At 41.8% G+C, this 144,179-nt stretch overlaps 1 protein-coding gene and 1 long non-coding RNA gene across 10 annotated transcripts; both read left to right on the top strand.

The window, feature by feature from the left end:
- Positions 1–7,228: 7,228 nt before the first annotated feature.
- On the top strand, positions 7,229–95,047 carry LOC104150259 (zinc finger protein 608). 9 transcript variants are annotated; one of them, XM_068925200.1, is made up of 10 exons: positions 7,229–7,509; positions 10,332–11,739; positions 47,072–47,327; positions 84,647–84,734; positions 85,227–87,684; positions 89,442–89,859; positions 90,421–90,593; positions 91,542–91,695; positions 92,955–93,036; positions 94,042–95,047. In XM_068925200.1, exons 2-10 carry the CDS (start codon positions 10,852–10,854, stop codon positions 94,046–94,048), a joined length of 4,524 nt encoding a protein of 1,507 aa, XP_068781301.1. In that variant the 5' UTR covers positions 7,229–7,509; positions 10,332–10,851; the 3' UTR covers positions 94,049–95,047. The 9 variants fall into 9 exon arrangements, with proteins under 9 accessions (XP_068781301.1, XP_068781302.1, XP_068781304.1 ...); XM_068925201.1 differs by having other exon boundaries at positions 10,482–11,739; XM_068925203.1 differs by having other exon boundaries at positions 10,692–11,739.
- A 19,022-nt stretch (positions 95,048–114,069) lies between these two features.
- Positions 114,070–121,949, top strand: LOC138064300 (uncharacterized). Its single transcript, XR_011137565.1, has 4 exons — positions 114,070–114,355; positions 114,747–114,870; positions 118,313–121,428; positions 121,531–121,949. It is a non-coding gene; the product is annotated as an uncharacterized lncRNA (long non-coding RNA).
- Positions 121,950–144,179: the final 22,230 nt, after the last annotated feature.

Below are 144,179 nucleotides of genomic sequence, written 5' to 3' on the forward strand. Positions count from 1 at the left end.
CACATGAACAGTGGCAGCTTCAGTGCCTGCCGCTGTTTTAAAACAGAGACACAAGTAATGCACTCAGGATAGCACTACAATCCTATCTTTCTTTGCTAGTAAGAAGAATGATCAGCCGGTGATGGTGCTTGTTGTTTGTTTGCCTTACAGTTATGGCTGGAAACACTAGCTAAATTTCACAGCCTCTGCTGTGCTACAAGTCCTAGGCATTACACCAAGGAGCATAACAAGCCTGCCAGCGAGTTGTACTCACACCGCAGATTGACAGGGTAAGACATCGTTAATGCCTTTTTGAATGCTGGATGACTTCTTCTGCATTTGTGGATGCTTTAGTGCCTTTTGTGGAAAATTCTCACAGTGTTCTGCTCTTTTTGTGACTAGGCGTGCCTTACCACTGGACTGCTAAAGCAAGGCACTCCTTGGAAGTTTCTCCTCTCGTTTTCTCTTCATTCATCAGGCTTCTCCTCTCTTAAAATTAAACTTTTGCAATCATATCTCCACAAATAGTAACTGAAGGCGGGATGGGCCTTCTCCTCAAATACCATCAGTGCAGTTCTGCAGTGTTTCGGGTAGCTCCACAGAGCATATAAGCCTAGAAAGTGAATAATGCCTCTTCTGATTCAGGCTTCCTTTTTGATAAAAAATTTAACTGTGATATTTTTGGGTGAGGAATTAAGGAAGTTTTTATCTACCTGCATGAGTTTTGTTCCTTTTCAAGGCAAGATGACTGAGTCGCAGAGACAGGTACCATGACCTTCCTGAGGTCACACAGTAACCACAAGACATCTAAGGAAAGTACCCCAATTCCCCATCCTCTGCACTAATGAGCGCATTATTCCACCTCTGTATTTACACTGTCCTTTTTCTCTGTCTCCCTCTCTTAGGCTCAAGTCCCTCTCTCCTTTTTCTTCTACTGTCTGACCTCTGTGTCCACATACTGCTTTTCCAGAAGGTCCCTTCTTGTACCCTTGAGGATACATAGGTCTCTGTGTATCTCCCTTCGTGCCCCAGCACAGCAAAGGAAACAGCAGGGGAGTCAGGAAAGCAAGAAGCCACAGTTGCCTGCTCTGGCGCCCATACAGCACCGCTTAGGAATATTCTCTTCAGTTGTAGCTCCAGTGGTCCACGTACTTCATTTATTACTATGTCTCTCACCCTGATTATCAAGATCTCAAGCATTCGTCTTGTCCTAGAGCGTTTCCTTTCTCCTTCCACACCTCTGCAGTCTTTAAATCTACAGTTGTCAACTCCCAAGCACGTTCCGATAACTTCTTTGGTGAGTTTTCAGCGTCATTCCTCTTCCAACTTCCTTCTGTCAAAAATGAAGCAGCGTGTTGCCTCGTTCCTCCTAACTGTGGCCGTGGCAACTTTCACAGATTCATTCCTCATTTTGCCAGCCAGTGCACACACTGCCTCTTCGTCATCATTACCTTACTCCTAATATACTATCTGATTTTATCTCTGGCTCGTTCCAGCTGCTTATCCAGCGTCAGACCTCTGCCTAGTCTCTCTCCTTTTCACATTGGACAACAAATCCCTCTCACCCCAGCTTCCACTGCAGACTGCTTCTGCCTAATTGACTATTTCTCTGCAAATTCCATTTCAAGACTCATCTTCTCTCTCCCTGGCCTATGACTCCTAGCCTTCTCTCTAATAAAACAATCTAATCCTATTCCCCAAACCTCAGTTTCATTTCCTCATGCTCATTTGTTCTCTTTGAAAATCTGAAGTATGGCACCCAGCCACTGGCCTTTTGTACGTTTTTCACCTTAGCACTACTATAATGTGGATGCTGCCCAGATAAAATACTGTACCTTCATCCATCATTTGTATTACAAATTATAATTGACTGTGAAACGTTATGCTAGTTTGTATGAAAGAAGCTGTAAAAAAATATATTGTGTAATAGACTATTAAGGCTATGACAAAAGGCTGTAACAGATTTTAACATGTCGCCTGTTTCTCATCTCGCACAGTCTATTAAGCAAGAAATACACGTTTTTTAGTAGTATCTGAATGTTTACACAACACACTACATAAATAAATAATCTGTTGTTTAAATTACTGGGCAGAAATTGAGTGTCTCTTTTGCAAACTGAAGGCTATACCCGTGTCTAGGTCAAAGGTTTGTAGTTCAAATTCTACAGCAGGATTTCACGGAGCTGCTAAGTTAAGAGATGGGAAAGACTTAGTAGGTCATTCAGTCCATTCTAATGCCAAAATAGACTCATTCCCCATAGTACATTTTTAATGCTTTTTCCAGCCTAGTTTTAAAGTCCCAAGCAATGGGACTTAACAACTTCCTTTGGGACCTTATTTATTTCACTGATTAGCACATTTTACTGTTAGGATTTTTTTTTAGCTTAAACTTTTTCTTTCTTGTTTTATCCTCCTTGCTCTTAGAAAGGCAGGTTCTGTCCTGTCTACCTTTTGCACTCTCTATCTTCAAATACACACACACACACACACACAGACACACACAGAGTCTTTCATAAATCATTCCCTCTAATTGCCAGGTCATTTTTTGTTGCTCTTCTATAACCACCACAGTGGTACTTTGTTTCCATATATAACATATATCTGTGTGCTGAACCATGACAGATACTGACCTTTAGATTAGATATCCAACCGAGAGTTCTTGTGAGTATGCAGATGGATGTAAAGGAGTCTATGGACTGCTCTAAAGAAAACATTGTTAGCGTTGCCTTTCAGAAAAAGTAGTATCTAACATAAGTACTTGCCATGTGTATAATGACTCGCCTGCATGTTTGTATCACCAGTTCCCACAGTCCAGTCTATGGACCGTTGGCAGTCTGCAGAGCCATAATAAAGGAACCACAGCTAATTTGCAGAGCCAGTAATGTTTGCCCACATCAGTTAAAAGTTAGATCCTAAGACTGCAGGATAGGCGACAATAAATTTGGGGGGTTTTGCTAATTTGCTAATCAGATTTTTTTTTTCGAGCAGTATTAGAGTTTCCAGTGTACTGCTTTCAAGACTGCTGTGCGCAACCTTGTGCTTTGCAAAAATGTTACATACAAGAGAAATGCTATTCTCTGTCTAGCAAATTAACCGGACAACTAAATCCTCAAGAGAAGTAGAATTTTTGTTCTCTCTTTAGTGCAAAGGTAAAGAAAGAAGAATGCTGGTTTAATCACTGTGGACGTGCCACGTTTACTATAGAGATTGCCAGCACATACATGCGCATCTCCACTCGCCCAACATGAAATTGAGGAACAAAGGGTGCAGTTGGAAGACATCTCCCGAGGAAAAGTAATGAAGACCCAGCTGGAAATGACGGTGAGACTATCTGGCACTTTGAAACATGAATACATTGAACACCACTGATTTTAAAGTTGGTCCTTTCCGCGGGATACGAGTAAGAACTAAAGCAGCAGCCCTTCCAAAAGGTGTCCGCTGGGAAAACTTGACTTGACCCTACGTCTGCCCCGTGAACGTTGCCGAAGGACGCAGGGGCCGGGGGCGGCGGGAGTATTAAGTGCAACCGGGCGGCGGCGCGGAGCCGGGCGCGGAGCCGGGCGCGGAGCCGGGCGCGGAGCGGCCGCCGAACCCCCGCGGCCAGGCTCAGCCAATGAGGAGGCGGGAAAGCACATTTCCCTCGTGGTGATTGGCTGCTGTGCCCGGCCCCGGCCCCGGCCCCGGCCCCGGCCCCGGCCCCGCGGGCGAGGCGGGCAGCGGGGAAGCGACTTTCCGCTGCTCTGCTTCTCGCTAAACGTTCTCGGACCGATGGCACTGATTTTATCTGGTTGCACAGGCTGTTCTGGGAGGAGGGAAAAGGAGCGTTTGCTCCTGACAAGCGTGTTTTTTAAACCGTCGAGGAGTGTAAGATAAGAGCCTCGCGTTGCTTTTGCTAAAAATAGGCGTTTGCTGGTAATTTTTCTTAGCGTATATGGTGCGAGTGTCTGGCAAGATAAAAGAAAAAAAAAAGCCTGAGGCTTTCTTTGAGATTATTAGCGGTCTGCAGCTGCATTAATTAGAAAGGGATTTCCCATTTTAGACAAACATCACTAATTTATTGGCCTTCTGTCTGTCTTGTAAAACGTACACGAGTACGAAGTTGTAATTGAATTTGGCGAGCAGGCAGAAATTAATGAAGGCAAAAAAGCCACTAAATCATACAACGGGCGTTGGCTTCCTTTCGAAATAAGGACATTTCCACCCTGACGAGAAGTTACGAGTTAAGTAGTCTTTTTGCAGCTGCTTATGGGAGGTGACTGCTGCAGATGCACCCTCAGGCCTGTGAGCGGGCTTGCTCTGATTTCTGCCTCAGCAATAGGTAAATGAAAGCCGCTCTTCACTAATCAATGCAGTACATTGGACAGCCTCTTTTGCTGTATAGACCTATGCAAAAGCCAGAAGGGAGAGGGGAAGGGGGTCTCTCTTCTGAGGATCGTGATCTAAGGAAGTGCGTGAAGATATTTTACCCAGGAATTGGCGGCTGCGGTTGCAAAAAGGCTCCTTCACTGACCGTTGCTTTGAGGAATTAAAAGGATGGTGTAGTGCAGATAAAGCAGAGGCATTTTTGCAGTCTCTCCCAGTGACCGTTCCTTGGCTGGTTAACAGACCAGCTATTCAGAAGCAATTTTCTTTGGGCTGAAATTATGTGCTGACCGTAGCAGATCACTTCCCATAATAACCCTTCCCCCACCCAATGCTAAATACAATCTGTCTCCTACTCACTGTATAATAATGTGAAAATGACTGTAATTTTGCAGGCGAGAAGCAGCCCAAAGTGAAACGTGTCTAAACAGAGGTCGATTTTGAGAGATCAGGGATATTACCTAAATCTGGAAAATACATATTGTTAAAAAAAAAAAAAAAGCAACAGTCACGGGCAACTAAGCAGCATAAAAAGTAAGCCTGGTGTCGCTGATGTTAAAAATCCTCGCTAACCACCCAGCAACATCACCTCAGAGTTACCCTGGCGAGCCTGCCATTTGCGGTACCCTGTAGCTTGTTCCCCTCGCGTGGCGAAGGCCTTGGCGCAAGCGGCCATCCCCCATACGGGGATCAGCGTCACCGGCCCGCGTGCGGACCCTGCGCCCCCCGCGAACGAGCCTTGGCCGGTCGCAGGCCCAGGCCGTCGCCTAGGCCAGGCCAGCCAGCTTCTCGGGCAGCGTTTTTTTGTTGTCCTAAACACCAGCCGTGTTGGTTTTCTTTTCGTAATCACTGAAAAATTTAACGTGATCAAGGGCCTGTCTGGCAACGGGAGTTATCGGTGCTAATAAGCCCTTGGTTATCAGCCCCGAGGAGGGAGTGTTTCTACCCCAGAAGGGGAGCGTGGATTGCTCTGGGTGATTTCCAAGCGCCCCCAGCACCCGCTGGCTGCCCCACAGCCTTTGCCCTGGGGCTGGGGTGACCCTTAGCTGGGGTCCAGGGGCAGCGGGTGCCTCCCGAGGGCCCTCTGGCTGTGGGGGGCGGGGGGGGGGCAGCGAGGCACAGCGCCACGGGGCCGCTTGGCCCCCCCAAAACCGTGTCGTTTTCCCCCGTGCCCCTGCAGCAAGCAGGTTTAGGTGGTTTTCCCGCTCGGCGCATCCTCCGCTAATCACGCCTTTGATGGAAAGTGTGTAACGCGGGGACGCTAATGCCCATAATTTGCTCAGCTGGATGAAATCCAAAGGTGTATTTTGTCACACTGTCATGTGCGCGCGGGGGACACTGTAAACGCCGCGCTGCGACTTCTCTCCGGAAACCATGACTCGGGCAACGCTTGCGTTTTGGCGAGAAAAATATCCCCCACACACACTTATCGATTTTCACAGGGAGATCATTGAGAGCGAAATTTAAAAAAAGAAAAGAAAAGAATCCCCCCCCCTCCCCGTGCCTCCGTATGACAAATAAAGGGGGCCGAGCCCCCCCCCCCCGGCCTGCCGCGCGGGCGCGGCGGTTAAGGCCGTTGGAGAGGGCGGCGCGCGGGCACCAACGGCCGCCGCCGGCGCGAGGCAGGGGCAGCACCAGCGGGGACAGGGACGGCGGCAGGTCCCCGCCCCACGTGTCCCGGGTGGCACCGGCGGCGGGGAGCGGGACAAGGACAGGGCCGTGTCCCCGCCCCACGTGTCCCGGGTGGCGGGGAGGGGGGGTGCACACGTGGCCCCGGGCCCGCCCCCGCGGCGCGCGAAGGGTTAAGCGCAATTTGCAGTGCTGTAGCGTAATGGCTCCCAACCTAAACAAAAGGAATGATTAAGGGGGATATTTTCGAGCTACACAAAGCCCGATAGGGAAGATTTGTGTTACTAATTCCTGTGAAAGGATGTTCACGTGGTAGTTATATGGTCGCTTGCATTCACAGTTCGGTGCTTGCAGCAGTAAATCAGGAGGCTGGAAACAAAAGGGTTATTTTCTGCTCCCCCTCCTCCTGCAAATAAATAAATAAATAAATATATAAAGCCCGACCTGCCTAACTTAAGCCATATTGTAAAAATGATCATGCAATAAAATAGGTGTGGAGGGGAGCGGGGTGAAGCTAAGAAATAGGGCTGATGTGCGCAGGCTGCAGTACCTCGGTGTCTCTCAGAGCAGAGGTGGGGGGGGGCCTGCCGTGCCCTGAACCTCCCTTCAGCCCCTTCCTTCAGACACTGTTTGCTTTTCTCCTTCGCTAAGCACGAAAATAATCGCACATGTGTACTGCCAGCCCTCTCTCGCTGGGTTCAAGCTGTTATAATTTTGAATGAGGGGGCATTTAAAAATTATGAGTGAGACTCTAAATTGCCTCTTTGAAACCGGCACAGAAAAATCATTCATCATCGCTTCGAAAACTGCCCTGAAATTAAATTAAAATGAAATGAAGGAGTCTTCCTCCCAACGTGTGAGTCTTGGCAGAGCTGCTCTCCACCTTGGTTTTCCCTTTTTTTTTCCCCCCTCCTCCCTCTCTCTCTCTCTCTCTTTTAAGCACTATGTAGGCTAATGCCGTAATTGAAATGGGAAACATGATTTGTATCTCGCTGCAGCAGGAGGCTGCCTACTGTAGCACTGGGGGTAGTCGGAGGGTTGCAGAACGCGGGGCTGTGTGTGTGTGTGTGTGTGTGTGTGTCACCCCCGCCGGCAGGCAGGAGGAGCGGCGGGCCAATCAGAGGGCCCGGTTTCATAAAAGCTGGTCTCTGATTGGCCGCGTGGGGAAGGGCATTGGGAACAAAGAAAAGTCCCTTTCAGGTAGGGAGCCGGAGCCGGCTCCCGCTGCCCCTCCTCCGCTGCCGGCCGCGGCCGCTGCCGTCGAGGCAGCTTGTTGTGTAGTGTGTGTGTGTACATGTGTGTGTGCGCAGGGGGATTCTGATTTTGTTTTTGGTTTTTGTTTTTTTTTTTGGTGGTTGTTGTTGTTTTGATTTCGTTTTAAGAAAGGAAGGTTCATGGTATCTGGTGCTCTCTTCTTCCACACACAATAAATCTGTTGAAGACATTAGATTTTTTTTTTTCCAAAAATAAAAAGCGGCTGCAACAAAAACACACTCAATGCAGTTAGAAGGAAAAGGTCAACTCGATCCAATACAGATCGTAAGTACGGTTGCGTGGTGTGTCTATAGCACTTAGAGGGGATTTTTTTTCTTTCATGGAAAGGGGAGCGTTAAAGAGTTTTGGGCGTTGAAATAACTAGGGTTTGGCGGGGGGGTAAAAAAAGAAAATCCCACAGGCAGGAGGATGAGGGGAAATAAGAGGGTGAAAGCACTGTAGTCACACAAACCATACTTGACGGTGCACTCGGGGGGCGTTACAGCATAGTGCCTTTTTGGGGGGTTTTAACTAACCAAGAGGGAAAAATAAAAGTGACACAATTACAGACCAGCCTGCATCCTTCCCCCCCCCCCCCCCGCCTTAGCCCTCCAAGACCGAGTAACTTGTTAATAGGAGTGATGGGGTTCAGACAGATCCCGGTGGCACAGGAGGTTATTTCTCCTGTCACATGTGAATGCAAGAAATGTGAGGCTGAAGCCGGGGCGGGGGGGGGGGGCAGCGCCCATTTGTTCCTGGTGCCGTGAGCGTTTCCTGCCGACATCTCCCACCACGCCAGCCCCCAGCAGACACGGTGGAGGGGCTGGCTGGGGGCTATCAAACGGCCAGCCGCCGCCGAGAGGACCTGCACACCTCGAAATAATTCTTCTCTCCCCCCGCCCCCCCCCAAAAAAAATCTCCTCTCTCGAAACTACTACAAATTGCAGATAAGTCGAGGAAAGGTTTATAAGGGGTCTGAAACATACGCCTTTGCCATGGCGTTCAGCCTCTCCCCCCCCAAACTTCAGGGATCCCCTTGGCTGAGGAAAACGCTTCACCTCTGTGACTGGTGCCGGTGACGGGGGGGGGGGGGGGGGGGGGGAAGCGAGAGCTAGACCTTAGGGGCTCCGTAGTGTGTGTGTGAGTGTGTGTGTTTTAAAGAGCAGATCAGTATTTGCTGGATACGCTTGTCACCCATTTTTGTTCTCACGACAACCAATTGAGCCCGTGAGCCTCACGTGATGCGAGAGGCCTGAACTGTAACGGAACCGCCGCTCCTCGGGGGTTGGCGGTTGCTGGCGCGGCCGCCCCTCCCCCCTTCCCCCCCCCCCCCCGCCCGCCGCCACCGGCAATTCATTACGGCTTTTAGCTTCCCAACGCCGGCTAATTAAAAATACTAAGCTAACGCTCCGAGCCCGTCTGACTTACGGGGGAAGAAGGGGGAAGGAGGGCTGGTGGACGAAGTGGGGGGAGAAAAGAAATGGACTGCAAGGTTTGCTGAGACAAAGCCGGGGGGGGGGGGGGTGGGAAGCGATCTGTCCTGAAAAAGGGTCGTCTGTTTTATCTCTTTGGACTCTAATTACTGAATTACTTACCACATGACTGATTAGCCCAAGCTCCCTTTTTTTTTTAATTAATTTTTTCTATTTAATCTGGTCTGTGCATATTTTTTTTTCAACGTTTATTTGCAGAGAAAAAAAACTGTTCCCCCCCCCCCCCCCGCATCCTATCCTTGGGAAAATTTACTTCATTTGAGAGCACGCTCTCCTTCCTCCACTCCCACAAAATGTTTTGATAACCGGTTTATCAGATCAGTGATTCCCCCCCTCCCGCTCCTCCTCCTCGGCCCCCCCTCCCCCTCCGTTTCCCCTCAAGTTAGTTCAAGAAATCAGATCTGTCAGGACGGGCGAAAAAAATGCCACTTCCCAACTAACAGGCGGAATCCAGCCCAGATTTTCAGTCCTTTCTTCTTCTTTTTTTCCTTCCTCCCTTTCACTAATTTATCCCGATGTTAGCACATTCTGTCTTGTAACACCCGGACGCCTGTAGGTTTGTTTCATGGGATCATTACTTACTGATCGGGATGGCTCCGAGGGCCGGGGCTGAAGACGGAGTGTGAAGTTGGGGAAACATTTTTAAAAATTGCTCTGATGATTGTTACCGCTCGGTGCTTATCCAGGGAAGCAAACAAACAAAAAACCCGGTCCTCGATGCTTCTGTTGTGAGTGTGAGAAATGACCTACCAGCTTGTAAAGTTGTGAGGAGCAGCGGTTTTTTTTTTTTTAAAGCGAGGAGGAAAAAACAAAACAAACAAAAAAGGACTTCTGATCCGTGTGCCAAAGTAGGGGGAGATATGTTATTGACCGATTTATACTGGCTGAGATGTTACTTGCTTTCTACTTCTTGATCACTTGCTCTTTAAGTAAAATGAGGCACAGAGTTGTTGCTGAGACGAGTGGGAACAGCATTTTGATTTGCTGGTTTAATTAAAAAATGATAAAGGATTAAAGGTAAGCAATATGCATATATTATATATATGTATGAATATTTCAGCAGTCGACTGTAAAAGGGAGAGATCCCTTTAAAAATCGTTTTAACTAAGCTTTGTCAAACACACACTCATTTGCGGTCACTGAGGCCACCTTGGTGCAGATCACTTAAAGTGTATGTCTTAATCAGTTTCCTGTACAGTCAGTAATGCTATATTTAACAGACCTAACAATTGTGTGACCTAGGAGTACATTAGAACTGCTTTTAGCACTGTTAGCTTGAGTGTATTTTTAAGAGAAAGAAGACTTCTTAATTTCTTTTTCTTTTTCTTTTTTTTTTTTTTTACCTGTGGAGTTTAATGATTTTCAGTGAACGTTTGTATATGTAGGTTGCTGGCTTTTAATAGAAGCTGTATTGTGTCAGGGAAAATTAGGTTTCCCACTTCCCTCCGTTCTCTCCCCCCCTCACCCCCCCTCCCCAAAAGATTAAGTAGAAAAAGAGGTAAAGATAATACAGGAAAGTCACAAAACTTCAAGGGTCTGGTTTAAAGCCACAAAATCCATGGAATGCACTGAAGAGTGAATCTGTGTCCTTCCTTTTCTCCCTTTTGTGCCTAGGTGGTGGTCCAGGGGGTTAGATTACAACATGTGCTCCAGCAGCTAGGCACGAGTCCTAAATCTGTATTTCCTGAGCTTTGTGGATTTAAATCATGTAGTTAAATTTTTGTTCTTTTTTTTTTCTTCTTTTTTTGGACATGACTTTTTAAGAGAGATCGTGGATGTTGGGATACAACTAGATTCAAGATGCTCACTATAAAAGCATCACAGCCATTGCCTCCAGTTTAACAAACTTAAAAGCAAACAAACCCGTGGAAATATTGAATGATTTCGCTCCCCCTACCTTGCCCCCTTTTTATTAACCGTATTATATCTGGTAACACCCAGACAAGAAATATTCGACTTTTCCCCTCCTCACAGGAAAAGGTGGACGTGGACTGCAGGGTATAAACCTAGACATACCTGGGGGAGGAAGACAAGAAGAGTTAAATTTTAAAAAGCCCAACGGAGATAAACGAATGTCCCCACATCTCCAAAGGAAAGTTCATCGGATTTTTATTCTAGAGATCTCATCTTCAGGATGTCAGTGAACACTTCCACTGCAGGAAAAGGTGTGGATCCAAACGCGGTTGATACTTATGACAGTGGCGATGATTGGGAAATCGGGGTTGGGAATTTAATAATCGATTTGGACGCCGATTTGGAAAAGGACAGACAGAAATTTGAGATGAATAATTCCACGAACACCAGCAGCAGCAGCAACACCAGCTCCAAGGATTGCGGGGGTCTGGCTTCCAGTGGGGCTAATGCTACCTCAGCCTTAGCTGATGGCCTAAAATTTGCTTCTGTTCAGCCCTCTGCTCCCCAGGGGAATTCCTCTCACAAAGAGACTAGCAAATCAAAAGTGAAAAGGAGTAAAACTTCTAAGGATGCTAATAAATCTCTGCCTTCTGCTGCCTTGTATGGGATTCCTGAGATCAGCAGTGCTGGCAAGAGGCAGGAAGTCCAAGGGCGCCCTGGAGAGGCAACTGGCATGAATTCAGCACTGGGTCAAAGTGTGAGCAGTAACCCAAACGGCAATAATAACAACACCAGCAACAACAACACTATTGCCTCTTGTGGGAAAAACAAAGAGGAGAAACCAGGTAAAAACCAGGGCAGCAGAGGCTCCAAGCGGGATAAGGATGCAGGGAAATCCAGGAAGGACAAGCAGCATGACCTGCAGCAGGGCCACCCCAACGGCAGTGGGGGTGGCAGCAGCCAAGCTCCCCCTGGGCACCTGTATGGCTACGGGGCCAAGGGAGGCGGTGGTGGGAGCAGCAGCCCCTTCCACTGCGCCTCCTCCGCCGTGGGGGAGGTGAGCAAAAGTACCCCGGATTCAGGGTTAATGGGGAACTCTATTTTGGTAAAGAAGGAAGAGGAGGAGGAGGAGAGCCACAGGCGAATCAAGAAATTGAAAACAGAAAAGGTAGGACAAGCTCCTCTCCACCACCTCTCTTCTGTGTCTCCCTGTGTCTATGATAAACTTCCCACAACTGTGTGCTTGGCTCCTGTTGTTATCTCTGTTGTGTATGTGACATGCATCTGTTCTTCTTCTAAACCCCAAACCCCTCTCCCTAGGCAGAAGACAGCACGTTTTGAGTGTGCTGCTTTTCCTTTTGATTTCCTCTCCCCGTCCCCAGACCTGGAGAATGTTTCTGTTTCGTGTTGTGTGCCTCTCTTGATTTCGTTCACCCGAAAGGACAAAACCCCGAGATGACCCTGACTGAGCTGTCTCTGGTTTTAGCAGCGAGCAGCGCTGTTGGTACCGGTGGGATGGCACGTGTTGTCAGGCTGGAGGTTTGTGTGTTTGTCTAGGGGGCTGTGCAGCTCAGGCTCCACCAGTAGCGGGTCTTGGAGTTGTATGTATTGACCCCTTCCTATGACACCGGCCGATATTCGCAGCCGTTCGTCTCCCAGGCTGCAAAGGGACTGTCCCTCCCTTCTGCCTGACCCCCCCCGCTTTGGAGTCCTGACTGCGCTTGGGCGAAGAGAGGCATCAGCTGAGACCTGGGCTCTGCCACTCCCCTTGGCGGAGATGCGGGACGCTCGTCGTACGGGGGACTCTTGTGGCGGTACAGCAGCCCAGAGGCCCCGAAAGCTGGTGTGGAGATGGGGAAGGAGTGAGCCAGCAGGCAGGCGGTGCCTCTAGTCCTCCTGGAAGGAGGAGGCTGGGAGGAGGGGAATGCACCTTGTACTGAGCTATGCGTGCAAAACAGCTTGCAGAACAGTTTGTCTCCTGTCTGGGGAGCTTTCTTATCTGAGCCCTGTGGGTTCTTGGATGTGAACTGCTTGTTTGCTGAGTGGTTGAAATGTATGAAAGAAATCAAATAGGGGTGTGTGTTTTTCTTGCTTTCTATTAATGTGGCAAGGATGCTTTCTGGCAGAGTAAATGGCCTTGTGTTTTTAGGGAAGGGCGGAGGGAGAGTTTGCCTTTTGTTACCGCTCATTGAGGCAGGTTCTGGTGTCATCAGGAACTGTTCGTCCAAAGGGCAGGCGGCTGCTTCTCCAGGATCGCGGGGGCTAGTTTTGGCCCAGGACTACGAGGCAGATGAAGTCTACAGGTTGCTACACCAAGAGAACCTAGTCTACCTGAAAAGTAACGCAAAAACTACCCACCTCCAAATGAGCAATGTCAGGGCGTTAGATTGCGGCTCGATTGTCTGCTGTTGGTCTCAAATTACCTACTTTTACAGCTGCCCTGAGTGAATGTTCAGTGATGGCAAAACTTTTGGGTCGGCGTCAACTGTACGGAGTGGTCTGCGAGTGTCTGGGAGGGCAGAAGATCTCAGGGAAAAGTTACGCCTTGTTATGACCTCTTACTGGCTTTTTGCTTTTCAGTGATGTTGAAGGTTGTGTAATTATTCAGTAGACTTTTTAAGGATTAGATTTGGGTGTCTGTGACATGAAATGTTTGTTAAGAAAGCGAAGATAATTTCAAGGGCTTGTGGTCAAGGCAAGGAGTGAATTAAATTTCGTATTGTGTGCCTATTATTGCTTTTAAGATAGCGTTATCTACAGATGAATTTGAATGAGCCTTGTGCCCTTTTCTAAACGCAGATGCGGAAAAAAAACCCAGATTGCTTTAATTCATGGGGATATGTTTGCACTTTGATTTATGAAAGCTGCGCTCGCTGCGGAAAGGTGTCCTAAAATCCCATGGTCTCTTTATTAACTTAGTACAGTAGGCATTTACTTTTGTTGCCAATAGTCTTCAAATTGCAGTTCTCTAATCTGCTTTAACTATCTAGATAAATTGCCCTAATCCGGTCTTCACAATGGCTGTGGTTAAAGAGTCAGAGCCATTTGATTGGATTCAGTGGCTGCCTGGAATGTGGGAGGTACTGCCCTTTTGCAACCCCCTTAGCCTTTTAATCTTTCAGCCAAATGTTCACATTCAACAATTTTGTTTAGCTGGCAATCTGAACATTTCAGTATCTCAAAGGCTGCTGTCATGGCAACAGAGATTAGAGAGTGGTGTGGTTTCTCCAGTTTTTGTGTTCTTTTCCCTCTCTAGTCACACAGGAAATTGTATGAAGAATTCATACACATGCGAGTAGTCGTACATGCAATGTCAATCGGATCAGATGTAAATTGAGAGCAAACACGTATGGAGTGGTTCAGAGGCGGCAGCGCACTTTGTGTTGTAGTTGTTGCTTCTCCGGGAGGTTTGCAGCTTGCATTTCCAGTAACAGCCACTGCTGTTGGCACACAGTGACTTTAATATAGGCTTCGCCCATTAGAGTCGTGCAGCGTTGGCCATTGTCTGGCACAATGGTGTGCTCGCTTGCTGTCTTAAATACCATCTCGCAGCGTTTCTCTTCCTAAAGAATGTTCCTTTCTAGCCATATGATAATAATGAAGCTCCTTGCTGACAGCAGTTGCAACTTTAAACCCAGCCTGTGGTATTATTAGCGAAACTTAAAATGTCTTATGCTTGTTGTTTTGGCTTCCCCCCTCCCTCAAATATTTAATAATCATTATGATTTTTTTAAAAGGATTTTAGATTCATTAAAGTGTTCTTGTGTTGACTGTTTACACGCTAGGTGTGCGATAACTTGCACAAAGCACCTTTGTGTCTGTAGAGGAATATATAATTTTCAAGCCTGCATGTTTAAATCAGTTTCCAGTTGTCTTAATGTTCATGAAAGACACGTCTCGTGAATTTGTGTGCTTTCTTGCTTGATACAAGTGAGTTAACGCCTACCGATTCAAAACCTGAGGGTTTTTTGTATGTGGTGTGGAATATAATATTGCATTTGTTTACTATTTGTGAAAAGCTTGGAGCAGATTCCCAAGAGTTGTAGTCACTGTTTAATTTTCACAGCATGCCTCAGTGTCTATTTTTGGTCTATTTATTCTGTTTCCTTGCTGCAGAAAGTCATGTAAAACACGATAAATTGGATCTTATGAAGCCTAATTAAATCAATGACTGTGTTCTGCTGGTTCTTTTATGCAGAAACCACAAGTATGTTGTAAAAGTCGCCACTCCCCTAATATGTGGATAAAGTCAAAGCATGCTGTAATTCTAAGATGTTTGAGCTATATTCGTGCAGCCCGTTTTGTGGTTAAGCCACCAGTGACATGTCTGAATAAGTAGCTTTGACAGGTATGCTAACCACTCCTAAGATTTTTGGTGTTAAAACCTGTCTCCATTCCTCATCCACACTTTTTTTAGCACAGTTACTGAGGGTTTGTCAGCATGAACTCTTCATCTTTTGCAATGCTCTTGTAATTTTAACAGCTGTTACGTTGAAAAGCGTTCAGATTGTCTACACAGTTTTCCTTTGTGTGTTACAGGAAGAGTTTGGGATTTAAGGGCTCACTTCACTCTGAGATATGGAAAGGTTATATTTGGTGTATGAAAATGTGTGTGTTTAAGTGGAAATAATGCAGAAGGCTGAAGCTGTAAGGCAGAGCTGTAAAAACTCTGGTTGCAGTTTTAAAATGAATCCGTCTAGTAATATTCCAGGATGGAATTTATTTCTTTTGTATTAGTTTATTGTTTTTCATTAAGGCTGCATTTCATGCCTGAAAGTTGTCTTCAATAAATTATAGCGTGTTGGCGGGTATTGCTTATTTTGTTCTTCACTTTTTATAGCAGGACTGAGGGTGTTTTACACTTCGTCAGGAAATTCTGTGCGCCTTTTACCTATTGATGCAAGTCATTTAAGTACGTGCTGTGATTAATGATGCTGTGGAGATATGCTTTTCATGTACTTTTCTCGCTGGCCTTGGGTGTAGTTTATTCACTGTGAAATAAAAGGGCAGGGGGGGTCACTTGCTGTAATTACAGAACAAAGTCTATTGTTGTTTGACAGCAAACTGTTTTGAAAGCTACATAAGGGATTTAGCTGTTAAAAACATTGATAACTATGGGTGTCTAACAATAAGCGCAGCTCAAGGTTCTTAAAGTTCTGTAGTGTTGTCTAGTAGTGTGACGGAGCTTTTGGAGCTGGGTGAAGAGGTGTTGCCCTTTGGCCGAAGGAAAGCTTTTGGCCTGAACCTGCTGACCCCTGCGAATGTGTGTGACCGGGAGCTGCCATTGAATTCCTGTGCAAGAGCGAGAGTTAGCCTTAACGCAATGGAGGCCGCTCTAGAACACGCGCGCAGCCAAGCATCGCCGGTGATAAGCTGATTCAGAACTACTGGGAAAAATATTTCACTTTGGGCATCAGTAATTTTACAATTTTAATAACTTCATAAATACCCAGTAAAAAGGAGAGGATTGATTGTCCAGATGTCATGAGGTTAAGCACGTTCTCCATGTTAAAGGGCTTTGCTGCAAGATTGTTTTAATTACAGTTATATAAAAACTTGTTTTTCCAAAGTAGCATTTTATAGTCCAATAAATGAAATGTATGTTAAAAGTGCTAAGCAAAATCTCCCGTAACCACAGAGGTGTTCAATAACCAAACTCAAGTAACGTGGAAAGTACCATCTGTTCCTAGTTTTCAACATAAAAACAGGAATTGAATGGCTGTGATTTGCTCATACTGTTTGACTCTCGTTCTTTTTTTATTATTATCATTATTTAAAAAAGTTCACCTGGCACTTTATAGAAGCTTTCTGAAATGCAATAATACGGGGGAGACTGTGAAAACACATGTTCATACATACATTTAACCGGTTCCACTTTCATTTAAAGAGATTTCCAGAAGCTCAGTCATTGAAGAATTTATAATAGTGAATCACCTCCTGCAGGCAAACACAATGAGGGTCAGTTCTTCAAAGATCTTACTATTTAGCTAGAACCTGAATTATTCTGTCAGTTTTTCCCGGAGAGGTAAAAGAAAGAAAGGAAGAAAGAGAGAAAGAAAAAGACTCTCAAAGGATAACTTTAGCAAGCTCTTATCAGTCACCTAATTGTATATGATAAAACCATTGACTAAAATTTGCCATGCAGAGACTTTTCTGCTCTTCAGAGAAGCGTTCTAGAATTGTTGAAAGCTGGAAAATTATTCTTTTAAAGGTAACTTAAGTTCTGAACTGTTAGGCAATGAGATTTTTGGCTGCAGCCTATGAGCCCTGGATAAAACGCCATCCGGCCTTTGTTTGAGGTCTTTTATTGAAGCTAATGACTGGTCTTGTGCCGCCCTGAGATAAATGACATTATCTCTGAGTGGTCTGACAGGAAACAGACATGTTAATGGTGAAGCTGCGGGGAGGATCTGCTCCAGTTCTGACAAAAGAGTAAAGCCCGGACCCCTGGTTGCGATCATTAACACATAATGCATTCCTGCTTCTCCTGCGAGGGCCTGGGTAATTGGAAAGCTATTTTATCAACAACAACTTAAATCATAAGTCTGCAATGTGACGTTTCTCTTGCATGCTAGAACTTTTTTTTTTTTTTTTTTTGCATAAGAAATGTGTTATTTGGTTTTTAAAAGGTGTTAGCTCAAGGCTGCCCATGCTGAGGTTCTGTGGCCTGCTTGCTCTTAATTGAGCACATCCTTTGGCTGTTGAATGCAGTGTTCCCCTCCGTTTGGTCTGTGTTGTCTGTGGGATTTGCATTTGTAAAAGTAGGCTGTTTACTTCAGTGAGAGCAGGATTTGTCCTGTGCTTGCTTTGTAAGACAGATGGATTAAAAAAAAAGAAACAGCAGAAAGCTATGCTTCCTTAGATGAGACTGTTGAGGGGACAGTGGGACATAATGGTACCCATTACAAATTAAAAACCTGACATGGTAGAGGGCTTTGCAGCTCAGCATCTATTTCTCCCTATTAGCACTTCGCTCACCGTGTCCAGAAAGTCCGTGAGCGTATTCCATGCCAGCGAGCCCAAGGGTTGGCTGCTCCCAGTGGCGTGTTTTTACACTCCCTACTTGCTGCGGTCTGTATGGGGAGCCTCCGGATCTCAGAACGCTTGCATGCATCCTGCTGCCTTCGTTTGCTTGTCCAGGTTGTTTCAAGACCTTGGTCCAGTTGAGAGCTAGACTGGAGGACACTTGTAAGCGTCCGCTTGTTAAAATCCAGGGAGAGAGGTAGCAGAGCAGGTGATCTGAGATGTTCTTGAAATTGTATCAAGCGTGGGGTTAATCTTAAGCACAGAATTGTATTGTGGCACCCTTTTTTCCTCTCTGAAGCCACTAAGATGGCTCATGTATCCAGGAACCACACATGGGATTAAAGGTCACAGAGCATGGTCTGTGACATACTAGATCAGAAGACTAGTCTGGAGAGAGAACATAAAGAAATGGAGTTGGGAGACCTAGGCCAAATATGTTTAGAATTAGAGGTGCCTTCCAAAAGCCTAATGTATGAGTGGCGTCTTGACAGACCATACATGCACGTTTACCCCTCCAGCTGCAGGTATTATTATAATGACTTCATTGAAGCTTTCTTTTCACTTATGTGCAGTGTTTCTCCAAAGTTTTGATGTTACTGGTATATGTCATATCTGAGCACGTTTTGCAAGCATTATCAAGAATACGGTCTTGGAAATGCTAACATTTCTGCTATCAGAAATACCACCTTCACTTCTAGTTTGGATAAAGATAGTTATCTACTTTGGATTTCTGTGACACATCCTCGAAAAAAAAGGTTAGATCATTTCCACCTACTTAGGCAATTGTGTATATTTACTTTCTGAATGTTGTTACCGAATGTTCTGTACTTTTGTTATGCCGCTCATATATATAATTGGAATTGTATGTCAGCTACATATTCAGGAGTTGTTGCATGGTATACAATTGGGATGCCTGAATATAATCTAGTTTTAGAGTTTGCCTTGCTCTGAGCTAGGATACTTCCTTTTGGACATAGATGATCCAACGACCAGGTTATTCTTCACTGAATACGCTTAGCGCTATGCCAGTTGTACATTGCACTTACAATATGCCAAAACATACGCTGTGATATGGCATTGTATTTCCCCAGAAGGTTAGAGAGATTATGTGGTTCAGAACTGTGCTTTATTTCTTATAATAGATACATATGCTCTGAATCCTCAGATGGTGTCATACCTGTGGATCTGTGGCTATAGTGACTTCAGCTGAAAGGCTGTCCATGGTTTTGCTAAAATCTTGTGTTGGTTTCAGTATGTTTACATGTCAAGGAGGTTTTGTTTATTAATAATCACAGCAATTATATGCATCTTGCCTTTTTTTTTTGTCTGTACGCAATATTACCTTTTGGGTGAGAGACAGTAAAATGGCGGCCCTTGAAACTTTCTGATGACAGTGTAATTACAAAATGTAAACAATTTTCTAAAACTCAGGAATGGTCATTTATAGTTCTTCATTTTTTTTTTTCAATTTGGCAAACCTTTTATTTTTTTTCTTCTCTTCCCTTTTCGCACCAGAATGTTTCTGCCTAGTGAAGCTCTTCTGTGGTGCAGTGTTTGACCTAAGTGAATAATGACACAAGCTATCATTTTAAAATTTGCTTACAAATATGTTTGAAATAAGAGAATTGGAATAAAGATAATTACCAGTTTTCAAGACTTGAGGGGTTTTCTTAAAATGAGATTTTAAATCACAGGATTTTTTTGGTTACGTTCATGAAATTAAAACCGCAGTTTACTGTAGGCTGTGAGTAGCCTTTTGGGCCAATATGAAGATCAGACTATAACTTTTCATTGTGCTGTAGTCAAGGTTTCACTAAGCATTCTCTGTTGCATTTTTCTCTTTTAATTCTGACTAAATGGTCTTGGCAATTGGAACAAAGCCTTTACATTTGCATGAAAGGTTGTAAAACTATTCAGAAGGACTTGACTGACAAGCAAGTTCTTTGTAATTTTTTCCTTTTTTGAAAAAGAATGCTGAAAGAAAACTCAAGGGGGTGGGAATAGATAGTTTTTCTCTGGTGTCCCTGTGTGTGCATGAACATGTACGAGTACATATAATACATGCTTATACATAGGACTGTTTAAATTTGATTGAACAGTTTGAGCGAGTGACTAGTGTGAGTTGCATGCAGTGAAATCGGATTAGTGACTGTCTGTGCGGGTTTTCCATCTCATGTCTATCTGTGGTATTTGGTTACTTTGTTTACTGAACTCTTAAGCCAACACTACAAGTAAAAATGATGCATTTCAGGGAGAGATGCTTGATAATATGAATGCCTGCATTTCCTGTAGGTAGGCAAATACTGCAAAGGGTCAAAACAAAGGGGTCAGCTTTTCCAGCATCTACCTGTAGCATCCAGTGAGGCCATTCAGGTCAAAGCCAGTGTGAATTTCAATTTGAAGCTCTTTGTTTTAGTAAATAATGAAGTAAAAAAAAGGTTGGTATACCATGCTGTGTTGAATTGTCCTTTATGTTAAGTCTTCCTCGACCGTTACGACTTCCCAGTCTTCAGAAAAAACAAATATTGAAAATTTCATTCCTTTATCTTCTCCCATCTTTCCCTCTCCTTTTTTAAGTCTTCTCAGCCTAAATATTATTGCTGGTCAGAAACCCAGCTTGACTGAGGTATTTCTGTCCCCTGGGAATATCCATTGTCAACTAGTACCATAGGAAAAAATGTGCCCATGGGGGTGTTTCAAACATATGCCAATAGTGGTATGTGAACGCAGTTTTTACAGTTAAAAGAGCAAACTAAGATACATTGATTGTATTTGCTTGGTATTTATAAAACACTGATATTCGTGTTGTTGAATTGTCTTGTCATGTTAACCAGGAAGCAGATGGCATCATGCCACTGAAGTATACTTTTACTTAAAGGAACTTTAGAGGTTTTGATGTGTTTTCTTTTCCTCTTATTTCCCTGATGGCTTCTTTTTATTGAAGAGTAACATGAGGAGACCTGGTAGCAATTTTATTGCTTTCCCATGACAGTTTGAAATAATAGCTTGGTCTTTGGTTGCCAGTCAAGTTTCTACCAGTCAGCTTGATTCTGTTTTTTATCATGTGGCAGTGGATTATAAAAAAGTATATGTTTGTAGTTTGCCCTTAGAAACTGGCTCCTTTTTTTTCTTTTAATGCTTCAATTAGCAACAGAAGACTAAGCTCCAATTGGTCACACTTTTGTAAACTCCTAGAAGTGACTTTCTTTCATCCTTCTGATGAAAGAAAGCGCCCGAGTTTAGGCTCAGTTTCCCAGGAAGTTTTGAGGCACATCTGGCCCCTTTAACTGGGGACACGAGGCAGTTTGATTTTGCACACTTGTAGTCTTTCCCATTAGCCACTGACTTCATTTGGAGGGTTTTGTTAAGCTTCCCTCCTCCCCCCTCCAACATAAATTCACCCTAGTCCTGTGCTGCCTTCACTGATGAATTTCAGTGATACTGCACTGAACTATGACAGAAATATGTCTCTGGCACAGGAATAGCACCATAGGTGTTTGTTACATAAGCTTAGATTTTACGGTTTTTACTGCTTCCTTCCCCTCAACCGTTACGAAGAGTCAAATGCAACTTGTAAGCTCCTTTCTCATAGTGCGTAGGGCCAGACCAAATTATTTTTGGATTTCCTGTCACCTCCTTGGCTGATTTTTGCGGATGGCTCATGTTAAAAGCAACAATAATGTTTGAATTGGAAGGGTTTGGTCTTTGGGTTTTCATTCTTCATGGAGAACTGTTTATTTGTGTGTGGTTCGCCACAGTACATGGATAGTACTATCAAATCTGTGCTTTATTATAGGCTTTTAACAGTGGAGTAACGGCAGTAGTTGTGTATTTCTGGGTTTCATGTTCTTGCCAATACTTCCTTTTTGGAGGAGGGAAATGAAACTCTGTATCTCTGCAACAAAAGGTAACAGAAGCAAATTCAATTGAAAAGGGACCTGGTCTCTGAACTGGACGTTCTTTTGCGGCTAGACGTTTCAAATCTGATTGAGCAAACGTCCAGGGGTTTGTGTAGTTAGCCTGTTCTGAAAGCACGACTCTAATACAGCCAGGAGTATGCTGGCTGTATTGAACATATTTGACATAAAATTTCACTGCCCTGGGTTTAATGTTAGGCAGGGTTATGTTCAATTGCACTGTGTTCTGGGATTTGAGGAGAAAGATATTGTAGTAAGTTGAGCACAAAGAAGGTTGTTCTTCTACGTCCTGTGTTACTAGACAAAACTTCACGTTCCTACCTCCTTCGACCCGGTAGTAAGGTGTAGTTTGATGTAATAAACTTAGTGTTATTAGTTGCTGTTAAAGGATAGGATTATATATTGTGTGTGTGCGCGCACACAAACTCACACACACACACACACACACACACACACACACATTATACATATATAAAACCCTGCTACTGTTTTATAAATACAGCAGCTGAGATTTGGCTGATTGTCTATATTTACATTCCATGTCCAGATCCTTTAACAATCTTTCCTGTGATGCTACACCAGATGCCAAACACTGAAGGAGAAAGCTAGCAGCTGTTTCCATTACACCATTGGTACATTATCCCCTACACTTTATTTTCATTTTTATACTCTCCTTCAACCTTTTCCTACTCACCCCTTAAAACAGAATTTTTTCCTTCTGCCTGTGATTTATCCGTCTACAGGATTATGTGTTATTCTTAGCTTTAAAAAATAGTCTGCTTGAATTTTTTTTTCTCTTAAGAGCTTAATGCTTTGTCTCTTGCTGACAGTGAGGCTGCAGTCCTTTCTCAACTCCCAGAGGTAGATCATTGCATTATGTCTGCGTAAGTCCTACTTGAGAGGAGTCTAGGTTACAAAACAGGGCCCAGTGTTACCAATTTGATTAGTCTTACAACAACTTGAGTCACTATGTGATTTATACTTTTTGCACGCAGTCTGAATAGTAGCTTTTTCATTCTTACTCCTTCCCTCTCCACCATCTCTCTGAAAATAATAGTTTCATGGCTGTGTGCTGTTATTGCTGAGATATGACTGAGAACTGCATGCAGTACAGTGAAGCACATTCATTTTCATCTAGTACCCGTTTATTGCCTTGAGCACTGTAAATCTGTCAGCTCTTCACGATGCTTTCACCTCTTTCTTCATTTGCTCCAGCTTCTAGTTTGACAATGTTCCCCTGAGGCAGAATTCTAATCTGCTTCCAATTAGTTGCAAAATGTGACTCAAATTTCCACATTATGACTGCTGTTTTACTTGCACGCACACATCTAGAAACAAATTAATGCTCTTGAATATTTATTTTTTGAGCCTTCGGATTTACTTTGGGAAGAAAAGTTGCCAACTATTTTCAGATTACTTCCAAGATTTACATTTTTCCTCAAACTAGTAGTATTTATCACAGATTCAGAATGTCTCTTGTTTTTAGAATGTCTCTAGTTTTTAAAAAACCTTTCCAGCTGATTGGTAATTATTGAAAATACATTGCATTATGGATAAAATCTAAAAATGAACAATAATTACAATTACGGTTAGAACAATTTGTTTATAATTACCGTATCAATTCCGGATGTGAGGCATTTCTGTTCTGTGGGGTTAGCGATACAAATATTTTTTTCGCCTTTGACTGTAGTTCTTCAGGAGGAGGAACATACTTATTTGCCATGTATCTGCCTGCCACTTATTATCTGCAACTCCAGAAGCCATCATTTCGTTTGAGGGGAGGATACTGAGATTCATCTGGTCTTTAGTGACTGTTAATAGATACAACTCATGAAAACGTATTTATGTGTGTCCCTCTGTATGTGTCTCTACTTGTGTGTGCATGTACACATGGGCACGCTGGTGTACCTTTCAGATACTTGAGATGAATGGAGCTTGCAGGATTCTTGGGTAGTGTTCATACTCCTGTGAGCAGTTGCATTAGAAATATGGCCTTTACAGTTTTATTTCTTGGGGAAGAAGTGAAATTTTGGGTGGAAAGTGTGGAGACCTAGATTCTGCTGCACCAAGGAAGGACTGAAGTCTACACCCAAGCGGGAGTCTGAACCTTCGGTCCTCGTGCAGGCAAAACTGGCATCCGAGTCTCCATGACGCTTCTTCTTTGCTGCCCTTCCACCGCAGTGCTCTTCCACTTCAAAGTCTGTAGTTGCCTATATGAAGAAATGCTGTGTATTTAATTCAAGTATACCAGTAGCTAAATTTATAGGTGCAAATCTTTAGTAGAGCTTAGCACTCTGCAGCTTGGCAGATTGATGTCAGCAGCCGTAATAGACTTTAAATAGGCTTGCAGAATTTCATTGAAAGTAAATTGCTGAAGTTGATATTGCTAAGTACCTGTCATTTCTAAATGAGATTTGCACCTGTAAATTTAGCTATTCGTTTACAATAATTCACTTATTTATAGACAGCGAGGTTTTTTTTTTTTAACATTTCATTATCTTTTCCCATCGTAGGTTGAGGTGGTAGTCTGCTGGCCCCATATGCTTTGTGTGTGCACATCTAAATGAAGGTAAACACAGCACACACATTTGCTGTCTTTGGGTTCATACCCTCTGATAACTTATTTTCCATCAAGAACAAAAATGTAAAAATAGAGACAAAGGAAAATGACCTTGATATTTCGTTTTCTCTTGGGTCATAAATGCCTCTTACTGCAGAGATGAGAAACCTAACATGTCTTTATTTCTTTAAAGAATTCGCTTACTCTACTAGACTCCTGTGATTCACAGCATCGTTTTATGAGGAAACAATATTTGCAAACATTGTGAAATGCTCCAGCAGCATGACCTTTTTTTTCTTTTTCCATACAACATCAAAGTCTTTGAGGTTCAGCTCTGTAGGCAGGGTGAATTGCAGTTGCTGTGATTGTCAGCTGTTAAGAAGAAAGTACACAGACAATTAAAATTCAAGTGGAATGTGTGTATTTGTAGCTTACAATAACTGACTTAAAGACATTCGCAGTGTTTAACCAGGCCAGCGCATAAAACACACACACACACACACACACACACACACACACACACACACACACACACACACACACACACACACACACACACACACACGTATGTACACGCACGCACACATCCACATCCACACATTATTAATTTTTCAGGCAAAAGCCACAGTGCTTCTGAGAAGCATTAAATGCTTTTGTTGATGGCTTATAGTTTTATAAACTCTAAATGAGCTTATTGCATTTTAACCAGCACTAAATAATAGAAGAACCTATGAGCCTCCGCATTGGACAGCAGCCAAGCAGCCACAGAAAGAAAGAAAGAAAGAAAAAAAGAAATGAATGGTTTAATTGTAGAGCAAATCATTTGTTTACAGATTAAGACCTATTTGGTAGCCAAATCCTATGGACAAGGAGGTGAAAGAATGAAGCACTAAGGTACAGGAAATGAGTGTCTGGCTTTATATTTTGTGACCAAGTTCTGCTATTTTTACCCCCTCCTGAAGCAGAGGAGGCAAGGAAAAAACTGAATTGTTTAGGGGCAGGCTGTTGAGCAAAGCGCACGTCTTTAGGAGGAACAAAAGGGTGGGAGAAGGCAAGCCTGGATGCCCTTTGCACTCTGCCTCCGACCTGCCAACTGGAGCTGCTTCCAGCTAAGGGGCACCAGTTGGTGGCTGGAAGAGCTGCCCTGTTTTGTTTGCCTGAGTTTGCAGGGAAGAGAAATGCTTCTATTAATCTGAGCAAACATAATACTTTTTTTTTTTTTTTCTGGAACCTGTCTCCCTGAAATGCAGTTTGGCTTTCTCACAAAAATCCCCCCCCCCCGCCCCTTTTAAAGGCAAGTTGTGTAAATGGGCCTTTTGTTTCAATAATCCTAATTAATTAGTGGACAGTTCAGATGGTTAAGAAGAGCTTTCGGGTCCTGCTTTATTGTTGTACAACATTTTTTTTAAAGACTCACTTACTGGTGGCCTGTGAATTTAAAGATATCATTTTCATGAATCATTGGTTTAAAGATCAAAGGAAATAAAGTATTATAGCAGAAGTGGAATAACCTCTACTTTAAAGGTTGTTTAAGCTTTTTTTTTTTTTTTTTCATTTGAGCCTCCTATTTTTCAGTGATTTCTAACTTTTCAAAAATATTTTATAAGCTGAATTTCCTGCGGCTTTTTTACTCCCCACTCATTTACTCATTTTCCCACCATCACCTCCATGGAACCGAAATTGCCAAGTTTGAGTACAGAAAAAGTTCATTAGAAAAAAAATCTCATTCAGAACAATATATTTTATTTATACAAAACATCCCCATCCTCACTATCAGTAGCTTGGGAGGCGAAGCCTTCTTGAAAAATGCGTCATGATCCTTTATGTGAAAATTGGCTCTGATCCTTGTGAAGAGGATCTATTGGGCCTATGTAATAAAGACTGTAAATACCCCATTTTCTGTCTGCAATGGCTATAGTAACTTTGGGTGAGGGAAGGAGCGGGCATAGCTGAGGTTGGCGGGTTGTGTCTGGTCATGTGAAGTCATTTTTGGCTCCCTTATAGTAAAGAAAAGACATTGAGTTTTGTATTGCTTTAACTAACTAGGACAATTTATGTAAAGAAAAAAATAACTTGTCAGTTGTTCACGTTTGAAATCCAGTAAAAGACTGGACAGGTTGTTAGTGTACCTTGTGCTGTATAATTGTATACAGCAAAGGGGACAAAAAAGAGGTTAATGAGCTTCAGGTGTGGCATTTTAAAAGCTTAACAAAGTCCTTTAATATGGCGTGACTGAAATTTAGTACCACCATATAAAGTATTACCCCCTCTGCTTATAGATGAACATCTCAAAGAACATTGCCAGGAATGCTGCCAGGAACCGGTGCTCTTTCACAAGCTGTAGTCTACTAAATAGTCACCCTAAGAACAATATCCTTCTTAATATTCTATTTATATATATATATATATATATTAGTTTCTGCTATATTTCTGTATCCAGAAAATGGGAAGAATTCCTATGTGGTAAGTGCATGCTGTTGTATTCCCAAGTAACAGGCCATTTCACACACTGCACCTAGAGATAGATAGACTCTGCGTGCTTTGAAATGAGTAGCAACATTAGCATTAAAATCTCCAGGAGGAGAATGCAACCTTGAAAGTTATGTAAGAAATGGGTCTGTTATGTGCAGTCTAATTATATGCATATCTGTGTACGCCGTATTTCCCTTTGTTTTTTCCCCTGGCAGTGAAAGAGCTATTTCCTCTGGAACATTAAACTGCATTCTGTTATCTGATATCTGTTTGGTAAAAAGAGCTTTGACATCATATGTTAAGTGACTGAAAGCAGTGTTCTGAGTGAGCCTTGAAGAACTTAACTTTGCATTATGTTCTGGTACGGCGATTTTGCTCACATCGGGCTTTAGAACTTGGATAACATGAACGGTGGAATTGCAAAAGCAGTCTGCGAGAGGAATTTTGTTTTGGAAAGCATAGCCTCAAAATAGTCATATATTTTTGCATCTAATTACAGGTTTATAGTTTCGTTGTTACTGCTTCTAACAGATACACAGTTGGATGGTCTTTACACTGCGTGGTAAAAATGATAGCATTGAAATAACGGACCAAAATTTCATAAAATCTCAAGACAGAATTATTCCTTTGTGTATGTATGCAAGGCTTCAGACAGCTATCGGTAGTCACGTTCACCCCAGGCTAATTGTTAGCTTTTTGATCAATGTAATAAAGTACGTAAACATTTATATGCTTTCTTAATCCGGTAGTACCATGTCCAAATGCTTGACAGACTTATTGAACTTCTCTGTCTCCTTGGTAGCGTCAAAAATGACAGTTAAGCAGCATTGCCATGAATGTGGGCCTCAGTAAATTGAAAAGGAAATTTGCCTTCTAAATGTGCAATTTAAGCCCAAGAAATTGTTTCATCTCAGGATTTTGCAAAATTTGATACGAGCTCAGTTTCATTTTGGACCGGGAGCCAAAGGGCTGGTCAAGTTCTGAGAAAAACAAAGGAAGTTGCTGAAATGGTTCTAACTCATTAAGATAAAAATAGCTGCGGATAATATTTATGGCAGCATAAAAGCTGCTCTGCCTTGTAATTAGGTTTAACCACTTTTAATTCTTCCAAGAAAAGCCATGCAAATGTAATATTACTTTCAGAATTGAATGGGGGGAGGGGAAGGAAAGCAAGTTAATCCGCTAACAAATTTTCAGGATCTTCCAGGAAGCAAACCCTTGATAAGTTTAAATGTAGAGGTCAGAGCACACTTTTGTCTTGTCAGACCTGTGTCTGCATGGCCCGTGGGTCTTTTGGATCTGATCGTGCCTCTGTTGCACAAAGAAGCCAATGCCTTTACTAATGTGAATGGACTCCAGCTCCGTGGATGAGGAGCGTGACACCTGTGTTGTTCATTCCCATGCTTTCAGTATGCTCAGTGCTTTGACCTAGAGAAGGTCACTCGCTCTGGAAACTGAAAGTCGGTATATCCTTTTTTTTTTTTTTCAGCTAACTAGGCTAATTTGTTTTAGTCATTGCTAAATTTGTAAAGCCTTCTCTGAGAAACCAGGTTATGAACAGGGAGGAAATGTAAGTTGTTTTGAGATTAATTGACTCTCCTTTTAAATCATAGCTTAGCTAAAAATATGCCTGTAGCCCACTTTAGAGCTTAATTAATAAATTCATTGAGTGTGACAGCAGAGCATCATTACAAGTCTTTCAAGAACAGAAAAGTAATTTCTTTGGTTTAGTTTAAGCCAGGTTGTGCTTACTAAATCCTATTACAGCACTACGGTGATTCTTTAGTATCTGTATCAGTTTGTTAGCGTGGAAGTGGACTATGCTAAATCTTGTTTTCTTGATTTCAGGACATGAAATGTCACATTTTTGCACAGTTGTCTTACAAAAGAATTTGCATAGTTCTCTTGCAAAAGAGCACCACCAAGTCTGTCTTGGCCGTAGTCTTTGTATTCTTAGACTTCTACCGTAGAGTGAGGCCATACCTGTGAAATGGGTGTAAATGGAGCTACGCCAGGGCAGAATTGGTTGCTAATTGGTTGCCCAAGTGTGTCTCATCCTGCAGGTATCAGTGGAACCACTTTGGTTTCTAGAAGAAACAGCAGCTGTGGCCCCACATCTGGTTGTGGCTACATCTACCTAGAGTACTATCGATGCTCATCACTTCCCCTTCCCACCTTACTTTCCACAAGGTGGGCCATTCCCTAGCCTACTTCTGTCAAAAAACAACAGAACAAAACAAGTCCAGGTGATGTAAGCAGTGAGTTTTTCCTGACCCAGTGTCTGACTTGACTGGGATGCATGCAGGGTTACATAGACAATTTGAAGAGGGAAGCAATGATCTCAGATCAGTGATGGAGGGCTGGGTTCGATACCCTCGGTCAGTGTGGTTTACTTGCAGCCGTAACAAGATATGCGACTACAGGCTAAGTATGCTGATTTGGGGGGGGAGGGGGGGGAAGAGGCATTTAGACTGATATTTTCAATGTCCTGGTTAACCAGAGCAATCTATTTAAAAAAATAATCAAGAGGACTGAGCAATTAAATTCCTTTTTCTTTATTATATCCCATTACTTGCTTTCTTTATGAAGGCTATCCCTTTTTTGTGTAATTTTTTTTATCCTTATTTCCACTAAATTGGTGATTATCCTTACTTTTACTTGCATTTGATATGGTGCTACTTCCTTGCGTGATATTCTCATGTTGAAGTGCCTTTTTCAAATCTTTTGCTATCTTGTGCTGTATTCAATATTAGTCGAACAGGTGGAGTATCAGGAGAAAATTTTCCCCCGGATCTTCTCGTTCATTTGACAGATTGTATGTGTCGTCAGATCTCTAGTTCCCTGGTGTAGTTAGTCAGGTTCCCCTGTTGTTTCTGTGGATTTATCAGCCAGCTACTGAGGAGAAAAAAGTATTTCTGAATTAATAGGAAAACGTGTTGTGAAACTGCAAAAATGCATAGAAGGCTCCAGTGTAAGCACTGTATCTGGGACAACTGTTTTAGGGCTTTCTTTTTATTTGGGGAACCAACTGGGCTTTGACAGGCACCATCCCTTTGGGTTAATGACAGCTGAGTACAGAAATCTATGTGTCCTTTATTGTCCTGTCCTGGAAGCCCCCATCTAGAACTCCTCTTTAGCAGGGTTGGAAGGTGCTCAACTGCCTGTCCAGTGGCCAGGGGCTGTGGTGGTCACTGGGAAGGATATCATGGGTAGCAACAAGGACAGCATTCTGAGACATAATGGTAGGAGCTGGCAGTGGGTCACTTCACATAAATGGAATTTACCTGGATGAGAAGAAAATTCACTCCCATTTTTCGGAGAAAGCTCTTTTGACAGGGGGAGGAGGACGTTGAGCAATGTCTGTCTTCTCAGCAAGAGGAAGGATTTTTGTGGACGCTTGCCACCGGATTGTGGAAAACTCACTTTTCAGCTTGGAAGGCGTTTTGGAGCTGACACAAGATGGAAACGGCCTTGGCTTTCTGGCACTTTTGAGTGCTGGTCAGTCTTTTGGGGATCGATCTTAGGGCTCTTGATGGCCCTGTATACCTAGTGTAATAGATATGGGTCACCTTCGGTAACAGGTGACTTTATAACCCCTTGTGCAACCGGTTTGTTTTGACAGATTTGGTGCTTGTGTGCCAACTCTGTGTTGTTTAGGCAGCCAGGGTGGGATCCAGTTGCAGAAGTGGCATGGCGTGAAGTTGCTAGTTGCGCTGCCGTTCTTCTGAGTTGCGCTGCCGTTCTTCTGAATGTAACACACGTGAACTAGCTAATAGCTAGGTAAGTTATCTCCTGGCGAGGAAATAACAAAAGGGCCTGTTTGGCAGGGAAGAGGCAGCAAGAGAGCAGTGAGGGAAGGGCAGGCCAATCTGGTGAGTCTCTGTGTTGTGATATTGAGGTTAGGATAACCTATGAATCTTGGCTTTCTTGTCTTTCTCTGGCTGTCATATGGCCCTGATGTGATTTTGCCAGTCCTGGATAGGTGAAGCTGCAATCTAGCTTCTCAGCAACCGGTATATACCTATATGAGCATTTGGTGTGCGCTCATTCCTCTTAGCCCCGTTTCCACAGTGGAGAGGAGCATATGGCAGTAGCTAATTACCGAAGAGTTAGTTTCTGTTCAGTGTGCCTGCATTTTCATATAGATGCTTATGCTTGCAGTAACTTGGATTTCAAACTACTTTCATCTCAGCAAGAGAAGCGTAAGAAGCACGAGAGATGAATATCAGCAGTTGCTTTCTTTAGAACCGAGGGCTGAAAGGAAAACACCATCTTTCCTGGTTACAGTTAACCTCCGCTTGAACTCTGGACGGTTGAAACTGGCACCGGCCCCTTTTCTCCATTCTGGAACTTCCTCTTCCAAATTTGTACAGAAAGGTATCTTGGGAGTTACCATAATGATGACTGATGTCATTTGCAGGGCACTGGAGAGCTGGCTTAAATGACCTGGCCTGACAAATGGGCTTTCGTTGGTTGGGAAAAGAAGCAAAGCTGTTGACTGTAGTTGTGCCCCCATTCGTTATGGCAGAAGAACTTCTAGGCTGTTTTGCTTTGTGTCTAACCTGATGAAAGATCTGAAGAGTTGCGCTGAGGAGCCACAGATGCGGGCTGCGCCGAGACCTGTAGTTGCTTCCATGTTACTTGTGCTTGAGTACATGCGCACAGTTGGCGAAAAAAGACTTTACTGGGATGGGTGCGGCTCTAAATTTGGCGCATTTAGAAAGTAAAGGCTATATTTGGCTTGCCAAATTTACAAAATCTGTAACTAATTTAGGGGATGTTAACGTTTTTGTCCATATGCTTGCCTTTGATTCAGAAACTGTTTCAGAGTTCGGTGAAACGTTGTTTGTTCCCAAGATGTTAACTTTCCGAAAAGTCACTGCGTATCAGTTAATTAGGGGTGTTTATAGGATCAGCATGTTATTAAATAAACAAATTCCTGTCAGTAATTAAAATGTGAGCATGATAATCTTAAAATACAGTCATCTGACCTCTTTAAAGATACAGCTTATGTGCTACTCTGTGCTATGTTTAATTAGAAATCACAGTCTAATAATGGGAATGTTTACTCTCTAATGAAACTAAATATAGAGATCTCTTCACTTTTTGTCCCCCAGCTGTGTTGTCTGTATTAAAATTTGAATACTTCCTCCCCAGTCATCTCAGTTAAATAAACTTGCTATTGATCGGGAACTTTACTCTGCTGATTAGCAGTTCTTTACTGCCCATATTGCTCTCTAAAGCGCAAGGATAGCCTAAAATGGCTGCAGATTATGATGTATGGCTGCTCTTGTGAAACTGCAGCTGTGAATCTAAAAGAGGATGTAACCATGCAGAATCGCTCTTTTAGATGGTCATTAGCACTGCATAAGTACAAGCCTCTTTTTCAGATAGCATTTATTCTTCACGGTTCTTCTGCTAGTATTTGATGGCAATGTCATTTGCCGAGCACTGAATAACAATGAACGTTTTATTGAAGTACAGTATTCTGAACCAGTGCTTTTTAAGCTGTTTAAGTGCTTAATTTTCGTTTGACTGCTTCTTTTCATGCAAATGTGAGTGTAACAGAAAAAGCCAATGCATTCTGCTCTGTTGTGCTGCCGTGACGTATGGGACGGAGCTGAAGGCTTGTGTGTAGGAGAGGGAAACATAGCTTCATTTGTCACATTTATCCATTGGCATCCTGCTCCAGTTTTATCCTTCCTTCTTACTTTTATTTAGAACACACACACACGGACACGCGCACACACACACACGCACACACACACACACAGACGCGCACACACACAGAGAGCACAAGGCTTTCTCTGTGCTACTAAGGAAGAAGCAAGCCAAGAAATGGTCTCTTTCATGGGAAGGAAAAGAGGACTCAGGTCTAAATAATTCCTTGTTTAATTGTTTTCTTCTCCTTCCAAGGATCTCAAAACACTTCCAGGCATTAGGGAGATGGTTTTTGAAAGCCAGATTTTTATGTGGTGAACACGTACAACTGTGGCAAGATTTTCAACAGTCTAGCACCTACTTCTGCCCTTATGAGAGTCTGAGGGAAAGCCCTGCACCCAGTGTGCTTTGTTCTTTTGAACATCTGGCCTCTTATTTTGCTTTGTGAGCTATTTTGAAAATCTGGCATCAGTTCTGGGTTTTAAGCTCTAATTAAATATAGTACACAGTCTGACTATAAGCTTCACAATACCCGGGGAGGGGGAAGGGGAAGGCTGTCCCTATTTTACAGACAACGAAACTGAGATAGATCACTAGGTTATTGAAAATTGCCAATACATTTTCGTACTAAACAGCTCCATCAAAAGTGACTTTCAGAGCCTAAATTCAGACCAAAAGAAATATGTCCACGATTTCAGCAGTTCTAGGTTTTAGAACCACTAAGCGAATTAATTACGCTATGGCCAGGAAATTAGTCATACTAAGCCATAAGGACTGGTAGTATCCGTTCCTGCATTAACATCAGTCTCTTAACACGGTTTGGGAATGTGAATTAATACTCGTTTTTAACTGAGTAGAACAGCAAATAGTACGTTCTTTCTATGGAGTACTAGCCAAATACTCTGCAGAATTTAAAGGTCGCAAAGCTAATGGTAAAAAAAAAAAAAAAAAAAGTACGCAGGTAGCGTGATTCCCTTGAAGGGTGATTCCCTTTAATTATTGACCATATTGAAAGCTAGTGGCAAGTCTTCAATAGATGCTCAAGCTAATCCAGGCTAGGGTGGCTTAAATACTTGTTTCTTTCCTATGTAGGATTTAAAGAATTTTCTGTATGTTACGCATAGCAAAATTCAAGAGGTTCGTCTTTCAACTTTTTTTTTTCCCCGCTATAGAAAGCCTAGGTTGCAGTGTAAGAGCATGCATGGTGTATGTGAAGTCCTTTTTCAGAGATCTGCCAACTCTATCTCTGTATCTTAGTTGTCTATTTATGCTTTTTCCAAAGTTAGTGTGGGTGTGCCTTGTCTTCTTTCTCTATCCTCATTACACAAACAGTGCCTTCAGGAAGCTTTCAGTCAGTGTTTTCTGCTTGACCATTAGTCATAATGATACTTCAGTGATAAAGGAAGCTTTATTCCCAATGTGTTTTTAACTGTGCGCATCAGGACCTGCCAAATATACACTGTTGACATCAAAGAGATTTTGCAGAAACCTGTAATTCTGCAAAAACACAAACCGGGTTGTATTTTCACCTTTCATATTTCACATTCTAAAAGGAAAATTGACTGGTCTGCCTTTGGTGTCCAGAAGGAGTGAAATTCCAGGAGTAAATAAAAACAGTGTCAAGCAAATCTGACAATTTCTATTTTCAGTTACCTAAAATGCTAGTACTAATATAAGCAAGGTAGTTTCATTTTTAATCTGTCCGTACCCCTTTAAGGTAATTCAGTGCTGATAATGTTTTCTATGTTTTCATGCTGAATAGCTCCCTCAAAATTGAGAAAGAAGTGTATCTTTATATTCACTGTCTGGCTTTGAACGAAAATACTGTGTAACGCATTGAGAAGTGTTGTCAATCAGCGCGCATTTTGTGTTTTATTGTAGTACAGTATTTACTTTAACCCATTTAAGAGTCCATGCAATAAGAAGGAAAGTAAAGGCAGCAGAGGTGTAATAAACACTGGTTTAATTTTTACAGCACAGTACATTATAGAACTATAAAATTGTGTGATTGGCTAAGTCATTAACACTGCCTTAAATCAAATAAGTGTTTAAAGCCTGACACGCTTAGTGCTGAAAACCTGTATATCAGCGACTTTCTAATAGAGAATTAAAAAAAGTAAGCAGTGCTGCCTAGAACAAAGATTGCGCCACTGTGCATCTTCATGAGCTCTGCATTAACGCAATTGTCTGATTATTATTAGACTTCTCCTGCGCTCCCTGTTCTACAGCAATCGTACCTACATCGGTTCGATGATTCCTTCAAAGCTGTGCCACGTAGAGCCTGCAGAGGATTGGTACAGGATCACCACCGATAAAGAGTAAATTTCTTAAAGTCCTGCCTCACACTTATTTTATGAAAGATTTTGTGTCCGCTTACTGTTACAGTGTGCGTTTATTAGTAGTCTGAGTTAGGGGGCATAGTAAGGACCAATCTAAAAGCCGTTCAAGTCGGTTAAAGTCTCTTTCCACTTTTCTAATAGGATCTCGTTCATCCAGGCCCTATATTGACTGTGCATGTTCTTGAGCTGCATTTTTCAAATGTTGATTTAAGAGATCCATAATTGCCTGATTTGAAACATCTCAGATGTCCCAGATTTTTGTACACGGTGCTTGGCACTTTCTGAAAATGATGACTTTTCAGTTGGAAACTTTTTCTTGACCCTGTTTTGAACACAGTCTAAAAATAGATAAACAGTATCTCTTTATAATTTGCTAGATACTGGAAGGCCACTCATGTCAAACTTAACTTATGTCACTGGACACATTAAGTTCAACATTTGGCATTAGTTTGTATTAGCTCATTCACATTTGAAAACAATGTTAGAGAACATTTGGAAGACGAATTTCCTGTCTCAGCCAGCTGAACAAAAACATGATCTCCTAATAAATTTAGCCTCGTTTCACTTTGAAGATAAAATTTTTGCCACTATCAGCCGCACAGTGTTTGATCCACTTTCTTACTTTATGATTTGGTTATGAATCTAAGTTACTGATTTAAAAGACATCTCCCTGAGAGAGATGTTTTCCCAGGTTAGCTTTTAAGCAGCTGAATATTAAAATCGGTAATCCTCATAGAAACAGAGGGAGGGAGGGAGGGAGAGAAAAAGAGAGAGAAAATACATTGAAAGTAAAAATACCAGGTTTCTGAAGGTGGCTCCTCACAGCAGGGTGGCCTGACTGGACATGGAAGAGATATACATCCACCTTGGGTGCATATCAGAGAGATTCTTTTCTTTAAACCAGTGGATATAGTCCCAAGCCAAGTCTAGGAAAAAGAAAAGGTATTTTTAAAATTGTATCAGCTGTTAAGCTGTAAGTAATAGATTTTAAGGACTCTGTGTACAAGAGGCTATACTTTTAGGCATTGCTTTCTGTATGAGGGAAAAAAAAAGTATTAGTCCAAAGTAGCCAAGGACTCTGACACGCAATATTCTGTTATAAACTATCTATGTTAGTTTAAGATGTTAACGGGCTTTTGTCACCGGCCGCTATGTTTGTGGCTGTGTCAGCTGCATCGGTTGCGTGAGAGTCCTCCATCCCCTTCAGAGCACAGCGTACACTCAGCGTGTGGGTCCAGCTCTGCACAAAGCAGTCCCAAAGTGAGCTGTCGCTGTCCTGTCTGCCTGTGGGCCCTGGCTCCCTGGCTGGCATGTCAGGATAAATCCCAGCAAAAATCCCAAACCTATCATTTTTGTTTTTCCTTTTGGGCCAGATTTGAGTTGCCCACTTATATGGCTCTATGGGCACCAGGGCTGATACAGGACTGTATCTTGAGTTAAAATTGTCATTATAGATGTCCCTGAAGCGGTTAAAGCTGCGGTGGCCAACCCTGCTGAGGGAACCCGAAATCTGGGAGCGACCCCTCTTTGCTGCAGCTGTTTCCTAAAAGGGCAGTTCTACAAAAAGAACCTGCTGCTTGAAAAGTTTCCTGCCTGCGTGTCCTTCGAGGCATGAATCTGGCCCCCACAACTATTTCATCTTGACTAATACTGTGCAGGATGTGTATGTGTTAATAGGCCAGTTTAAAATGACGGAAGATGGGCATGAGTACCTGAAAGATGGGAGGGGAATGGGAACTTTTTAAACCGGCTCATCTGACAAAGAGTATGTGTTCTGGAGCTGTGCCTAAAGGTATAAGTTTCAAATCACAGGTTGTGGGGTAGCAGAGCCAACCTAAGAGGTTCCTCCTGCTTCTTCCTTCCCTGCTCGGAGGTTCATTGCTGGCTGTACCCAAGCTAGCTGGTACAAAGGGAGCTCTGGTAAGAGCCCACAAACCAAATTCTCTCTTCCGTGTTGCATACCCTGAAATATGTCATTGGCTGAAGTGAACCCAGCACAGACAGGCTGTAAGACAGCTCTGTTTATTTTCAGGCCCTCAACTAGGGTCCAGACGGGGCTAATTGACGAGCTGACCAAGCGCAAAGACTATGCCAATTAATATTGGTGTATTTAAAATGCCAGCAGCCGGCTGTTTGAACTCCATCTCAATGGGCATGTTTACATTTGTACGGAGGAATAAGTGCTCCCTTTGGAAGTATATTCTTCTCTTGTGTGCCTTCATTTATATGTAAGAAGAATAAACCCCTACTCAGACACCCAGGATATAAGTAAAGTCAATAAGAAAGGCACAACTGTGGGATATTTTTTCCGTAAGTTGGAAGACCGAAATGAACCTGAAGATGAGTTGTTAGTATTCCTAGTTTATAGTTCTTCTAAGTCATTAGCGAGGTAGAGTAAATGGATGCCTTTAAGGCTGGCTAATTTGTTTATAATAGTAAATGGCTCTGGTTTCCTCTGGAAGAGAAAAGCCATCAAGCACTTCTGTGCGTGGATGTTCATTTCCAAATATCTGAATAATGATTGAGGTTGTTTAATTGATACATTCAGGAAAGGAATGCATAGAAGTTGTCGCCTTTATCCACCAAATAGAGCTTTTGCAGCCCTTTACAACTTCCCATATGTTAATGAAAAACATTTTCTGAGAAATTGGCAGCTTTGTGCTTTGTAGCTGATGCCAGCTTTTTTCATGGACCAGTTCAAGGCAGAGCAAGAGGAAAAAAATGCCTTGTTTTAGTGCTTGAATTACTCTGACAAGCTTTCACATTGCCCCTCCTCTTATTAATATTCTTTTTGATGTGAGCTTGTAAAACAGAGGATTGGCTGTTAATCTCTGGGATCTCAAGGGCTTTTGGCAGTGGCCCATAATTGATGTGTTCACATGGCTGTTGTCTGACTACTAATGATTAGACAGCAGTGTTATCTCCCAGCTAAATCAGTGTTGCTTATAAATCACACTTGATAAACTGCAGTTTCATTTCTTCAAAGAGTCTGTACATGTCTATATACTTTGATAGAACTGCCAGAGGCATTTCATGATTTCGTGACAGTTTAGATTAGGTTTATTTTTTATTTCAGTTGGGCAAAATATTTGAATTTCTACCAAGTGTAGAAAGAAATGGCTTTTGTTGTTAGTAAGCTCATCATGCAGTTCTTAGAATAACAAGAATATGTACAGTCAGGGTGGAGCAGAGAATAGAGGGTGCATGTAACTAGAATATCACACGTGAAATGTGGAATATTTGGACTCATGATTTCTTTTGCTTTCTTGCTTGAACAGAAGGAGAGTTTCATTTGCAGCAGGTGCTGATCACTTTGTCAGGCTATAAAAATAGTCCGTGAGACAGTGTAAGAAAGGAGGAAGTTTAAGGCTAGGTTGACATACTGAAACGCAAGATGTTTCAGCTATGGTGTTTTGGATTTTCTGAGTGAAATTGTATCCTCTCCATTTCTCTGTTCTTTCTCAGCAAAACAGGAATCATAAGCCCCAGCTGGAACTCAGCAAACATGAACCTGTGTCTGTGTTTGGGTGCTTCCATAGCATGCTAATGAGGATCCCTAGGTACTAAGGCAGAATCAGTAGGAATTAATGTCTTTGAGGTAGGGACCTGAGAACAGAGATCTCAAGGTCACCTACTTCTAAGCCATAGAGAGGAAAAGATGTGCTGTCTGGTTCAGTGGCCTGTAATCAGATGATTTGGTGCTGATAGTCTAGCTGCTTTCATAAAAGAGGGCTAAATGATACATGAAAGCTAGATTTCTCCTCTCTGCCAAAACTGAATTGCCTCAAAACTGAAGCGGGTAGGTAAGTAAACTCAGGAAGATCTTCCCTGCTGACTCCAATGCTTATATTTGTCTTTATACTGTAAGTTTAATCCTTCAGTCTTACTCTTAAGGACTGTCTGTTTGACACTTTGCATCAGTACCACGTTCAATTTAGAAAGAGGAAAAAAATAAACCTTTTGGAGGGAATAGTTATTAGCAGTTTCCTCCTCATATGGATTATTTTTCTGTTCATAATCTTCACCGTGGCTGGATTATTTTCAGAATTTTTTTAAGGCTTCTTCAAAAATTACTTGAAATGCTGACTTCCTCTCTCCCCGGTAAAACAAACACTGCGATTCAAATTCTGCCCACAGTTATGCTTCAGTGGAACTACTCTGGTTTTACACCAGTTGAGAGGAGCATTTGACTGTTGTAATTAATTGGCATTCCCTAACATATCGTAAAAAACCCAAACTCCATTTGAGAATAAAGATTTTTTGTTAACTGTACATCTTCAACAGCAGGCATTTGCAGGCATAGCTAAATAATGATTCAACTCCCTTTTCAGTTGAATTACTCGAGTGAAGAAGGTGAAAGGCAATTTTAAAAACTGTTTCATTTAATGACTTGCTAAATAACTGTGACTGTATATGTCCTATTTTTAATAGTGATAATACTAACAAGTTTTAAATAAAATGAGGACGTGAACTCGTGGTAGTATTTGTAGGTAACGGCGTGAGGTCATATGAGAAAGAGAGAAGCTGACTAACATAGGAGACCTAAGGCAATAGTATATTGGATGATACTAAGCCCAGATCCGTCTGTCTTGCCTAAGAAGCCGAAGGGCCAGCTAAATTAAAAATTTTGGGGTCGGTGGACACTGGTAGATATTGGTCCGTGATCCAAGATACTAGTCCATAAGTTTTTAGAACATGCTAAAAATATCATCCATAAGAGTCTGGTCAGACCAAGAAAAGGTTTTGGTACAGGTTAATCATCGAGGGAGCTCATCCTATTTCTGAGGATCACAGGACGTTCTTTGACAAACTGTGGCAAGAGAAATTAACAGTTCAGTAGTTTCTTCCACCAAAATCTATGGGAATTGAGGAAGCAAGGGCCTCAGTCATAATGCATGCAACTTTAAAAGTTGCTCATGAAACAGAGTAGACAACAAATAGGGCACTACTATAGGGCACTGACGTGCAGAAATGCTGAGAGGTGCAGAGAAGCTAGATTAAGAGATACCCGAGCTTTGCTTTAATTGCAATCTTGCTTTACTCTGGTACATACAATGCAGGCTCCTGGAAAGCTTGCACAATTAGATTGATTCTGTATAACCCCATAGTCCCGAGCGGCTGAAGAGGCAGCTGTTCCACTAGACTGCAGTCTGTTGGTAATGGAGAACTTCTGCTGTGGGGTCAGAGAGAAGTGGTGTGATTTGCCTGGACACTGAGAATGAAAACTTGAAAAGAAATGAAACAGTTAAATGGAAATCAGTCATGATGCAATTAAGTTATCCATTATCTTCCTGTATGCAATTCAGGGTGGGAAAGCTTTCCTTGATAAATTGATACCTTGATAAGTGATACAGCAAGCACAGCTTCATTCCTCGCGGAAGTCTCAGACCTCTTAGAACTGAACATTGACAACTTCAAGGTATCAATTATTGGTAATGCTGTGGGACTGCCATATGTAAATACCTTATCTCTTTTTAGCTAGGTTCAGAACCCTGAGGGCTTGTGTCTAGAAGAAACTTGTGGAAAAAAAAGATGTGATTGCCATCTTTAAAATTAAAATCTTCATTGCTATAGTTTTCCAAAGGGTCACAGAACTAGGTAGAGCAGCATCTAATCCCTTACCAGGACACAGCTCTGCCTCAGTTTTTACCATATTTGGATGCAAGACACTATCTGATACAGGAGCTCATCTTATCCATATTCTGTCTAAACCTAAACAGAGAAATTCCTTTCTTGACTTAGAAAATGGTGACTCTATCTAGACAGGGTAGGGATTTTAAGGGAATTTCAGTGCTGATTTATGCTGTTTTAAAGCTTAGCAAAGGGTCAGGCAGTGACTGACATACAAGTTTGGAAAAAAGTTTGGATTGAGGAATTGACTAGGAGAACTCTAGTTTCACTGGAGAAAGGTGCTCTAGAGACTTTTGAGCAGAGTTATCTCAATCAATATGATTTTCTTGGGCTGAGAGAGGAGAAATGTCTTTACTAGAAATTTGCAGGTGGTAATCTGGGCATCCTCCCATGCCTCTGCCAAATATTAGAGTTGACATACAGTTTTTCACAGATGCAGCCTTTGGCAGAAGGATATCGCTGGCAGCTGTCAAATGCTAATCTTTCCCATACTAAAATGGGTGAATGGCTCTGGGAAATCCCAAGCATCTGAGCTAGAAGATATAAGGGAGAACAAGGAATTCTCCTTGCTTGTTGTTTTTCTTGTTTTTCATTGATCTCCCTTGAAAGTCTATGTTTGGAATAGTTTAGCACCATTATATCTGCAGTAGACCGTACTGAACGATTTGCGTTCTCGTTGTGATCATCATTGTATGTTGTTATTGTCCTGAAGAACATTATCATTACAGTATCTGTGGAGCTGCTGCTGATACAGTCCCGCAATGCCTGAGGAGGTCTGGAAATCTGTATGCGGAAGGAATATATAATTACCGACAGATCGGGTGTTTGCAGAACGGTGTTTGCTGGTTGCACAGTGGATTGGAGTGGCATAGAGGATCTTGAATAGAAGGGTGAAATTTTTCCATTTTCCTTGCAGTAAAAGCTTGATAGTATTGCAGAGGTTCTATAAGTGGAAGATTTTGCTTAGTAGCAAGGTACACACAATATTGAAATTATTCCAAACATGAGTGATTTTCTGAAAGAGTAGTGCAACAATTTATTTTACAGTGTCTTTTTGTTTGCCCCCTCCCTTTTTTTTTTAACAACTCAGTTGATTGAAGTGGAAAGGTTCATTTTAAGAGTAAGAAATACTTGGAATCTCCAAGTAGATGCTGCTTGTATTATTCCGTTGAACATAATTGCATCTCAGGTTTCTTGTCCGTGCTGCAGTATTTGGAATGCATATTTTTTTGATTACTCTCAAGCATAGGCTCTTAAGTCTAAAACGTGGATGAAATTTAGGCAGTCTGAATCTCCGTCATCCTTCCTTCACATTCAAACTCTTGTGATCCTCGGTTCAATTGACCATAATAACTAACCTCCTTAGTTCCTCTGACTTTTCCATGTGTTGAATATAAGACTTGTAGATTTGCCTCTCTGTTGATCACAATTCTTTTCTACATCCAGGTCCTGTAATGTTTCTATTCTATTTTCCAGACATGGCAATGTTTTTTTTTTTTCTATTCATTTGATGTAGAATTTTTGTTCATCTAACTATCTTTATTAAATAATAAATATGTCTTGCAATAAATCAAATGTCTTCAGAAAATATTTCAAAGATATAATTAGACCCTTCTCATCTCAAAGCTGATACTAGTTTTTTCTTTAAACATCAGTTTTGTTAAGTATGATGGCAAATGCTCCTGGGTGGCTTCTTGGGTGATTTTAGATGCAAAAAATCCTGAATTGAGATGAAAGAGAGATTCTTTGTAGGGGCCGTTTTTATTACATGATAGAATATGGGTGGAGAGCTTTGTTTTTTAGATGTATAAATTCTTTGTGGGGCAAGGTTCGTTGGGAAAGGAGGCATCTTTTTTTGGATCAGTGAGATGCCTGGAAAACCAGACACCCTTTTGAGCATACAGGCATTTTTTCCATGTTGCATTCTCCCACGTTTGTTTTCTTCCAAAGTAGTTTTATTGATTTCGTTAGCATTGCTTTTGATTTATGGTGCTGTGAATGAGTTTGGAATAAGGTCTTCCGGGGTCCTTGTTGCTCTAGAACTGTGTCAAGGCAGGGCAGGCATACTTTATACAAAAACAAGTTAATCTCCCTTTTACCCTAAAATTTTGGTAAAGGAATTTGGAGAAAAGCGGAACTTCCATATGGAGTTGAATTCCTTTATTTCCTGCTTTTCATGTCCGATATAATGATTCTTTGGAGTATTATTTTGTAACTCCAAGGAACTTGTCAATGCTGGTTTCAAGGCTGGAGGTTTCTCATTCCTTTGAGTCTTATATTGGAGTCTTTCTTAAGGAAGGGTTTAGTTTTGCAAAGGGTCAGGCTTTTGTTTTTAGGTACGTCCCATAATAGGTTTGGGATCTTCTTCTTTCTGCATTCTTTCTACTACAGTAAATTTTTCTCAATTTAAAAGGCAGTGTGGTCTCTTGGAAGGGGCTACCCCAAGCTTTGAACCTCCTCCTCTGCCTTGATCCGAGCTGTACAGTGGTACATGGCTTAAATGGCACATGGCATGGGCCCTTCAAAATCATGCGCTGGGTGACACTGCAGTAGTGTATGACCTTGTTGGGCCTTAGTCTGCTAGCTCTGGCTCTTGTCCTTCGGAGATCACTGCCAAAGGATTATTTTCATGAATAAGGTGGAGCTACATATATTTTTAGAGTTATATACCTGCTTGCAACACAATGATGGGGGCGGTTTGGGGGCTATTAGTTATTTAGTTTGCATTTTGTGATTTATGACAAAAAACATTTCACACTTGAGATACACACCATCTGAAAGTTTGCAAAGTTGAAACGAAGGAAATATATACAGAATACATCGACTTGATAATGTGATCAGAAGCCGTCGTTTTAAGTATCTGGGACAAGTGAGGTTATTTTGAGCAAAATGATAAATCCCCTTTTGGTCAGATTAGTACCATAGCAAATTAGGCTTGGAGCGTCTTTCTGGGTTACCACTCTTCTTTCATCCGTGCAGGCTTTCCACAGGAGCAGAGCTCTATCCCATGAAGACTTAAGGTTCTTCCGTCCTTGCAAGCAGGGGCCTAAGATTTGGCTGATTGCGGTAGTGTGATGTTGGGCTCTCTGCCCTAAGGAGTCCGCTCAAATCCATGTCCCTCCTGCTATGAGCTCAGCATTATCCGCCGAATGCTTCCTGGTTGTCAGGAAATCGCTTACAGAGGCCGCAAAATGTTAATTTGCAGACGTGTTTGTAGAGCCTTACATTGCGTCGGGAAGATAAGCTTTCATGAGAGGAACTTAATTTGAGTGTGTAAATTAAAGTGCCCGAGTAACTGCAGGAAGTCCTTATTTGTTAGAAAGACTTGCCTCTTTCTGGTCAGGGTGACGTTTCTTCTCTCTTCCGTACCCTCTCCCTCCTACCGACTGATGTCACGCAGCCACCAAAACGTCTTTGTGTCTTGTTCAGAGCGAGGAGCACTCCGTGGAGCTCTTGCTCTCCTTTGGTTGTGCTGCCTACGGCTGAGAACCGCCACTGCCTGATGACAGTCAAAGCCTCGGCGGTGGAGCGCTGCCACGAATAACGCGCCCCACTTTGTAGCCTTCGGTGCTAATCAGCTCTCCAAAGCCCTTGAAACAGGCTGAAGGAAGAAAATACTGCTCGAATAGTTCTGTCGGGTTTGGAGCATGTGTATTAAGAGAGTATCTGTGAAAATGACCTTACTCGGGTTTAGGTTTTCGGCCTCCTATTGGAATCTCTGGTGTGATAAACAGCCAGGCTACCGCTCGGCGTGCACCAGCACCTGGGAATAATCATGCAAAAATAACAGCGAGAAACTGCAGAGCGTCTGTTCTTGACATTAACTTTCCTCAGTTTGACAGAGTGCCACCACCAGATGTTAGACTTATGTGCCTTTTTTCCACTGGAGATGGCCGCCTTCCTGCCTCTCTCTTGGCTGCTAATAGCTTACATCAGTGCCCTTCGGCGGGCTCGGGAAAACAGTGGTGTCACTCCAGCATCGCTACGAACTGCCGCTTTGCTGTGCTGATGGCCCGGTTATCCAACGAGATGGAATAATTTTAAAATGGGGGAAACTGGGGCGATATTTAAGCTCTGTGTGTTTTTTTTTCTCATGAGGGAGGTCATCCTTGCACAACGAACGTGACCCTCAGGGGCGGTAAGCGTCCACTTGCTTTGTGACCGAAGGTTTTAGTGTTCTGGTCTGATGGAGGAACAGTCCCTTTTGCTGCAACAGCCACTTTTTTGGCCTTGTCTGCCCTGAGTTATTTGAGTAGGAAACATGAACATTTATTAGCAAGTCAAAATAAACCAGAACTAAGTACAAATATTTGTAACAAAGAACTTAGTAGGGGACACTGTGAGATCCGTGCTTTCTTCTTTTCGCTCCCCCTCACTGTTTATAATACTTGGAAAACGGAAGACGGCATCTGCCAATTTTGTCTACAGTCATGTAAAACATTTGCTGTTTTAGTCTGATAATCGCAAGCGTTTTGTTTGTTTCCCCGGGCTTTGGGACGAGCATGTTTTATGGAAGAATGCTGCGTCCGGGGAGCTTTTGCACAGGTTTCCGAAGCAGCAGGCAAACTGTGAAGCAGGCCGTTCATTCAGCGTTGCTTAGTTTTTATAAAGGGACGTGGCTTAGCTTTTGGAGCACCTGGGCTCCATTTATCTGCCGGTTCCTCTTCCCGAATCTCTTCTGGCTGGAGGTAAAATACGTGAAGAGCTCCTCTAAGCTCTGTCGGAGGTACGGATTGCTTCCATTGCCCTGCTGGGGCTCCGTTACGCTGCCCGTGCCGGGGTGCAGGGCTCGGGGCCACCTAACCTTTTGCCTCTGCTTGGCCCCCGACAGCCAGCAGCTGTGGGGCACAAAACCAGTGTCCCCTCCCGCTGGGCGTACATGGGGTTATACGTCACGCTTACCTAGTTCAGGGAGACCTCGCAAGAAACCAGCTGCTGTTGGGGCTCAGCTGACGTTCGACTTGCCTGCGCGCTCCGCACAGCGGTCTCGCCTGCGCTCGGCCTAACCCTGCGAGGGCCGTGGCGCAGAGAGCGGAATAAAGATGTAAAGTCTGATTCATTGCTCGGCTGCGTTGGTTTTATGCCACCGTAACTCGGCTTTACTCAGTAGAGTGCTGCTGGCGTTAGCAGACCTAATAGTCATGTTTTGCGCTCTGTTTTGGTTTTCTTGCTTTTTTTCTGTTTCTAACCTAAAAATTGCTTTAGTCCTAATTAAACAAAAAACCCCTCCAAAGACTGGGTAAGGGTCTGTTTGTAGCGCCTCTTCTCTCCAGTTCTAGTGTAATCAAAATCGGAATCGAGGGTGTTTTTTTTTTCTTTTTTAAGTGTTTGCTTATGGCCAGGTAGGACAAAAAACAAATAAATGATCATACAGAATTTTCTTTATATGTATATATCACCCTTAGGCTTGGGTGCACAGTTAAGAAGGGCTGATTCTCAGTTTGTATCAATGGTGCTTAAAAGAATGAAAACGAATCCACAGTTGGAAGGGCCATTTGCAATTTTAAGAGAGTTCTTTATGGTTTTGGATTTCCATTTCATTTTCTCACTATCAAAAGTGGCCACGTGATTAAGTGATCCGATCTAGTGATGATTAAGTGATGAAAAAAGTACATGACACAAGTATACACCCTTCAGTCCTTTCCTCTCTTTGCCTCTTTTGCCTGCTTTGCTTTAAAAGGAAGCCAAATTAACTTTGAGCCGCACTAAGATACACTTAAATGAAGCCTCGAAGGCAACGTGCTGTGAGTCAGCCTGTCTTTCCTGGTGGGCCTGCTTACAGGGGTCCAGAATGAAAAGCTACATAAAGGTGTTTCATCATCTATTTGAAAGCAGGCAGTGCCATTTTTTAAACCGTCGGATTGAAGAAGGTCATCTTGATGTGAAACCTATGATCCGGTGGGCCAAACAAACGTGGGCTTTAGTGTGTAACAAATCGAGGGAGGATTCCCCAAGTGGTACGAACGAGGAGGTGATCCTGGCGCTCGCCAGCTACTTAAGTGGGTGCACTCATTCCCTCCGTTCCTCATTTACTCTTTCATGTCACGAAGGACCTCATGGCCACAGTATAATACGGAGCGCCTTCAGGACCAAGCCTATATACAGAAAATCTCCTCCTGGGTATACTGGAAGTCATGCAAGACCAGTAACTTCTTCAATTCCTATATAGATAACGTCGCTATGTGAACTGTCTGTGTACAGGCTGCTTGTCTGGCGAGTTGTGTTCTTCCGCATACACATTTTGGAAATCCTTAGAAATTAGATGGATTGGATAAATTCTTGTAAAAGTCCTGATCTGTTATTTCCAGTGAAAAGATGTAAATGTGATCTGTTAGGTGGGTGATCCTAATGTATTTTAAATGGTTAGATGACACGAGATTATGTTTGATGGCATATGGATATTAGAATTGTTCCAAGTGCTGTTTTGTCTATGATGCACAGGAAAAAAATGGCGTTTATATGTCTTTGTACTGTCTTTCTAAATGTTTTTCTTTAAATAGAAAACACAGTTCCCAGTTTGCAAAATTAATTTCTATCCACAAATCAGTCTCTGTCAGTGCTAAGAAAAAAGTGGCTTTAATCCTTTTTTTATTTTTATTATTATTTCATGCTCGCAGTCTATGACAACAGGGAATAGTCTTGTAGAAGTTTAGCAATTTGCCTTGTTTAGCATGATAGATTTTTTTTTGTGCTTAATTTTTCATGTGCAGCATTTGGGCTGATGTTAAAAAAAATTAGATGAGCTTATAAGATTGAAATCACCCATGATACACCGAATCCCCACATACACAAATGCAGTCTAAGCAAACTGGGTTTTCTTTTGTTTGTTTTTGATTTTTTTTTTTTTTTGAAATCTCACAGCACCATTATAGTAAGTTTGTCTGTTGTTTTCAGGTTGATCCCCTGTTTACAGTGCCTGCACCTCCACCTCCGATTTCCAGCAGTATCACACCTCAGATTCTGCCTTCCTACTTTTCCCCATCTTCATCCAATATTGCAGCACCAGTCGAGCAGCTTTTGGTACGGACTCGTTCAGTGGGTGTAAATACTTGCGAGGTTGGAGTAGTAACAGAACCCGAATGCCTTGGACCCTGTGAGCCTGGGACCAGCGTGAACTTGGAAGGAATTGTGTGGCATGAAACTGAAGAAGGTAACTTGTTTTTTCATTAGGCTTGTCTATTAGATATGTTAATGAGGAGGCTTTGCTGTATCTGCCTGGACGCTAACTGGGGGCTCGCTAGTCTTTTGGGATGCCATTGTGTAGGACGGCAGTCACAGCTCAGCTGGTGAGTTTTTCTTTTTTTTAAAAAAAAAAAACTTCTAATTTAAACAATCAGATTTTCCAAGTGACCTACCAGGTAACCCCAATTAGAAATAGGATAGTTTTCTGCCATTGTACGGAGAAAAGCATGTTAAGAAATAGCTAGCAGAATAGCATAAATATGCTAAACAGAAGGATTTTAGTTAAATGTACAACACGAAGGGAATATAAGGATAGGAGTGGCTAGAAACGTACAAAGGTGAATAATTTTGGAACTCAGATCCTATGATCCAAAAGGTCACCATTACATAGTAATAGAGGCCTCAGAGCCCTCTTAAAAATTGTATTTGATGTTGTGATGATTGTTTGCATTCTGGTTGTTTGAAACATGTTTTAAGAGGAAAACATGCGTGTTCAAAGAGAAACGTTCCATCTGGCGAAGAAGCGCTAGCTAAACCAAACTGATTTCTTGACTATCCTTGGGAGGCATTTGGCCAAGTAGGAGTGCTGGAGAGCTTTGGGGAACACTAGCTGGTGATAGGCTGCGATTTAGAACAAAGTCAGTAGAAAGAGGATTATGCTGTGATATGCAGATTTTTCCATTCTGGTTTTCAAAAGCTCATTATTAAAATACCAGCTTTCTCTTGTTCATGCTAAAAATACTGCAAGGGTACTTTAAGCTATTGCAATTTTTGGCTTGATAGAGGTGCACTTCTCCAGTTGCAGCTGCCTAAGAGTCCTCCTGTGATTGTTTTCTCATGTTTGTGTTGAGTAGTATTTAATTTGCAGTGGTCTACCTTCCTCAGCCGTGAAAACAAGGTTATTTACAAAAGGACATAATGAAAGAATACAGCGGTGCATTGCTTCACGATAAATCCTGACATCCTTCAGACATATGCACAATGGCATTTGGTCCTTTCCAATGATATATAAGACCTCACCAAAGTGCTCTACGCTGTCCTCTCAAAAATCAATATCGAGAGTCAGATTTACTTGCTTTTATATGCTCTCATCCATCCATCTTTCTCTCTGTGTATGTCTACAGCAGATTCATAAGGTAGATTGATCCTTTTAGATTGTTTTTAAAGCACAGTATAAATTCTGGTTTAAAATATCCCTGCAGAGATGACTGCCCTTAGCAGCTCCAGTCTTCCTTGACTGGCCTGCATTAACCAATGCTGGAATGTGTGGGCGTCAACTGTGGTGACATGAAAGAGCAGTAGCTGTTAATGGTGTTATTCTTGCTGAATAAACTAAACTTCTGACCCCCACTGAATTTAAGAAGCCTGCCTTGTTAAAGATTTTGGCACCAGAAATGAAGTATTTAAAGAAGTGCATTCTGGCCAGGATGACATTCCATTTAGCATTTTCTCAGCACGCTACTGGTTTAAAAGCTCATGCTATTTAATGGAAATTAACTCCCTTAACCTTTTCCCAGTTTGTCTAAAGCAATTTTCAGAAACAACTGAGGGTGCAATGAAGACGGGTTTGAGTGAAATGGTTTTGAACGTGCCCATTTTCACAGGTTTGCAAATAGCGTGTAGTGACGCTACAGGTGTGAGTGGCTGCAATAACAGACAAAATGGGATTTTGAAATACCACTCTAGCGATACAGGTAGCATGTAGATTGTTTAAAAACCTGAAGATAATGCTTATGGTTTCCTTTCAAATAAATTTTACTGTTTCAGACCCTACTTAACTGAAGAAAATGTCATTATTTTTACTCTGGTTTCCGCCCAAATCAGTGCTCTCAGTCCTCTCTGTGTTACGAAAAATGACTTCCTAATGATCAGCTTTGCATTTGAATTTCGTTTTGACGTTTGGGGCACACGCGCACGTATATATTTAGCTGTTTTCAAATTTCCTGATACGTTCATGAAAGCAGCTATATAGCAGCTTGCGTGAAGCCATGTCTGCCAAATTTTACAAAGCAGGGTGCAGATGGGTCTTTTATTTATCTTTAACAGAAGGATGATTATCAGATACTCATTTTCTCCAGTTATGATTTTGACTTTAATTAGGCCAGAACATGACCTTTGCTAAATTGATGTAAATCCAGAATACTCTAACTGAAATCATTGCAATTGGTGAGATCTCAAACCATCTTGTTGTCCATAAAGTCCAACTGAAATACGGGTTTCTTTTGTGCTGCCCATATGTTTCATTCATATTCACCCCCTCCAGTGCTCTCCAAGGCCTAATAAAACACACACGCAAACTGATAGCTGTCTCTGTATGGGATGGCTTTTTTAAGGTAGAACAGTTCTAAGAAGTTAAGGTGTGAGAAGTGCTGACCTTGGCCTGTGTTTTGAGGTACTTGAATGATTTAGCCTTTCTGTAAGGTGAAGCGTGAGGCGATTAGAATATGCTTGGAGGACGTCTGCACACCCTACAGCATATGGGAACGATAAGCCACATGTGCGTGCTGGGCAGCTTTCATTTACTGCTGTAACTAGCAATGGGAATGCAAATACAGAAAGCATGTGGGGATCAGAGTTGTACTGAGAAGGGTGCAGTCGGTAGAGGAAGGTGAAATCAGATTATTTGGAACTCGTTATTAAATCTAATCTGCGCTCCCTAGAAGAGAAGGTGTATGCTTGGGAATTCATGGATTGAAAGGTGGCTGGATTTGAAATAACTGGTTTTCTTTTAGGAATGTTAAACAAGTTGTCACGTTCTGTTGCATTTGTTCGTGAAGGTCACAAGAATGATGTTTGGTTTTATTATTCATGTTTTTAAGATAATCGGTCCACAGGGGGGAAAAAAAAGCATTGGATTTCAGACAAAATTGTGGCGAGTCAAAGACAGCATCACTACTACAGCTCTTTTCATTTATCCCATGCCAATCTATTCAGTTGATTTGATCAGCGGATTTAATAAATCAGACCGTTTTTCCCGGAGTATTTCAATCTTAAGATGTGTAGAGGGAAGCTGGCATCTGAAGTCTGTCACATTTTATTACGAGGCTTTGTAACTAACCACGGCTGTGGTTTTACTAATATAATTGACTGAGAAGGCTGGTTATCACGTGGGCATTTCTCGGTTGCACTGCTCACAACTGTATACTGCTTAATTTTCACATGCGTGTGCAGTGCGCTTTTTCTTCTGCGCGTCATCCTTGTTTGGCTATGACTTGGTATGTATTCAAAGCGGTATTAATGGCTGGCGGGGGGAAATGAAGAAGCTGGTTGAGGCTACCTTGAAGTAGTGCAATGAGAAACAGTTTATCGGCAAGTCAACCTAAAAGCTGGCGGCTGATGTGGATATTTGATACCGTAAACCACTCTTCAGTAACAGTAAAAATCCATCACATAGCGTTACTGGAGGGGTGCTTTTTGTTTGGTCGGTTCCTCTGATACTCTGTGTGTTCTCTGGGAAACAATTGTTAAAAGTCTGTATTACTATACTGAGAAATAAGGTTAATCTAGAATCAGGTACTTGCTAAACGGTGTAATTATCTTCTGGGAAAGCAGTTCTGAAGAGAGCAGTAATTGTTTCTTACTGCCTGGAGGAAATAAAAATGACCCAGAAAAAGGGGAAACCACCAGCCAACTTTCTAAATTGCTTAGAGCTTGCTTTTTTGTTGTTTTTGTTTTGTTTTGTTTCTCACACTCGGTTGGCCTGGGTCATGTCCTGTTTTTGGTACTGCATCTAGTAGTGGAGTCAGCTTGCAGTGGTGAGAAGCACTTGTTCTGCTGATGTCTTGTTTGCTTGAAGACGGTGGAGGAGACAGCCATCCGTCACCTCGCCGCCTTTGTGTGCAGAGCAAGCTGTCAGCACGCCGCGCTCAGCTTCTCACGTTGCTGCACTGACATCCTTCCTCTTTGTGCAGTTTGGGTACAACTTGCCGTTGTTGTTTGGTCATAAATAATGGAGAAATGAATTGTATTTTTTAAAGAGTTCTCTTGTCAGCGTTAGCGTGTTGGCTTTTTAACTCGAGCCTGGTTGTCAAACGTGAGAAGTAGGAATCTGGGGCTTGCTGTAATTTTATTATATTGGATCTCAGAAAATCTGATGGGATCAGCCCTGGGGTCTTCCAGATGTGTGCTGCCGTCAGTTCTGACACTATTTTGCAGACATTTCCAATAGAAAGGAGAAGACATAATTTACACGGAGGCGTGCTGATACCTGTCACGGATGGGTTTCCCCACCTGCCACGGTTGCGTTTTGTATGCAAAGACAATGTTTTGAAAACATACCGATCGCACAGAGCTGAGCTTGATTCCTCTCTGTGCAGTGTTAGTTTTGCAAAAAGTATCTTGAAAAGAATACAGTCTGTTTGAAATCTCTTTAGTTCTATATGTGTTCATACATGTGTGTATAAGTAAGGGTGTGTATGTGTGTATAAAATTAAAAGAATCAGAAGTAGTCTGGCTGCCTCTGATTCCCCTTAGCATTTTTTGTGGTTTAACAACCGCATTTTCCTACTTTCGCAAATACAAAGGTGTGATGAAACAATGAAACTTGTAATGTTGAAAGCTCTGTCAAATGCGTAAGTAAACACATGCAGAAATTAGAGAAGACTGTTTTTGTTTGTCTAATCTCTTTTATCAAAGAACCTTACAGTAAACCATAGAAATTCAGACAAACATGATTAAATCAGCACTGTTGTCTTAAGTTCAGGCGAGGCTTCTAGACAGAGGTAATATGCTTTATTAAACCAAGTGATACAATTGAAAAAACAGATAAGCTTTCAAGCTCAGCATGCTTGGACTCTCTCCTTTTTGAGTGATGCAGAACATGAACTTGCTGCACATGGGGAGCAGTGGTGTGCCATTCTTTCCCATATCCAGCACAGAGCTGTAAAGACAGTGGGGATTTTTACGAGAGAGAAGCACTGAAGAAGTTCAGAAATGAGGCTTCCTTATGTCTGTGTTAGAGAGAAGTGGTTCATGGAGGAGGTGGCTTTTCTGGCCAGCTACCTTAAGAGAACACCTGAAATCCAGCTCTCCTCTACTCATGTGAGTCATCTGCTGACCCCTATGAACATCCACCCATAACAAAATACAGTCTGTTCAGAAAAAGTCTAGACATCTGCATGTTTTCTATTTTTAAATGTTAAGTTTTATTGTTCCTCTTTCTACTGTTTGAGATAGGAGACTCAGTCAGTTAAGGGACTTAAGGAAGGCTGCAGTATGTAATTCTTTATAGCCTTCAACTGTCTCATTTTATTTCCTAGGGCATTTTGAATCTGACCCCTACTATGTGCCACACAGAAACTTGTAGCAAAACAGAAATGGGCCCTATCTCACATCGGGGAGACAGGCTTGCATGGAAACCTGTGCTGTGCTCTTAAGGCAACTCCACCTCCTTTACAGAAGGACTTTGGGAGACTCTACTTCTGGATGTAAATGGAGCGTCTGCCAAAAGTTTAAGAGATTAGCGTTACAGGATTTGAACCGCGAGAGGGATTTGGCAGTAGGTACGCTGAGGTTTGTGGGGCATAAGCGAGGCCTTTCTGGTCACTTCACCAATATGCCTAACTCTATCTGATCAGTGTATGTGCTTGTTTAGGGATATAAATCCTGACGTTGTCCTGTAACTGGCTCCTACAGTGCTTATTGCACGTTTCTCCGAAACATTCAGTGCTGGCCGCCGTTAGAGGCAAGCTAGTGGGGCAGGGTGGACTGTTTGGTCTGAGCCAGGATGGCAGTAATTTCATCCTGACATACTTTACAGCTGTGATGCAACTGTAGCAAAATGTGTAGGCTCAGAGAACCAAAAAGGGAGCCATGTCTGACCCAACCAAGTAACTGTTGGGCATACAGCCTTCAGTTTCCAAACTGCACTACTGCTTGTGGTCCATTTGATACTGTTTTCATCAAAAATAACTGCAGCAAGTAGTAATTTTAAAGGCAAGCCCCTGTGTATCAACAGAATCCCCTTAAAGTGGTTTTAAACCATTGGGACTGACTCCTGTGACCCAGGTACATGGTTGAGTTGATGTGCCTTTAATGAGTTGCCATGAATCAGCTGAGCTACGGTAACCAAACCTTTGCAGGCTCTTAGCTCGCAGCAAACAGTAGATAAATCACGTCTGTAGAAGCCTTCTTAGTGAAGGAGAAATGCGAAATAGATCATGGGTGTTCCCTGCTGGCAGAGTTATATGTCAAAGGGGGGATATTTTGACCTCTTCCAGTTTAATTTTGATTCTTTAACAAAGCGCTCCTTTTTCCAGAAATGTTCAATTAGTCATTCATTTTAGCACTAATTTCAGTTTGAGGTTATTTGTCTAGGTGATGGAAAGTCTCACAGATTAGTGAAGATCTGTAATAGGAAAAACTTGAAAAAAGTGAGGAAAAAAACAGAAGCACTGCTACTTTCCGGGCTTTTTATACACAGCAGAGAAGTCAAGGTGGTTCGTCTCCTCTCCCATTCCTTCCCATCGCTGTCATTTCAGGTTAGCAGATTTTTTAAGCCTGTGTAGACTCTTGAAAGAAAAGCACCTAGGAAATGTGTGTAAAGATGCTGTTGTTATGTTAAATTAGATTTTTAAACGTCAGCTTTCATCCCTGAATGCATAGACACTGTAGTGCTTGTCCTGTGACTTTATTTATTGTGTGGCTGTGCATCTGCACTGCATGGAGGAAGGCGTAATTTGTTTATCACCTAGTGTCTGTCGTGTTGCTTCGCCCTTATGGACACCCATGTAATGCTAAGTAGAGCATAGCCACAGCTGAGTGACATAACTGACCAAGAATATCCCAAGAATCTATTTAGCCAGGGCAGGAACAGCCAGCTTGTCTGAAGGGAGCTGGCAAAGGCCACTTTCTACAGCTCAGTGAGAAGAAGGAGTGCAACTATCTGGGTATAACCCAAGGCAGAGAGTGAAAAAACTTAACATGTTCCAGGCAATGCTTACATAAAAAGCTGTATCTTGCCAGACTGCTGCGGAGGAAGACTCCCTGCACTGCTTGTACGTACATAGAAAATTATCCCTTTTACAAACAAGCATATGGGGGCAGGGAGGGTGCATCGAAAAAGGAAGGCGGATAATTGAGATTGGAAACATTGGCTTGGAGCTATTTGAATATGAAACTGAGCCTGCTCAAGCAGTGAGGTTATGAACACTGAAGGAAAAGCAAGAAGAAAAGCAACAGTTTTGAGCATTTACTGCTCAAAAGCAAAATCACAATAGCCACAGATTGCTTAGAAGTGAGACCGTTCCAGTATGAAATATTTGCAACATGTGCTGTTCGGGTTTGTAGCTAGCAAGGGGGAGGGATGCCTGTTAATGAAGAAAGTGTGTATGCGTGCAAGTGGTTTCTTACTGAATAAATACTACTGGAGGAAGGAATGAAAACACAGTTGAAATGCTATCTCTAACTGATGTGACTCAAGGATAAAACCACTTACTTAAAGATGTTCTCACAGGCACTCTGTGACAATTTTGTAGACAGTTTTAACTGGTTAGGACAAGCTGTGGTCTTCTAGTTTGTTCCACTCCTAAGTTTTGCTTACGTTGTAGCGTGGTAAATGAGGGGCTCTCTCTATTGCTATATAGAGCTATATTGCTCTATAGTTACATTTTCCCTAATAGATTAACAGCAGCTTAATAAGAAGGTTGTTTTTGCTTTTTTTTCTTTGCCTTTTGGGTTGTGTAGCAAAAATCTGCTTTTGGTATTGGGACTGACAAGCCTGTATAAGGCCAACATCTGGCGTAATATCCAGCTTTTCGTATTTTAGAATCAATGGGAACTTACATTTCTTCCCCCCAAGGGTATATTCATAATTCATTCAAATTATTACTGATGTGGTAGTAACTAGCTACTAGTCTGGAACTGTTGGTGACAAGAGACAATCCCAAAAGCAAAAGGAAAAACTCAGTTTAAAATTTTGAGCAGTGAAGAGTTCTTTGGCCTTCAGACTGACTAAAAGATTACAGATTATGTTTTTGTTCCAAAAGGAGGAGAGAGGAAAAGTAGAGGTCAAAGGTGAAAACTAAGAATATCAAAAAGGAAAAGCTCAAGGGAAATAGCTTTCTTGATTTAGACTGAGAAACTGGGTCTAGTTTTATTAAAGCTAGAGTTGCAATGGAAACCCCAATCAGGGTTCATCAGTTCCCAAACTCCATCAGATTCATGGGGAAAAAATAACATTTAGCGGGGGAAAAGGCCCATTTCAGAGCACTTTGTTTTAATTCTCTGTTTTAAAGGAGTATCATCTAAGACAGAAATGTTTATATTTACATCAATGTTAACACTTGTTTGTGTATTCTTGATGCAAACTTAAATCTTGAAGAATTTTTAAATGGGTAGAAATAAAAGGTTACAGAATTCATTCTTAAGAACAGAATTGATTATCCTTGTTACAGGTTTAATCAGAAGAAAATTTACAAAAAGCCTTCTTTTCCCCATCATCTGAAGCTACAGATTTTTTTGATAGAGGTCAGTTACTTGTTTAATAGTCTTCTATTTGGGAAGGCTACTAGGGCTTTACTTTCACTGTATTTAAGTGATTTTATTTTGGTGGTGAGGGTGTGTGTTTCTACATAGCCATAGCAGGTAGGTCAGGTTGTTTGAATTCCTCAGGTGACTCAACCAGTAGCATAAAAATCTCATTTAGTAAAATGGAACTGAAGTTAATTGTCAGTAGATGACAATTCCATCACGGTCCTTAGCACTGAAACAAGTGTTATGGAGAAACAGTTTCAAGCAGAGGCAGTTCCAGATAAATCTTCAATTAATCTGAAAGTGGTTCTCCCCTCGCCCGCACTTTAAAACTGCCTTTAAGTAGGTTGAAACAATTAATTATCTTTTACTGCCTATTTACTTTCCCCTACAGTGATTGAACCTAAACTTCTCAGCCTTGCATTCATACAGAGTTGGCTTTTGTGGATCTTTAAAGCCTGAGGCTGTGTGACCCCCCTCTAGTTGGGAGATTTTAGAAATAGAAAGAAGAGTCTCAGGTTTCACTGGAGCTGTTTTCCTTAGGGAAGAGGTAAGCTGATGTCAACTTTTAGAATAAGAGTATCACTTCTCATGTGTGTTCCAGATTAAAAAAAAAAAAACAAGTTTACTTTTCAGGTTATTCTCTGCAATTGTATTAAAGTTCTGAGAATTACGGATGTAGGTTCTGGGATTTCTGAAAAAGTTTTGCAGTGAATTAGTATTTGCTCCCTGAGAATTTTTGCTCAAACCACTGCTGGTGGCAGTGAAACCAATACAAGTTTCCCATTGTCTGCATCTAAGCCAGGTTCAGCCAGAAGGACCTCTGGCTATCGGGAGGCTTTGCTCAGCTTCAGAGTAAGAACTATCACTGCCTACAAGACTGAAAAGCAATTAAAAAAAAAAAAAAAGGAGTCGAGAGAGAAGGAGAGGAACAAATCCAACATTGGAGCAATTCCCAGTTAGAGGCCTGGATTTAGAGATGATACAACCTGCAGTAAGGTCAGTGGAAGCCCCTGCTGCACCTTACTTAGTAAAATCAGATTATTCTAGTTATGGATTCTAAAATATGGAATGGCGTTTCAGCATCTTCCCTATGCGCTTCAGAAAGTCTTTCATTTTGCCATTGTTGTGTGAAGGAAAGAAAGAGTCTTACTTGGTAGTCCTGTAAAAATTAAGAATTTCATATTTGTAAGCACATCAGAGGGCCTGTGTGACTCTTAAGTGGCTTTATAGTTTAGCCCCTGGACAGTAGCTGCTTCTGAACTTTCTCAACTGGGCCAGTTTGGTGCAAACCTGAACTGGGCCCGGTTTGCTCACGAGCCGAGAGCTAGTGAAGAGGGGTGTGAAACATCTTCCTCTTGAAACACAGTGACACCGTGGTTTGTTTCTAATTAAACCGGCTAGTCGGAGTTTGTTAGCAACAGGATGAGCTGGGACTATGTTCAAACCCAGTTGTGGCGGGGAAGGAAGGGAAAGCAGCAGAGTTGTCCTCGCAGATGCCAGTGCAAGCCTGAGACGCCTCTGCAGCACTTCCAACTTCTGCCGAGCCAGTGTGAACGTCCGAGGCCCTCATTTAACAGCAGGCACTTTCTTCTAGTGTAGCTCTTTTGCAAATTTTCCACCACAGACCTTGGAGTCTTACTTGAGAGTTTTCTCTGTGGTTTTCTGTGTGTCTCAAAAACTGCTCAGACTGATTTGTTTGAATTTTCCCTTTTCCCAGCCATGACGTCCTGCAGGCCTCACCCTCTACTTTGTTAGAGTGAGACACGTGCTCCAGGCTGCTGACCGGAGAAGCTGCAGGTGCCCACGCAGCTAAATCACATTTTAACTGGCAGTACACCTTTCCTGCTGACGCCTTCATACTGACAATAGCAATGAAGCTGTGCAGCATTTTAGTCCTTTATTTCATGATACCAGTCTGGAGGTTGTCCCGCAAGAATTGACAGGCAGTTTCTCCTTCAGATAAGGATTAAAGGTGGCACAGAGATTTGAATTTACCCACTGACGGTGCGTTTCTGTGAAACAAGAGCCAGAAAACAGAGTCAATTTCTTTGTTCTTATCTTCGTTCTGCCCGAGGAAGTGGCATATTAGATTGGTAAAAATAACGGAGGAGAGGGGCAGGAGTAAATCCATGCTTCGTTTTGCTCCAAGGTTGGAGCGGGTGATTGGGTTACAAATTGTTCTGTTGGTCTAGACAAGAAAGTGACAGGAAATAAGTTAGAGAAAATGTTTTTGTATCCCTACAGCGTTATCTTGGAGGAGCACAGTCAGTAATGCGGTTGTGCAAAGCAACCTCCATTTGGACAGCCGGCTTGATGCAGGCAAAGCTGCTAATTTGTTTTCAGCTTCAAGGAGATTTAGAGTCTTTGGATCCTTGGCAGTAGCACACAATGTAATTGTTTCCCTTCTCCTTAATCTTCAGTCTCGTTGCGTTGGCTTAGCGCGGCTAGGAAAGGCTGGAATGTTTGCCGAATTAGTGCCCCAGAGAGCTGCTTCGGAAAGGCCGGGAGAAGTTGCTCAGGGGCTCTGCTGACTCCCCTGTCTGCTCTGAGAATGCTCACTGGGCTTTTTGCGATTAGATCGAGTCGCAGAAGCCCCGCACAGAAAGGAAGAGAAATTGGTAGCTACGAAAAGTGGGTGACAGAATTAATGCTCTTACCCTGGCAGCGTTACTCAGTTATTAGGGGCTGTCTGTGAATAACAGCTTTGCTTTCATCGATTTTCTGTCTCTCTCTCTTCCACAAAACTAATCTTATACCCCTACAATTTTTAAATACTTTTTTAAAACCTATCTGTATACCAGGAGCTTTGTTTGCATTCCTATTATTTGCTGATACACAGTTTGGCAATGTTTATGGAAAGCAACCATTTACGTTTTTAGATTCTGTGCCATTAACATACCACTGGTTATAATCCTAGCTCGAGTCACCAAAAATGCAGTCTTTAGAAAAGGGATATAGCATATCATTGAGCAATTAAATTATTTAGTCAATGCAGTGGTTAAGCTTAGGTCAGCTTTGAAGGGTAAATTTCATTGCTGGGATACATTCTTGGCTATGAATGAATGCATGAATAATCTTTCTTTGAACCTTAAGATGCACAATAGACACAATAACTCTCGAGTTGAACTCTACAGGCAGAGCAGGCTGATTTATAGGCAGCTGTTGAAAGTGCTTCTAGTCAAATTATTTTTTAATCTGTGAAGTAGAAACCTGTAGTATATTAATTACTGTATACCATTGCAGTGGTAGACAGACAAAAGCTGTGCAAGTCTTTACTGCGGGCTTTTAATTTATAGATTAAAAGAAAAAGTAATGATTTTGACATGGTACACTGCCATAAACTGAGAATCACTTGTCGGGGCTCCAGCAGACAAATAGCTGAAGGCGTTATCGACCTCAGCTGCTCGGCCTATTCATCTGTGTAGGTTACCTCCCATTTAGCGGAGGCAGCAGCAGGGATGGTGTGTGCTCCCCAGTGCCAGCAAGTTCACAAACTGGTGTGAGCCGGCATCAGCTTCTCGTTATGTTAATGCTATGGCTGGTGGTGACCGAGGACCTGGCACACATTGCTTTCTGCCGTCCCTGCTCCGAGGGCAGGAGCCTCCGGCAGAGCGTTGGGGCAGACATACAGGAGGGGTGGCAGCGGCCGCCGGCATCAAGCGTTGGCCGAGCTCATCTGCTGGAGGGCTCGGTTTGCGAGAGGGGTCAGGAGAGGTCTGGTTCCTGATCAGCGATCGTGTCTTGGCCCAGTGCCCCGTTAACATGGGGGAAAGGGAGCTCTTGTCTTGATACCCGTCGCTGAGCGGTAGTGTCTACGTTGCGCGGTGCTCGGAGGTTTCTCAGTTGTTGTCAGGCATATTCTGCTTTATTAAAGTCATATCATGGAATTTGTTCTTTAAGAAGTCCTCCTGAGAATTAGTTGCAGAAAAAGCAATTTGCTTTTATTTTCTGATAGTTAACAGGCCAAGCAGATGGGAGAGCAGACCTGGAGTGGTTTGGCTGGCTGACTGCCACCATTCTATGAATTTTGATTTGTATGGATATGTAACAGTTTTATTTTTCCCTTTTTGGAAATGTATGCGTGTAAGTCTTGGGGAAATTAATGGTTGCTTTCCTGTGAAATGTGCACTTGTGAAACAACTGTTGTAGCAACGCGCCGTGCCGGCCCTGCGTTGTGTCAATTAGGAAGCGTGACATCAGCCAGCTCCAGAGGCTGTCAAAGGCTACCGCAGTTTTCAAAAACGTCATTCCTTCACAGCTTTTCGGAGAAAAAGCTGGGGGGAAAAAAAAAGCCAGAAGTTGGAACTGCAGTTCAGTTCACTTTCACTGTTCGACTCTGCCTCTCGAAAGGAATAGCGTTCTTCGCTCAACCACGAGTGAGTTTTGTTGTTTTTTTTTAAAACTGTTTGACCTTACGTTGTTTTGACTTTGAAAGAAAACGAGGCACTCTAATGGACAAAAGCTATATTCATGACTAAGTGTGATTTGATCAAAATTTGCAGAGCTGAAATTTGACGTCACGCAAGGAGGAGGGGGAAGAACGCAACTTGTATTTCACCCTTGCTGTGTCTCCCCTTCGCTCCACTCCTGCTCCCTGCCTCTCCGCTCCAGAACAAACTGTAAGAAAGAAAAGAGTTACTTAAGCATTTAATAACCGGTATTGGTGGTATTGGTGATGACGTTGCCACTAATTACACGCCAAGAGAGCTACAGTTAACAGTAAAAAATGCTGGGGATTTAAGCACATGACGGACAGCCTGGGTCATAGTTCTTTTTTTGTAGCTTTCCCCCTGGAAATTTAAAGAACTTGGATTCTCACTGTTCAGCATTTGAATCTTGGAGATCAAAAGGCCTTTCCTTCAAAGAGTTTCATGTTGTTATTTAAATGGTAATTGGCTCTATCCTCAGTTTGACTATGAGCATTTTAACTTTAGTAGGTTTGGGATTTTCATTATTTTCAGGTCCGTATTTCTAATGGAGGAGGTGATTTGGGGAATGACAAGGATTAATTGCAAATTTGGAAGCCGGTTACTTGTAGCAAGAGTGGATAACTTTTGGGAAGGCACATATGCTATTTGAGCAACATGTGTTCCGTAATAAATGATTTTGCTGTTGTAATAATCTATCTTCTCTTTATTGCTGGCTTATGTTTCCATATAGTGTGGACTGTGAAGTAAGCATAAACTTTAGGACTTGTTAAATTATTTCCAGTTAAAATTTTTGGCTCAATAGAGTACTCTGAGGAGAGAAAAGCCTTGGCCACAGAACTCTGATCTCCAGGGAGCCAGTGCCTTTAAATAGTAATCATTGGTGAATGCTTTCTACTGTAATCCTCAATACTTTCTGGTGTAGGAAAAGTTACAGTCCCATGGTGTTTTTAGAAGACAGAGCAGGCATTTGACATTAATACCCATTCACTCCTTGCTGGATGGGACATCCGCTCCTCTCTCCTGTAAGGTCCATTACCTTCAGCCTCAGCCGCCTGTGCGATGAAGAAACACGCAAACTGCTATCCTTGTTATTCAGGAAAGGCCAAATATATTTTTGCCAGCAAATAAATCGCTAGCCTTAAAGTGAGCAAACTGATCTGGAAGAGCTTTGCAGAGCAAGTTGAGACATGATTGTATTTCCTGCATTTGGCGGGTCGCTTCTCTTTCTACCGAAAAACAAAGGAGACAAAACAAAAGCTGCTCGGATGAGATGACTGCAAAAATGGCTAAACCGTATTCAGGATGAAAATGTCTTCATGGTAAATATTAAACAAAACCCTTCAGCACTGGGTCAAACAAACAAATCGAGGAACGTTAGAATTCTCCGAAAGCAGCAATTCAGTTTGTGCAGGGGAAAGGGGTGCCGGAGGACTCTGCGGAGGGGACTCCCAGTCGCTGATGCAGCACCAGCAACTGCCTTGAGATCCTCCGGTGTTCCCTAATAATCTTAGAGGGATCTTCCCATTCATGTATTTATTTCCTACTGGCTTTAGACCACCCAACAGCACATCTACTGTGCAGCTTTTTTTTTTTTTTTCCCCCCAGCAGTCGCTCTCCTCCCTTCCCCCAAACCTCTGGAGCATGTGTATTCATGTTTTTGCTTTCTGTTCACGGAGGTATCCAGCTGGGAAAATATAGTGTGTACAATACTCTCTGCCTTCAACTGACATTTCTCATAAATTGCAACAGAAACACTGCTATCAGCAGCTTAATAGCAGGTAGAATACAGCTCTACATATCAAGTCTCAGCAGGATACAGAAACTATGGTTACCAAATTTCCAGAGAGAAAGGGTTGGGAGGGAAGTTTTTATATAAGAATAACTGGGGGGGGGGGGTGAGGGAGGAGAGAAAGAAGCATTTAAAATGGATTCATTGAAAGCTGCGTTTTTGAAAAAAAGGCATCTCAGGGCTGACTCAGTGGCTTCGGCCCTCACTTTTTGCTGAATTCTTACTTTAGAAGACCTCACAAGAGGTTTCTGTTCGAAGCAGTGCAAAAAAGCAGCGCAACAGCCTTTCCGCTCCGGACCTTAAAAATAACCCCCCTGCAAACCATGAAACCCATTCCTTGAAAAAACTTTGTGAAAAATGAGTGTTAGCTGCCACTCTAAAAGAAGGTGTTTATGACAGAAAGTCTGGGTCGGCCACAGTGCGTTTTTTGCCTGAAATACAGTTTGGTGGAAATGGACTAGTAAAGAGCATGATATTCCCAACCACAGGATTAACTTAGTGTCCGGTTTGTCCCTAGCTCTGTTTAGACTCAAATCTTGTCTGAAGAAGTTCAAAGACAGCGTAGGTTAGAAAAGATACCACAGTACTGAAACGCTCCGTGTGAAATTGCATGATCTGGGTTTTATCAATCTCTCTTGCACAGTGCCTGCTATTGAATAACACAGTGAAAATAAATTAATTGATTTAGATTTATTTATTTATTTATTTATTAAGCCAGGTGAGATGTGAGGGCTATGATGTGGCACAAGTTGGTCAAGTCTGCATAACCATGCCAGAAAGGACAGGATGTAATGGTCTTGAATCATGGCAAGAAAGACTTAAGTTAGATACTGGAAAAGCATTTCCAACAGCAAGGATGACGGGGCTGTGGAATAGGTTGTCTGGGAGCCTGCTGTTAGAGGAAAGGCTGGGCGAACACTTACCAGGAAGGACGCTTTTGCTGCTTCAGAAGCTGGAAGGGTGGCCTGGACAACTTCTTGAGGTCCTCTCAGCCCCAGGTTTCTGTATGTCCAAAAGAAAGATAGTTATAATTGGGATTTTTTGTTGTTTTTATTTTTTTTACTTGTCATACAGGGACTTTGTAGGAAAGTAGGACATGGTGTGTTACCCCCTTTTTTTTTTTTTGATTTAAAGTTAGTCAACATTTTGAGAAATACTTAAAAGTAGCAGTAAAAAGGAAATTATGCTGTCTGAGTGAGAGCTATATATGAATTATAGTAGGCACCTATTAATCAAAGGGACCCATGAGAACCAAATATGAAACAGAGCACAGCTCTCCTATGGACAGCCTAGTAATGAAGAGACCAACTGTTGAATCTATACAGCTATGGGAAGAAAAGGGCAACGTGCAGGTATTCAGACTGGAAAACTACCCCTGTGCTTGGCTTAAACCTTCATTTCTCATAGCAATACCTAGCTAGTAGATGTCTCATAAATTTGCAGGAGGCTTCTCCAGTAACCTACCCTTTTCTGTAACATAATCTTTTAAAGTTGTCTTATGAGGAATGGGGGAAGGCAGTGTTATAAACATAGTACAGCATACTGAGATCCAAGAAATGGCGCATAAATAACACGAATCTTCCTTCTGTGAGGACAGCTGTTGGTTTCAATTTGGACAGTAAATAAGATATACTACTCCTTTAGTTTTTCAGACTATTTCCAATGCAATATTTTCCAATGGTAAATATTTATTAGCATTTATTTGTTTCTTTTGAGGGGTGTTGGTTGTACGTTGAGTTTTGCTTGGACAGAAGAAAGAATTCACTTCAAGGTCTTGGAGATACAGCTAGATGTATTTTATATATGGTATCTATAAAGCAGTTGGCGCTCAGCCATACGAAAAAAAAAGAATTTCACTCTTAGTCCTTCCATTCTTCTCGTTCTTTTCTCATTATTTCCTGCCAGGGATAGTATTTAGGATTTTCTGAATTCTCTGTTATTTTCCCTATGAATGACTGTGTGAGTGACAGAGAAACAAAATAACAGTGAGCGTAACCAAACAATATTCTCTTCTGTTTGTCATTCATTTGGGATCTTTCTGCAGTCGTCACTCGCACCATCTTTAAGATCAGAAGACGCAACCATGGGAATCGTTAGTTTAAGCAGATGCATTTACGACCCAGCTATCCTATAGGCAAACCTTGAAACAAACTTATCCTTCTTCCTACCTTAGAAAACACAAAAGGGCTGTGAAATCACTAAGTCTTTTTTTTTTTTTTTTTAATCTGTCTTTGTGAGACACCTGTCATTTTTATATCACTGTACAACTAATGAAAATTTTAACAAATCGCTTTTTTTTCTGAAGTTTGGTGAAGTTTAAAGTTCTCATATGAATTTCTAAGTTGGTCTGCCATATAGTAGCTTGAGAGAGCTAGGGAGCAGATAGGGAGCAGTCTTTACCCATTTGATTATCTATCTGTGCTTCCTTTCCCCCAGTGAGCAACTGGCTCACAAATTTATTCTCTAAAGAAAGAGGAAGTTTACTTATGGCCAGCAAGAGAAAAACTCACACTTCTCTAATTTTTACGTAGGTATTTCATTTATCTCCCATTGAGAAGTCCTTGAAGAAAACAGGTCCTCAGCCAATAACAACCTGGGTTTTGCTTGTTTCTTCTACAACCCCTAGACAGGATAGATGAAATGGTATAGTCTGAAAAATAAGTGTTAGGCAGTTTTCCCTCGATGCAAATTCATCCTTTTATGGCTGCAGCAGCTATCATTGTGAATATCTGAAATCCAAAGCAATTTGGAAGGTTCTGTATGCAGTGCCTTTGCTTTCAGAAAAGATTGACTTAAATCTCTTTGGAAGCCTACTGTCTTGACTTTCAGGGCCCTAAATTTCTCCTGCAAGATGTCCTAATTACAGCTAAGAATATTTCCCATTCAGAAAATGAAGATTTCCCATTCAGAAAATAAAGATTTTTTTTGGAAGTTTGTTAGCATTTGGTAACTTTTAGAGCTGTCCTAGAGCATTTTCCTTCTCTGCTGCAGAAGGCTACACTCCTCTTGTCTGAGATCCTATTGCAATAATTTGAAGGACCCTGTGGAATCCCCGAGATGACAAAATTATTTTCTTACTTTGAAAATCAGGCCTGTTAGTTGTGTAAGTAGGACATCCTTTAGAGGGAGGCAATCTTCGTTCTACTCACTGGATTCTGACTGTTTCTGCTGGTCTCCTGTCAGGTAGATCCTCCTATCCATGGATGTCTGTAGACAGGAGGCCTCTTTGTAGGCAGTTTCCTCATGTACTTGAATATATTTAACCTCTAAAGAAAGACAAAAATTATACTGTGTTCAGATTTGTAAATAGTGGATGTTGACTGACTTGAAAGTACATGAGGCAAACTCTGTGGCCGCCATTTTGGATGGAAGCACGTCTGGACCTTCTTGAAGGCTGTATCCTGAAAGAATTACCTGCAATCTTTTAGTTTAAGGATGTTTTATTTCCACATTCCAGTTTTTCAAGCTTATCTGCCTCTGGAGATTTGCCTTTTTTTTTTCATTAGGCATTTGGAATACTGTGAGTGGTGTCTGTTCCCTTGTTTACACATGATTAAAGACAATATGAAATCTTTTCAGGAAAACAGAAACTTCTTGAAGGGAATGGTTGCTGAATACATCATTGTTTGAGAAAAACAGATTGCTTCAAGAGCGTACTTTTACTTTCAGGACCTTGTCAGAGTGAACAAAATGTCTATATAAAGAGCTTGTATAAAACCTTTGGTAAATTCTGCAGTGTGATGGACTAAAATCAGGTTTTGGTGTTGGTTCTCGGACATCAAAGTCATTGGACAGTTAGTTTTATGAAGAGATAAAAAGGGCTTTTTCAGGTGAGAGAATCAAGAAGTAAAATGAGTTAGAAGGGGTCTGTTTGGCAACATTTTATCACGCCAGGGAATCTTTGCCCAAGAGTTTTTTTCATAGTGTCCCTGTGGTTTTCAGAATCCGACCCTTCTCACAAACGCAGTGATAAATAAAGGCAACAGTTTTCCAGTAGCCTACCAATCCTGTGAGCTGGGAAGAGCTCACAAAAACCTGCAATGGTGGGTTCCTTAGCCGCAGTTCTCCTCCAGTGTCCCCAGGCCTGCTCAGCTCCCCAAGCAGCTGTCTGTCTGCCTGCACCCAAAAGATTTCCTGCTAACGGAGATCGTTTCTGATGGTTGTGTATAATGCATCGGACTCTGCCAAGGAAAAAAGGGTATTTCAAAAGATGCTAGCTAGGTCTGGGCTATCTGTAATATGGTGAAGGGAGAAAGACATTTTGTATGGCCTCTAAAAACGTTCTTCACGAGCACTCATTAAAAACTTAGCTTATTCTATTTAGTGAGTATGCTGTATCTATTTTAGGTGGTTTCAGAGCTTCACTAAGAGGAATACATTGTTCTTGGTTATTAAGTCTACTGTCCGCCATCTCTACCTTTATTTCTTCAGAAGCAAGATGCCTGCCCTTCCATGCTGTTTTCATTGGTCATTCTCGCATCTTTTTCTCAAAATGACTTTTGTAGTAGATATTCAACCAGGATAGGAAAAGTTTTCCAGGATAAAACGTGATTTCTGTCCATAAGATCTACTTCTTTCTGCTCTAATCGTTACAGATGGACACAAATCTTTTGTTAAGTTCCCGAAACAGGCAGAAAAAACTCCATGTTTCTGTGTCCCTTGACCATTGTGCTAAACGTATGGTCTGAATTTCTAGTACTCTTTTCTGTCTCTGTCAGAGGAGAGACCCTGAGAGAGAAACCAAGCCAGTTTAATCTAATTGACTAAAATAACATAGCCAAAGGATTATTCGTAGGAGATGTACGCACAGTGAAACTGAGAGGAAATGGTGCCACAGCCTCGGCTGCCTTCTGGGTGAGCAGAGGCTTGTGCCGAAGAATCGCGAAAGGCAGCCAACTGTCACTCTTTTCACACCTTCCCGAAGTGTTACAGACTCCTTGTCATGGCATCTGTTGTTACTGCATTTGGTTGTCTACTGTTTAGAGACGCGGTCCATTAACGGGAACCCATGGGAGGAGACATACGGAGGTCTGCCCTTTTCCCCATTGGCACCTTTTCCCCCGTCAGTCTTCTTTCCCCCTCTTCTGCTTTTCCTGATAAAACGTCCTGATTCTGTGTAATTCTGCCCCATCCCTCCTCCAAGCCTCCTTCAGTTTGTCGGTGACTATTGCACAGAAAGTGTGGAGGGGAGAACGGGGGAGGAGAAAAAGACAATATGTTATTTGCTAATGACTTTTGTGGTTTAAGATGGTCATCTTTATATCTTGTGCCCTGAAACACAGAGACTTCTCTCTGTACAGCAGCTGCGTGGGTTAGAAAGTTGTAACAACTCTGCAAGTAGCATGGGGGAGCAAGAAAAAGGGAGAGATCTTCCCCCGTGGTTGGCTCTCAGCTTACAAGAGGGCAAATACTCACCCCAGTGAGCCCCCAGCGTCTACAGAGGTGTAACCTGGTCACAAAAATGGCTTTGGCTAAGTGGAACTGTGTGTGCACGTGTTAGAACTGAACAAGCTGGATTTTATAGGGGTTGGATCCATCAGGCTGGTATTTGACGAAAGGAGATCTCCACATGAGGTGCGGAGATGCTTCTGTATGGTATAATGATAGCATCATTTCACTTGCTTCCTTCCTGACAGAAACCATTAGCTGGAGCGGATTAGCTGCTGTCTGAATGGAAGTTGTTCTGACAAAGATGATCATGTAAGGAGCGAGCTGTAGTTTTATATTAGGAGAGAGGTCAGGAAATTAATGCATCAGGGGATTTGCAGAGAGAGAACAAAACATTCCCAGAAGCCTTGATTTTTGTGGCCTGTCAAAAGCAGCTTTCTGCGAGTGGTCAGAGAGAACATAAATGACAATAAAACACGCAGGGAAGAGTTATACTTAATCCGACCAAATACTATGCGCAAAGTCTTTATCGCTTTTTCCTGCTCCTGCTCTTGCAGACATATATTTTCAGACAGTATATTTGCTTTTTCCTTTTGGTTCTAGTCAGGGCTTGCAAGAGTTTGAATTGGCTGACCTTTTCAGTATCATAAATAGCTAGGATTAAGGGTTATACTAGTATGATCTGGTGACAGTTACTGCAATTCAGGCGTGCTATTTCTTTTTTTTTTTCCCCCCTTGGTTAGACTATATTCATCCGCACAATTCCCACTGCAGTGGTGATTGAGTTCGCAAATACTGTCATTGCAAAGGTGAGAAATTCAGATGTTCCTCACCAAACTTCAGGAGAATTTGAGGGCGACGTGAGTGAGTGGACATGAGAATTAGGCTCGTTGGGCTTTTGATCTCCGTAAGGTGCTCTGCAGCGTGAGGCTGAGCAGCAGAAAAAAGCATCTGAGGGAAAGGAAAAATTCTCGTCATGAATTCATGTGACAAGGAAGTGAACCAAACCACACAGCATGTACTGCAAAGTTTTTATTGCTTCATAAATTTTATTGAGATAGAAATTAACCAGTTTCCTCTGTGTTTTAAACAGAGTCAATTTGTGTTTATTGACACAGAGGAAGCTCATCTGTGCTCAAGAATAGATCTGTTTTCTGTTGGAAAAGGCTGCGCTTCAGAGAGATTTTTAATACTGTCGTGTATTAACATGACATACCACGCATAAGAATCTGTGGTTTGGGCTTTCTTCACTTAGCAGCAGCAGCTTTTCTACCTGATTGGTTTTGTGCTAAACGGTGAAGTATCACAAAGGAAGTATCAAATTGTAAGAAAGCCACCGGGAGATGCAGCAGACATGCCAAAGTCAGGAAATGGTTTTGTGCATTTCCAAAAACTTTTTCGCGCTGCATCCACGTTAGGGCAGTGCCATGTTTGCTGAAGCGTTTGAACAGTATTTTCATGCCTGTTTAGGGAGGGACGTAAGCACGTTTGTGTTATATCGTGGCAAATGCTTTCAGGAACGTCTTGCGCTTAAGCTGTATTATTCACTAAGAGTTTTAAGCTGGCTTAAAACTTGTGGAACATACATAGTTTTATTTGGGTGCTTCAATATAGGCAGGTCCTTCTTTTAAATGAAAGCTTAATGAGCTGTGAGCAGCTGAAAAATGAAAATGTATAAGCCGAACCCAGAAACGTCACCCAGGTTTTTCTCTGTTTCCACAGTAGTGATTGTACAAGATGGGATTTGCATCTCTGAGCAATAAGTTAAATACTTTCCAAATCTCCTTGAAATCAATTTCTGGTGATCACACGCGCAGATTGAAAAGCATGGCTTTGACGTTTACGTGCTGCAAAGAAAACGGGTGCCGCCTGGAAGGCAGCGAAGGCCGGCGTTTCATGCTCCGTAACCTGCATTGTCTGTCTCCCGTGGCTGCGCGCAGGCCCAGCGCGCCTGCGCGCGCAGACGCACTTTCTGGAGGAACAGCTTTCTGCTCTGTCGCCTTGGTTTTATAAAAGCCCTGTTTTCTTTATTGCCTTTATCTATTACCTCTGTAAAATTTATTTAAGCAATGACAAATTTCTCTTTTGGGCCCAGCGTCTAACTACTGTCAGGCTGTTGGTAAGAGATTTGTTGGATATGACTGTTCATTAAATTGCAAGGGTGAGGCTAACTGTCTGGAGCCGCTGTGGGTAGGTGGGTTATGGGCTGCACTTAGTGAATGTATATCAGCGGAAAGACAAATGTGCTTCAGCAGCCTCTGGTTTTGTTCAACGAAAATGGCTGTTGATTTTGGAAGGCTCAGCAAAATCACTGTCGTTTTTCTAAGTCAGGTATCGTTCACCTTGCAGGGGACCCATGAAAAACAGGTTAGGTTAAATATTGCAGCATTACTTCTCAGCTTTGTAACTTGACAAGCATAGCATGCCATATTGATTTTCCTATTTTATTTCCCTTAAAAAAAAATTCTCAAGCTGAATGCAGTGTCCGTGAGTGATAGCTAATTGACAGTGCCGTGAACAGGAATCCTCTTCTTACCTGCACCACAAGTACGGCTCAGGGTGCTGCAGTGCATACCTCTTTGCACTGCTTTGCCAGTTTTTCTCAGCCACCTCTTTATGCTGTTCATTCTCTACTTGACCTCACTAAAATCCAGGAAGATTGATTTTAGCCTGTAGGGACAAGAAATGTGATATTGCATGCATTGATTGTTATTATTTTTAAGAAAGGAAATAAGGGAATATTCATAAGGGGAAAAACTTGGGTTGTTAAGTACTGTGTGACAGTTTCATCCACAGTAACTACATAAATAAATTGAAAGACCTGCTGTATTTTAATTTCTATTATGCTACTCCAGAAGTGCTTCTCTTACTGCTCTGTTTTTTCAGGTGTCTGTCTAAATAGCTGTGAAACTTCATCTTTGGCACAATCTGAAAACACGTTATTCGATGGACTACCAATTATGAGTTCTTTTCATTCTTCAGGGCATAAATATGGGAAGCTGGAAGCCGGGAGGGAGGGAAATCCGTCATTTGAAACTAGCTTTTAGTCTGCACTTGATCTCCTCTGGTTTTGTATGAAAAGCCATGTTGGACTGAATGACAGCTGAAAGGGCAAGCTGCTATATCAGGGGATTTAGCAGAAGGAAACTGCTGTTCTCTCAACCAGCACCTCTGCAGAGAGCTCACGGAGTCTCTTACCCGTTCCAGCCCAACTGGGAAGGCAGGGCGCTAACAAACATGAGGCTGAAACGCTTTAATTGAAAATGCCCTTCACTATCTTAGTCCTGATACTCAGGTTTCAGAACGTTAATAACGTGCTGCATTCGTGCGCTGCTATCGAATGCTGTTCTGTCATTTAAAATGAGATAATCCTTTCCTAAAGGCTGAAGATTTTATGGCAGAATCATCTAAAGCTGCAGCTAAGAAGAAAAAAGAGCTATTCTCTTCCTTCTGTTTCCTCAGTACCCAGGGAAATTGATTTCTGGAGTTATTGCAGTTGGTTTCTGCTAGTTGATCAAGAGTTCCATTCCTACCAAAACAAGCTCTTAATTTTTTTTCCCTCCTTTTCTTTTATTTGTTCCAGTTTTAGCCTCGATAAGGAGGAAAACAGAGATGGACGTCTTTGCCAAGTGTAAAATCCAGTCATGCTAAGCAGTGGGGAAATTCTTGCACCAAAAAGAGTGTGTGTGCATTTGGCAGTGGCACATTAAGACAGTGTAAATGACCTGTTGGTGGCAGTGAGATTTATATGTGCAACTAGAGTGACATATGGCTGTTTAAAAATAATTGTAATAGTTAAGGGTTAATATTATCACTGGCAAGTCAGTATACTTCCATGTCAGGCATGTACGAATTTCATTTAAATCATCTTTAGCCTTCAAAGAAAAATGCTAGGGAGAAATAATGACATCATGAATCAGGTCTGAAAGTGTTTTTCCATTTTGAGCACAACATGATATTGATCTTGAAATGTTACAGAGTGAATAAAGAAAAACATATCCGTTTGTCCACAGTTAGCATAGCGTGATTCCACAAGGGATATTTTTAATCACAATCCGGTTTTGGTCACTAGTTTGCTACTACACTAGTTGTATTATGGAAGATACCAATATTTTTCTGGCAGTTCTGTGTGACTGAACGGTAGTTCTTGCTGTGCATACAGTTAACCGTAGGAAATCTTTTTTAGTATATACAGATTCTGAGAGTAGCTGTCTGAATGTTAGTTACACCTTCCTCTGCTCGAAGTAGGCCTCTGAGGGCTGGTTGGGTCTGTGATGATTATTAGCAATTAGGAAGGTGTTACTTTGGGGGAAAAGGCGTTGGGGGCCTTTGTTCTGCAGATAGGAGTCAATAAGCGGGGAGCTGCTCATAAACGCCTTTCTTCCTCATTGAAGCCTTGGACTTGCCCTAACTTCATCAGAGCAGGGAGAGGGCGAATAATGGGAACAATAGGAGCCGTGGAGTTTGACTTGGGCCCAACGCGAGGAGGCTGTAAAAGCTGTCGAGGCCCCTGATGGATTGGCTCTCCCGGCGCAGTCCTCAGCGCAAAGCAATCACGTTGCTACCTCTTAAGAGAGGGTTGCGTGTGCCACCTGGGGTCAGAGCTTATCAGCCTCCGGGGCCAACATTTCAGACGAGGCCAAAGTGCAGTCGATAATTTATACCGAAATTTGGGTGTAGATTCTGGAGCAAAAGCGAGTTTTATCTTGGTGTTGTTTGGCCGAATTAAGTCATGTCTGAAAGTCCAACCTCTTTTTGCTTTTAGTGACGTGGGAAAATCAATTCATAATGTTGAAATACACTTCTGTCATCTTGTTAGTTGTACCTTAATGAGGGAGGGCATGCCAGTGTTGGTCATTTGAGGGAAGTTTCATTGCCAAAATAAATGCAGAGATTTTTAACCTCAGACTAGGTTGTAATTTAGGTTTCTCAATCTAGAGATTTTTAGTCCTAAATTAGGACTAAATCCTAACACGTACGCACACATACACAAATGGGTAAATCCTATTAGGATTGCTGGAAGCTTAAGATTTTATTTATGTTTTATGCAACTCTGGCCTGCTCCCGGTGTCTGAATAGTTTTGCTTCTAAACCTGTCAAGGTCAGAGGTGGATCGGCTCTAGTGCATGAAAAAGCCAAGTGAAGCTGTAGTAGCGGCATGGTTCACAGCAGGTCAGGGAAAACTTGCCTGTCTCTTCCTAATAAATGGAGAAATGGGGACATGCTGCACAAAGGAGACTTACAGGAAAACAGTCCAAGTAATCACTAGCAAAGGAAGAGAAGCCTGCCGTGAAGTGTTCCTGAGCCCTACTGGGAAATCAGGTTGCTGGTAACTTCCCTTTGCGTTGCATTGGTGTTGGTGAACAGCTGGGCAGAGCCAACTGGTTAACTAGACGTTTTTACTAGTTTAGCCACTTGGGAGGTAATTTAAAAGTGAGGAAGGGGGGAAAAAAAAAAGAAAAAAAACCAACGCACATTGAACTGCTCTGCAGAACCCTGACACCTATTGAAGCTGGTCAATTGATAAGTAGCTAACTTTTGTGCTGTCCCCGCGAAATGACGAACTTTTGTGCTGTCCCCGCGAAATGACGAACTTTTGTGCTGTCCCCGCGAAATGACGACTTTGCTTCAGTAGATGCTAACAAAGGCCCTTTTACCTTTCTTCTGCTCAAGGAGAACATTATTAGTCATACTTCATTAGGCTTGTTTACAAAAAAGAGCTGGTGTCTAAGTGTGTTACTGAAATACTTGCGACTGCTCTGGCATCTTTTTCCCCGCTAAAAGATAAGAATTTTGTAATGGGAAGGATACCACTGCCTCTTATTTTTGAGAAAAAATAGCCTGTCAGATAAGAATTGTAAAAATTATGTGTCATTTCACCACCTGTATTCTTTTAGGTACTTTTTTTACAGCTTGGCAACGCATAATATATGTTTTGTGGTATTGAAATCTGGAAAGTGGAGTTTCAGGCAGAGTTTTGTTTTTCATCTATTGACTGTAGCAACAAAAGACCTTACAGTAATGCTACTACAAATCCTAAACTGAGGCACTCATTTTAAGAATTGTGTATGAAGGAGGGCCTCAGACCCACAAGGTTTCGATCCGCTTTTCCTAGGCAGAGGTGAAAGTGGTGTGGTGGGCCTCAGCACACTGTTCTTAACTGACACGTTTTAGGTGGATGGGTGGGAACGAGAGGTCGAAGGGACAGAACGCTTCATTTACTCACGGGACTGTGCTTGCCTCCCAGGATCGGCTAGTCACAAATTTTAGCTGTGTGTGTTTTACTGTGACCTTTCATAGCGGGGTATTACTGTCTTAAGATCTTAAGAGAGTTTACTTCACAAGCATAAAAGAGGTGGCCCTGCAAGCCCCACAAATTGCATGGGGGGTGGAGGGGGAAGGGAAAAGGCACTTGTCTCTTTTTAGCTGTAATAAGAAATCCTGAGGGAGTTGTGCAAAATAAATCCCAAACGTTTTCCCCCCGCTTTGTCTCGGCTGCATCTGTCTCAGGTGTTTGCTTACACTTTTCCCAGGCTGAGCACAATGAAGTCTTCATGTGATAAATGGAGCTTAATGTAGACACACACATACATGCGTATACACACACACACACACACACACACACACACACACACAAAAATGAGTAAAATGCAGTTCAGGAGATTTCAGTGTTTTCAGCCACCGCTTTAAACTGCTATTTTAAATTCCAGTGAGTGGAATAATAGAGAAGTTATCATGTCTAGTAACTGCAGTTGGCCTTTGTAAGGAATGGCTTGTTAGGAGGCTTTATGATTTACTGAGGCCACAGCTGGCTGCCAGCAGAGCTATAGGAATGTGTTCTCTCTTGGGCCTGGTAGCTAGAGATGAAAAGGATCCAAAGCTGGCACAAAAGCAAATAAATGCTTTGACTTTAAATAAAGCATCATAATTTATAAGAGGCTCTGCTTCTCAGTCCCAGTGAGGTACATGGATCAGCAGCAGCTTTTTGAGGTTGAGCGGAATTGTCTGCCTGGCTGCACTGCATTCTGATATCTGCAGTCTACAGATTGGGAAGCGTTTTCATGGTTTTGGCTTGGGATTTTTTCTTTATCCCTGCTGCTTTCTTTTCCACAAATTCCCCCTCTTCCCTCTCCCGTTCCTTTATGTCGCATTAGCGGCTCTGCTGTTCGGTACAGAATTGCGCCACTGTTTGCACCTGGCAACTCTTTATCATGGTGCAGAGCACTGCGGGACTAATCACCAAAGACACTCGAAAGGTTATAGGGTTTTTTTGGTCACCTGTGGTTGGTTTGTTTTTTACTTGCCCAGTGAATTGTTCTTACAGTAGCAGAGGTCAGAGCTGGGATGCAGACTTCTGTTGAGATGTGCTAATACTGACCTTAAGAAGAAAAATAAAAAGGTATAAGATCCTTAAGGGTTTTTTTTAAGATAGGTAGATAGATATGCACACGTATATAAAAATATATATCAGCTTCCCTATTTCTGCAGCTGTTTCTCAACAGTCTGCTGATGGAAACAGTACTTCTGTGGTCTGGTGTCTCAGAAGAAGAATAGGAAGGAGGCAGATAATTATTAAAGGAACTCCTGAATGCTTGTCAGGGTGAGAAAAAAATGGTTTTGGTTTTCCCTTTTTGGTCTTACTTCTCGTATTTAAGCAACAGTGCTTTCCCCTACACTGCAGACCTGTTTTGCTTGGCTATTTACTCGCTTTTCAGGGTGAAAGAGTTGGGGGAGAGAAATAACTAGCTGAAGAGATCCTGTAATTAATATAAACTGCAGGAAGCAAGTGTGACAGATGAGTTGAAAAGCCCTGTGTTCTGTTGCTTATCTCAAGTGACATATGGTCCTAGGAGTACAAGCAAAGGCAGTGGGTTGTGGGCTGGGTTTTTTTTTTTATTTTTTATTTTCACGCTAGTAGAAGGCAGAAGAGTGGCCATGTGTTCCCCAGAGCGGCAGTGTAGGGGCTGAAATAATACTCCTTGAGAAGTGAGTGGGAAATTTAGGGGATTACAGAAGAGCATTTCCTCGTCTAAATTTGAGACTGTGTGACTTTTTCTTTTTTTTTTTAGTGTCAGGCTATGTGAATCACGGTTATGATTATTGAACTTAAAGAGAAGAAAAAATCTTCTAGAAACAAAATACTTCATTTCTGAAACAGGTTTGGTTTTCTTCAGAACACACAGATGTTAAATGATTTTCAGCTAACATTTTTAGTGTCGGCCGAAATAGAGTAAGACTGCAGTTTTATTCTCAAGCTTCAGTAGAACAGTGAAGTGGTTCAGTTACTCTGGCCAAAGAAAAGGTACGGTTTGTATAAAAAATAAATCTTTAGTTGTACTCTGGAGGTCAGAAACCTATGGTTAGTTTATAGTAACATTAATTGCACTTTTTCCTGTAAACACTGCAAACATGTGGTCTGACATTCAAGAGGTGCAACAGCAATTTATCCAGAAATTTTCCTAGTTCTGCCAAGAACTAATCATTTTGATATAAATCTGACAGGAGAAAACTATTTTGGTCACTGTGGCTTCATAGTTTTGGAAATCACTGTTCTAAGTAGCTCGTATTTTAGTAGAACTATTCAGTTGCGGATAAACCTACAAGCCATTTGGGACCCAATCTGGTGTATTTTCTGGAGTTATTTCCCAGTTTTCAGTGAGTCTTTTATTGCTCTTTTAATGAGTGTAGAATTTAGCCTTGTATTTAATTAGGGCCATTTTTTTTTCAACTTTTCCATTTGCATTTAGATTTTGCTTATTGCTTATTTGTTAGGCAGACTATCTTTAAGAGAAAGGGACACTGAAAACGTTATGGTGCTGTTATTATTATAACTGATAAGGGACATTAGCTCTTTGATTAGATGCTGCCCCATCTTCCAGAGCCAACCTAACTTTAGCATTTAGGTCATTGCTTTGTCCAGAGGCATTACCATTTCATATCACCCCTAGCAACAAGCCTTCCTAACGTTTATTTTATTCTAAAGCTGGAAAAGGATAATGTTACGCAGGAGGCAAGGGAGAGAAAAGAAACCAGAGCGTCTTGTAGCTGACCAGTCAACTGACTATTGACCAACTGTCTTCACGAGAAAGAAATAAATGGTGGTGAATAAGCTAGAGTCTAGTTTTCCAAGAAGCTCAACGATTTTCCCAAATCAATACAGCTCATCAGGCTTCAGAACAAAGGCTGCGGGGGACGTGACAGTGATGGAAGTGGCTGGGTGTTCTTTTGTGTATTAAAGCACATGGGCCCATGGGGAAACAGGCCTTCTTCAGTTATTTCAGTGCTGCTTCTTCTGTGTGCCCTGGGATAGAGTTAGATTTTATATACACACACACACACACATATATATATACATACATACACATATATATAATTATTAGGTGGGATGAAAAGGTTGTCTCCTGGATGGCCCGACTGAATGGCTTCAAGAGGTACTCCTCCCTATTTAATTGCTGCTGCCTTTCTGAGTGTAAATGAAAGTTTGTAATGGGAGTCCAGGGGATGTATGTTTTGCTCATACCTTATTAAAGGTATAACACAGATTTTTCAAGTTAGGGTGGTAGTTGCTACTTTAAATATCTTGTGCTGCTGACTTCCCAATTAAAGCAGAAGGAAAGGGCATGACATTTGGATAAAGTACCCATCAAATTTCGGTTGGCGTTACTCAAAACCCACTGGAAATCACATGGATATGAACTGAGTTTGTTGGCTGTTGAAGAGGCTATAATTTACGTGGCGCGAGTAATGCCAACCTGCTTTAGCCACCAGCAGGGCAACATTATCTAAACTAGCATTTTTTAGCCTTTGAGCCCTCTAACCTTTAAGCTTACTGTGCTTTCATAAAGAAGTAAATTAACACCACAGCTAAGTGTCTCAAAGGTTTATGACTGTAGCAGCAGTATTTCATTAAGCTTCTTTTCCGTAATGCTGTCCAATCTTCTCAGCTTCATTACTGTACAGTATTTGTTCAGATAAAGTCCAGTGTCCAGGATGACTAATTGCAGATCTGTGTTCCAGATGGTTTGATTACAGGATGTGGTTAAAGCGACTCTTCAAACATTCAGCCCAGCAGTAGGGCACTTAAAAAAAAAAAAAAAAAAAAGGAAAAAAGAAAAAGAACAGTCTTGCATTTTCTGGCCACCTGACAATCATTACATTCTCAGACTTGCTGATCTTGATGTCTGTTACATGTGCACCTGCTGTAGATGCAGTGAAGTTCTTGTGCCATGTTAGGCACAGCGTATGATTAAAGTAGTCAACAAACTGTGTGGCTACCAGATCAGTATTCAGCAGAGAAGGCTTGACTTTATACGTGAAATGTGTACGGTTAATTTTAGATTACCTCCTTGATGGAAGCAATCAGGAAAAAGTGGGGCATTTGCATTGCAAGTCTAATGCGAACACTGTTCTGTGGGTTTTGCAGGTGTACATGTAGAGCTGGGTTTGATGAGGCTGTGGTGGATGTTTTGAGGCAAGTGAGTTAATGTGTGCTTACGAAACCAACGGCAATAAAAAAAGCTTGAGATGATCCTAAAGTTATGGATTTTCACCCTGCTGCTTTTTGCACTTGAAATGCTTTAGTTACTGTTAGACCAGTGATGTCAAGTAGGTATGTGTGGGATTAAAAAGTTGACAGTGCCAAATGCAAAATAAGATGTGTTTAATCCATGATGGCCGTGTACTCACAGATGAAGCATAGACCACAGTTTGGCTCTTCCAGGTATGTCGGTATTGTTTGCTAAGTAGCAAGGCTGGCACAAAAGGCAAATTGAATTTGATTTGCAGATGAATCTGTGGATTCATCGATCGTAAAGATATGAGGAATTGATTTTGCTCTGTTGTTACGTGATGATATGATGTTACGTCAAGTGATGATATGATGCCTTCTCAATAATGAGAATTGCATCTCAGCCTTGACGGCCTGCTGTACCGCAGGTGTATTGCTGCAAGAATTTGTAATATTAATGTTTTTTAAAAGAATCTTGTAAAAATGACTACAAAGCACAGTATAACTTGGTAGCTCTTGCTTTGTCATCAGCAAAAGTTGTCTAAAATAATGCTCAGCATAGGAAAAGCAGTGGGCAGAACTATTAAATAGGAATTTTGAGCAAGCAGGACTGCCCTGATGTTTAAACAGTAGTTTTTGATAACTGAAAAGCAAACAAACAATTCCTACTGCTGGAAGATCATCTGGATGATCTTCCACAAATGAGTTACATACATGTTCAGAAAGCCTTTGTGCAAATCTGCTTTTGCCAAAATTTTGCAGTTATTCTGGGCTGGATTCTCTATGAAGAAAAGAAGGAAGAGCTCCCTCTTTTTCATTGCAAAAATGAAGCCATACTCATTCACCCTCTCAGATAACCGGTCTTTTGAGTTGCCTGGGAAAATAATCAGCTTTAACTAAAGCAGAATTTTGTAGCATTTGCTGTGATCTGAACACCAAAGCAGTCTATGCTGTAAACATTAAGTCAGGCTTTCCAGTCTAATTAATTGAGTAATGTCTACTTATACTGGACTTTGAACGTGTTTATTTTCTGAAGCCAACTTTTCAAAAATTGGGGCCTGCATTTAAGTTATTAATGTGATAATTTGATTCCTAAACATATGATCTCATTTTCAAAGTTTTGAATACAAAGCATAAAAATTCTTGATTTATGTTTATTGCTCTGCCGAAAGTGGAGTCATGAAAGCAGAAGACTTTGTGTCTGTTTTAGACTAGATCCTTTGGTCTTTTCTGCATTAGATGAGAGAACATCTGCAGGAGTGTATCTTGTTAGATGTGAGTATTAGATAGAGTTAGATTCCTACAAGCTTGAGGTTGCTGCTAAAAGTGCCACGTCTTTTTTGCTTCAAGGTAATTAATGTGCACAGTATCTTAGCGTGGTGCTAAAGATGCCTTGTCAATGTGATGTTTTTATGTCAAAATAGTACATCTGCATTTGTTAGGCTAACGCTAAAAGAACATGGGTTGTTTTCTTTTTATTATAAATACAAGCCCTGTAAAGATTCTCGGTGCTAACCTGCAGTTTCAGGTATGAAATCTACAGAAGATCAATATTATACAGTTAAGAGCCTAAGGCTGGGCACTGGACAGTATTCATAATTTCAGTCTTCTGTTAATGTCACGACCAGTGTCTTACATTGTTTGCAGCACAGAAATAAGAAATAATTTAATGGTAACTTATACAGAAGCACTGTGAATTACCTTTGTTTTTGTCTTTAAAGTGCTTTGGAAATAATTGAGATATCTTCATTTCCAAATTGTGGTGGCATTCCTTATTCTCTAAACTGAATTAACAGTAGAGAGCCAATGACATTTTAGTGCTGCTCTAACTGTTCTTGGGTTTCTTCTTGCCATGAATCTAGCTTGCTACATTACGGTTGTGAATGTGCTGAGTAAAGGAAAAAGCTTATGCAAGTATATCCAGTGTGAAAGAAAATACACAAACACAGAATCTTTTCTTGCTCCTAGCAGGCTGAGGAAACGTCCCTTGATGTTAGAGGAGTGACAGTGGTGGGCACTGGGTGACATCCAGTGTGCACCTTCACCTTGCATTAAGGCTTTTGCGTATGATCCTGTCTTGGCTAATAACGGATTTGGGCAGAAAAGGTACTGACTAGCGTAGGTGGTTGAATTATAAAACTTCCAGGTAACATGACCCTGTTTTTCGGTACTAGATTGTGTTTGACAGTCGCTGAGCGTATGTTTAGTGGTTACTGTATCTACTCCTCAGTAATAAGGATTAGCGTGGGTAACAACTTTTGAAATATTGAAAAGATGATTTCTTATTCTTGGCTGCTTTAATTGAGGATTTTTGACACTGAGGACTGCAGAGAAGGGATTGCTAGTTTCAGAAATACTGTAACTGTGAATAGTTACGTAGTTTGCAAACGGAATGATAAACCAAATCAAATCAAGAAATTTATACTCCCATGTGAAGATATGTTTTCCTCTATTAAATTGAAATTTTGTTAACTGTGCTCTGATAATTGGTGAAACGCTGAGTTGACACCTTTACTTGGTGGAAGAAACCTTTTTCTATAGTATTCACTATTAGTTGACCTTACCTCACATAAATGGTGGTGTTAAATATTTTAGACAGGTTCCCTAAATTGCAATCTTAGAGTCCAGCTACCCTTAGATACACTGTATTACAAGCGTTGCAATAGTGACTGTTTTGAATAGTTCAGCCTCTTGTTTTTTTCATGTGAAAATGCATTTCCATATTCAGGTACTATGAAACTTGTGGGTTCCTCGGAATGTCTCCCCATTTTCCCTCCTGGTGAGACAGTGCTAAAGAAATGATTGTTACAGGACATAGAGTCTAATAAATAGGAAACCCCCCTCCACCCTCATTACAGAGGTTTCTTACAGCTTGATGCAGCTTCAGTGAGGTTTGCTCCTGTAGGTGATACGTGACTTCACCTCCTAAGATAGAGGTGCCAGTACGTGGAGAGCTGTGCCCCAGCGCACACACACTGAAGAGGGCTGAGGACAAATTAGAGAAGGGCTAGTGGGTCTGTGACAACGTGCGCTGCGTGTTGGGATGCGTTACTCAGAGACGCGTTGAACACTGCTGCAGTCGGGTTGGTGTACTGCTTCCTGGAAAGAAGTCCCAGCAGAGAGTCTTGTTTCGAAGCAGACTCACTTGAGCTTGGTGCCAAGGACAAATGTTTTGGATCAGAGAAATCTGTAACAGTATGCCCCGACTGAGTGCAGCAAGGATAGTCCTTCCTCTGCTCTCCATGCCTGCAGCATATAGATTCTGCCTCCTGTCCACTTCCGCTTTCCAGTGCTTTGGTCTAATGAGCCTCCCAGTTGCATGTTTCCTTAGGGGGTCAGTCTTAGCTCCCATGCTGCTTCTATTCTTTTGACCCATTTCTGTGATAATTTTAATAGATTAAATGAGCTCTCTTCACTGTCTGTCCTCTGAAATCGTACCTGTGGCTGAGTAATATGCTGTTCATTGGGGAAAGGAAATTTATTCCTTACTACAGTTATTCTAACACAGCGTGGGGATTAATCTTCCCTCCGACTTACATACCGGGGCCTCAGCTAAGACCAACAAAATTAATAAGATGCTAAATGTAACTGACTTTAAAGGAAGAACTTATTTGTGTTTGCTTTGAAGTATTGACTTTCTTACGCTGGAAGGTCATTTGAATGTCTTCTAAGAATTACTGAAATATTTGCTTCGTTTTTTTTTTTTTATTATTATACCTACTTTCCATGCCTACTCTTTTGCCTTCTGTTCTATTAATAGATAACAGACTATCCATGGTTCTGTTGTATAAATGAATAAATAAATATAGGACGCAGAAAGAGACGAGAAAAGAAATTTTGCGGATGGAGAATTCTTTAGGAGTGTACCATGATTTTCAAAAAGGTAACAATTACAGTAAAAAAAGAAGGAAAGGTAAAGGTGGACTAGTTAGCGGGAAAGGAAAAGCAAGCACACTTAATTCTCTTGTAATCTTTTGGGGGAAGTCAGAAAGCCCTGCCCGGCTGCGTACCTTTAGGAGGAGATTGGACAAGCACTGGTAAATGGACTGGAGGGAGCCGCCCTGGTGCTGCAGGGAGAGGGGCTGTGTGACACAACAGACTTAGAGATGGAAAATACCCGTGGTTTTCACCCTTAGCCCTGTGGAATCACGGCTGACGAGCTATTAAAGTGAGAGGACAGCATCGAGGTGACCAGCGAAAACGGCGTTTTCATGCATCTCTCTAGTACGCAAGCGGCAGGTGGGCTAAGTTTAGCTTGGCGCTGCTGGAGAAACCAAATTTCCACTGACGAATGGTTCCTCCGTGCTTCTCCTGGCACGTGCTTGTCACCCTTCTAAGTGTTTGCCCATACCTTCAGGTAGGTTTAGGGCTTACAAAACAGGACGTGATTCCAGCGCTCCGGAGGAGCGATTCCTCGCTGACTGCACCCGCCCGGCCTCCCCCTTCGCCCTCAGCGGCAGCGGCTGCCCGCCGCCCGCCCGGCGTGGCGGAGGCGGCGCCGCGGCGCGTCGCGTCCTCGCAGCTGCTGGCGGGTGGCCGCCCGGCTGTGGTCGGGGGCCGTCTCCGAGGGCAGCCTCCCGCCCTGAGCGCCGCCGGCCGCCGTTACCCGGCCGTCGCCCCTCCCCCCGCCCCGGCCCACACCGCGGACGCCCCGTCACTAACGGCCCCCGCCCCCGGCAACGGCCCCCGCGCGCGCCGCGGGACGGGGCGCCCCTCCCCCAGCCCGGCCCAGCCCAGCCCAGCCCAGCCCGGCCCAGCCCGGCGGGCGGCGCAGAGCCCCGCGGAGCCGCCGAGGAGCCGGGCTCGGCGCTGGCCCCGGGGCGGGTCCGGAGCGGCTGGGAAGGGCGCGCCGGAGAGCGAGCGAAGAGAAAAACGCCGCCTCCCCTCTTCCTCCCCGCCCTCCCCCAGCAGCTTTTTCAGGTGTCTGTTGTCATTTGAAGGGGGCAGGAAGAAAGTGCATTTTTTTGCTGCGGGCTGCTAAAGTTGCGTAGGTCATAAAAATAAACTGAATTTCGGTTGGCTGCGGTATCAGTTGTAGCTTAAGCCCTTTTCTGCGTCAAAACTCTGGATCTGGCCCTGCCTGGAAGGCTATTTCATCTTTCATCCCTTAGACCGTGTTACCCCAGCCTCTGAGATGGTTCAGTCGCCTCATCGTAACGGCAACTTAAAACCATATGGGGAATAATTTTCAAATCTGCTATTGAGAATTTTCAAGGAAATCCCTTCTTCCCATGTACCTCCGCTAACAACACTTCAAATACTTCCCTGCTGTTAAAAGGCCCCCAAGGAAATAAGCTGCTGGCTACATGTTTACTTTACCTTGGTGCAGCAGAGAGGGAGAGTTTTAGGGCAAAATTAGAAATCACACCGGTAACACCAAGCCGGCGGCGGGCTGGAAACGTTTTGGCACGGTGCCATTATTATCTCCAACAAGGAAAGTGTCGCCGAAAAGTGAGTCACGAGGCCGGCGGCCGCAGCTGAGCGTCTCGGGCCTCCTGCAGGCGGGAAACGCTTCGCACCGCGGGCCGGCCTTCGGCTCCGCGCGGTAAAAAAAAAAAAAAACAACAAAACATAAAAAGGTGGAGTAATCCCTTATTTTGGTGTGAGCTCGGAAGGGGAGAGACGCCGCCCGCCCGGCTCAGGAATATTACCTTGGGTTGACCTGCGGCAGTTAATGAATTACGGGGGTAATTATGCTGACTAGTCCATAAACACGGCGATAAATTATCTCTGTGAAGACGAATTTGAGGGGAGCCTGAAAACATTTGAACGACCCCCGCCCCCTTTTTAGTTTTATTTAAGACATCCTTACCATGTATATGTTTCACACATGTTTCGAATACAGCAAAACTCTTGAGTCGGCCTTAGGTGGGCAGATGTATTTACATTTTAACAGAAGTCCTAAACGGAAAAGCAGTTAAATGACACAATACATTTCTTAAAAGAGCCCTCTTTCTAAATATTTGTATTTTGAATCCTCTTAGCTTTACTGTAAGGTTGCAGTTCTCATTTAATCCCTCTCTTTCCGCAGAGGAAGAGGCGAGGCAGATAATACACGTTTGTATCTCTGCTGAACAAAACTTACAATGCGTATACGCGCGTGCATGCTTTGTGTGTGTGTGTGTGTGTTTTTGTGTGTTTGGATATATGCAATTTCAAATAAATAGAAGCGTCATTATCATATTGTTTAAAGCAAAGCAGATTCTTCTCAGTCACCTACTGATTTAAACACTGTAACTGGTGCTCAGTTTATGCTGGCTGGCTGCCAAACGAAAGCAATTATGTGCAATAATAGCAAAATTAAGAGGTGAGTGTTGCCGTTTTACAGCAGGACATGGCAAAAACCATTTCCTTCTGTCAGCTGTGTCTTGATTACACACACTCGCAGTCACACAGACATATATTCTTACACCCCCACCCGTGAGTGTGTGTGCACACATACACACGCACACACATTTACACACACCCACACACCTACACATGCACGCCTGTTCTTTCTTGCTCGCTCGCTTTCCTGTGGGTTTTAACTTGAGGTCACTGAAACCAGAAAAGAGGAAGCGTATAGACCACAGCTCTTGAAAGCAAATGAAAATAAAGCTCTGACTTTGTGGGGAAGGAAAAAAGAAAACAAAACAAAACAAAAAACCTACCCCAATTATTGTTCTGACTGTGATAATACTTTGTTTTTCTCCCACCGGCAGGTGTTCTAGTGGTAAATGTTACATGGAGGAACAAGACTTACGTGGGAACGCTGCTGGACTGCACAAAGCACGACTGGGCCCCTCCCAGGTAGGCAATCATTCTGGGTCTGTTTTTTCTCTGCTGTATTTTCAGTGCCCCCTCCCCCCCCCAATCCCTGTCAAGCAACTATACAGAGATTAATAAAAAACAACTGGGTGTAATTGAAAACATGCATCAGTGAAATGAATAATTCTCTGTTCCACACTGGAAAGTGGGGACGTTAGGGTGGGAGTTTTTGTTTCCTTTTGTTTTGTGTTTTTGAGAGGGGAGGGGAAGTATGTGGGATTAATTCAAAGGGGAATTAATTTAAGAATCCTTTTTTATAAGTTTGGAAACATTTTCTCTCTGTTGTTCTAATTAGGTGGTTTTTTCCTTTTTTTTTTTTTTAACGACGTTCCCTTTGAGACTGTAACGTTCTCATTTGGAAGCAGCACATCCTTCCTTTAACATGGCTCAAGGTTCTGTTAGGGGAAGCGGTGTTGTTTCAGTATTTATTTAGTTCACAGCTCCTGCTGATGACATCTGCTCTTGTTTATATAGGTTTTGTGAATCGCCAACGAGTGACCTGGAAATGAGAGGAGGTCGGGGCAGAGGGAAGCGGGCAAGGTCCGCTGCAGCTGCAGCTGTACCTGGAAGTGATGCGAGTTTTACGGAGTCCAGAGGACTTCAGAACAAGAATCGAGGTGGTGCCAATGGGAAGGGAAGGAGAGGCAGCCTTAACTCAAGTGGGCGCAGGACACCCCCAAACTGCGCTGTAGATGACGTCAAAGCCAGCCCCTCATCCACAAACAAGAGGAAAAATAAGCCTCCAATGGAGCTAGATTTGAACTCCAGTTCAGAGGACAATAAGTCTGGAAAACGTGTTCGTACTAACTCTAGAAGCACTCCCACCACTCCGCAGGGGAAACCCGAGACCACTTTTTTGGACCAAGGCTGCTCTTCTCCAGTGCTGATTGACTGTCCTCACCCCAACTGCAACAAAAAGTACAAGCACATTAATGGACTGCGATACCATCAGGCTCATGCACATTTAGACCCAGAAAACAAACTGGAGTTTGAGCCTGACAGCGAAGACAAAATTTCAGACTGCGAGGAAGCATTGAGTAATGTGGCACTTGAATGCAGTGAGCCAAGCACAAATTTGTCAGGCTTTGATCCGCTAAAAGCACCGACGTCTCCTTCCTCCATCACTACCCCAGGGACCCCCAAGGGAAAAAGGGAGCTGACCAGTAATGGCCCCAGTGCAGTTATCAGTTCCAAAACTGGCAAGAATTCGGGCAAAAAGAAGGGTCTGAGCAGTGAATTGAACAGCCTTCCGGTAATTTCTAATATGGCAGCCACCCTGGACAACTGCTCAGTAGCAGATGGCAGTTTGCAGACTGAAATGCCCAAGTTGGAGGCTGAAGGGTTAATAGACAAGAAAGGTTTGGGTGATAAAGACAAAGGTAAAAAAGCTAATAATTGCAAAGTGGATAAAAATCTTTCCAAACTGAAAACAGCCAGGCCCATTGCCCCAGCGCCGGCGCCAACTCCTCCCCAATTAATAGCTATACCTACTACAGCCTTTACAACCACCACTGCAGGGACAATACCAGGACTGCCCTCTCTAACAACTACTGTTGTTCAGGCTACACCAAAGAGCCCTCCGCTAAAGCCTATTCAACCAAAGCCCACTATTATGGGAGAGCCAAGCACTGTAAACCCAGCTCTCACGTCGCTCAAAGACAAAAAGAAAAAGGAGAAGAGAAAGCTAAAGGACAAAGAAAGCAAAGAGACTGGAAGCCCGAAGATGGATTCTAAGCTGGGAAAGCTGGAGGATTCAAAAGGGTCTGGGAAAGATTTGTCTGGACATTTTTTAAAGGACCACCTCAACAAGAATGAAGTGTTAGCTAACGGACTGTCGGAGTCTCAGGAGAGCAGGATGGCAAGTATTAAGGCCGAAGCCGATAAGGTTTACACGTTCACGGACAACGCGCCCAGCCCGTCCATAGGGAGCGCCTCCCGGATGGAGTGCAGCACTTTGGTGAACGGACAATCCTCGATGGCGCCGCTGCACGTGTTGACGCAAAACGGCGCGGATAGCGCGGCCGCTAAAACCAGCAGCCCTGCTTACTCCGATATTTCTGATGCGGCTGATGACGGTGGCTCTGACAGCCGGTCAGAGGGCATGAGGTCAAAGGCCAGCTCTCCTTCGGATATCATTTCTAATAAGGACAGTGTTGTAAAAGGACATTCTTCAGCCACGGCACAATCGGCTCAAGCAAAAGAGTCCCATTCTCCCTATTACCATGGCTACGATCCTTATTATTCTCCAAGTTACATGCACTCTGGACAGGTCAGTGCCCCAGCAGCTGGGAACAGTAGCACCCCACAGGGACTGAAGATCAAAAAAGAAGCTGAGGAAGAGGCTGAAAAGAAAGAGAAGACGGAACCGTCGGATCCCAAGAAAAGCGAAACCAATTCCTCTAATTTGCAGCCACAGCATCAGTCAGTAATAACACAAAGACACCCTGCACTTGCCCAGTCACTTTATTACGGACAGTATGCTTACGGACTCTATATGGACCAAAAGTCCTTAATGGCCTCCAACCCTGCTTACAGACAGCAGTATGAAAAATACTACGAGGACCAGAGACTAGCAGAACAGAAAATGGCACAAACTGGAAGAGACTGTGAAAGGAAGAATGAACCCCCCTTGAAGGAGATAGGAAAGGATGATAATAAGCAGAAGAATATCCCATCTGCTACTATTTCAAAGGCCCCTTCAACTCCAGAGTTGAGCAAAAATAACACTAAAATAGGGTCATCAGTCCCTAACAAAGGTGAGGAGACGAGCAAATCGCAGATCCTCTCCAATCACCAGCAGCAGCTTCAGTCTGACAGTTTCAAAGCCAAACAAATGGAAAACCACCAGCTCATAAAGGAAGCTGTGGAGATGAAATCTGTTATGGACTCCATGAAGCAGACGGGAGTAGATCCGACCACCAGATTTAAACAGGTGAGATCACAGGCAATGGAACACAAGTGTCTTGATTTATTCTAAAAGCACGTGAGATTTTGTCCCTGATTTTGTTACGTTCTTTTACCTTTGCAGTCAAACAAGCTCTCCCAAGCTTTTTTTCTTGCTGGATAGTACTGTAGTCGGTGAATAAACCAACAGGCCTTTCAGTTGAGCTGTTTGAAAAGAAGAAAAAACTGTCTAGCAAGGTGGTGACAGAATCCAGGCTTAAGACATGAATAGACTATTTAAAATTACATGCAAGAATAAAATAGAATTAGATTTCTCTTTAAGATGTAAATTCCAAGCAATTTGCTTAGTTCGGAGATGAGAAATTTGAAGCAAAATAAGCAGCTTTCATTGTGAGAGGACTTAACGTACGTTTGAAACACGAATTGAAGTGTTTTTTTCTTCTGTTAAATGACAGTTGGCATTTACTAGAGATGGGTGAGCTGATTCTTTGAAGAGTTGGCTTGAAGCTCAGCTCTTCATCTTAACCCAAGGTGACCTTTTCAAAACAGTTAAGTTCCCCTTGTCTCCTGAACCAACCCCAAGCCCCTACAGGCCTACACAATGGATGAAATCATCTCTCCATTGAAGTCAGTGTTAGTTTTGCCGTTGACTTCAGTGGAACCAGAATTTCATCCAGTGGCTCATGCTGACCTTCCTAGATGTCAGATTTCCTTCATTCGAGGTAATGTTACTGTCTCTCTGCGCTGACCTGGAGCCGCAATGTCAAACGCTTTCATGTTGTGCTGTACGGTACATCGTAGACTTCACCCTAACAGGCCGTCTTTCAAGATGTGGTGGGGTCAGGTGAATGGGAGTTGGGAGCTCTAAAGGAAGTGGGATGGTACGGGCCTGAGGAGGAGGTTTCTGCTGATTCAAATGAGTATTTGAACCAGACCGTCCAAGCGTCTAGTTCTGTGCTCATGTTTCTGTTGCGCCTGCCATGATGTGGATCTGTTGGAGACGATGTTTACGATTAGCCCTTGCGTAGCTTGTACTTTAAACAAAAAAAAAAGTCTTCCTGATGTTGTTTATTACTGATTTGATGTAGTCCTGGAAAGAATGCACCTCCCTAATTCTATACAATGTTTATAAAGTGATCTACGTAGTTATGTTATGCAAAAATACATTTATGATATCCTGTACTTGTTCCTTGAAGCTTGTGGTCCTGATCCTGTAAATGCTTATCCACGTGTCATTTTGCAAGCTTAAAGTAAGGCTGTCAGCTGCAGCAATCTGCCTAAATGTCTGACATGCCACTGATTCATCAGTGTTTGCAGCATCACAGGCAGCATAAGCATCTTTCCAGCAAGATCAGTTGTTCAGGTTCATTGTTCCAGGTAATCTAAGTGCTCTGACATATCATTAGGCAGCTTTGATTTTGTGGTTCACAGGTATTTTTTGCTCTCTAGTGGGAAAATCTCTCAGTGGGCTTTAATTAAAATGTTTTATGTATAGTATGGTCACAGAACTTTGATACGATGCATATATATTTCATGATTAAACTAGTTAAAGGCATGACGGAGGATATAAGATGAAGCAACTGAATTACATTTTGATAATAGTCTCTTACTCTTTCACGGTAATATTAGTTTGAGCTCAAGGCAAGCAAGCAAACCTCTCCTCTATATAATAAAGGTATGTTCTTAAAGCAGCTGTTAAAAATACATTAACCAAAATATGGGAAATACTAGTATCTTCTTTCAACATCTAAGTCCAGAACAAATTTTTTTCCTCCTCCACATTAGGACCCGGATTCACGAACATGGCATCATTATGTCTATCAGCCCAAATACCTTGATCAGCAAAAGTCAGAAGAACTTGATCGTGAGAAAAAGTTAAAAGAAGACAGCCCAAGAAAAACACCTAACAAGGAAAGTTCCCTGCCTAACCTTCCTGTCTCATTAGCAAGCATTAAAGAGGAGCCTAAAGAGGTCAAGCGTTCTGATTCCCAATCCGTGGACGAGAGCAAGATAAAAAACGATGATCGAAAGACTCCTGTAAATTGGAAGGACTCTCGGGGTGCTAGAGTGGCAGTTTCTTCACCAATGAGTCAGCATCAGTCATATATCCAGTACTTGCATGCTTATCCTTATCCACAGATGTACGATCCCAACCATCCAGCCTATCGCGCAGTCTCTCCTGTCCTAATGCACAGCTATCCTGGTATGTATCCTGAAACTTGCCTTGCGCACTAGTAAAGATTTACACACTCAAAATGTGGCAAAGCCCGCATTTCAATATTTCTGTTCATTGCTGGAGTAAATTAGAAGCTTCATGGATGACGTTTCTTTTGCTTGTGCTTATGCTAGGGAAGGTCCTTTAGGTGAAACAGATTTAACGCAAGGTGTTCCTTTTATGAACTGTCAGAGTTCCCGACTACAGTTTCCTCAACTCTTGACGGTTTGCTGTTGCTGTTAGACTGACAGATAGTTTATTGCCTATAAAAATATTCTAAGCACTTACTGTCAGAACCATTATAGTTACTATTCCTTTCACTTAAAGAGGACCCATAAATGTCTGAAATGGCTATCAACTCAGCCCTCTTTATAACCGCCATTCATCAGGGCAAATTAAGTGAAAAAATCGAAGAGCAAAGATACAGTTTGAAAGTCACATGAGCTCTTTCTGATGTTACTCTCTGTCCTGGCACCCCCCTCCTCCCACCTTGATATAACCAAAATGTAGAAACAGTAACTTGATGTGGCATTTATTGTTTACCTGCAGGGGCCTATCTCTCTCCAGGATTTCATTATCCTGTTTATGGGAAGATGTCAGGGAGAGAAGAGGCGGAGAAAGTCAATACCAGCCCGAGCATCAATGCGAAATCAACCACTGAGTCCAAAGCACTGGATTTGCTCCAGCAGCATGCCAACCAGTATCGCAGCAAGTCCCCTGTTGTAAGGCTTCATCTGTTGTTACTGAAGAGCAGTACATTTGGGGAGGGCTAGAAAATAACATTTCAATGCACACACACACACACACACACAGAGTCTAGCGTCGAGCTATGCGTGCTTGATAGTTTTTTCTACTACTACTAAAAAGAAAAGTAATTTAAAGTCAGGATGTTTCCTTGGCATAAATTGGAAGTGATACGTATAACAGGGTTCTGTGCACAGAGTCTTCCTAACTTAAATAAGTGGACTCATACAGAAACTTAGATGCGGAGATATCTCATGGTACATGGCAAAGTTTGTTGCAGTTAAACAGGAAGCTCCTGTTTGAAAGCAGATAATGAAGCGAGAAGTTGAGCTGTGGGTTTCAGTAATATCCCTTCAGTAGATTTACCGTGAAGCCATATCTTCTGAATAGCAGATTGCCAGCATCTACTTTTGAAAATTTCCATGTTGGAACAAGCACTGTTATTTTACTTTCAGATACGTTGGTGCTAGCTTCACCTGTGAGCAAGTCACTGACTCTGATTCTGTTTTTAAAGGGCTTTCTTGCTGCTCAGGCAGGTTTGTTCCCTAGTGTGCATTAAAGAGGGCTGAGGACTAATTTACATCAGCTCTCAGCAGCCCAAAGAGGATGTTCAGGCATTGGCGGGTCAGCCAGACTTAAGGGAGCCCAAAAATAGAGGTCAGCGTGGTGGCTTCCTGCCGCAGGGTGTCACCTGAAAATCTGTGCCTTGAAAATCTTCCAGATTATGTATAACCAGAATACCAGAAAAAAACAGATACTCTAGCTTTGGGCTAGAACAAGTGCAGATCTCCAGTACACTGGAGAATCAGCTTCATCATCTGAATGTAAAAGGTCATTGCCAGGTAGTGCTAGCAAGTGTGTTTTGGTTGTGATTTCCTCCCCTTTAAAATTCTCACGTCAGTTTTCTTTCACCTTTTTGTTGTCAGCCTGTGGAAAAATCTGCAGCTGAGCGTGAACGGGAAGCAGAGAGGGAACGAGACCGTCATTCTCCTTTCAGCCAGCGGCATCTCCATACGCACCACCACACACACGTTGGAATGGGTTACCCACTTATACCTGGTCAATACGACCCATTTCAAGGTGAGCACTAATGGGATTCGCTTGCCTGGTGGGGTTGTTTCCTTGACATTGCAAGCCATACGTACATGGAGTGCTTTGAATAGAGATCCCGTTGTTAAACCAGAAGGGCTGTACATTTAGGCGGAAGGCTTGAAAATTCCCAGCAAGGACTAACAGCAAAGAAAACCTCCAGTAAATAGCTTCGTGCCTGAGAAATACCAAGTTTTTGTTTCCAGAACTGGTTGTCAGCACATTATTAAAGATTTACCAGTTAGGCTGTTGTTCGCTTGAACGTTTTGAATCCTACTGCAAACTGACATCAACTGAGTAAAAGGCGGTAAAAAAACAAACCAAACAAACCCCTTTTTATATAATTAGGGTTGTGTAAGCAATGGAAGAAGTCTAGCAAAGACAAAAGCGTTTTATACGGAACATATTTTATGTACAGGGCGTTGCAGTCACAAGGGTTTGAGTTTGTTACAGTTTGAGCCTCTGAAAGAGACCTCTTTGTATCTCGGCAAATGCAGTGCACAGAGTTGCAGTCAGGGAAAAGGCACCACAGTAAGACGTGATTCATTCTCCCTCGATTTTATATCAGTCTTTGACTGTGTTTCTCTAACCCTGGATTCTAGCTGAATTAAAAGGAGATTTCCTCCCATGCAGCAAAGTACATGCTATCACAATTGGTAGCTAAAATGACATTAATTCATTACATTCACTCAGTGCCTCAGCAGTTATTTTTCCTGTGTAAAAGTCTTGAAATTTCTCAGTTTGATTCAGTGATTCCATATGCCTTATGGGATGCATTATGCTTGTTCAGTAGGAAAACTGTAAAAATGGTAAGTTATTATGAAAGCATTGTATTCTGAGCAGCTAGCATGTCGTTTCTGTAATTCACTGTGACTTTTTGTTCTTGTTGTTTCCTGGTACCTATTATTTCTACTGAGCTTCCTATTCAGGAATTCATACAAACCATTTAGCACCATGCAGTGCAGTACTTGGAAAGTAATACAATAAGTCAGAATGCTGTATTTTCTTGTAAAATACCTATCAAGGAGAATTCAGTATGCTCTGTGAAGGCATGTTGGTCATACGGGGCAGACTGTCTCAGCACTGCTGCCTGAAAACGTTTGCCTTTTGTGTAGTGTTAAAAGCCATTTTCTGACGGTGGGGTTTTTTTTATTTGTTTTCGTTAGAGATTCTTCCTACCATTCTCTGAACACAAAAATCCATTAAAACCAGAAGTACATCCACATTCTTTTGTTTCTTCTTTCCTTCAGGATTGACCTCTGCTGCCCTTGTTGCCACTCAGCAGGTGGCTGCTCAGGCATCTGCGTCTGGTATGTTTCCTGCACAAAGAAGGTAAATATCCAGTAAATCTTGAATTATACATCTTAATACAGAGAGGAGAAAGCAAATCATAGTTTTTATCGCCTAGAGGTCTGCGGTTCCTTATAAGACCCAGTTTTTAAGGAGGAGGGGAAAGGATGACTGGGTTTTGAGGCTAATTTTAGTTTTTATTCTCATTAAGATGACATTTTGTCTTTGAATTGTGTCCTTTAATCATAACGTAGATCATCAAGAGGGAGCAAACAGTCCGTTTTCTGAACTTTTTCACAGAATGTGTTTTAGGTTTAGTTATTATTAAGAAAAAACAGGTGATTATGAAATATAATTAAGATCCAAATGATTTTAAGAAGTGGATAAAATGTCATGTTCCGTTTAGATCCATCTACTACCAGGTAAACTTAGGCTTTTGTGTAATCTGCAAATCTGTCTGGTTTGCTGATTTTATATTGCAGAGGGTTTGCTAGGGAGTCCGTTAGAGGTTGCGTCATTTTTCAGTTATGTAGGAATTCCATGCTTTTGCCTCTTAGTTATTTACTAGGTTGCAAATAAGATTTACTCTTCGACCTCCAACAGGAGAGACACCCTTTTGTGTAATAACCATGCTATTTTAAGTGAAAAACCCAATGCACCCCTAACAGTAGGGTCTCTTTCATCACCTCCATGTTAAGTCTCAGAGAGTTTAATGTGTTATATAGTGCTATAAAGTTCCATGGTTACTGGTGTCTTTTTGAAAACCAGTGACCATGTCAGACTTCTAGCTTGAGTTATTTGAATGGGAAAGGAGGTTTCTGGCTCTGAAAGACCTGATGCAGTCCAGGGTTTCAGAACTCAGAAGATAAATCCCGACACGTTTGTTAGTACGTTGACCTTTTGGGGGAGGGAGGAGGATGTGACTTGCTCTCTTTGCGGCTTGAGATTGAGTACTGTGCAGATCTCATTTCACAGGGTATCTGAGATGCAGAAAATGTTAGCCAAGAAGGACACCACATACTGAAACATTCTTCTTTCTCTTTTCAGAGAATGATGAGTTTGGAAACGTACATTGTCATGTGACTGGATCACATGAGGAAGCGCTTTATTACAGACATCAGTTCCATGGTGTTAATTTGAAATGCCTTAATGGCAGGCAAAAACCAGTCATTTCATTTTTGTAAATTGCAGATTTTATCACAGAGTAACAAATGTTGCTGTAATTAGACTTCTGTTTTTATATATATATATGCGTATATATATATACATATATATATAAAAATATATATATATTCTTTACTTTTTTTGTATCAGTAACCAGGCTCGCACACAGGGTCTGCTGCTAAGTTGCGAACCACACAATAAAGGAGAAATGTATTTGTCATGTTTAGAAAGTGTTAACCGCGAAAGGCTGTTTGTTTCTTTTCTCTTCTCCTTCCCTTTTTTTTCTTTTTTGTTTTTTTTGCTTTCTAATTGTAAATAAATAATGTTATGTATCAGTGTGCCTGAACCTTGCATACCCTTCTGATATTTCCCACAAGCCCTCAGAGAGGCTAACTGTGATGACACTTTGGTACAATGTAGATGTCTATTTGGTGGCTCCTATTAAGATGCATCAGTGTAAAATGTTACTGTATTCACTGTTTCATTGTAATTGTGTATTGTGAGAGATATACATTTGGAAGGCATGGGGTTGCCAGTACCACAAAAACTGTGTTGTACATAATGTATAGATTTTAAATGGGGAAATAATGAGCATCTGTGAATAATGAAATGTCTTTTTTGATAATCTTGAATGGCAAATAACCCAATAGCCTGCATACCAGAAGACATCTGTGATTGTTCTATTACTTGAATAGTCCTGCAGTCTTTTTTTTAATGTTTACAATTATCCAGTTTTAGAAGAGAGACTTTAATGCCATTGCCTGGTTACTTGTTTTATGCTGTAATCTAGTTTATTTTATGTAAAATGTATATTGAATGCTTTCATTTTTATACCTGCCTTAAATAATTTGGCAATCAGAATAAAGAAAAAAAGTTGTTTTTGTACTTCCTTGGTGTCTGTCTCAACTTGCTTTCCCACGGCCCGCTTTGGGAGCAGAGCCATCGATGCAGGCGGTAGAGCCCACGGTGGCCCCTGGGCCCACAGCACCTACCGTTGCCTCTCCCGGGTCACGGCGCGGCACCCAAGCCGGACGACTGTGTGGATCTCCTTCCCTTGACTTCAGCAGGTTCGAGGAAGGCCCCTAATAACCTTGGGTGGTATTAGCGGTAGTTAAATCTCTAATGTCTTTTGTAGAGCGGCTGTATGGGCTGTAAATTATAGGCTATTTTTTTCTGTTTCATCTGTACAGCCCCAATAAAATGAATAGATACCTAAAAAGGGAGGACAGGTAGACAGGAAAAAGTCCCGTGCTGTACTTAATTCCTACCTGTATTGCTACAAAATAAATAATTTTATCGACTTGCCACCTGTTAAGTTCTGGTGTTGTAGACACAATACACAGTAACGTGAAAGAGCACCGATTACGACATGAAAAACATAAGATTCACTGGTCAAGTTTTTAAAGCTTTAATTTTTATCCTTTCCTGCATATTCCATTTAGATTGATTGGCAAAATTGGTTTTAAAGTTTTACTGTCTTTTTTTTTCTTGGCAAGATGAATTGCTGGAGGTTAGAACTTGTTTGTGAAGTGGGCTCCATTTCTCTTGCCTTGTGAATACTTAATATAGAAGGATGCATTAAAGATTCCCAACAGACAAGCACACTTGGACTTTTTATATTACTGTGATGAATCTGCCATTAATATTGCTATAATTGTTTTATTTTTATAGACATAAAATCAGTCCCCTTAGTGACTAGTAATAAGGTTTATTGATTTTTACTACACATTATTCATCTCTGGCTTACTCTTACCATCTTGTTCTGAACACATTCAGAAATCCCCCAGCACTGGCATGCAGCAAATTAGCCTCATCAGAAGTGGGAAGAAAGGGGTGTTTTCTGTGGGGTGGGGATGTTGTGAATGCAGAGCTCCTGAGCAATTAAATAAGTGCCCTATTACTTCTATATTAAAAGCTCTGATGGCTTTTGTATTGAAATGCGCCATTGATTTTTTTTTTCAGCCTAGACCATTAATGCTTCTGCAGCAAAACAGATCTTATAAATTCACACTGCTGGTGATTTTGATTTAGTGTAGTTTAAGATTGAGTGTCGTAAGTAACTGGAATGAATTACTCTGATTGATACGGGGTAAGCAGCAGTTTAAATGATAATTAATGTTATAGCTTTATTACATCCTTGAAGTCTGTAAGAGGGACTAACGGCCGTTGCCATTTATTGTCGTCCTCCACTAAGGGTATTATTTTCCCTCCATCTTTATAGCTTTCCTCTTGGTTTAACGCTTGCCGTGCTGACCTCGAAGGCTGTGCAGCGGTGAGCGTGACTCCCTGGCTCCCCAAAGCCAAAAGGTGTCCGCGCGTCCGGACTTTGACGTGCAGTGGCTGTAACCATTTCACCACTGTGTGAGACTCTAAAGGATGAGCAAATCGGAGTGGTAATAGGAAGAAATTTTACAAACCTGGGAGCTGTCTAAATGCCACAGGAGCCGGGCATCGGAAAGGGACAGTTCACACAACGTGGGACGGCCGCACCTGACCGCTCTTGCCCGCGCACAGGGCCCGTCTCCTCCAGCTGGCACCTCTCAGCTCTGCTCTTCCAGCAGCTGCAATTGCTCACCCTGCTCCTGTCTTATCGCCCAGATGTTGCTGGCTGTCTGCAGAAGTAACCCGGCACTTGCCTATGTGCTTCCTTCTCTGTGTTTCCAGCCTGTTTGTGGGATACAGCTGAAGGAATAAAGGGTCTGCCAGTGGGAGCCCATCACACGGGCCCAAAAACCCCAGCCAGGGAGTTAATGCCCGTGGTGCTTGTGCTGGGAAAAAATGGATGTGTACAGAGAAAGGTGGGTTTTTTTAGAGCAGTTATGTAGCTTCAGAGCCTGAAATAGGACAGGGGTCTACCTGGCTAAAGTGAATGGCTAGCAGAGCTGGACTAGAGCTTTTCAAATGGGGGCTGGGAGTGACACTCTTCCAGTCTATTATTTTTGCGTTCCCCAGTGACCTTAGGGAACACATAAGGACTCACGTAGCTAATTCTGTGCCGTGCCTCCCCCGCTTTCTTCTGACGGGTGCCTTGCTTGGGTATATGCATAGGGTCACAATTCCCTGACAAGTCACGGCTGTGTAAGAGCCGTAGAGGACATGAGTGAGGGAACCCCTGAATCCGTCCTAAAATATGCCAGGGGCTGTCGAGAGCACAAAAACTGCCCTAAGCCAAGAACACCAGAGAGCTCCTTAGCAGCTCTCCGCCGCAGCAGTGCCAGGGAGAGCATCAGGCAGGGAACCCAGCTCTTGCTTCCTTCCAGAGTCAGTCTTGTCACGCGCTTTTATTAACCACTGACAGATTTACTGTCCTCATCGTTCTGCCTCAAAAATCTCACTCTAACATTTGCTTGCCGCACTCTTGTACCCTTTTGCCTTTTTTCCCCCTCTCTTTTCCCCGTTTCTCTCTCCTCTTTTCTCTCTCTCCACCTCTTGCCCACTTAATAAGCCCTCTAACTTACTTCTATTTGCTGTCATCAAAACTCACTCTTTTCTTTCTGCTTGTACAGCTAAAATCTTCTTCATGCAGTCGTGTTCTCAGCCCGCAATTACCCTTCTCTCTTTGCTTTTATCACGCTCCCTCCTTTGACCTGTGCTTTTTTTTTTTTTTTTTTTAGGTTGTGTTAATGCATCCCGTCTCTCTTCAGCCTAAAGTGTTTGGGACAGGGAACATGTCTCGCTTCAGATTTATACAGCGTAGTTCATATTTATAGTTCCTTCTGAATAACAGCAACGGATGCTTTTAGCATCTCACAGGAGATAGCACAAGATGTTTGATGAGTAGCTAGAACAGACCATTATTAACAAGGAGCTGAAGATAACTGAGAAAAGCCATTGCAATTTTAAAAGCTATGTTGAAACCACCTTACTCCTCAAAAATTGGGAACAAAACCAAGCCCATATAGGCATTTTGAAGCTGTATCTCCATGTATCAGAGTGAATTGCAGACATACAGTCATTACTGAACCAGCTTTGTTTTGTTTTACAAAGGCAGTTCTATTTTCTTCATTTATTCACATTTTAGCCCTCTACTTGGCTTTCTGTACTGATCTCTCTATAGTATTAGCATAAACTATGTTTTCCCTTGATGCAGTTATTTTGCTCAGGTCAATTTTTCTTAGCTTCGCTTAGCTTTAGCCTTTTCTTTCCTTTAAGTGGTTTTTTTTTTGGGGGGGGGGTGTCTCTTACTGAGCAACACAAGAGGACTGCATGAGGCAGAAGGGACATTTCTTGGTAGCGGAGTAAGTTTTCCATTTCAATTTAACATGAAAAAACCCTAATTCTTGGTTTGTACTGTTTTCTCTATCTTCTTCACCCCTTTCTTTATGGCATGAGATTTATAAAATCTTGTATTTTTCACAGAGATCGGAAAACAAGAATGTCTAATGACTTATAACTGCTTTTCAGCTCATTTTCCCCTTGATGTCTTTACTGACCCTGTTAGCATTGTGCTTTGCCCTGAGAGTGAGGAATGTCTTGTTTGGTTTCTCCGATGTTTACTAGTTGAATCTGTTTTATTATGAAGGGCGGGAGAAAGCCTTTGGAAGACAGTGTGTTTTTTACTTACTTAACCATTTCTTTAAGGCTCTGCGGTGCATGTAGAAAACCATTAACAGAAGCTGAAGTTACACATGGGCAGTGATGGGAAGCTAGACCCTATTAAAATCCTCGCGGTGGTTGTTAGCAATTTTTATGGAGCATATGCTAAATAGTGCTTTCAGTCTCAGTAGCAACTCTGAAACTTCTCGTCTGGACTGACAAATTAGCGAACTTTAAGATTTAGCAAAGGTAATTATTACTTGCAACCTGACAATATTAATCATGTGGAAACCTTGTTATTCTTCACCATAATATTATACAAAAGTGCTTTCAGGAATTTGAAAGCAGTTTTTATTATAGATGAATGAACTCCTGTAGACCAAGCTAATACCTGTAGTTCTATTTCCGTGGCTTCATAGTTGGTCATTTCAGCCGCATGCGGAGGGCATTGTGGATGGTGTAATAGTGTACCTTTATTTCCCGATTTCGATCATTTAAATTTGCTAATGCTAGAATAGTGCTTGTTTATTGCTTTGAGAGTAATGTACGTTCATGAAACTGAATAGTGTAGCAGTGCCTGCTGAAAAAAACTAGCCAAAAAATTAGGCAAATGAAAAGTGAAAGAGGAGTTCTTGTCTTTATGTCGTTCAGATCAAATTCACCCAGAAGAGTGGAAATGAGGGGTAGTATAGAAAGCCCTAGAGTTTTCTGGTTGAAGAACCTCCCACGTAGTTAAGAGGCTGCTATGAAAAAATGCTCCTTTTTTCTTTATTTTTTCCCTCCATTTTCTCAATAATACAAACTTGTCCGAGGATTATCTCGGTTACACTAGAAATAAATTGCGGGGAGAAGGGACGATTTTTCTGATGTGGGCTACTGAAAAGGACAAGATTTGCAATTTGCTTTAACAGGAGCTGGCGTCTACTATGTGTGCTCAACTGTATGGGCAGCTTCCTCATGCAGAAGAGGTTTCTCCCTGGTCTGCTCCCTGTTCAGCAGTGGTCCGCTCTGCTGGCTGCTGTAGAAACAAATCTACGCCCTTCCTTTGGGGCTCAGCATTTCCCGAAGACAGTGGCTGGAAGCAGGCCAAGGACTACCTGGACCGCAGGGAAGGTTCTGCTTTTGCATTTCATGTACATGCCAGAGCAAAGGCTTTTAAAATCTTCTTTTGTCCACACCTTTCTCCAAATCTGTCCCTAAATCAGTTCCAGTGTTTGCAGTGATGAGCTTCATCAAGGTGCTGATTTTTAAGCAGAGCTCCGTACTAAAAAGACCATTAAAATGTCAGTGGCACAATATTGGCTCCCCATGCCGTGTACTGGAACGTTACAATTTAATACCAACCCTTCCCTCAAGTATTTGCTGGGCTAATTCTCAATCTTCTTGCTTTGAAATAAGTTGGCTGGCTCCCTGGCTTCCTTTAATAGAGAATTTGCCAAATCCTCTCAGCCAGTGGAGATGGCTGTGACTGTGCTGAAGTCAGTTGACCGCTTTCCCTTTTCATCTGCCAAAGGTTGGTCTCCGTCAGGTTATTGCTCTAAAGAACCGAGAAGATGCAGAGGAAACTAGAAAGAAAGCACCAAAAATAGCAGGACAGAGTCCGCTGGCTCTTACGCTAGCGCACCTCTCATTAATCTCAGGTGAGTTGTGCTGCTGCAGTTAGGTAGGAGCTTGGTCCCCTGAGACAGAGCGATCGTTATAATTCAGCATAGCTCTTTAATTCTTCCTTGAGTCTGTGCACATATCAGGGCAGCTAAGGGTGGTGACTGATCCAGGCCCCTTTCCCATCTCCCTTTCACATACACCCTTTTTTAGATCATATGTCTGCCCCAGGCTCACTTCTTATATTTTTACTCTCCATTATTCCCTAGTGATAGCATCAAGGTCAGATGCTCAGTTTGAATGACCAGTAGAAATACTCCTATCTTCCGATACCATCAAAAGGAAATTGCTGGCTAATAGCTAAAGAGACTTGAAGAAGAACAAGTAGTTGTGAGACCAGTGAATGAAGACCAGTTTCCAATGGCTTTCTTGCCTGTTTGGACCCTCAGATGTTCAGTAAAGTGTGATTTTTTCCTAAATGAGGCCACTAACAGGCTGTCTCTCCTCTATCTGTATTGACTTGTTAAATTATACAAAAATGATGTCATTGGAGTATTGACCTTTAGTTTAATTGCAGCTGGTCAACAGGCTCAAGTGTTATGTGTGAGGGAAAGGCCATGCACATGGCGCGAGCGCAGGAGCTGTAAATGAGAGTTGCGCAAGGGTCTCGGCAGCGTGTCCTTGCCACGTGTGTCTTGGGAGCTGTGAACAACTGAAGGGCGGCCGCGAGCATTGTGGTTTTGCCCCCAAAGATGGGGCATGTTCGCGGCCCAGCCCCTCGCTGTGAGGTTACTCCAGGGTCCAGTTTCTCACCCAATGCTCTGCACCGCGAGTAAGATGCAGAGCAGCTCCAAAACCACACGTATTGTAAGGGGGTTGTGAAAACGGTTTTATCATTTGTTCGTTTTCTGGGTAAAGACATGAACAACAAGGGAAACTGAAATAGGCCTGGGTGATAGCTCTTAACTCCTACATCCATCACTAATCAGGAGAATTTATAACTTTGAATCAGTCCATTATAGAGATATTTATGTTTTTAGCTGTAGGCTTTACACATCTCTATTTTATATATATATATATATATATATATATATATATATACACACACACACACACACACATATATATACACACACACACATATATATATAAACAAACAAAAGAGGAGCCTAGATTTAAGAAAAGCTATGGCCATAGGTTTTTTTTTATGCTTTTGGGTGCCAACAAGCAACAATGAATTTTTCCGCTGTTTAATAATAAGGTAGTTAAAGATACAAGAAAGAACAAAGAGTTATTTTTGAAAGCCATTGGTAGTAACAACATAATGGTTTCATTATCTAAAGTTCAGTCACAACAAGGACAAAAAAAATCCCTCTTGTGTATGCTGAAGAGCTTTTCAGTTTTGAAAAAAGAAAAATCAATACCATATTCACGGTGCTGTTTGCTTGCATAAAATATTGACTGTAGTCACACTGGCGGCTTTACATAAAGACTTAAAAGCAATCTTGATCGTCTGAAAGGCTCTAATTGTTTTTTTCCCCTATCCTGAACGAGTAATGAAAGGACAACAAAAAAGCAGAACTATATAGTTATTTTATAACTGGCACTAACAAATTTCACCAATTACAGAGTCCATTCTGTAAGCAGTGAATGTGTGGCTCCCAATTAATCTAGTGTACCTCCAGGCAAGGTCTAAATCAGCTGGATACAGCTAAAGCAATTTGCACACAGCTAAAAGCAAATTGGAAAATAAGTGTTCCACGCTACTGCATATCTTTCCAAGCCAAATACACAATCAGTATTCTGGCAGCAGCACTCTGTCATGTTATTTGCAGCTATCAATTTTAATTATAACGATTATTGATTAGTTGGGAAAGTGAATAATCTAATGTTCAAATGAGGTTGGCGAGGCTTCTGGGATCTTTCTTCCCCTTTCATGCACATGTCCAGTTAGTGTTAGGAAATACCAAGCAAAGAACATACCTGTATCGCAGTGCTGAGCTTAGATAACTGTAATTGAAGTTGCAGCAGTGATTTTTTTTACAACAAACATCCATTTTTAGGATTCACAGCTCTGCTGTAAAAAGGTAGATAAGAATTGAATCGGGGCATGAGAAGACTCAGTTCAGGAACATAGGCCAACCCTTGCAAACTCGGGCACCTAAAGTCATGCACCTGTTTTCTTACTTAACAGCCCAAATAAATGAGCCGCTTTGTGAGGGAAGGGAGAGTGCTCACGTTGCCCGTTGACACAGCTATTTTGATAACGTATTTACTCTTAGACGTGAGCTGTTTCTTCTTCTAGCACGATGCTTCTCTTGAAACGGAGAAAAAGGAAATATCCTACCTCAATTGCACTGACAAGAGTTTTGTGCATTTCAGCTAAATAAACAGCTGAGGCAAGAGTGCATCCTGACTGCAGCAGGGTTACAGCCTCAAAGGCTGAGCCTAAACTTTCTGAACCCAAGTTTTTGGTACAGGCTAATCTGCACTGCTAGCCAAATACCCTTTGCTGTGTTGCTGAAGACGTTCGGTTTTCATTTGAATTCATTCATTAAACACTCAGCTAATAGTTACTGTAATCCAAAGAAGCCCCTTCAAGGATACTGCAAACTGCCCGCTTCTGCCAAGGCCAGCATTAACGGCAGGAGACTTTTCTTCCTATCTCCCTCTCCTTCAGAGCCACAAGCTTGGGGATCAGAGGGACGAGCCGTGGCGACTGTACCTCTGGGGGCTTAGGATGTGATTGCCACTTGGGCCCTGAGGCTGGATGTGCCTGTGCCCTAGGAACGGGCTGTGCGGGGCGGCACAGGGCCAGGCTGGCAGCCGTGTCTGACGGCCAGCCACGGCCGGTGTCGCCAAGTGGAGACCTGAGGCTGCACCGCCTGGCCTGCCCCTTCTCGCTTAGGCATGCCGATTTTGAAAAGAGGGGCAAGGAGGGCAGCTGGGCCTAATAGCATCCTCAAACATTATATCTCAGTCCACTGAAGTTCGTCCCTCTGAGCCTCAGGCTTTTAAGCGTGCAGGAGACTTCAGTCCTGCAGACGTCCTCGTACGGTGTGCAAAGTGCGTCGTGCAGACTGTACTGCTGCTGTGGTGCGGTGAGCAAACCCCGAGGGAGCGCAGCGGGCTCAGAGCCCGGATTACGACCTTAACCGCTTTGGGGTGTAAAGCAATGAAATAAGTACAGACAACAAAAATAATTTTGGTGCTGTTCTGAAAATAATGGCCTTTGGCTAGCTTGTATTGTAGGTGGCGCATTGTACCGTTGCTCAGAAACTGTAGTAGGATGTGAAATCAGGAAGGTCAGCTGCTCCAGTTAATTATCAAGAGAGAATATTTTCAAAGACCTGCATAAGGATTTAGTCATACAACTCCCACTGTCTTGGCAAAGCCAGGGACAGCTAATCATCTGCTTTGAAACAGTGAGTGAGTGTGTCCTTGAATTAGACAAGAAGACCTCTCCACCTAATCAGGAGCTGAAAAAAATGTGCTTACAGCTCCTGACATTGCAACGGAGAAAACAAAGCAAAAAAGAGCAAAGAGATGAGAATGAATCCGGAATGTGCCAAACATGAAAAATGCCTGTGTTTGTTTAATTACCAAATTTGCTCTTTGAGAGAAAAAAAATACAGGAACCCTTAGCTAAACATGCATGTGTACCAGATCACCTAATGATCAGCTACATCTTTGGCACATGCGCACACGCACTGAGTATAATGCTGTAGGCTGACATCCCTCCTGCTCTGTCTTTTGCCTTTCTGAGCTCTTTTGTTTGGAGTCATGATTTAGTATTCTTAGTTAATTTATTTTAGTCTGCCCTCCAAAGATTTCAATCCACTCAGCTCAATGCTATACAAACACATTTAAAGACAGGGTCCTGTCCCAGTGATTTTTTTCCTTCTTCCTTCCTTTCTCTTTTGTTGCATTCCAAGGGAAAACAAAAAAAAAACCCAAAAAACATAGCAATTTCTTGTTTAATACCATTTACCATCATAGTATTGTTGTAATAGCGAGCCATGAAAAGTTGCAGATTGCATTCCTTCAATCTAGCATATAACAATGTGCTTCATATTTTGTTAGGCCATAAATTGATAATCTCAGAGCTTCTCTATTATTTAAAACATGGTATTAATATTAAAATTGCTGTGCCTGTCGATAACTTTGGAATCAGACACGTACCCCAAGGGATCCGACTCCATCTGCAATAAGTGCTTTTCACTTCAGATTAATATATTTTCATTTGCCCTGTCAGCCTATGCAGATGGAGCAGGCCTCAAACCACACAGGGTCAAGTAGGAGCCCAATTAGACAAAGTTATTTTTAAATTCTGGAGGGCGCAGGGTCAGCACACTAGAGATATTTAAGCACCTAAAGAGGTAGATAGGTGTCTTAAGGATTTTTCAGAAGCACTATCGCGCTGAAGTGAAGGGGAGTTAGGCATCTGGCAACTATCTTGTAAAGCAGATTTTGAGATGCCCACAGGGAGCTTATCTAGGTGCCTGAATGCTCTTGAAAATCCAGTTGCTTTTGGAGCAGAAAAGTTCAGACAACATAGCAGAGGTGACCAGAGGTTTCACTTTCCCCCTCCCACCATCTCAAGTTTGCCGAGGTTCAGCTTCAGGGCCAAGATTTAAAATTCTGAAATCCGAGAGCCTTCGGATGCGCTCATGTTGCTTGGGAGGACACACGTATGGCGGTCGTCCTGGGAATTAGAAGCGCCGGGGGGTCAAGAGAGAGAAAACCTAATGGCCATAGGTGGGCCAGCTCAGGTCCAGTGGCAGTGCAGCTGCAGGAGCTCAGCACTGCATCTTGTAAATATTCAATGTTTCCAGACTGCGCTGAGACACGACATGGGGATTTATTGACTCAGCTCTAGGTAAAAGAAAGGGCAAAATCATCATCCAGGTTGCCAATCTCTTTCTTTGGAGGTCAAGGAATACAAACCCAACCCTATCCTGACTAGCTCAGTCATCAGTAGCAGCCTCAAGCCTAGAAAAGAGCAAGAATAGGGCACTATCTGTGCTAATACTCTCCCATCTCCTGACAATTTTCAGCCTGGGGATTTTCTGACCCCATTGTGGTTTTTCTATTCAATAATTTATAATCTTTTTTAAAGTCCTTGTTCAGTCTCCCTTTGAATTCAATATAAACTTCTTGTACTCAGAGTGTCCTTTGGCAAGGAGCTTCCCACATCCACTATCCATTGCACAAAGAACCTCTGTTTGTTCTGAATGTAATTCCTGTTGTCTCTCTCTGGTGATCCTGGGTTCTTGTATTGGAAGAAACAACGAACAATTTCTTTCCTAGTCACCCATGCCGCTCACAATCGTGTACGCTTTAACATCAACACCTCAAGTCATCTTTTTTTTCCCCACACTAAAGAATGCCAACCTAATCGTTTTTTTTTTCATATGGAACCTATTACTCATCCTTGTCATCCTTCTCTGAACCTCTTCTGTTTCTAATATATCCTTTATAGTTGTAGGGTACGTAGGTATAGTTTCCATTGCAAGATCTGCCCATTTGTCTTTGACTTCCTAGGTTTTAGCCAGATATTGTCCTATATGCTCTTTTATGTCATGACTGGTGAGTTTCCTTAAAAGCCTAGGTGAAGGTCCCTTGTCAAAAGCCTTTTGGAAAGCCAAGAAGACAAAAACAATTGGGTGATCCAATTGATTCCCTCTTTTCCATGAGAGGCTGTCAAGAGGTTTACAAGGCAGGACTTCCCTTGCCAGAAACTGTACATACAAACCACGTCTGGAAGTGTATTTTGTGTCAGTATCCAGTATGAAAGGGATGTAAAGTTGTCAAAGTCATGGGAACTTTGACATTTTAATCTAATTCTGTGAATTCTCTTGTGATTTTATGCAAACTAGGAATAGAGCAGGTGAGACATAGATACTTTGCAGGAGAGAAATTAGGAAGATGAGAGACAGATACCCTCAGCACCATTTTATTAAATCCACCTTCTTGTTTTGTTCTTAGAACCACAGAATAATTTCTACTGGAAGAGACTTGTGGATGTCTCTAGTCCAACCTGGGCTCCGTCTGGTTACGTGACCTTGCTCAGGACTGTGTCCAACTGTGTTCTAGATAACCTCAAGGACAGAGATCTCACACCTCTCCCAGCCCTTGTTCCAATTTTTCACCACCCAAATGGCGAAAATTATTTTCCTTATACCTTACTGGAGTTTCCCACGTTCTAACTTGTGTCCGTTGTCTTTTCTCCTACCCATGTCCACCTTTGGGAAGGGCCTGGCTCCGTTCTTCTACATTCTCCAGTTAGGAGGTTGTAGACAGCAATCAAATTTCCCTTCAGCCATCTCTTAAGGCTGAACAAACCCAGTTCTTTTAGCCAAAAAGACATGATACATTGGTTTGACAGCAGCAGCATCATGTTTCACATCTTGTTCTTAATAACGAATAGGACAGGACCAGGGTACAAGTAATGTCCACATGGAGTTGGAAGAAAGTTTTAGCAAGTTCTTTAATTAGGCTGCTCAAGAACAGGCGGTTAGATCTAAAGAATTACATTTGAAGTCAATGACTAATAATTCCTTAAGAACTGGCTGAATGATGTAATATGTACAGTACCTATCAGGATAGAGAGTGTATGGATTAGGAAGAATAATCCTAATAGAATAATGACCCCTGAGGAGGCAATCAAAAGCTGGTAGAAATTAAAGCAATTCAGGATGCTCTAGCTTGCACTGAAGTAATTTCAATACCATGTTCCTTCAGAGTGTATGATGAGCTGTGCAAAGACCAGCTGAGGTTTTAACTGCTGGCTTGCACGCTGATGTAGTTGAAGTATCGGCTCTTAGTCTCACCAGAGACTGTGAGTTGTTCCTGACGTCCACGTGGTTCCTGGCAGAAGTGACAGGGCTCCGCATCAGGATAGCTGTCTTCCCTTGCCTGATATTAGATATTATATACCCCACAAATGTCCTCCGCCATTTGCCTATTTCATGTATATGAGTCCACTAGTGAGTAAAGCGGGAAGGTGAGCTGAGTCTTTTCAGTCTGCTGGTGATAAATATCTCACAATCAATCCTAAGAGTATACTGAAATACACTTCCCAAAGTTTGAGTATGACTGAGAAGCGGATAAAGACAAATCAGCTGAAGCTCACACTGGAGAACAGCAAAAATCTCTCCAGAACAGCTGCTTTCATAAAATTCCTGCTATCTTGATAGGAAATACGAGTGGCAGCTCGCATGAAACTCTGACCACAGTAAATCCAACACTGTCTACTTAGATTATGATCCAAATCTGGAATCTAAAATGTTCAGAGCCAAGAATTTGAATACCGGCTGTGTCTGCTCAGACCTATAATCCTAAAATTTATTGTAATGCTCTACCAATATGAAAATATATTTTTAGTAAGTGTCAAATGAGAGGCGCTATTACAGACTTCAAACCAAGCTCTGTCTTTTATTGTAGGCAAATACATGACAGCAACCCAGACTGCAGTGCTAACTCTAGAGAATATGGTCCATCCAAACTTAGACTGATATCTACTGCTGGAAATGTGGACGAGTCTCCCTGTCTGTGGCATATAATTAAATGATCTTTACACCTGCAGGTATTATCATCCTGTTTTGGCTCGTGCACAGATTTGTTCTAGCCTTAACAGGAGTTCTATTAAGGCTCTTATACAGGTAAGTACACAGAGCGAAGCCAACAATCATCTGCTTTAAAAATATATTAATAACCTTGTGTGCATGTATGGGGAAGAATCAGGCCTGCCTAAAGGTACCAACTAGTATCTGATCCATTAAATATTTCCAGTGTTGAATTAAGTATTTTGTCCAAACTACTTACTTACACTTTGAATATGCCTTTGTTCACAAGTATGTTAGAGATCATAATAAGACTCTGGCTTCATCCTGGTTTTTAGAGATAACAGTGTTAAAAGTGCAAAACAACATCAAGCAAATCTAGACAATGTGAAAATTAATAAAAAAGCAACAGAAGCTATCCTTGACAACATTACTGCTAAACCTGCCCTATCATGACTAATGCATCCATTTCATAATGACTTAAGTCTCTTTCAGTGGTTCTGCAAAGAGGTCTTTAGAAAAGTGAGATAAAAATGGATCTGATGCAAAGTTTGCATCAGCTGGCCAGCACATATCTAGCCTATACTCCAGAGAGCTCCTGCTGCTATCTCCCTCCTTCAGCATCCCTCAGTCCGGGGCAGCGCCAGCAAGGAAGGACTTTGGGGGAGCAGGGATGGGATTTGCATGGCGTGCACCGCAGCCTCCCTTCAGGCCCTTCATCTCCCGCCTCCCAGCCTGCAGCTAATCAAGTGCATTGAGCGTGTATGACTTTGTTAATGCAGCGTGTGTTTTGTGAAGGTAGAAGGTGCAACCCAGAGCAAGGTCCAAGAGCATGCGAAAACCGTTAAGGAGGCCAAGTTTATTTTGTTGTTTGCACTCTTTCCTTTTGCTACGTCAGCTCCTCCCCCCCAGCAGGAGAATTATACAGATTTGCACTCACAGGGCCAGAAACAGTGTGCGCCCGTAATTAATTCAAATTCCCACTGATGTCAAGGGTGTAAGTGTAATTTGGCCCAATGGATCAAAGGCAGAGTAGAAAGAAGCTATTCCCACAGAAATTAATGGAGGTTGTTCTCACTTAAAGCAGGGCTGACTTTGGTTCAATGACGATGAATTTCACTGATTTGCATTGATTTGCTAATGAGAAATTTACACCACCATTTACTTTGCCTCTGGATTTGACCCTTTCACTTTAGTTTGAATTGATGATTACTGTGGGAAGAGAAGACACTGAATTCACTTCTTTGGAGTGAACATAATTCAGGGAGCAAACGGTAAAAAGAATTTGAGAGCAAAGTAATCCAAGGTTTAAAAAAACTAAAAAAAAAAACAGCAGCAAAAAGAGTGGCAGTCTGAAATCTTATCGCTGTGACTAGCATGTGATTAGCGGCACTCCTAAATGCCAGCACTGCCCCCCCATTAAAATTTAATTTGCTATCAGTGAGGGCATAGCGTACACAAATACCATTTTAATAAGCCCTTGAATAGTGGTCTAAAATAAGCGTCACTGCCCATGTTTCCTCTCAAACCAGCTGATTGCGGAGGTCTTCGCTGTTCAGACCTCACCGGGAACACGAAGGTGGGCTTGGGGGGGGGGGGGGGCGCACCAGGCTTTATGCACTCATTGCAGAGCAAGGAAGAGCCCGTTTTGAGTCACGTACTTCGGACCTGAGTCGCATCGCAGGCACCAGGGGTTCGGAAATATTTCACAAAGCAGCACTGAACCTTGGTGCATGGCTGACCTGCTTTAGCTAAAGGAGAGAAAGCTCACATTAGCATGTGAGCGAAGGAAGTCAAAATGATCTCATTCATGGGGCTTTCGCCCATTTAAGTAAGGGGAGTCGGCCCTCCACAGAATAGCATGTCTTTCTCTGGGCCACACAGGGCTGTCTGCCTAATTTTCCTCATTCTTAACCTTTGCCTCTCCCTGGGACTGAAGTGCAAGACAAAGCTGAGACGCTGCATTCTTCCTTTATATCTTAGCTACAATAGCGAGGAGGTGGCAGGGTTAAAAATGTTTGCACACCCATGGGATACCTTGAATGTGCAAGGCTGTCCTGGCCTTGCTATCTCTGATTTGTAAGACTGACCGGCTTGAGAATGTGCAGCTCTTCCAAATCCAGTATGTAGCAGGCAGCCACTGCCACATAACCTTAAATGTAAGCCATCTAGTTTAAATTAATGATAAAAAAAATAGCTTCTAAATAATAAAAGTCCCCAAAGCAAAACTTTCATCTAATACTACTAATTGCCTTTGAATTAGTTCTTCTCTATAATGCCACGTTAGCACAGCACTGCATTAATTATTGAACAATATTTAAATCATTGTGAAGGAATACATTCATTTACCACCTCTTTTAGATGGGAAATGTCTCTTACAGTATGTCACTTTTTAAAATCTTTTTTATTTAAAATAAAAATCTTCTGTTTGTCTCCCATTTTACAGTCATGAATGTTTGTGAAGACAATACTGCAATTGAACCGCAGAGTACAGAAGAAAAGTGTTCATCGTATCTTCAATCTTACAATTAATCCTTTTTTAAAATCATGCCTCTTAGCAAAAAGTATTCCTGGTATGTTGTTGCTGTACTGGTTGACAGCTTAGTAAATTGCTTTTTAAAGGAATCTACCTGCACTGAATTAATTATTTATGACACTAATAAACTAAGTATTCATAAAACTATAGTGATTGTGCCAACACGGCTTTTGAATGTACCTCACTGTTGAATAGCTAAAATTCACATTCCTTTGAAAAAGAATTGCAGCCTTTCCATGACTTTATCTCAGTTATCTATACAGTGTAAAAGATGAAATTACCATGCCTAAAAGTGAAAGCAGAGATATGCTGCAATAGAAGTATATTAGAGATAACTTTGTTCCTTCACTATTGTGTATTTCTACAAAACCTATTTCTTCTCTTAGCAAATATTCGAAGTAGAGTTTTGTTGTTTTATAAGACCTCCTTTATGTTGCCCCATAAAAATGCATTCAGGCTACAAATCTGTTGAGTTTATCAAACAAACATGCATTTTACCTTCTGGGTTTGGGTCCACGAGAATTTCTTTTTAGGGAGTTCTGGTAAGAGATGCAGCTCCTCAACGGAAAGCTCTTAAGGTATAAGTCAAGGCATCCTGGCCTTCACAAATGAACACAACCACAGCCGAACACATATACAGACAAAAATCCCAGAGCACATGTATATTTTTTCCTCACTCAGATGCAGGTCAGAGAAGGCACTGGTATTACAGGTGCTCAGTGCCTCACCAGAGGACACTCAGATATGGTATTAGTGTACGAATGGGTAACAGAGTATGGACATGTATTGGGTCGTGGGGAAAAGGGGAGAGGTACCGTTACGGGTCCTTGCCCTGGCGTGAGTACTGAAGATATTTTTTACAGCTTCTAGATGGCATTTTTCTTCTTTTTTCCCTCAGTAGTTCTCCACAGGATATATTGTAGTTGTTCCACGAGCTACACTACAGGATGCTGTAAGACCCAAATAAGTCTCTAAAGAGCTTTTTAGAGTCTAAATAAGTTACAGGAGCATCTACCTTTACCACACCATTTTGAATGACCTCTCCTTGAGTGTTATACACAAATTATGGAGGCATCTCCTTTGTATCTTTCCAATATATATCATACTAAACTGAAAATTAAGAAGATCCAGAAAATTACAAACCAGCCAGCATCACTTCAGTCCCTGTGAAAACTGTGGTACAGATCCTCCTATAAGCTATTTCTAGGCACATGAAGGACAAGAAGGTGACTGGGAAAAGCTAGCACAGATTCGCCAATGGCAAATTGTGCTTGACCTGCACAGTTGCTTTCTGTGATGAAACAACTTGCTCAGTGGGTGAGGGGAGAGCTGTGGACTTCACTTACCTTGATTTTAGCAAGATGTTTGATATGGTTTCCCACAATGGCCTTGCTGACAAACTGGTAAGATATGGATTGGACAGACGGACCATGAGATGGGTGGAAAATTGGCTGAAACGATGAGCTCAAAGGGTGGTGGTCAATGGCTCTAAGTTGAAATGGCAGCAGGTCACAAGGCGAGTTCCTCAGGCTCAATGCGGGTTGTGATACTGCTCACTATCCTTATAAATGATCCAGATGACAGAGCTGAATGCACCCTCTCCATATTTGTGTATGACACCAAACAGGGAGGAGCAGTACATACACAGGAGGTACGAGTCACTGTATAGAGAGATATTGACAGGCTGGAAGATTGAACCATAAAGAATTGCATGAGGTTTAGCAAAGCTAAATGTTAAATCCTGCGTCTTGGAGGACTGAGGGATGTGGTTATCCCACTCTACTTGGCACTTGTCAGACCATGCCTGGAGTACTGCATCCAGTGTTGGTCCCCCCCAGTGCAAGAGAGACAGAAAAACATGAGAGGGTCTAGAAGAGGAGGTTCACCAAGATGATTAGAGGGTCGCAGAGCTTAACATATGTAGAAAGGTTGAAGAAATGGAGTTTGTTCAGCCTTGAGAAGAGAGGGCTTACAGAGATCTAATCACAGTCTTCCCATACCTAAAAGGTAGTTGTAGAGAAAATGGAGGTGCTTTCTTCACAGGGTTGCCTGGTGACAGGATGGGAGGCAACAGAGACAAGTTGCTTCAGGAGAAATTCCATCTGCAAAAAATAAAAAAATTCTTCATTGTCAGAACAATTAAGCAGGTTGTCCAGAGAAGTGGTGGAATCTCCCTCATTAGAAACATTCCAAACTTGGCTTTTGGTCCTAGTTAACTTAATTTAAGGCCCTGATTTCAACAGGAGGCTGGATCAGCTGAGCTCCAGGGGTCCTTTCCAACCTAGACTTTTCTGTGATTCTGTCATTCTCTGGTTTTTCATATTTAAATTGAAGATTTGGCCTTACCATTTTTTTGTGTTTATTTTCACCTTAGTTATGAATACAGATAGGCATTGTCTCTCATTTAATTATACCTGCATTTCACTTTACTTTATTCAGTCCTCATAATCTTATATTTAATGCAAGGCATAACCATACGTATAAAATGCTTCCAAGCCAGCCCACATTAAAGTGAGCTTTGCCTTTTTGAGGATTCTGTTTTCTGCATATTTTGTGGACTATTTCAGCTTACAACTCTCCACAGTCTTGTACCTATTTCTTTGCTCTGCCTGCTCACAAATCGCTCTCCTGCTCTAATCATTCAGGCCTCTCTGAGACGGTTCACCCTGCCTGCACGTTGTGAGACAGGCCAAATTTTATTCTAGCCTGGACACACACCTGAAACAGTCAGAGTCACATACCATATCTGACAGATCTGATCTTTTACAGCCTTATTTATTCATTCTCAGATTTCTCCTTTTGTAGGCATGCATTCAATTCTGCTGTGCCTGATGTTTCTATTCTAATTTTTGTTCTTGGTTGCAGAATCCACTCCCTTTTCCTCCAAATTCCTTTTTTCACACTCTTTGCATCTAGTTTTATGAACACCTCGATTTTTTTCTTGACTGAGATGGTCGTTTGTATTTTCCCACATAGACTTCTGACATTTAAATCTTCAGCACAGTATTCCCTTTGTGAGAAAAATCCTTTGACCCTATAACCTTAACCTTCACTAGTATCTGGATTCACATTGGTACCGTAGTCTTTTCCCCAAATTGTAAATTCCTCTAGGTGACTAATAATTGCAGAGTGAAGGAGTGTTTGATGGAATACGAAATTGTTCAGCTGACCTCCTTGTAGGCCAAGATTCAGCTACGGAAGGAAATCTGACCATTGTGTCTCTAATCCATGATCCTTCCGTGAATTTGTTAGCCTTCTTATCAGAGGTGATGAAAGGCATCATAATGTTGTAGAGCCGTAAATGCCCTCAGCAGAGCTTTCTAACACTAAGTGGAAGACTCAGCATGGCAATGAGGTAGTGATTGGATGCATGGCCTCAACAGAGTAGATATAACAAATCCACCACAGATCTTGCAAAATAGAACTCATTATTTTGAAAGGTGCAACTTATTTTGCACAATACTGAGATGATGGCAGCTATGGAAGATCTAAAGATAAACTTATCTTTGTAAATACAGCAAAGTACAAAATAATTTGAGATTTTGAAAATCAGGCCATAGGCCACAGATCGTATCACCAGAGTTTGCGTGTTCTGTCCTTCTTGTTTGTATTAGTCAGTTCAGGGCCTTTTTTTCCCTTCCTGTCCTGTGTTGTTACAACTGGCATCTCAATAGTCCTGGGTTACTTTCTATGTGAATTTGCAGTCTTTCGGTTCCAGTTTCTAAGCATGTGAGACTTCATGCCTGCTATTCCTTTCATGCACAGTTTCTGGCAGTTTCCACATCTGAGCTACATATGACCCTCAGCTATGACTTCTTTCTGAATGCTATTTTGGGAATTAACGCTACACAGCGATGGCCTGGTAGGGTTATATCACTGGACGGCCTATTTTGCTCAATCTGAAGAATTGGTCTGAGCAGACCAGTGCACCTTTTGAGAAGGAAAAAACATTTTCCAGGTATGTATGTGACCTGCTATTTCCAGTCTAGACATAACCGGAGTCCTGTTGAAGAAAACATGATGGTCTGAAGATTTTGACTGCATCTCATTTTGTTGAAAACCGCCATATTTGAGACTCATTGTACAGGGCATTTTCCTTTGAGATTGTTTCATGCCACTTGCGTTACAAAACCAGATGCCTAGTTTTTTTTGGTCCTGAAGGTAAAAGATGAAGGGAGACATTTTGTTAATTGTCTTTGCTAAGAACAATTAGACTAAGCTAATAGAAGCCGGTTGTCTTCATCTTTCTGTGAGGGCTACGTATGAGTCATCTTACCAGGATATTAAAAATGATGAGTAATCTGATAAGGGTGATTGAAGTTTTTCTTAAAGATGGATATCTTCTCCAGAGCTACCTGATCTCTTTCCCTCCGTCACTAACGAACCATCCTTGGAAACTAGAAGAGTAACAAAGAAGAGAAAAGGACTATAGCTGCCTCAATCATAGATTGGATCGAAAGAATCACTGCAGAGGTGAGAATAAACTCTTGTTGTGATACAGCATCTAAATGTTATTATTTATGCATGGATCTGTGTAGTTCCTGTATTGTCCAAGAATAAGTTGCATGAAAAATTCCACTGAAGACCTTGTGTATTCTTTAACTGTGGTTTCCAATGAGAAACAGTTTAGACCAGAGTGCCATGAAAGAGGAGCTCTGGGAAGTCTGCATAAACTATCTTGGAAACTTTATGAAGGAGAGCTTCTGGGCTGACCTTGCCGAGTCCCCCATCCCCGGGGGGAAGGAGGTTCCCAACAAAGAATCCCTACCCTAGGAGTACACCCAGGCAACCTGCAGGTGGAAAATAATCAGGTTCTTTGTGTGGAAAAGCTCAAGATCCAAACCCTGGGTAGAGTGATTTCCAAGCACATGTTACGACTTAGCCAGGTCTGTAATATAAACAAAGCACAGAGGTGAAAGAGCAAAATGGGAAAGTAGCATTCCCATCAATAGGAATATATTCCCTGGAGCAGGACAGGAAGGAAGACCCCATGAGAAATGAGAGGATAGGAGATACCATATGGTGAATCAGGAAAAGATGCAAGACTAAGATATGGGAAAATCCCATTCCAAGAAACAGCTGAAGGGAAGGAATCAAGGCAAGAAGACGATGACTTTGGGGATAAAGGATAAAGAAGGAAGAATGTGGTGGTGGAGAGCAAGAAAGAGACAATAGAAATCAATGAAAAGAAATAGACAAAAGAAAAAAGAGGAAGAACATAGGAAAAGGAGAGAGAATGAGAGGATCAATATAGCGTACCACCTATAAAAACAATAAAGAATGAACAGAAAAGAAACACTCCTTTCAGAGATAAAAGGAACAAGTAGTTACAGAAGAGAAAGGTGAGAGAATAATGTGTAAAGCAAGAAAAAAATCAAAGATAAATAATATAGAAGTAGGCAGAATGAATCGGAGATAATAGGAAAGAAAAGGAGGGGAAAAAGACTGAAGAGAGCAAAAAGGAAAGTCAATATTCAGCAAAAATAGATCAGTGATTTTAATTGGATTTATTTATGTGTCTATATTTAATGGTCTTTCTGCAGCAGGCTTATCTTTCTAAATTTTGGTATTAAAATGCAATGACTACCTACAGACTACTGTTCAACTATATTTTATGATTCTACTACTCATCGCATGGAAAATCTGTTACTAATGCTACGTTAGGATAATCTGAGTAGTAGAGGAAATCTTTGAGAAGGGACAGCCTATAGGAAAAGAAAAATGAATTCCCCACATTCATTATTCTAATTATTCTTCTGGAGTAAAACTGAATTCAGCTGCTCTGTTAATTAAGAGGCCAAAAGAGAGCTCATCTCTTTTTTAGCTGGACTTTTTCTTACAGGCACTATTTACAGTCCATCTAAAATTTGAGGGTTGCATGCCCCGTTCTTTTGCACGCAGCAAAATCAGCAGCTTACATGTAAGATGTTTTGCTTCTTTTCTCAGGCTCTTGCTAGTGTACTTAGCAGAGAATGATTAAAAACTGTGTGCTCTGTTAGAACTGTTATAGTGTTTAAACAAGGAAGTCTGTGTTTGTTTAAGAGAATGGGGAAATGGTTATCTTGACAGATTAGACTGAAAAAACAGGACAGCCACAGTCTAGCACAGATGTCCAAATTTGCCACTTGGCTGGTTTTTTGAGGTCCTCTAAACAAAACTTGCTTGTGTGTTTGTGCCTTTGCTGTGTTTGACACCTGACTGAGGAATGCGATTAAGCGCTCCTGCCAGGGATTGCATGTCTCTAGTGGCAAGTGTTCACAGGGCTGAAGTTTCTTCATGTCTGTCTGACTGTGTCATAACTTACTAACGGAATAGAAGAGAAACATCCCAAAATATATGAAGGCCCTTGAAAAAGGTCAGTTTACAAAGAAGAGGCTGTTTAGGAAAGAAAACCGGTGAAAATTTTTTTAGAGCCTTCTAAGTTCTCTAGCATATCCTCTCACTTAGTGACAGAACATGCAGAAGTGAGAAACATATAATTTGTCTGTGAAATACTGAAGCCATTTGCAAGACACATCACAGCCTCACAGATGTAAAGCACATCTCAATAGAAAGAAACGTTACGTCCTTAATCAGTGTGAGATGATCATTTTCTAATGCATTTAAGATGCATGCTTCACTTGATAAATCCGTACAACCGTCTACTCAAGCATTTTATCAGATTCCAATAATGTTATCATCTGGAATTAGTTGTCCTCACATTACTTCCTTGACAGAAAAGACATTTCTAAAGCCACCGGCAATTTAGTTTCTCTTTACACAAAGTTTTGCTGCGTTAGAGTAATATTTAGTTGAAAATAGCAGAGAGGACACAAACTGAAGACAAAGGCTTTCGACTTACTGGAAGCGATCACTACACTCTTCAGACTTACTTATATGTAAGCACCCATATTGGCATGATAGTACACGTGAGAAACGCCTTCCTTAGCATGCGTATTCTGTGTATTACATACATCCAGGCCACGTACACAGATTTGGTGTACACAGCAAAAATAGGTCAGAAATTCTGGGCCAAATCCCGGAAAACAACAGTGCGTGGTACCTACCTGATGATGAGGGTGTACAAATATCTTTACAGTGATTTTCTCTAATCCCAGTCTTCACAACTACACTGAGTAGTTTTATCGATAACCAGCTGTTTGATGGTTAAGCTGTTGGTTATAATGGATAATGGTGAATATACAGTTCAAACGAGAAGAAGGCTTTTTTTGGAGAAATGATTGAAAACCAGGTGAGCAATACTTTGGACTCCTGTTAGCACAGTGGTGGCAGGCAGCCATTTTATAAAGCACGTGCAGCAGAGGGATTATTGTCGTTCTTATAATTTTGTGCAGGTTACCCTAGATCTAGAACTCAAGTAGTATTTTACCTTAAATAATATCAAAGATAGTATATCTACCACAAATGTGAGATACCTGATAAATGTATGACATATGATAAATGTGAAATACATGGTAAATATGAAAATGAGACTGCCTTGGGACTCCAGCTTCCACATAGCCATAAGGAATCCATAGCCATTGGATTTTTTTTTAACTTGCAGAGTTGCTCTAAGATTTGGTAAGAGATGTTAATGCCCAGTTAGTAATAAAAAGTTTAACTTACATCGACATCTGCTTGAAATCATGACGCTTTTTAAAAGTAGTAATGTAGTTGAAGCTCAACTTCATGATGGATCTTAGAGAGTTTATTTATTTATTTATTTATTTATTTATTTATTTTGCTGAGGAGATGTTTGAATTGTTAGTTTTACCTTAGAAAAAGGACATACTGCCAAAAGGGAAGACTAAGGGCCTTATGGGAGAAAGTGTTTACGCCAGGAGGCTTCTAGTTAACCACTGATACATAGTTTTTAATATAATTCTTTCATCTTCAGCTACTGATTTGATCAACCCTTATTTGTTTTCTTCCCAAGCTTTGGACTTGTAGGATGTGATACTTCGGAGTTCATCTACAAAAACATGCTGTACAGACAAAGAGGAAACAACTGCTTATGGCTGATATCATCTGCTTGAAATAGCTGTCTATCACAAAAAATTGTAAAACCTTTGGGTTTTAAGGTGTGTCTATGCATGTATGCAAAAAGAGGTTCTTTGCCTAAAATGCAAGACCAGCTTGATTTATTTTGTATGTCACACTGCATAAATATTCCCATCTGCTTTGCAAAGGGGAGAAAATACGAGATCCGAGGTTAGCTCAGCTTGTTTGCGGAGGATAGGTGGTTAGCTTATTTTCAAACTTACGGAATGATACTCAAAAAAAAAAAAGATACAACAAACTGTAATGACTTAAAACAAAGAGATGAGTAATTGCCAATAATTCAAGGCAAAACAACTGAATTCCTTCTATGATAGGACAGTAAGAGAGTAGCTATGGATGCCACCTATCTTGACTTTAGTGTGCCTCTGACTATGTTTTACACAACCTTCTTGACTATAAGTGAGGAAGATGTGTTGTCCACTAAATGACTGTGAAGTAGGAACAAACCTACCTGGAAGACAGTGTTTGGAGAAGAGCTATCAATGCTTCACTATCAAACTCAAAGCATTTACTGAGAGGGGATTCCCATTCAGCCGTTCCCCATCCATTATTTTCAGTACATTAATGAGTAGCTTACTTACATAACAAAGTAGAATATTTATGCTTAAAAATATACAGCTTTTACCAAATTGGAACAGTCTGGAAGTGCATTGGAAGTTGGTATTACAATGCTAAATCATCTTCACAAATTGGCAACAAGCACTGGGAAAAAACCAGCACAAACGCAAAGTGTGATATGTAGGTAAGGACAATAAACCACCCAAGTACTGGTTATGTTGCAGCTCTGTACGGGTTTATCATGGATCAGACTGAACAATGTCAGCAATGTCAAGCTTTTGTGAAAACATCAACCATCGTGCTGGGATATGACATAAGCAGAGTCTGCAACAAGTGAAGTAACGATTCTTCTCTCCTGACCAATGGGAAGAACTCGGCTCCGTGCTGTGCCTGATTTTGGACATTACACTTCAAGATGTGACCCGTTAGAGTGCGTCTAAAGGAGAATGAGAGAGTGCGTCTAAAGGAGAATGAGAATGGCCAGAAATGAGGGATGTCACTTTTGAGAAGAGTCTGATCAGAGGTACAAGCCTTCAAAGGTCTAAAAGTAACAATCAAAAGGGAAAGTCAACTTGTTCTTCCTGGCTACTGTGGACAGGTTGAAAAGGAAAGGAATCTCCGCAAGGGAGATTTAAGTTGCACACCAGAAAGGGAAGCTATTAAGATCTGCCATACTGGGTCATACTGCAAGTCCTCGTAGCCCAAATACTGGCCATCTAGGCTATCATCATCAGGCTCTCAAGCACTGATGATGTCTGAGCTCTGGAAGGTAGCATTTCATATTGAGATCTGTCCAACATATCTAGCATTTTTCTTTTTTTTGGATTAAAAAGGTTATGGTGATGTCTGCATGTTCCTAAGGGAACGTCTCAGTTTTGCATGGATTAAACTGTGTTTGCTTTAGCACTCTAATGATGATGATCTCCTGTCACAGGGAGAAGTGCCCCTACGAATGCTACAGATATAGCTGTTGTTTTCACAATATCTTTCTGTTAGATTTGCAGGTTTCGGGAATTACCTGGATCGGATGGCGCTGCTTCCCCTTAGCTTTTTTCTGCATCTGTTGGAAAAACCTTTCTGGTTTTTCAACTATTTTTCAACCATTTTTTGATCTTTTTTTTACAGTTATCTGTCACAAAGATGTTCATTTCCGTGGGTTTTTGTTTGCAGCAAGTACGTGTTGTTGTGTTTTCAGCTCCTGCAGATGATCTTTCAGGAAAAATATTTTAGTGCTGACTTGTTCAGTTAGTCAGCAAAGGTATTTTGCAGGACTAATTAAGCCTTGCTAACTTTCTGTAGCACTTACAGCTCATTGATTTACCATAAATGCATGCAATCCTCTTGCCGTCTTGGCTCAGGATCAAAACAGTCCTAAGTGGAGTGCCCTCCATATAGTCAGGTCAGCTGAGAATATTTGGGCTGAATTGTATGATTTTCATCTTTTTTTTATTTTGAGAATTAAAAAAAAAAAGTTGCAGGGAAAGGATGAAGCTGTGAAAGGACTATGGTGGTTGTGCTGGGAAAATGTATGAATATGACTTGACTTGCTCAGATGCTTTTGTGGGGACTACTTACTTTCCTTTAAAAGGTAACTATTCGTATTTCTTTCAAGTTTTCTAAGTGAAATGAGTGTTCAATGGTTAGATTTACTTCCCAGAAAGCACAGAGAGCACCAGAAAAAAAACAACAACAAAAACTCTTGGTATTTCTATACTATTAAATTAAAGAGAGCTGGGGATTGCTGCTGGGCACTAGATCCATCCATCTACACTGACACCATGCCAGGGCTGCCTCAGCCCAATTTTGGCCCGTGCAAAATCATGGGATGGGACCCTTGAGACCCTTTCCGACCCTTCTCCATTATCGGTTTGCATTTGGCCATCTTGTTTTGAAGGATAAGGTAGTTTAAAGGTAGTTTAAAGGAAGGGATTTGTGCTATTCTGTGTCGGCTGGCCTCATTGCCAGAGAATGGCCTTGGGCACATTGAATTTACTGCCATATCATAGGCCATCTGTCCTGGACAGACAGGAAGGCATTAATGTTTTATCTCTAGTAAAGGGGTTTCTACCTCAAGGCTGAGGTCAACGCAAGGTCACTATGAAAAATCTTGGCCTCTAACTGTTTACACAGTGACTACCCTTCTGGTTTGTACAAGATCTGCCAGTTCCCAACATAACCGGCACTTTTGCTGTTAAGAACACAAATACTCACTAGTGATAATTACCGGAAAAAATACAGAGCTCCTCGTTCCTTCCCCTTTTACGAAAGCTAACTTTGTCCGATACTATTTGACATGTATTTGTACAGGACTGAAGACAAACGCTGGAAAACCGTAGCTGATCTTATTTCTCAGTAACCACTAGCAGAGCAAAGCATAAAAAGAATAATCTCAACCCCGCCAACAATCTTACAGCCTAGACACCCCGATAAATTGTAAGCATGTTGTAACTGGTGACCATTATGCAATCACTCTGCCCCAGCAAAAATAGTTAGCAGTGGTGTGCTGTTGGTAAAAGATTTTTTTTTTCCCTGCAGAGAGAATAATACATTCCCACGGAGTCTTGGGATTTAACCTTGAAAGAATCCACCGTGACTGAGCAGAAATCTTTCAGTACGTATGTACGTCTTTCTAGGTTAAATGCAGAGAAGAAGGAAAAAAAGCCTCAATAAAAATTTGACTTATTTCCCTACAAAAATGTCAATAGCAATATTCATATATTGGCTCCAAGAAAGGTACAATATGTTTGCTGACAGTATATTTACCCTGAGACTTACTTTACGGCAACAAATATACTATTTGAATTGTCTGTAAAGCTGCAGTGAATTAAGTTAGCAAAATTCAAATTGACTTTTGGGGTAACATCAATCAATTATGCTTTGCATAGTGCTTCTAGGCTAGTACCAATGAATACAATACAATGCCATTTATTTTATTTGGCATCCTTCAAAAAGTACATCATAAAAAGCTGCAGGGAGCGTGACTGCAAGGCAGCTCTCGGTTTCTTTTGGCGGCCCCCTTGCAGCCCCACTCTCGCTATAGCTTTTGGCTTTCTCTTCTCTTGACCCTAACCTCAACCCTAGCACCAGACTGAGCCTTCCACAAAGCCTGCAAGTCTTCCCCAGTGGTCAGCACAGCCTTTTTTTTTTTTTTTTCCCCAAAGAAAACTAGATTTTGGCTCTTTCTGTCTGCAGTTTCCTGTTAGGATGTGCTCAGTCCTGCTTTGGGGATGTTAGGCTCCTGTTGCTGGGGAGCATGTATGTGGCCCAGAAACACTGTTCGAGACCCTGCAGGACGCCTAGACTCAGTGCAGTGATGGTGGTGACCCACTGCAAGGCGTACTCCCCAGTGTCTGTGCCCGGGCATCGTGGCCCTGAGCTAGAGCAGCTCCCAGGAGCGGCGAGCGCTAGGTACCTCTCCAGTAGGCTATGGAGCAGCATCAGTCTCAGGGGCGGCAGTTGAGGTGCCAAGTCACTGTGGGGTGAAGGAGACGTGGCAGGAGGCTGGCAGCCTCCAGGGTGGGTGGGAAGGACCTTTGCAGACCCTCCCCCCCCCCCCCCCATAGAGCCAAGAGCTCTAAGCCCCATGGCATGGGGAGGGACAGCCAGTGACTATGCTCGAGCAAGCTGAACAAGCGGCTCCCAAGCAGGAGGGAAGCTGGAAATTTGTGATTTCCGGCAACAGAAAGAAAGGTCCTTCCTCACTGGCAGCTGTGTATTTGCATAATACAAGCAGTGCCCTGACAGCAGGTGAGGAGGCACAAACTCCTCCAGGGGAGAAGTCAGGGCCAGCCTAAACTAGCAGCACCAAGACGCTGAACCCATTCCCGAGCCCAGTTCTCCTTGAGGGTGCACAAAAAGCTACAGCGGGTGCAGCAGGGAGGCAAGGGAAGAAGGCAGGAAGGGTTCATGAAAGCAGGGGAAGACCTGGGCAATGCTGCCAAAGAGATGCGCATCAATCCCACCCACAGGGCTTCCACAGTCGGCCCTACATAATGGGTGGAAGCACAAGTCTTTCTGCTGTTTTTTAAATCCACCCAAACCTATCAGGTTCTAAAGCACAGCTTAAAATCCAGTGTTATATGTTGATGTCTGAGCTGGTAGCTCTAACAAAAGAAGCAGGGGGAGAGAGAGAGAAAAGAGAGAGAGAGAGAGAGAAGGAGGTGGCTAGTGAAAGTGAGGAAAGGAAAACAAGTGCAAGGGACTGAGCATAGTAAAATGGAAACATAGAAGGACTTTGGGAAAATAATAGGAAAAAAAAAAGTTGCCTCTACATAATTAATGCCCCATTAATTCTAATTTTTAAAGTAAATACGACTCACATTGCTCATGTCTGCTAGCGTTCTGCTTCACATTGTTTCAGCGCACAGGCTGCTTCATATTCCAGTAAAGAAAACTTAAAACATATGAAAATACTTAAATAACTGTACATTTTGGTATGTTATTGCCTTTTTTTTTTTCCTGATTGACGATGTGAGAGTGCACACCTCATTGCAAAGTAATGCTTTTAACTTAAACCAAATCAATTGGAAGTGAACATGTTTTATGCATTTATGCTTATAATTTGAAAAAAGCATTTCCTCCAAAAACAGCACTGCCTTTTAACTACCCAGTGAACAAGTCACTGGAGATGCCTGCCTGTCTCAGCCAGTGAGCATTTACTTGTATTGTCTTAAAACTGCTACAAGTTTAGGGCTCACAGAGCTGCTGTAGTCTTAATGAAGCGGTTAATGATGTGTGAATTATAGATCCTGACAGCCTCTTTAATAAAATCAACAGGACTGCATCCACAGTCTACCATAGCAGCGAAATAATGACAATGCTGTCTGCTTAACATAACGCAGTATCTTTAAGTAAAGCACCAGTCTGGCGTCCTTGTACTGAAAAATTCTAGTCAACACAGAGAGGAATGCGAGCAATGAAGAACAAGCTGATACACATGACACTTCATTTCTTTCAGTTTGGGAAAGAAACGCACTAGCCACAGGGAATTCACAAATGAAGCATCATGTAAAGCAATGTGTTATTCATTGTTATTGTAGCAGCTTTTCCGGGAGATCCTTCATTGAAGTAAAGAGCTGCATAATGCATAATGGACCTTAACAGTCAACGGTTTGCCTTTTTTTTTTTTTTTTTAAGCACATGAACTTTATCTTCCCAATAGCTTTCAATGACCAATTGTCCTCACAGCACAGCTAGTTGGAATCTGATAGTGCTGGACTGCACTTACTTATATGGAAATTGGTGCTGTAGGTATGTCAAGGGATTTTTCCATACACTTAGCCAATCAAGAGAGAATGATTGTTGTGAGAATCAAAGGTCTTTTTGCTTTGCTTTTGGTGATCAGCCTTTCCCATTCAGGGAAGATTTTACACGTCTTGTATATGTGTTCCCTAAATAATCTTGTTTTATTGCCTGATAGACTGAAACGAAGCACTTAAGGGTCTGGAAAAATCCAAGGCTACTTTTCTGTATGTGTATATGGTTTTTCCCCTAAAGTTCAGGGAACTGTCTTCCTCTCACTTATTTGAGCTAGCAGATACTCTAGCAAGGGAAAGGGAAAAAAACTAAGCCACTTTCACTAGTTCATCCAGTCACGCCATTTGCCGGGCTGGTTCAGGTAATATCTGAGTAACAAAACACCTAAAAGCTAGAAAATAACTGGCAAGTAAAAGAAACACCATCAGGACACAGCAACAAAAGGAGAAGGAATTACTGAACTTGTGAAAATATTCAGGATACGATAAACCTGGCCTGCTGCACGGAGGTGGTCAAAGTGACATCTTCTCTAACAGTAAGGGGGCTACTAGCCGTAAAGCCTGTCGCAATCGTCGTGTACAACCAAAGCAGAACGACTTGCTTAGGCACGGCCAAACCACTCAATTAGTTCCAAGAAGTTCAAAGTCAGCTTTCCTGTGTTACCGAAGCAGTGTTTGTATAAGAAACATCGACTACTGCTGTTCTCTTAACTCAAAAAGTAAAAAGGCATGGATGTGCTCTCTGCATTTGAGCCTTTCAACTCCTTTTTCCGTTCTTTCTTTTGGCTCCCACCGCAGTCCTCTGTGAGCACCCAGATGTGCACACATATTCACACAAGCACATGTGTTTATACCTCCTTTCCTATTTGGATCTCACAGCTTCCAGCGTTTCATGTCCCACATCTCTTCCACTAATTTTCGCTTTACCCCTCTCAGTCAATACCGCCTTTACCACAATCCAAATAAGATCCCAACTCCTCAAATCCACTCAGCAACTGCAGGCAAAAATGCAATTGCACTTTTCTACCTTTCACATTCCTTGTGAACTCAGAGACCCTGGATACAACAACCCAGACTGGTCTCTAGACGCGTCATATCCCAGCCCATGGGTCCATTTATCCTCCCTCCCTTTCTTCCTACATTTTTCCCAACAAACAGGGCTGAAGGTACTGTTTGGGACAGATGTTAGAGGGAAGATGATGGAAATAAATGCAGACCAGCTGTAAGACCGTTAGTCTTCTAGCAGGTGTACACTTCTGGCAGAAGCACAGGCCTTTTGGTCATCAAGCTACTGCGCCCCTATTACCATTAGCATCAGTGGTGGCAAATCGCAGACAAGCAGTGGTATTGTCGTCTTAGACAGCCTGTGGATGTTCACTTTTTAGTAATGCACCTGACAGCAAGAACTACAACAGAGTAAATCTCCCTCCATTGTAGCAAACCTTCCACTTCGAACATCCTGAGTAGAGCCATAGGCTGCCAATATTCCCATTCACTTCAGTCAGCTCCCCAGAGAATGAAGCACGGCAGCTCCTAAGAAGTATGGGAAAAGCATGGCTCTTGAATCAATAGTCCCCAGCATAGGGAAACCACTAATAAATATGAAAAAAACCTCAGTTTGAGTGTGCAACCAAAGTCAGCATTATCTTTTTTTTTTTGGTGGGAAAGCGAAAAGGTAGAGCTTAAATTTTCTTTAATCAAGATTTTTGCATGAGGTGTTTCCAAATTTTGGTCAGAGAATTATCAATGATTTATAGATATCGCAAGCAATATTGGTTTTCTTTTATTTTTAGACTAGCTACAAGAGAAAAAGAGATCCAATCGTACAATGATCCTCTGCTTCATTACCACACGAAAGAGGTTTAGAAAAGCTTAGGATAAGCAATGGGATTTGTGAGCATGTTTCTGAGTCAAACCTTAGAGCTTTTTGAGGCTTGCTTACAATACCTTGCCGTTTTTGGCAATCAGAAGCGGGAGGACCTTAGAGAGAGGTAGGTCATTAAATGGTTCAGCTCTAACCTATAATGGTTACTATTGATATCAACAAAACCTGTGCTTTCTATAAAATAGAAAAATACTGGCTCATCCTGATTTTTCAGGGTGATTTTTCTTCTTTTTTTTTTAATAAAAGTGTCCTTTTTTTCTATGGCAATATACAAGGGAAAATCATTGTGGAAGTAAGTTTTGCACTGCAAATTACATTAACTGATGGAGAGTTGGCAGTGGCACGTATTTGATTACAAAAATATCAATATTTTATGATCATAAGGAGCTAAATGGTGAAAATTTGTAAAAATGCAATAAGCTCCTAAAAAGGGGTAGATATCTTTTATTGTATTAATGTTTTTCAGGGCTGTGGGAGAGCCAAGGAGGTTTGCAATGGCCCGGGGACTTTTTAAGCATCATCTCAGTGGACAGCTCTGATGCTTTTATTCAAGTACAGACCTAATCAGGTCTGGGTTTGTAGCTAGTGTAAACTGGCATCGCGCCACCGAAATCAATGCAAATCTTCGGATTTATGTATTGAGAAGCTTGTCCTTATAACGCAGGCAAAGCTTTTACACTGCAGCTTGCAGAGAGAGACAGTGGAAGAGATTTTCACAGTCAATGCCAGAACTTCAGCCAAGCTTTTGACAATTCCTGCTTTCTAATTCATATATTTTTTTTTTTAAACAAAACACTTGCCCAGTTGCAGCCAGATACACAGAGTTCCTATTGTTTCAGGAATCCGCAGTGACCCCAGAGCCCCATCCAAAATCATTTCTTTCTTACTGCTTCGTGGGATTTTATGTAATTAATAACAGTTAACATACATAATTGCTGCATTTTATAAGAACGGTGCAGAGAAAAACATGCATCATTGTAGTGAGGTCCAGCTGTGTAAGGAAAGAAAAAAGGGCCCTAGCAAGAAGTGCCTGAAACCCATCTGGATAGAGGCTGGGTTTGTATTACTGAATATCTGAACAAAGTGCACTAAAATGGATTCAGATTAATATTTTACTGTTGTTTCTAGTCTACAGAAACTGTGACTTTCAGCTCAAAATAATCAATAAATCAAATATAACATCACAGGTTGTGAAGCGTTCCCTTGGAAATATGTGCCTCATTTTTATTACTACCATGTCACTTAAAACAGAATTCTTTGTCTTTGGCTTGATGAGTAGGTATAAAAGCAATTCCACAGCCAACTGTCAGATAAAGCAAACTCAATTCATGTCCTATAATGACAAGGTCATGCACCACATAGAACCACTTTTAGATTTGCTTTGAGTAAGCTCAGATGAAGAAAAGCTTGTATCAAAATAAAAAAGAGCCATTGAAGGGTTTGGATGAGTCATCCCATCTCACCTGAGAATACATGTAGATAAAAGAGTATAGCTTTGATGGAGGCACCAGTGAATTGGTTATGTTTTCATAATGACTTCTTTACATTATTGAATACAATGGGAACTTTAAGGCCAACTGCAATAACAGTTTCTCATGAAAAATTAACAAAGAATTTATGGAAATGTAGCAAAAGTCCCAAAGCAATTAGCTTAGATTTCTCTAGAGCCTGAGAAAAGCCTGGGTAATTGCAGGCAGAAACTGCATAAAGTGGCTATTTTCATTATCACAGGATACAGAAAGTCCATTTTCATCACAATGGGACATAATGATGTTAAAGCTAACGTGGAGATATGTTCAAAGAGGTGGAGGCACAGTTTATGAAATGGTTTGATTTACGCGACTTTCAGATCCATTTTAAAGATCATTTTTGAAAGGGATAGGGTAGGTTTTACCTGATGTTTTCAAAGCCTCCTGCAAGTTAGGAGAAAAAAATAGATTGCAGTCTCAGGAAGCTAATTGTACATTACCAGTAGGATGCACAAGAATGAATTTAATTTGTCTTGAATGGAGAAGAGCGAAACTGCGATACAAATTGGCACACGAATATCCGTTTGAAAGTACCCATTATATGTATGTTTACAAGTGCACTTCTGACGCTAGTGCTGAGAAGCTCGGAAACGGAGCAGTAGTGACAGGCTAAGGTCATGTGAGAATCACCCTTAAAATCATAAGAACATTGCTGAGAGCACCTGTAACACATCCTCAATCTTTATTTCTTTATTTAGTACACGAGCTCTGTTGATGCATTTCATTTCATTCCACTATTCTGTGTGTGATGCACGCTCACCAGTCTAATTGCTCCTCACACGAACTGGAAAGTCATATTCTGGTTGGATGCCCACGCTCGAATGATTTATATTACATAACACAAGCAGCCTTTCATAAGCACAGATGTCCTTTGCAATGTCACACGCTTCGATCTGGAGAGTATTTCCACCAAAGACCTCAATAAATGGCTGTAGGTAAAGTTTTCTATTACAGCACAGAATAATTTCTACACTATTACAGTACGGCTCAGAGGCCATTATGCAGGCAAAACTGCCATCGGTCTCCAAGGGATTTTAACTACACAGTCAGGCCTTATATGTTCTCGCAGCTGAGTAACGTAAGTAGCATCCATTCTAGTTTTTAGGCTTGATTATAATCTTGTTCATATCAGTGTAAATCACAGCAACTTTACCAATATTTTCCTTCAGTGCAAATCTCTAGTACAGATGGGCTAGCCATTTTTTTCCACTAGCTCATCAGTTTTCCTTTCTGGGAACACCGAGATATGTTGGTATAATTGTAACAACGGCTAGTATAAATCCGTCTTATTACAGACTAACCACCATTGTCATGTACTAATGTGTGACACATTTTCCCCCATGAATTCTGTGATAACCTTTTTTTCATGTATGAGCAGGAAGGATAAATAGATAGAACATTTTAATTAGCAGGGAGTTAACATGTGGTAAATCAGCACTCGTGAGTAATTGCTTATCACATGCACACAGACACACATATATATGTACATACACATACAGCCCATTTTACCTGGATTTGCATGCTTTTACAGTTTTAAAATTAAGCATTTTTAGTTATACGTGTTGTCCTATCATACAGTTGCACTAGCCATTAAATAATAACAACACCAGGAGGCAATGCTTAAATGTTTCAACAGTTGGGGGGAGGGTTCACTTTCTCCTTTAGGTTTTCTTTCTCCCAAAGACTGATTTTTCAAAAAAGAAAACACAGTCAAGTAAATATAACGCACCAAAGCATTCCATATACCTACAATGACCAGAAAACAATGTGATTCACTGAAGCAAATGCTTGCTTGAAACTCTGCTGAATAAGAAGCACTGACATTAAACACCCTTGGATCTGAAACTTCTGCCTGGTTTAGACACCAGGAGGTCAAATGAAGTTATTGCTCAAGGGCTAGTTTAAAACTACTTGTAACATGTTTTGATTTACCGATTATCAATTCAGCTGAGCAGCAGTGGAACATATTCAGGGAATCGCATAAACAAATACATTCAACTGTACTGTGGATTAACCTAAAGTGACACATTTATTTAAAAATCTGCCTACTACTTGTCCTCATTGATTAAATGCCCTTAAGAAAGTGAGTCTGATGAAATAGAAGCCATTAAGATTCAGCACACCTCCTCCACTCCTTTTGATGGTTGACACATTCCCTGGAGTGGGAGATTGGACGGCTGATAAGCTAACACTGAATTATAAGCACTTTGTGGAATGTCACTGGCAAATGAAAGATCTACTGTTTTGCTTGCAAAGCAACAGTGTGCCTTAACGGCACAAAAATGTACAAGATGCAGAATTATTTCATCCTCTGTGCTGAGAATATAAATGAATATATATATGTGTGTGTGTGTGTGTGTGTGTGTGTGTGTGTGTGTGTGTGTGTGTATGCTATATATTATGCATGCATTTTTATGGCAGAGATCAGCTCACAGTGCAGCACAGCCTGTTCCGAGGTACAGTATCATTGATCAGGAAAATAGAAGTGTCTGTCTAGGATTTTTTTGGTGTTGTCAGAAAGGCAAGCAAGCATGGTATGATATCTCCATTGTGTGTGCCACGGAGACATTTTTCTGAAGCCAGGTCAGGGAATAGAAAAATGGCAGGGGGAAAGGTTTCCTCGGCCCTAAATTGCACTGGATTCAAGAGATTGTGACTGAATGTGAGAAACACTTCTGAGATTATTTGTCCTCTGACAGTAGTCTGCATAATCCTCCACAGGTGTTGAGAGGCTTTCCTAACAATTACAAAACCATCTAGAAAGGTGATGATCTTGGGAGTCATCCAGAATGGTCAAATATCAGAAACTAAACCCATGGTCTCCTAAAAATGTCTTCAGCAGCAATGCGGGCATAGAAACTTGAGTCTTCCCCTTTCTCCAGTCACTCATTTCCACTCTGGCATAGGAGACCGCGTGGTTTCAAGGTGTCCCTGGACTGGGGAGCTGATCTTGCAGAAAAATATCAGGCGGGCCCTACCACCAAACATGAAACTTCAGCCCCCAGGTCTTTCCAAAGCAATAACATGAGCCCTGTCATGAAAAGACACTTCACTGATTGCTAGACATTCTCAGCTCATTGCAGCAGTCTCACTTGCATTTTAGCTGTAGATAACTAACTGTGGGTTTTAACACCCACCATCGGCCTCTGTGTTGATACCATGCTGGTTTGTCTCATTACTGGGTATTCAGTTTGATCTTCTGTATTTCTACAGTGCTGAGCTAGTTTTGATAGCTCAGGATCAACTATCGAATCAAGCTCTCCTACTCATCTGGCTTATTTTGGGCTCCAAATCAGTCATACTGCACTGAACTGTAGACATCATTTTTTGTCATGCTGTGCGACCTTCACAACTATTAAGATGCTACTGAACACTCAGTAAGAGACAAGTTCTTCCCTTAAAAACATCAATCTAAATTGACAAGAAAGGGAAGGGCTAAAGGTGAAGGCATTTAGACAAAAAGACTAATTATGTCCCATGTTATTGTTAGTACCGTGATTTTGGTGGTGAGTTGCTACTGCAGTTTAAAAAAAAAAGATTATCAGTGAACAGAACTAATGAAAGCAGGTTTTCTAAGAGCAGATTGCTTTATCCTGAAGTGCTCCATCCATCTCATAATGTTGCATCTCTCTACACTCTTCCTGACCCCGTTTCCAGGCAGAGACAGCCTGATCTGGAGCTACTCACATAGCGAATGGCCAGCCAGCTGCTGTCAAACAGCACATATTACAGCTGAGTATGGCCTGTCTTTCCCTTTGCGGGGGCACTGGGAATATTTCTGTCCTCTACCCAGCTGCCAATTTTCACACTAGGTTTAGGAACTTTATTATCTTAGATTTCTAGTCTGCGTTTAAATGCAGTTGAATTGGCAGAATTACAGCATTACATTAAATATCTTTTCCTCCTTATTACTCTAACTGCAAATTTCCTTTCTCAGCTCCCACCTGGCAGTTTTATGTCTCCGAAAGATATGAAGAGAAACTCAACATACCCCCACACATATTCCAACCTAAATACAGCTATTTCACATAGTTGTAACCCAGGCCTCCAAGTCATAATATTTTGGTGTTCACGACAGGGAAGAATGGAATAGCAATCAGATAAATAAAGAATGGAAGAATACTGAAGCCCGTGGAGGTGAAGAGCATTTCGGATAGACAGACTGAGAAAAAGCAAAAGAAAAGCACTATGTAAACTGAGTGGCTGCAGTATGACTTTATCTGGGCCATCACCTTTGCCTTGAAAGAGGCAAAGAAAGTTGTTAGGGCAGCTCCTGATGTCCAGTGCCTGAATGTCTGCTATAGCCTCTCTGTACGATTAAGCACTGAAGGAGGGATTTAGCTGCCCACACACAGATCTTTAGTGTCATTTGTAGCGCCTCTGAGTACCCTAGCTGACTTCTAGCTGCCACTCCAGAAAGGCGCAGGTTTCCCAAGAGCTGGTATCATATATGCACAGAGCTGGTAGATATCTCAGACTCACTAAGGTCTGAGCTTGGCTATCCTGCAGTGGAACGAGGCACCAATACGTAGGCAACCGAACTGCGCCCCTAGATTTATAAGTTACTGCATCTGTGTGGGAAAAGAAAGAATTGGGGTTGGAGATGTTGGGTAACTGTTCAGTTGTGCGGTTTCCGTTGTGAGACAGCACCTGGAGCGCTGTGATCAGGGCTCCCAAGCTCAGGAAAGACATGGACACACCGGAGCGAGTCCAGGGGAGGGCCACCAAACTGGTCAGGGGGCCGGAGCACGTGGTATGTGAGGAGAGGCCAAAGGAGTTGGGTTTGTTGAGTCATAAGAAGGGAAGGTGAAGGGGAGACCTTATTGCTGTCTGTAACTACCTAATGGGAGGGTGCACTGAAGATGGAACCAGGTTTATCACTTTAAGATCTTGGTTTTGCATATAATAGCAAGGAAAAGCTTTTAAAAAGCATTCTCTAACTCCTTGGCAGTTAAGTTGTTAAACATTTGCGGAGAGGTTTTTCTATTACTCACACCATTTCCAATCTAACAGTTGTCAGGTGAATGATTAAAATACTCTGCAATGATTTCAGTTTATCTGCTACTGCCATTTTGAAAAGTCCAGGTTAACTCTGTCTAAATCTCCAGCCTCCAGGTGTCTAAAAGTTACCGACATATAATAAGAACTCTATGCATTTATGTCTCTTCTGTAAAGGAAGTGCTGCACGCCAATAAAAAGCTGCAGTAAACAGTAGATTGTACAACCCCAGCACGCTAACCGTACATTAGGCTGGTATTAGAAAACCAAAGCTATTAATGTACAGAAACAAAAATATCCAATATCATGAAATGACAGTGCTTTAAAAGTTCCCAAAATCCTTGAATATTCACCTTAAAGACTCTTTTTCCTATTGAGATCCATACTATTCCGTTTACGATGTTTGATCCAAATGGTCTTTTAAAAGCATGCTAAATGGGTTTTAATCTGTTGAAGCCCTCCGTTTCACTGCACCCTTTCCATATGACCTGTATCAGCTGCTAAGAATCTGTAGTTTCAAACAGAAACTAAGCACCTGTATGCACAGAAATACCTTTGTTATAGAAATACAACGAAAAATCTTATTTATTCATTTTCTTGTAAGTTTGTGTGCCAGAACTTTTATCATCTAGACGATAGGATTGCTATTTATGGCTTCAGTAACTAAATCCATGAAAAAAATGCAAGAAACTAAAAAATTCATAGCCATTTTGCTAGTTTTATTATTCAAGTTGAAGGGTTTTTTACAGTAAGAGCAAAACTCAGAGTGGAAAAAAAAGGATTTTTTTGGCCTACTTTGTTTTGTGTCTTTAGTGTAGACCAAAGTCTTCCAGAATGTTTATTAAATCTTTGGGGAAATGCCCAGGATTCGTCATTAAGAGAGGGTTTAGTCTCTTCATTGCATGTTCCTCCATACCTATGTGAGCTCCCTCTGTATATGGATTAAACCTTTCTATAAAATATGGAGATTCTGTGGTGATTATACAAGCAAAATCAGTGGTCCTACACTTGTGTCAAATTTATCATTGGGCATTACCTGACCTGTACTGACAATTTTAGTGAACGTAAGCTAATTCATCTTGAACTTCATCTACGAAAATCAAAGGGAATCTTCCTGTTGGCTTTGAGGGCCTTGGCTGTTAATAAAGGCTGGATGAAAACATAAAACTTGCAAAAGACGAAATACTTCAATCCCATGCTGTCAAATGCTTTCTTTGCATCTAAGGATGCAGAGACTGCAAGGCTGCCTGGTTCCCTAGTCCACAATTCTAAATTGACCAATGCTTCTACTTCCTAAATCTTCATCAGTTAGCTTTGCTTGAGGAAAATATTGGTCGTTTCACTTACTTCATGTATGTGTGTTCCCAGCAGACTGCATAAGGTAACCCTAGTCCTTGTTCTACATGACACCAAATTTTGGCAGTTTTAACATAAGAAATGGTGAAAGCAAAGCCTGGATTGTGAGCTTTCAGTATAAGGCTGACCTCAGATTACTCACTTCAAAGCATACTACACATGGCTGGGTGCATTGAAAATTTGAAAATTTTGAAAGAGCTTTTAAAAAAATATGGCGGAAGACATAAACTATTGATTGTTTGTGGGCTGAATAGGAAGAGATTTAGAGCATATCACTTCAGAGAAGAAGCAAAAAAAGTTCTTTAGAAACTGAATGAAAGTTTCATAACTGATACAATTATGACAGGCAAGAACATTTAAATGGATCAGGTTTTTCAAGTTAGATGCTTGTATTTGACCATACAAATACTATGCACATTGAATTTTTGAGCATAAATTCGAATGCCTACTAGGCAAACCTCATATTTGATCTGGACCAAAGCTGAAGGGGGGTCCAGCTGGGCTACGCAAGTATTTCGGGGAGCTAGCCCAGTAAGCTGGGCTAACTTTCTAGCTGGGCTGCAGGAAAATGCACGCGTTATAGGAAGTATGCATATTGTTATAATCACCTAACTTAGAAAATAGTGGCTTAAAATTACCTTCACAAAGACTGTCATGGTATTAATGAGATGGTTTCCACCAGTATGCATTCGCCTAAGCGCATATTAATACTAAAAAATGCCAGCTGTGATTAACACATTTATCCTCTATTTGCTTAGACTGCTTGTTGCAGCTGAAAAATACGAATTTAAAATACAGAGCTTAAGAACAGGTGTTGCAGAAGGAAAGAAGACGGAGGAGAAAATGTCGCTACTAAAAGAACCCCAAAATATGCTTAAATGATAGTGTTTGGAAGGAGGATTTTTTTTTCAAAGAAGAGGGGGAGATCTATCCATAAAAAGGGAATAGGATTTGAAAGGGTGTTTAAATTTTCTTTGCAGTTCTGGCATGTTATAGTTCTTTAGCATTGAATTTCTTGGCTAAGCAGAGATTATCGAGACTCAACCTTAAAAGATACTGAAGATCTCGTGTGTTGCTGCGAAGCCTTTACTGTCTCTGAAATCAATCAATGGCAGCCTCTAGAAGTGCAACAATTTTGAATGGCACACAGACTGATTTAGGAGCCAAACTTCGTTGAAAATCTTGGACAGTTTGCATATTCTCCCTATCATTTAATTGATCATGACAAAGAGAACCTCTGATTTAGTTTAAATGGTTAAAGATCCTGATGGATTCACCCTAAGTGGTATGAAGCTGAGTGAGCGCAGCAATTTTTCCTCCTTTCATCTCTTTTTATCTACCTTTTAGCTTTAACCTTCTTCTCTGTCATCAGCTTTTATTATATCTACCCCTTAGAGGATCTGATTCAAAAGCTACTGATGTCAATGGCAGCCTCTCATTGACTTCAAAGGGCTTTGGTTCAACCCCCAAATGACTTATTTTAAGCATTTGTTTTACACAGTGCTTTTTATTTGGTCAGTGAAATTATTTTCTAAATAAGAAGAAGCCAGATATTTTCTGAAACCATAAAGTGAAAGATGAAGAAAAATAAATCACTCAGAGGTGTATTCTCTAGATTGTGTGCAGTTTTAACCACAGGCAGTAAATTCTTGCCAATTAATTTACATTAAAATTGACCAGTGCGTGTTAACTGTGCAAAGACTACTCTATATATTAACATTATTAGTAATACTAGCATTAATCCTACAGCAATTTTTACCGTGAATAGGAACTGTACTTCCCCCTCATAATTTATTTTCCATGGATTGTCATTCTGATAGGGTTTTGATTACAGTTGTTGTTAAAACAGCATTACCTAATATTTTACTCTCATATGCAGTGACAGTCTTGAAAGAATAAGAAACCAGAGACCACACGGTATATTGCATTGGCAGCGGGTTAAACTATTTCATATGGATGTCACTGACTTGAATTTAGTGCATTTTGGCATAAATCAAGGAGCATCTGCTCTGAGTAATGGTGGATAATGCAATGCTAAAAATGCAGTCTGTGAGACAACACTACTCCTGCCATTGCTACTTGGTCAGCAGTAGGAGATCTCCCTAAAATCGGAGAGCCATTTTGCCTTACATATTTTGGGAAGATATGCCAGAAGTTTAAAAGCATAACAAAAGCTATTTTTATTCACAGTTTATTCAATGCACGGTTTATTGCATGACAGGGATTTCCACAAAGCAAATCTGAAATCTGTTTAACAGCCTGGAATTTTGTAGTTATTTCTCTCCGTCCCAACACTCCCGGGAGAGAGGATTCATGACGCCGTATTATATCTTGATGTGCTGCAATAGCCAACGTTTCTCCACAGCTCACGGTATCTAGTTTAAAAGCAAGTTATAGTACAAATGGGTGCAGCGTGTGCTAATGAGACATCATAAACAGATATTAAGTCAATTTGCAAAAATTACACTAGTTCCTCTCTTACGGCTATAAACACTGCCAAGGGGAAACAATATACTGCATTGCACGGTTCTCAGGGTAGACTCATACATTGTATAGAGTTCAAATTAGTAACATGGAGCTCTATGCAGCTGGGCAGGAATTAAACAATGTCTCTTTCATGTTGCAGATGATTGATAGGGCTGGCAAAAAAGTATGGCGAAAATTTGAGGATGCATTCCAAATAAACCATGTCATGCAATTAGTTATAACCCACTCTCCAGTGTACACTACAGCATTATTTAAAAGAAAGGTATATCAGAATTTACTGGAGGAAAACAGAAGATTTAGGTATGTCAAGTATTTCTTAGCCTGAACTGCCTAATGGGTATCCTGTTACATTTTTGCGATATTATATGCGCTTTCTTCGCATACTCTGTTTTTAAAGCAGGCAGTCATTTATCTTAAAAAATTCCTTCTGTGCTAACGTTCAGCATAGAATGGCTAATATCCTGCCTATGAACTATTGTTTTTCACTCCTTTGTTACCCAGACTACCTGTCAGAGAGACATAACTCAGTGTAACTTTATTTTCACAGGAATTTTTAGGTTTCCTCTTTTTCCTTGTACGCTCTATTTTAGTTTGTCAATTGTATGCTTTCAGGTCAAGCATCACAGGAGAACGAGAGAGTCCTGGAACTAACTGAACCAAAAGAATAACGAGAGGTCATCGCTGGAGTGACGAGAAAGGCTGCAGGATAGCTAGCCCCAGACTTGTGAGGAAAAAATGAAAATAGCAACAGTAATATTAAAAAATACTAAAACACACTCTTCTCTTCCCACAAAGAACCCTACATGGTTTTAAAAAATGGTGAGAAAGAGGCTATTAGGAGTTAAAAAGATATCCTGCAGAATACAGAAGTCATGTCCAAAAAAGAAAAATAGAAAATAATATTAGCTCTGACAAGTTAAATATAAAACTGAAATAAGGCCAGCCACAAAGGATTTTGAAGAGCAACTTGCTAAAAACAAACAAGCTCATAATAAAATATGTTTAAAAGGACCTCAGAAGCAGGAAGTTGGCTAGAGAGCGAGTGGGACTAATACATGATTGAGGTGTAAAAGGAAGATTAAAAACCCCAGCAGGAAAGCAAAATAGACTGTTTGCACTATTTCACTCCAGCGAAAATCCTGAAGGTTCTCTGATCCTTTCAATTATGATGGATAAATCTATAGAACTGCCTCAGTTGAACTGCCAATAAAACCTATTTCTAAACAAATCAACAGAGGAAACAGGAACAAATTGCTAAGCAGGATCACCTTGAAATGTTCTAGACCTGGGATGATGGTTCTTTCAACCTTCCTATTTTCACTCCTCTTCTGGCTCCTTCCACCTCCTTCCTTTTATCTGATGAATATGACATGCAGTCCCTGTACGGATTTGTTCTAAAAAAAGGTTTTACTGACACTTCAATCTGGGGAGTGCTCCCAGCACTCAAGGGAGCCCAGCTAAATTGGCTTCCATAGGCATCTCTCTGAAGGGAGGGGAAGGTGGCACTCTGCTCACACAGTCTCCTCTTGCTGTGGCCTGCTTGCTAGCACTAGGCAGAATTAACTCAAGACCTGCAAAAGGAATCAGACATGAAGGTGATAAACCATCAGCTGTGGCACATAGGACAAAAGCATGTGAAGAACCGTTCATAAAGAACTGCGAGCAAAACGCAGAACATCATTATGCCACTGCATAAAGCTTTGGCTACAACTACTAACACAAGTCTTGATTCCCAAATACGGCTATGGTCACCTCATCTCAAGAGACTGTGCAGGAAAACACAGAGAAGGACAACAGGGACGCTCAGAAACACAGAACAATTTTCACACAAAGAAACTAAATTGGCTCAGACGCTTCAGCTGGAAAAGAAACAATTCAGGAGAAAGGTGATGGACAGATATCTGTGAAACCATCGGTATTACCGAAGGTGAAAATGCAATAATTCCCCGCTCTCATAATACCAGGAATAGGGTTCATTCCGTAGAACTAGCAGGCAATCTTTTAAAACAAACAAAAAGAAAAACTTCCTTTCTCCATACAACACATAATTAAAATTATAACGCTAATTGGAACAGGAGACTGTGAAGGCCTCAAGTGCAAATGGATGCAAAGAGGGATTTGACAAATTCACAGAGCTAGGTTACTCAGGGGCTGTAAAAAATGAGGGCCTTGATGCAACTTCCAACTCAGGGAATCTCTAACGCCTGGACTGTCAGAAGCTAGGACCTACATATAGTAGGGATGCTACAGTATCCCAGTCCCAAGCACCGCCTACTGACTGCCGCTGACTACTGGGCTGGACAGACCCTACATTTGACCTGGTACAGTCCTTTTTATTTCTTTATGTGCCTCCAGACAAAACATGATCCTAATTTTCTTTTCTAAAACACAGAATGACGTTGCTTAAGATAAAATGTGGTAACAACTTCAACCTTGTTACATACTGTTTCTCTAATGAAGAAGCCAACCTAATAAAACCTAATAAAAGCAAAGGAGCAGTGTATATAATCATTGTACTGTTTATAAGGAATAACCTTCTTTTTCACATTTTAATTGGAACAAATTGGCAAGCAGCTGCTCACAGATTCACAGATATTAATCACAGAATCCAGGCTTTCCAAACACTTCTGACAACATGTTTATTATCTTTTCTTTCACCATTTTAATATTAAAAAAATCCCTGAAGTTAATTATGCTGTTAACAGCAACTCAAGAGCACATACAGAACTCGTATACTGTTATAGACTAGTTGAAAAAAAATGCAAGTATGGAGCCAAACATATTTTGTATAAATGAAAGGTAATCGAACAATAATAAAATGCACATATATACCAACATCTTTAGCTCATAAAACATTAAGTGATGCAAAATTCTGTAATTTCAGTAAATGCAAAATCACACAGTAATTGTAGCTACTGCTCCTGCAGAAGGAAATGCAAAAGAGAAAAATCCTCCCTTCAATAAATTGATCATATGAGGCAAATATTGACGTGCAGGTAACCACATTTAACATGGGTGGCCAAACTGGCTGTGCATTCCCAGTGTCTCCAAGATAAATACCCTACCTCTGGAGGGACTGCTGAGACTACTACCTTCATCCTGAATTAAGTCTGTGTCTAATGTTGATAGACTAGTTCCCTATCCCGAAAATAGCATAGAGAATACTATAAACGGATAACTCAAAAATGTCCTCATATAGAACTGTGACAGAGGACAACTCAAATGAATAGAAACTCCACCTAATCTACACTTCTTCAGCAGACCCAAAGCATTCAGTTATGAAAGTCAGACGGATTTTTTTGAGCAAGGTCGATATACGTGCAGTTGAGGCTAACCCCTGTCCATGGAGGCATGCACATTTTCCCTATCTCTACGTGTTAATTAAAGGCAGAGAGGCAGAGCTGGAGATGAAAATGTCCCAAGGGCAATGCTATGGCCAGTGGTGTTCAAGGCAATGAAGGAACTGAAAGTTTGAAGCGAATCATGGCTCTGCTACAGAAACCAGATGTGGAGGCAGCACACAGTGTGCCTGAAATTCCTTTCTGTTCATCTTTGCCACACATGGTGTATGAAACTATCGAAAATGATCTCCAGCTGCTGTGCCGAACCTCATCCACTTCCGACTGTTTTCAGCTTCAAGTTTGATAAGGCTGCATAATGGAGCACAAACGGGTGTTCATGACCCACAAGTGCTTCACAAAGCTTTCTCCTGTGAATAGTCCGCTTCCCCAAATCCTCTTCTGAACAGGGGAACCTGCTGACTCCCCCCATCTTTGCTTTGTTCATCTGGCTTAGAGGATGGGGAAGCAAGCACTGCAGACCTGTTTCTCCCCCGCTCTGCAATACTTTTCACAAAGGCTCCGTCAGATGTAGACAGCAACGGATTTATAGCTGTTTATCAGTTTCAGTACCCGTGCTGTGGAGTCATTGCAGATAAATTCTGGCTTTCCTATATTGGTCCACCCTTCTTTATGATGAGGTGTTCTGACAGAGGGCCATCGGACAAAGGACTAATGGGTTAACACATCCATTATTCCCACAGAATTGGAGAGTTGAAACAAAATATATTCTTCCAGTCCATAAGGAGACGTAACAGCTGTAAATGGCTGTATGATTTGAAATTAGGAGGCACTGCCATCAGTCAACAATTTTACGTATTTTAAAAGGAGTATATTATTTTAAAATAGTGAGAAGAACCACATCTCTGTAAATTGTAGCCTTCAAACCTCTGGGGGTATCCAGCATACCCACCTCCTAGCAGAATAAGGAATAACATAGTAAAAGATAATGAAAAGCCAATAGAGGAAAAAAAATCAGAATATGGGAAAGTGGCAGCCCTGCACATCCTTAGCTTAAGAGCCTGTACGCATTGCAAAGGGCTTGCATTGAGAAAGAAAAGTAGGGGACTCTTTACTTCTTCTTTGGTCTTATCAAGATATGAAATTGAATTTGTCCCTTCACCAAGAATCCAACTGAGCAGGTCATTTTAGCAAGGATGAAAGCAAGCCTAATTTTAAAAGTAAACCTCCAAAGGTACATCATCACTTGTTTTCCTTGGATGACCTTTCATTTCACTATAAACTACATCTCTCACTTTACAAATTGTGACTATCACAGAGTGGAGGGGAATTCAGGAATTATGCACAGCCAGCTGGTATGTTAATTGTGTGCTGTTTATTCAACAGCAACATTAGGAATATAAAACCCTCCTTACCAGTTCTCCGAAAGCCTTTACCAATAATAACACTTATGTAAAACTTAAGGGCTGAAATGCTCTGTGTTTATGAGGGACTGGATATTATCGTATTAAAATCATTACTAACCTAGTGACTGAATATTTGTTCTGAATCCTGTCAATACTCTAATGGCAGTAGTCTTGGAAACTCCACATCTGCCACAGGATTAATTACACACATAAAACATTATCATTTCCCCACATCTCCTATGAGGTGGGGAGGCTGCTAGAATGATTAATGGCCCTGTATGACATACAAAGGAATAAATGTAAATGTTACCCAGTGGATAGAAAGATCTGTTCCTGATTCATATTAGAACAGGTTGAAGGACCTTAGTGGTGCGACATTATTCTTTCAGGCCTGCAGGCAATGTTAAGAAAAAACAAATCTACAAATTCTGTAAAATTTGCTATTCAGCGAAGAGAACTCCTACCTCACACGGCATTTTGAATTAGTTTGAACATAGGAGTGTGTGTGTGCACACACACGTACAGGCATATTGAACAAGTTCTGTACTAGAGGAATGACCTCGCCTGTTTATTGTAAATAGTGCTGGTTCTTCTTGGGCCAGTCTTAGATCTAGGCCATTAGAAACCTCCGGATTTTGCCTGAGGGTCACTCTTTAGGCACGGGGTTGGGGGGGATACTTTTAGTAGCACAGCAGGGAGGCACAGGTTCAGTCATGACAGAGTAGAAAGAAAATCGGAATAAATATTTCAAAGACAGTTCATTATTTACAATTAAAAACAACAGAGCGGAGTTCAAAGGTGACATACCAGCATGCAATTAAGGCCATGGTCAGACCCCAGCAAGCAATTAGGCAAGAATTATAACAAATGTAAACCGGAGATAATCTATTGATCGTGTCATTTCTTCACTGTTTATCACTTCTTTAGATGTCCTCTAAGAAAGACCCCAAGCGGTCCTCCACACTTTTGGTATTGGAATCTGAAAGACTATGTTACAAAAGCCAAGCCCTTTGCTTATCCCAAACCGTGTGTTTCTGTCCCTGCTAACTCACACTTCCTTCATTCAGACGATCGCATCCTATGCGTGGGACTGAGAGCTGCAGCTTGTGAAAGCCGTAAAGCTATTGCAAAGCTATTTGCCTTCAGCGTGAACACGTTCATCAGTCAATTAAATCTCAAACTGATTATGAAATTTACACTTGCATCAATATAAAATTATATATCCGCATCCCCAAGAGGGGCACAACTGTTGTGTGAGCCAGCAACCAACAGCCTGCAGGCTGTCCCTAACAAAGGCAGTCACAGTGGAGATGGAGGTAATTGAGGCTGATTGATATTATAATGACCTGGCAGGACAAAGAATCGAACACTTCTTTTGAGGTGTTACTGACTCCATAACTTGCCGCATTGCTCACCTTATGAAGTAAGACAAAACAACAATAAGGTTGCTAGTGATCATTTGTTTCGGGATGCACAGCTAATAGGATTAATGCAGCTTTAAGAGTTATTGCTGAGGCTGCCTGTAAGGGCAGACAGGAGGTCCACGAGGAAAAGGGAAGACGGAGGAGGTGGTTTTCTACCTCAATACTGATGGAAGAAGTAAGAGAAGATTTGCTGCCCCCTGATTATCATCCAGAGCTCTTTGGTGCACCATCCTTCTTTTTCCCACAGCCATGGGTAAGTCATGGTGGCCTCCCGGACTTCCCTTTTCTGCTAGGATGCTATAATAAGCAATGTGTGTTGCTTCCTATCCTTCAAGTTTTTCTACCAGCCCCGAAGCCTGTTCCACCAGCCTTCTACTAGTCTATTACAATGATGAGCACAGAAAAAAAGATCAGTAAAAGTCCTACAGCCTGCCTTATGGGATACCCAGTAAGTTTTCCAGAAGAGGGTAAACTGAAAGCTCTCAAAGTCTATGTCAACATTTTGGTGCTCTAACTTGAAGTCCGATCTACTTTAGTTTATCCAGTTCCTAGAAGCTTTAGGAAAAAAATTAGGTTTTTTTTTTTTTTTACAAAAAGGTTGCTGCCTTTCATCAAATGTCCCTATCTGAGAAATGCCTAACAATACTATAGTAGTGATGAGATGCAGACAGTGTAAACAGATTTTATAATTAGTAATAGCAGAGATGACCGATTTAAGATAAATACAACCTTCGAGATAAGCATCATGATGGTAGCAACATACATAGAGAGAACAGCTCCTGAGCTACAACATAAACAAGAAACCTTGCAATAGTATATAATGACTGCTATTATGCTAATCAGAACAATTACACTCATTGTTAAAATTTAATTAAGGTTGTCCTTTCATTCTGTATAATTATTAAAGAAGTTTGTGGGGAAGTCTAATTGCCCTATCATATAGGAACAGAGAAAGCCCCTTTGTCCAACAAACAAATTTTCTTTTAAAGCAAAAATATTACATAATAATAAATTTTCAGAAAGAGTTCAATTTCTGAAAATTATAATTAAGGTGCTGGAAGGGGAAGAACAGCTTTTGCAAACTTAAGAGGTTCTGTGCTGTTTCTACAGCTCTTATATTTTTTATTCCCATTTGGCAGAAGCATACAGGAGAGGATGACTGTCACAACCAAGTGACACGGTAACCACCACAGCTCTCTGCGAAGAAATAATCTCCCCTAGGTCAATGAAGAGACAAAAAAACTCTGCCTTCCCTCCTCCCTGACTGGATAGCAAAGTGGAATTTCTCTTGCATTCCCAAATGCCAGCTCTGCCTCAGGACGCAGATGCACCTCCCCTACATTCCAGCAAACAGCACACAGCTCCTGCTTTAGAAAAAATGGAGACAACTGGTAAGAGTTTCCAGAGAAGAGTTTAAGGTTGCTTCTTCTGACAGCGAGTTCAACGACTTTCTTTTTTTTTTTTTTCCCTCTTTCTTTTATTCTAATTTTACGGGGAAGTAATTATAATGCACAACTGTTGTATTTCTGTAAAATCTTAAATGAA

The sequence above is a fragment of the Struthio camelus genome, chromosome W, assembly GCF_040807025.1.
Source record: "Struthio camelus isolate bStrCam1 chromosome W, bStrCam1.hap1, whole genome shotgun sequence".
Classification (NCBI taxonomy): domain Eukaryota; kingdom Metazoa; phylum Chordata; class Aves; order Struthioniformes; family Struthionidae; genus Struthio; species Struthio camelus.

Coding starts and splice junctions, on each gene's coding strand:
- LOC104150259 (XM_068925207.1), top strand. CDS start 10,852: ATGTCAGTGAACACTTCCACTGCAGGAAAAGGTGTGGATCCAAACGCG. Junction 84,735..85,226: donor CACGACTGGGCCCCTCCCAG/GTAGGCAATCAT, acceptor TTGTTTATATAG/GTTTTGTGAATCGCCAACGA. Junction 91,696..92,954: donor TCAATACGACCCATTTCAAG/GTGAGCACTAAT, acceptor TCTTTCCTTCAG/GATTGACCTCTGCTGCCCTT.